Raw genomic sequence first — 121,896 nt, 5'->3', positions numbered from 1 at the left:
GCTCTCTGCTCAGTGTAGCATCTGCTTATTCCTCTCCCTCCCCCTCTGCTCTTCCATTCAATCCCACTCTCTCTCTCTCTCTCAAATAAATAAAATTAAAAAATGTCTTTCTATGGTGATAGATGTTAATTGGACCTATCATGGTGACTATTTCATCATGTATAAAAACATCAAATCTCTATCATGTATATTGGAAGCAAACTTAATATTGTATGTGAATTATAATTCAGTGAAAATTATAACTGTTTATTTTGAAATGGTTTTATACCCACAAAGAAATTGCTAGAATAGTAGAGATTTTCTCTGTGTTCCTCACTCAGCCTCTCCTAATGTTAGCATCTTACATAAACCCAGAACCTCGACTGAAACCAGGAAATTAACATCGACAGACTACCAGTAACTCATCTACAGACTTTATTCAAATTTCAGTTTTGTCTCTCATGTCCTTTGTCTGGTCTAGAATTCAATCTAGAACCCCAAGTTGCATTTTGTCATGATGCTCCCTTGGTCTCTGGTTTGTGATAGATCTTCATTCTTTGGTCTTTCATAGTCTCAACACTCTACAGGGTACTGGTTGGTTTAACTTGAGTCTGCCTGGTGATTACTCATGATTCGATTGAGAAGGTGCCTTGGGCAGCAAGAATACCACAGAAACAATACCGTGTCCTTCTCAGTGCAGTGTATCAGGAGGCACGTGATGTCGGAATATCTCATCGTTGGGGAGGCGTTGACTTTGATCACTTGGTTAAAGTCTCGTTGGCCAGGCATCCTCACTGTAAAGTTCTTTCTTTTCTCTTGTAATTAAAAAGCATCTTGTGTGTAGATACTTTGAGACTCTGCAAATATCCCTTTTTACAACCATTTTTTTCACCCACTAACTTTATCATTGTTGTTGTCATTATTAATTTCCTTCCTTGCTTCCTTCTTTTTCTGAAGTTTCTATCTCATAGCTAACTTGACACCAGGTAATACTTGTGCATATCACAGTGATACAAAACAATGACTTAAAAAAAAAAAATCCCTTCTTTCAAATAAGTACCAGAAACCCAGAGAGAGAACACTAACTGGCTATGCAAAAAGGGTAGAGAAGAACCAGTGAGTTCTGCCTGACTTTGCAGAGAGAGTCAGGCTCAAATGCCACGTGTGGGAGCTGGGTGGATCTCTCTTTCATTTTTATAAAGATCTCTCTTCTTATTATTTTTAAAAGATTTTATTTATTTTCATTTCATATTTTTAAATAGTATTATGCTTTTTTAAAAAAAAGATTTTTTAAAAGATTTATTTATTTGACAGAGAGAGCACAAGTAGGCAGAGAGGCAGGCAGACAGGGTTGGTGGGAAGCAGGCTCCCCGGTTGAGCAGAGAGCCTGATACAGGACTGGATTCCAGGATCCTGAGACCAGAACTTGAGCCAAAGGCAGAGGCTTAACCCACTGAGCCACCCAGGACCCCCAAAGATTTTATTTATTTATTTGAGAAAGAGGGAGGGAACCAGAGCACAAGCTAGGGGAGAGAAGAGGCTCTTCACTGAGCAGGGAGCCCAACAATGTGGGGCTCGATCCCAAGACCCTGAGATCATGACCTGAGCTGAAGGCAGAGGCTTAACTGACTGAGCCACCCAGGCGCCTCTGGGCCTTTCTTTTGCATGGAAAATTACTTTCTTCTGGCCTGTGGGCAAATGGTCACAAAGGTCTAAATATGAGCATGCTGAGCAGCTGATAAGAAATTGGATCAGAGGGCACCTGCATGGCTCAGTGGGTTAAGCATCTGTCTTCAGCTCAGGCCATGATCCTGGGGTCCTGGGATCGAGCCCCGCATAGGGCTTTCTGCTCAGTGATGAGCTTGCTTCCTCCTATCTCTCTGCCTACTCTCTCTCTCTCTGTCAAATAAATAAAATCCTAAAAAAAAAGAAAGAAAGAAAGAAAGAAAGAAAGAAAGAAAGAAATTGGATCAGAGCTATCCATGGCTGGAATGTTCTTGGTTGAGCAGCATCAGCTTTAGAAATAGGCCAGTGACTTTTTATGGTGGCTTCATAATCGGTATTTTGCTGGATTTCCTTATTACTTCTAATACAATTTAAGATAATTTGTTGGAGTTGTCTAGGTAGGCCATATTCAAAGCTTTGTCTTTGTCACACATGTACCTCATTTCTTGTTCTTGTCTTACTGCATTGGCTGGTGTCTCTAGTATTACATGAAAGGGTTGTTATGATAATAGATATTCCTTGTCTCATTTCTGAATACAATGGACATGTTTGTAAATTAGGGATTGACATGTGTGTAAATCATGGCCTGGGGGCCAAAGCCAAGCTCTTGTCCATATTTCTAAATCATATTTTATTGGAACACGGCCATGCCCATTTGTTTTATCTGGAACTGCTTCAGTGACATAGCAGCCCAGCCGACTGGTTACACCCAGACCTTCTAGTCTGCAAAGGCTGAAATATTTCTAAGTGGTTCTTTACCAACATACTTTGCCAACACTTCTTCTAAAATTTCAACATTACCAAGGAATAAAGTTAAAGAAATTGTTTATTTATTTATTTATTGCTTTTTAATGAAGATTATTTATTTATTTGATAGACAGAGATCACAAGTAGGCAGAGAGGCAGGCGAGGGAGGAGGGAGAAGCAGGCTCCCCGCTGAGCTGAAAGCCTGATACAGGGCTCAATCCCAGGATCCTGAGACCAGGACTTGAGCAGAAGGCAGAGGCTTAACCCACTGAGCCACCCAGGACCCCCAAAGATTTTATTTATTTATTTGAGAAAGAGGGAGGGAGCCAGAGCATGAGCTAGGGGAGAGAGAAGGAGGCTCTTCACTGAGCAGGGAGCCCAACGATGTGGGGCTCAATCCCAGGACTCTGAGATCATGACCCGAGCTGAAGGCAGAGGCTTAACCCACTGAGCCACCCAGGCGTCCAAGTTGTTTATTTTTTAAAATCAGGTGATATCTCTCCCTTTTTCCATTGATAGATTTATTATTCTGTATTCCTGATGCACAAAAATAATATAATAGCATATCCTCACCTCCTAACTTAAAAAAGTAAAACACTATACATAGTTGGATATACCTGTATACCCTTTTCCTGAATTTTTTTTTTTTAGCCAAAAGGGAGCAATTATCCTGAATTTGCTTATCAACGAGTTTTTCTAAGAGTTTCATAGTTTACCTCTAAGTAAGGTCTTTGAGCCATTTGAGTTCATTTTTCGATATGGTGTGAGGTAGAGACTCAGTTTCATTCTGCTGTATGTGGATTTCCAGTTGTCCCCGCACCATTTGTTTAAGACTGTTCGTTCTTTGGGGCACCTGGGTGGCACGGTTGGTTAAGCGACCGACTCTTGGGTTCAGCTCCAATTGTGAGATCGAGACCCGCTTTGGGCTCTGCTCTCACTGCAGAGTCTGCTTCAGATTCTCTCTCCCTCTTCCTCTGCCCTCCGTGCTCCCCCTTCTCTCTCTCTCTCTAAAAAGATAAATAACAGAGAACTGTTCATTCCTCAATGAATGGCGTTGACACCCCTGTAGAAAATCTATTGGTCATAGACGTATGGGTTTTCTGGATTCTCAGTTCTATTCCGCTGATTTATAGGTCTGTGCTTATGCCAATCTCACGGTATTTTGATTAGTCTAAGTTTTAAAATCAGGAAGCGTGAGTCCTCTGAGTTTATTGCTCTATTTCAAGATTGTGTTGTCTTTTCCAAGCCCTTTGCAATTTCATAGAAAATGAGATTTGACGTTGCTATTCCTGCAAAAAAAAGATCTTCGGGATTTTTATACGGATTGCATTGAATCAGTAGATTGTTTGGGGGTAGGTTTGCCATATAGATGAGTTTTTTGGGTTAATATTTTATTTATTCAAGGGAGGGGAGAGGGAGAGGGAGAGCCTAAGGCAGGACTCTGCCCCAGGACCCCAGGATCATGACCTGACCTCAAGCCAGATGCGTAACTGACCAAGCCATGCAGGCATCCCAAGTAAATAAAATCTTTACAAATAAATACAATCTCACTACAGCTGTACCTGTACACGCCTCCTCAGGCCCCCGCTACAGTGTCTGCAAGATACCATCCAGGTTTCTGGGTCGAGGTAATGTCCACCTTCCACTTGATACCGTCAAATTGTTCTCCGAGGCAGCACCGGTACTCGCTGTGGTTGGAGTAGATTTTGTCTTTCCCTGCTGACCCATAACATCCTGTTCTATTAAAGAGATGCTCAGTTGGCCAGTATTTTCTTAGCATTTTGGCCTCTGGGCACATTGGCAGGATGTCCTGTTGTTTTTCCTTAGGTATTGTTATAGCTTGAGTGCTGTGTTTCTAACACCTGACGCAGTTTATAAAAGATGCAAGTCTTCTCTTCTTTTTTTTTTTTTTTAAGAATTTATTTATTTATTTGACAGACAGAGATCACAAGTAGGCAGAGAGGCAGGCAGAGAGAGAGAGGAGGAAGCAGGCTCCCTGCTGAGCAGAGAGCCCGATGCGGGACTCGATCCCAGGACCCTGGGATCATGACCTGAGCCGAAGGCAGTGGCTCAACCCACTGAGCCACCCAGGCGCCCAAGTCTTCTCTTCCTGAAGATTTGGGAAAACTCACTCGCCTGAAGAACCATCTGGGACGGCACCTTGTGAGGGGAATAGATGTTCCACCATCATTTCAATATTTCCGAAGGTGACTCACTTTTTCGTGGCTTCGTTCTCATTTTGGTGTTTATTAACTTGGGTTCTTTCGACCATTTCATGTATTTAGTGGCATAGAGTTATACATTCGTGGTGTAAGCTCATCCTTTAAAATGTCTCTCCTGCAAGAGGTGTCGGTCCCCTGCCACCCCTAACACCGCCCCTAAGGTTTATTTGTACCGTCTTTCTGCCGCAGGTCTGCCTCTTGTTATAGGTGTTTCCAAAGATTCAGCTTTTTATATTATTTTGTGTCTGTTGCTGCTGTAGTTCCCCATTTCTTAATTTGATTTTTTAAAAAGATTTTAGGGAGAGAGAGCTCGTGAGTGGGGGGAGGAGCAGAAGGGGAGGGAGCAGCCCCCCACCCCCGATCCTAGGACCCTGACATCATGACCCGAGCCCAAACCGGGAGTCAGACGCGTACCTGACTGAGCCACCCGGCTGCCCCTAATTTCGGATTTTCTTAATATTTTCCCTAGAATTTCCTTGGGTTGGTCTTTTTTGGGTAGATGCTCGAGGTGAAATCTTAAGTTTATTTTCAGTTTTCAGTTATCTTCCTTCCTAGTTGAGATAAAGGCTACGTATTTCCCTCTGAGCCCTTCTTTGGCTGCTTATTTCAGTGAGCTCCCTCCCCCCACAAATGCGTTTAAGACGTCAAAATGACCTCAGAGTCCAGTTTGGATTTTCATTAGCTCCTCGCCACCCTGCCCTAAACATCTTGTACTTCAGGTACGATTTGCCTTCCACTCGTGTTTAAGCTCTTCCAACCCCGCGGACCCGAGCAACTTCGGATCGACACCGATTCATCATGTTTATCGTGTTGGGGCTAGTGTGTGAAGTCTCAATGTTTGCCTTTATGGCCTCCCACGGGGTCTGGTTCTGGGACGGCTCCAAGCGTTCGGACAGAACGTACCTTCCTGGTTCCGTGCGGCTCTGATCATGTTGGCTGTTGTGTCATCTCAGGATCCTGACTGTTTTGACAGTTTGGTCTTTGCATTCCCAAGTGAGGATCGGTCTCCTGTCCTGCTGTGGTTCGACTGACTTCTTTCTCGGGGGCATCTTTGCTTTAAACACGTTAAGGGGCTGCTGTTTAGGACAGCGTGCATTGTCCCCGGCCCCCCTGCGCCCTAAATGCTTTGGCCCCTCGGTGACGGGCTTGCCGATGGCTCCTGCTCTAGCCTCTGTCCCTTCCATCCCGCGGCTGCCCTGTGTGGGCGAGGCTGGCCACAGGCAGGTGGACCAGCCTCACGGTGGCTGTGGGAAATGGGCAGACCCGGCTCTTCGTCCAGGTTTCACCACCCGTCGACCCTGGGTGAGGCACCTGATTTGCTGGAACCTCAGTTTACTTATCTGTCCGCCGGTGCATTATTGAAGGATTAAATGAGACTCCATGAGCCGGGCATACGGTACGTGTTCCGTGAAGGGCGGCGGATGCTATGGTAGCCTGTGGGAAGGGCCCAGGCGACTGGAGATGCCGTCTTGGTGATCATGTCTGTGGGTTGAGGCCATCCCCTAAGGTCCTCGGTTGCCCGGAAGCCTTCAGATCAATCGCGCCATCTCCTACCCCCACAAGCAGGAGCATCTCAAGGGCTGAGCCCACGATCTGAGGATCATACACATTCACTTCCCCCAAAGATGCTCCTTGTGTGGTTCCCAGGAAGGACGGGGAGGCCCAATTTAGACTCTGCTTCAATGGCTCGGGAGACCACAGAAGGGAAGGAGATGCTTCCTTAGAGGGGCTTTGAAGGCTGGGCTTTCTTTGAGGGCACAGCAGTCTCGGTCAAATCCTGCATGATTCAGGTAAGACCAGGCTTGGGTTAGAATCTGACTGTTTGGGGGGCACCTGGGTGGCTCAGTCGGTTAAGCGTCTGCCTCAGCTCAGTCCCAGGGTCCTGGGATCGAGCCCCGCATCGGGCTCCCCGCTCAGTGGGGAGTGTGCTTCCCCCTCTCCTTCTGTTCCCCAACTCGTGTTCTCTCGCTGGCTCACTCTCTCAAATACATAAAATCTTGAAAAAAAGGCATCGGACAGTTCGGTCCCTTTTGTCTCACAACCTGTTACTAGGACGATCCTCCTTCCCACCCGTCAGAGCTCAGGAACGGCTCCGCGTCCCGCACGCTGCTTCACCTTCCTTCCTTCATGGTCTGTCCTCCCCCCGCACCCCCCATCCTGCAGTCCCGCAGCTGGACAGGGACCCCCCTACGCCGCCTCCGTCACCCCCTCCCCAGCACCTCTGCTTCTCCTCGGCTCCCCTGATACGTTTCACAATTAAAAAAAAAAAAAAATGCTGGGCGCCTGGGTGGCTCATGGTCCTGGGATCGAGTCCCATATCGGGCTCTCTGCTCAGCAGGGAGCCTGCTTCCCCCTCTCTCTCTGCCTGCCTCTCTACTTGTGATCTCTCTCTGTCAAATAAATAAATAAAATCTTAAAAAAAAAAAAAAAAAGCTTCAGTCTGTAGTTAATTCTCAACCTTCCCGGTTCCTCTCATTTCTTGAGTGTACGTGACCTACGACGGATCTCCCTTCGGTGTTTTTAAAAAGTTTTTCGTCTTGCTAATGCAAAAGAAGAAGCGTCCCATCTGTCCAGGGTTCGATCCAACTTTTAACTTTCTTTTCGATTTAGATCGATTCTGTTCTTTTCCAGTTATGGGCACTGAAAGCGGCTTCATTTATTTCTTAAGCTCTCTTCGTTTTTCAGAATTCCTTGTTGCCAGCGTGTCCAAGGCTGCACGTGTTCCTCTGGGGAGCCCTTGCGTCGCCCCGATTTCACGGTGTGCGGTACTCACGGAACCAGTCGCTCAAAGGCTTTGCGCTTTCTATGCTGATTCCTGCTCTCCACTTACGCCTTATTCAGAAATGCGCTTCCCAGGTGGGGCTAACTTTGTCACGGCATCAACCGACTCCTTGGAGCCAAGGTCTGGTTCCCTGATCTGTTTGTTTCTCGGGATCTGTGGGGATCTCCACTGCTGATCTGCATAAATGTTCCGTGCGTGTTCGAGAATCACGGGGACGGGAGACTGACGACCGGATCAATCTGTTTCATGAAGCTTGTTCGTGGCACTGGCCTTAGTGACACCTTTTATATATTCCAACCGCTGGATCCGATGGTTTCTCCAATGGCGCGACCTCCCCTTCCCACGCTGAGTCCCCGCCCTCACAGAGACGTCCCTGTCTTGTCCCCGGAGCTTCTCTGTGACCTCTGGATCCACTCACCGGGTGACCGCCAGCGTGGGAAGACTAGGGGCTCCAAACCCAGGCTCCCCTCCAGGGACCCCACTCCGTCACTGACCCCCGGCCATGGAGGAGACTGACCAGGGCACGACTCCCAGCCCTGCTTCAAACCCACTGTGTGACTGTGGGTTGACGTCCGTCCCTCTCTGAGCTGGTTTCCTTATCTGTAAATCAGGCTGATGACTCCCCCAGTGGACCTCAGAGAGCCCAGCCATGGTCACGATGATCACTGAGGACATGAAGCGGCCGCGGAGGACCAGAGCCTGGGTTCTGGGCTCCAGTCCCACGATAGCCCCTCAGGCCCTGTGTGATCTTGGACAAGCAGCGCTACCTCTCGGGGCTGCCTTCCTTACCAGACTGTTCACGCGACAGAATGAGGACGCATGAGGCCTGCAGGCACCCGACCGCGGGGACAGACGGGGGGCATGACAAACACTCCACCACCGGCCGGGGTCAGACGATCTTCCTTTAATACAAAGTCGATATATCTACATACGCAGAGGTGGGAAAACCACCCAGCTGCTTCCGTTTGAATAAACAGTGTTGAAAGCAACGGCAGATCCGCTCTTGTACAAAGAGAAAAACTCACTTGCTCAGGGGTGGGGGGTGGGGAACCCATCCTTCTGCTTCTGCCCCATAGTCCCAGGGGGAAAGGGTCCCCGATCCAGGCAGAACATGGCCTCTCTCTCCCGGAAGAAACGGGACCCCCCCCCACATTTTGTTCAGTCCTCCTCCTCAGGGGCAGGAGACGGGGGAGGGGGCTCAGGCGGCAGGGGTGGGGGTCACTGCCCTCTCCTCGGTGGCAGCACCCACCCCGATGGGTTTCTGAACCTGACGCTGGTGGGCCGAAGCCCCCTACTCCCCCCACCCCCCCCATCAGACCGGTCTTTGATATGTTTCAGAATTAAAAAAGAAAAAAAGAAGAAAAATGCAAAAAAAAAAAAAAAAAAAGAAAAAAGAAAAAAAAGGAAGAAACCAGGAGCACAAGGGCCCCCTGTCCTTGAGCGAGGCACTCCTTCCCGAGGGCAGCGGTGATGGGAGGAGGAAGCCAGGTGCCCCGGGGGCGGGTCTTGGGGGGGGTCCCCCTCCCCCGCACCTACGAATGGGGTCATCACACAAAAACGTTCTCTACGGTGAAAAAATAGACTAGTCTGTGAATGGAACAGGAATAAGCAAAGTTCTTTTTAAATCTGTTGACTGGCGAGTCTTTTTTTTTCCTTTTTCTGTTTGTTTCTTCTTAAAAAAAAAAAATGAAAAAAAAAATACACTATTTAAAAAAAGAAATGTCACTGGATACAGTTACACGGAGTCTGAAAAGAAAGCTGAATTTTGCACCCCCTCCCCCCGCCCGGTGGCGCCCCCAGGTTGCAGGGCAGGAGGGCTCCCCCGGCAGACCAGGGCTCCAGCGCAAGGCCCCGCCCGCCTCTGGGTCAGGGGAGAGCCCCTGCTTGCTCCCTGCCCCCCACCCCCCCAGGAATCTCTCGTTCGGAATCGGAAGGAAATGAGGAATGTGCCAAGTATCGGAAGGCGGCGGCCGGTGCCGGGGGGGCTGCTGGGCACCGCGCGGGGGGCTGGGGCGCCACGGCACTCCTGGACCGCGCAGACACGTGGCCGCTGCCTCCTCCCGCCCTGGCCGCCGGGGGTCCAGGCCTCGGGGGCCCACCCGGCGGGGGCGGAGGCATCCAGGCCGTTGGAGTCTGGCCGGCGGCGGCCATGGCTTTAGGTTGCATAGTGGTCAAAGCTCCCAAGGTACTCCAGCGCCGCCTGGTAACAGAACTGGTACTCGTCCTGCGGGGGGGGGGGGGGGGGGGGGGGGGCGAGGGCGGGCTCGGTCAGGCCCCCAGCTGTCCTGCGGCCCCCCCACCCTTGGGGCTCCCCATTGCCCTCGGGAGTCAGCCTCCTGCAGGACAGTGTCCCACGGGGCTGGGCTCTGACCCTAGAAGGGCCTCCCTCTACCTGCCTGGAGCCCCTCCCCCTGCAGCAGGCTGCTCGGGGGCTGGGGGTCCGACACTGGGGGCTTCCGGAACTCCGGCCCGTCTCGGGGTCCCAGCTGAGCCCTGAACCTGCTGTGACTTTGGAACCGGGGCGGACGCTTCTCTGCCCACTCTGGGGGCTGCGTCTCGGGTCTGGATTTCAGTCTACTCTTGTGTCATAAGGTCGGACTCCTCCCCTGCGGGCCCCCCCGGCTGTCGAGGAACTTGTGCCCACGACAACCCAGAGTGAAGACTGACTGTGCGCACCCATTTCACGGAAGAGGACACGAGGCGGGGGGAGGGGCGCTGGCCGCAGAGGCCCCGCCCGCGGCGCTCACCTCCGTCTGCACCATGGCCGGCCTCTGGGTCCGCAGCATCTTCACGGTCTGGAAGATGTCCACGACGCCCTCATACCGCATGCGCTCCAGCACGATGCTGAGCGTGATGAACACGCCGGTCCTGCCCACGCCGGCACTGGTGGGGGCGAGCACAGCCGTTCAGGGCCGGGTGCCCCGCGGGCCCGCACGCCGCTGCCCGATTCCTGGGGCCCGGAGAGAGCCCCAACCCGCGAGCCCGGGCGAGGCTCGAGGCGGCGCTTGCTGGGCCTCAGTTTCCCCGGTGGGGCGCGCACGGGACGGCTCACCTGCAGTGGACGGAGATGGGACCGTCCTGGCCGAACTGTTCCTTGGTCTTGTGCACTTGGCCGATGAAGTCAATGAAGCCCTCCCCCGACTTTGGCACGCCCTGCTCCGGCCAGTCCGTGAACTGGAACTGCCGGACCGTCCGGGACTGGCCGTCCTGGAATGAGGTCAGCGACCGTGTGGCTGGCTTCCTGCCGGGCGGGCCTCCCACGCCCCATCCCGCCGCCTGCGCTGGGGGCTCGCTGTCCGACAGCATCTAAGGATGCCGACGCCGCGCTCCTCGCCATCCGCCGACCCCCGCATGTGGTGATGATGTCCTCTCCTATGTCACCGCCCGCCAATCCACAGCTCCGGTGCCATCCGCCCGGCCAAAGTGGCATCCAAGGCCACCGTTGGCTGCCGCCCCATGGTGCACCCGACACCTGCCTACCCCAGTCCCGGCCGCCGCCTCCGTGCTCCACGCGGCATCTCCCCCCTTCGCCACCCGGCACCGCGCCGCTGTCCGCCCAACACTCCCTCGCGTCTGTCCCTTAAAAAGCACCACCCGGCACCATCATCCCACCTCTCGCCACCCACGGCTGGTAACTCCTCATCCGTGGCCTCAACCCCCCCCCCGCCCCCCCGCTTCCCTGCACTTTCTCTGCCCGCCCCTCCCCCCAACTCTCCAGCAGGGCCAGCCAACACCGTCCCTCTCCGCTGGCCTCCAGCCACGGTGACCCAATGGCTCTTTTCCTGCAGGTCACCATCCGCGGGCGCCGTCTTCCGCGGACCTCCTCCGCCTCTCCCTCGCCATCTGCGCTCCCCATCACGTGCTCTCCCCCAAAGGGTGCCGTCCAGCGAGACCCCGACCCTGACGGCCTCCGTTCCCAGCTTCCTCGGTCTTGTACCGTCAGTGGCAGAGGTGGCGTTGGTCAGCGAGCGTCCATCATTCTTCGCCACCCAACGTCGTTTTCTACGGTTTCCTCCACCCCCGCGGGCCTAAGGCTTGCCCTTCTCCCAGCTTCTCTCCCTACCGCGTGGCTGAGAACAGCTCCCCCTCGGCCCACTGGGGGGACCCCGTTCTGGGACCTGCGCTCACTCTCCAACCCGCCTGCCTCCCACCCAAACCCGTCCGAGCTGGTCTCCCTCCGCCACGGCCCCCAGCCCCACCCGCGGGTTCTCCAGCCCCACGTCCCACCGATCCCACGGCACCGGCTCGCACCACCCAAGTGCCATGGGCCGACCACACCGGTCGCTCACTGGGCTTTATCACCCACTGGCAAGGTCGCGACCGACCCACCCCACCGCGGAGGAATCCCCCGTCTCCCCACAGGGCTCCCTGCCTCTGCCAGTCTCTACGGGTCTCTACGGGCTGCCGGCAACCCCCGCTTCCCCACGGCATCCTTACCCACCAACTCCCCCGCCCGGCGCGGTGCTGAGACCCAGCCCCGCCGGTCATGACCCTCTTCCGGTCTGGGGCTCCCCGGCCCACCGCCCTGCACCGTCACGTCTCTCCCACCACGCTGGGAGCACTGCCACGCCGTCCTCCACGGGGAGCAGCCCGCTCTCGCGCCCCTACACATCCCCTTGGGCCCTGCTCCCTGGTGAGTGGCGCTGCGCATGCGCCGAGGGAGACACTGTGGGGTCGGCACCGCGACTCGGCGCTCTCTCCTACCTGTTTGGTGCTGGGACCGATTGGTCTTCTCAGTAGCCCAAACCCCAGGGCCTGGTTCTACCCCCGGGCCCCCTTCCCTCAACTAGGGAAGCCCCCTCCAGACCTGTGCAGCAGACGGGATTCCAGCGTCTGCCAGCTATTCCTCCCCACACTCACCCGGGCATCCGTGACCTTGAACTCCCGCAGGATATACTGAGGCATGTTGTATTCAGCCATCGGGTCCACTACGAAGTACTGATAGCGGGCGGAGCGCTCAGCTGGCCAGTACTGGTGACATTTTTCCTGTGGAGGGGACGGCAGCTGTGGTCAGCCCGGCCTGAGGCCCGCCCCCAGTCCGTGGTCACCTCCCTCCCCACTCCGGTCTGTGGCTCACCCGGTCCCCCCTGCACTCCCTGTCCGTGGCTCACCCCCCACCCCTGGTCCGGGGCTCACCCCCGGCCCCTGCCCCGCCCCGCCCGCGGCTCATCCCCGCCCCCGTCCGTGGCTCACCCGGCCCATCTCCCGCAGCTTGGTCAGCATCACCACGATGGTAGAGTTGTTCTCCCACAGCATGCGCCAGAAGTCTTCCGTGGTTTCTGCCAGCGGCCCCTGCGTCGCAATGTAGGCCTTCTGCTGCCTGCGGTGTGGGGCGTGTGAGACCAGGGCCAGCGGTGAGGTGCAGGCCCGGGCCAGGGGCCGGCCCGATGCCCATGCCAGCAGGTCCCACCTGCCACGCCCCTGCCTCCCCAGGAGCTGCCGGCCAGCGCCCCACCCCCCACCCCACCTCCCCAAGCCTCCCCATAACCCTGTTTTGCCCTCAGCCTCAGGGTAAGTTCTAGTGCCACACAGAGGCAGCAGGACGTCTGCTAACCTCTCCTGCCCCCCACTCCAACCCCTGAAGGACCAGCCAACTCCTTCCAGGAGTCTGAATGTGCTAGGATTTCGGTCACCCTGCAGCCTCTGTGCCGGCAGGACCTTCTCCAACACTGTCCCTTAGCCAGGAATTCTCAACCTTGGCACCGACATTCAGGATCATTCTCTGGGACGGGGACTGTGGGGTGCTGAGTAGCGCCCCAGCCTCCCCCCTGGCCCCCCTCCTGTTATGACTAACAAAATGTCACCAGACATAGCCCCATTTCCCTTGGGCGGCAGAACTGCCCAGTCGGAGAACCACGGCTGTACAAAGGACACACAGAACCACATCACAGACAGCGGCCATCCCTTAAATACACTGCTCCAGGCTCCCTCCCCCTCAGCCGCGACTCCCGGAGGCCAGCGGGGTGTCCAGCTCCGTCTCCCTTGTGAGGCTGGAGACCCCTGGGCGGAGGGGGCAGAGCGCAGGCACCTGTAGCCGTCGATGAAGCTGGCGTTGATGTAGTCGGAGCCCTCCACCCCGCGGATGGGCTGCAGACAGACTCGCGTGCTCTCGTAGGGCATGATGTTTACCAGGCGGTTCTTGAACTTGTTACAAGGCAGATTGGCACTGATGAAGCGGGACGTGTGGGCTTTGGAGTTGGCCAGGCGCTGTGGGGACGGCGGAGGGCGAGGGTCACCAGCAGCACCCGACGGCCCTCCAGCCGGCTCTGGGCTGCGTGTTTTCCCAGCAGAAGCCCTAGGGTGGAGTGTGGGGCGGGGCGGGGGCGAGACAGCCCCGCCCCTGCCGAGCCCCCGCCCCCGCCCCTCGGCCCCCGCCCCGCGCCGCCCCTCCCACCTTGAACTCGAGCTCCATGCCGGTGACGTGCTCGCCAGGCTCCACCTGCGCCAGCTTCTGGATGTAGGCGTAGAGGCTGCGGGCCGGCACCTCCGTGTTGCCGCAGCCCACGGCCTCCAGCAGGGCCTCGTGGATGAAGCTGTACTGGTCCTCCGTCTGCACCATGTAGTTGCGCTGCGAGCGCATGAGCGTCACGTGGCCGTACACGTCCACCGTCTTCTCGGGCTTGATCCGCTCCAGCATGGCGTCGATGACGATGAAGCAGCCGGTGCGGCCCACGCCGGCACTGCGGGGACGGGCACGGCGGTCAGGGCCCCCGCGGGAGGCCCCGGGGCGGGAGCGGGGGGCGGCCAGCGGTACCTGCAGTGCACGACCACGGGGCCCGCGTCCGGCGGGTTACAGGTCTTCACCCTCCGCAGGAAAGCCAGGAACGGCGTCGGGTACTCGGGCACCCCGTGGTCGGGCCATGCCGTGAACTGGAACTGGCGGACCTCCCGTTTCTCGCTGGAGCCGTTCTGGGGGGCCACAGGGACACCGTGGTCACAGCAGCCCTCCGTGCGCGGACAGAGGACGCCAAATTCACACCCGGGGGGCCCAGGTGCCTCATGTACTGGTGGGGGGGGGAGGACCCCACCGATGTGTCCCAGCATAGCCAACATCATGCCGGACTTTCTCCCCAAATCCACCCCCATCTCAGCTGGGGGTGGCTCCATCCCACCAGGGGTTCTGGCCAGAACCCAGGAGTCCCCCTTGACTCACTGGCCCTCCCACATCCAACTGGCTAGGCCTCCCTCTGTCCCAAACCCGCCTGCTTCTCACCCACTCCGGCGCCCTTCCTGGTCCAGACCCCTCTGCCCTGGACCCCCTCCTCCAGCTCTTGCCCCAACAGTCCGCCCTCCCCCACAGTGGCCACCAGGGGGCGCCGGTGAGCACCTGAAGTCACATTTGCCCCACCCCCGCAACAGAGCTCACATCCACCTGAGAACCCCACCCTGAGTTAACCCATCCACCTGAGGGTTAAAGCCCAAGTCCTCACAGAGACCCTCCCCTCCTCTCTCCCCCTCATACATTCTGTTACAACCATAACACAGGCTGCCTCATTGTTTCTCCATCATGCCAGGCATGGTCCTGCCCCAGGACCTTTGTACAGGCTGAGCCTCTGCCAGAATATTCTTTCCCCGGATCTCATGGCTCCTTTCCTCATCATCTCCAGGTCCCCTGACTTAGACTTTTTTTCCCCCTTTCTACATATAAGATTTGTCATTTTACATGTTACTGTCAATGCCTTGTCAACCAGACTAAGCTCTAAAAGGGCAAGACATTTTGTCTTAGTCTTTGCTGTGTCTTGGTGCCCAAATCAGGGCCTGATGCACAGTGAGTGCTTACTGTTGACAGAGGACCTGGCTGGAGTCTGGGGAACATTGTGGTGTCAGCTGTCCTCTCTGCCCCATAATAACAATGAAAAAATGTCCTCCAGATAGCAAACAGCCTCACAGTTGAGAACCAGTGAAGTAGAAGAAACATGGAACCATGTAACTGACAGGAACCATCAGTTAAATGCATGTCTAAAGTTCCCTCTGCCCCAGGCCTGACTGCCCAGGCTAGCAGGGACTCTCTAGCTTTGTCTCCTACCCACCATGGGCCTTGGCTCGGTGAGGCCAGAGGGCAAGCAGGGAGGGAAGGCCTGGGGACATAACTGATGGCAAGGGGACGACAGGCTCACTGCTATGTTGGGTTCTGCTGGTTTTATCCTCCTACTGTGGCTTGGCACAGCAAGTCCCTCCTCTGAGTCTCACCTTCCCCATCTACGCGACAGGCTTCGAAAGAATGTGGTCAGCCAGGGCCCACACGCTTGCTTTTCTCTGTCTGATGGGAGCTCCTGGGACAGAAGCTGGAGCCTTCTGACTATCTCTTCCCCACCTCCATCACCCCCTCCCAGGCACCAGGCCTAGCCTGGGCTCTACCTTGTGCAAAGAGAATGTCCGGACACAGAACGTGGCCAGTTCGATGGTGTCCAGCAGCGTGACCTGGATGAAACCGTAGGTCTCTGTGCCCCTGTTGGGCCAGTACTGATCGCATTTGATCTGCAGAAGGCGAGAGAATGGAGGTGAGCGCGGGCTCGCGCTGGCCAGGGGGCGCTGGCCGGGGGCACTGGGGCTGCAGGGTCCGGGCCCCACCCGTGATTTCTCCTCTAGCCGTGTCATCATGACGATGGTCGCTGAACGCTGTTCCCACACCATACGCCAGAAGTCGCCGAAGGTCTCCGGCAGCGGCCCCTGCGTGGCGATGTACGCGTTCTGCCGCCGGTAGCCGTCCACGTAGTTGGCGTTGATGTAATCGCTGCCCACGATGCCTACGGCCGGGGCAGAAGCCAGAGATCAGAGGGGGGTCCTGCGGTCTCCTACACGGATTCCGTCTGGCCTACTACCTCCTGGGAGCCCTCCTGGACCGCCCCCAAGCTGTCCCCCAAGAAACCGTGCAGCCCGAATGTGGAGGTTTCTCCACCTCCACCCTACTGTCCTGGGGGCCAGACTGTTCTCTGGGGCGGGGGGACTGTCCTGTGCATGGCAGGGTCTGAGCCGCCTCTCAGACCTTTAGATGCCACTAGCTTCCTCTCCCCCGGAACGTGAACACAGAAATGTCCTCGGACCTTCCAAACGTTCCCTGGGCACTGAGAACCGCTGATGCAGAGGGACAGATGGAAACAGCTTACAGACAGCAGCCATCAGTTAACTACATTCCAAAAACTCCCAGGAGCTTCTGGCTGGAGTTGGACCAGGTCTGCGGCCAGCATCAGGCCTCAATTTCCCTAATCTGTGCCCGTGTTCGTCCACGTGGCCACGTGGAGGCCCAGTGTCCGCGTGCTGTCCCTGACACGGGCAAGGGCGGGAGGGGGCCCGGGCTGCTACCTTCGATGGGCTGGAGGATGACGCGGGAATGGTCGTACGCGATGACGTTGGCGTAGCGGTTCTTGGGCTTGTTCACTTCCAGGTTGGAATGCTCCCACGTGAACTGCTGGCCGGGGTCGATGGACTGCAGGGGAAGGTGAGCGGGGGAGGCATCAGGGTGCGGCACCGGGGGGCCGGGTGGGGGCGGGAGGCGGGGGCGCCGGCTCACCTCGTACTCCTGGGAGAGTTTGAGGCTGTCGTTGGCCTTGAGGCGCTCCGTGTGCTCGGCCATGTCTGCGATGGGGATCGGGGGGTGGCTGAGCATGCCTGTGAGGAGGGAAAGCAGACCCCGCGGTGCGGGCCGGTCACGAGGCGGCCGGCCTCAGGGTCGGGGGGCGGGGACACTCTACAGTGTGAGTCTGTGATGGACGCGCTGTGGTTAGAGCGAGTGGCGGGGGAGGGGAGGGTTCAGGATGGCCCACGCTGGGGCCGGGAGCCCAGGCCTGCGGGGCTGTCTGCCTGCGGTTGGGGCGTTCAAGGAGCAGCTCCCAGCTGAGCCCGACAACCCAGCTGCAGATGCAGGGGAAGGGTCGCCCCGGAAGATTCCAAGCTCCCTGTGCCTCGTCGCAAGAACCAGGCAAGTGACAGAGAAATGGAGAAGCAGACGCAGCTGGCTGGGCCTCTGGAAACCTCACTCCCCAGGGCACGGGCTGGAGATGGACACCCCTGTCTGCCTCTCCGGGATCAGAATGACTGTGAGGTCTGCTGCCAGGGAGCGCTAAGGCACTGGGGAGGGGAGACGGTGTGCACTGGGCAGGGGGTCCCCATCTCTCTGTGTGCCTGCATGGGGGCTCCTTTCCCCGTCTGGTGCACGGGACGGTAGGGGGGATGGGCTTGGCTCATTCTCCCCAGTGTCTGGGTCTGCAAAACTGGCCTCCGCTCCTGGGGTCTGGCGGGCTGAGCTACGTGCCGGCCCAGAGGTACAACCCAGCCAGGCCGGCTGGTAAACACCAGAATCCCCCCACCCCCCCCGGTGCTCTCCAAAAGCCCTTCGCTGAGGAGTAAAGCTGGGGTCCTGCCGCACACCCCCACCTACACGCAGTCACGACCAGCGACCTAAGGGCCCAACAGACCAGACCCCCGACTCCCTGGAGAAGCCAGTGCAGGACAGGTGGACAGAGATCAGGCGGCGGGAGGGAGAACCAAAGATGGAAACAAACAGGGAGTGTGGGGGTGGGGCGCGAAAGGAAGCCGAGAACAGAGAGACACAGGAACTAACTTTCAAAGTGAAACCCCGGATCCCTGAGGGGGCTGCTGAGGCCCGAATCTGCAGAAACAGCAAACAATAAATAAATGAAAACACACGGGCCCCCGCCTCCCCCATCCCCCGCTAGAGGCACGCACAATGGCCGGGCCACAGACAAAGGGCAGAGCGACTTCAACAGGGGACGCGGCGCCGCCCCCCTCCCCGGCACCCAGGACCTGTGGGAGCTGCTGGGAGTCGCTCCGACCAGACTGCAGCCAGTCCTGGTTCTCAGCCGGGACTTCGGAAAGATCCCAAAGCTCTTGGCCTTTTGTCAACATGTCTGCCCCCAACCCCCCTGACCAACCTGGCCTTAGGTCCCCTGCTGGGGTCAGCTGAGGAGATTTCAGATAAGGTGCAGGATGGTGAGGGTGAAACTTGGGGGCGGGGGAAGGGCCTATGGGCCCATGCCATGAGCTTTAAGAAGGACAGCAACTATCAGTTAAATATGGGTGTTAAAAATCCTCACTTGGATGGAAATAGAACTGACATGACCTAGTCCAGAGACAGAAGGGAGAAAGGAGTACATGAGGGGTGCCACATGGGACCTTTTGTGATCCCTTATGGCAGACTGCAGCCATCAGTTACACTTGATCTTAGGCAGAAGGCAGAGAAGCGACAGTAGCCATCAGTTAAATATAAGTGATCAAAATCCTCCTTTGAATAACAACAGAACTGATGTGAGACAGTTTAACAGCAGAAAAGAGAAAGGAGTATATTAAGAACAGCATGTGAGGTCATGCATGAGCCCTTGAGGAGGACTGCAGCCATCAGTAACACAAATGTTTAAAATCTCTGCTTTGAAACAGTTATGAGACAGAAAATAGACAGGAAGCTCAGAGACAAGAAGTAGAGACTGGATGCAGGGGGAGGGACAGATGTAACCATGCTGTGACCTCATAAGGAGAACAGCAGCCATCAGTTAAATGGAAATCTCCTTATTTGGTTAGAAGCAGTTGGCATGAGCCCATTAAGAGGAAAAGGATGAGAATGTGTGTGGATCACAGTACAGAGGATGATCAAGGACAAGACCCTGGTTCATTCAGTTCTCCCTCCAGGCATGGCAGGTGACCTGAGCAGACCCGTGTGACTCCACAGGGAACTGTGGAGAGCCAGGAGAGCATGAGCATCTGTGGACGAGAGACGTGCAGGGCACACGGGAGGCACAATCTCTGTACCTCGCCGGGGGGACATCCCACAGGAGCGTGGACAAAGGCCAAGGAAAAACCCAAACGCCCACCCGAGTGTCCCTAAGACCAGAATTGGGAGCCAGAAGCAAAGCTCTTTCCGTCAGAAGAAAGGACAGTTCTTGAGCCCATTTAGTTTTTGAGGGGTCCTTTCTGCTCCCAGAGACAACCCCAACCACCAGTGGAACGCAGCTTTGCAAAAGCCACACTTGGTCATAACCGGACCCCGTCCCTGAAACCCCCAAGCCCGGATCCACTCAGGATTTGGGAAGCGGGCATCTCACTGCACCAAACTGCTCGGCCGGGGGCCGAAGGGGCTCCGCGGAAGGGGCTCTGCCGAGGGGCCCACTCCGTCGTCTGTCACGCTACTCCCCCCGGCAGTGTGGATCCTGGCACCTAGCCCACGCACGTACCTGGCGTCTGGAAGTTAATGCGTCTCATTTCCACAGGGTCCTTGGGGTGGTGGGGGGCCAGGTCGGCGTTGTTCAGGAGGCATTTGGTGCGGGGCTCTGAGTCCTTGCGTTTACTTTGTGGGAGCAAGCAGAAGACTCCCTGAACACCGACCGGCACATGCCCCCAAACGCACGCGAATTCGCGGGAACGTCCGGTACCAGGAGTGCGCGACCTGGCCGGCAGGCAGGGGGCCGCGTACATGCACAGCTGGGGTCCCCAGGATGGCACGTGGACATGCCTGCAGCCTGCCGGCACCCCCCCTCGCCTCACGGACACAGCACCACCCAGATCCCCCTCCTTGGTCTCTTGCCCAAGGCCTCCCAAGGACGGGGCTTGGTCCTTACCTGTCGGGCTTGCTGCTCCCGAAAGCAGACACGGATTGGAAGGAGGGAAAAGAAGACAGGTGAGGGCTACCAAGCACCTGTTCTGTGATGGTGGGCGGCTTTCCTAACCTCCCAGAGCCTTGGGCTCCTCTGGAACACGGGGTGCATCCTTCCTGCTTGGGGGCCCCACCATGACAAGGGACGGCTCAGCCTTCCCTTTCTAAGGCGAGACACGTCCCGCGAGGCCTGGCAGGAATCAAGTCACTGGCCTGGTCTGAACCCAGGCTGTGTGACTTTGATCCAGTGCCTTAACCTCTCTGAGCCAGGGTTTTCTAGCCGTACGGGGGAGGACCTCTGTGATCACCCCGTGTGACTGGCCTTCCCCAGACCTTGCAGATTCTCCTTCCTCTTCCAGGGAGCCCTCCCTCCTGCCCAGTGGGGGAGTGCAAAAGGGCTCACTTCTTGTAGAGCAGGATGGCGATGACGATGCAGATGATGAAGACCACGGCTAGCACGGGCCCGATCACCCAGATGAGCCCCTCCTCACCGTCCACGATGGGCTGCGGGTCCGGGTTATCCAGCTGGAAGGGATCTGAGAAGGGGCTGGCCGCAAACGTCTGTGGGACCAGGGCGGGAGGGGCCTCCGTCAGGGTCTGTCTTACCCGGTGGTCAGAGTGGTCTTCTTCCAACAAACCTACGTCCCTCCCCGACTCTAAACCCTCCTCCGATGGTTCCTAAGAACCCTGACCCCTGGCCTGGCCCTTTGCCAATCTCTGCTCTCCCCATCGCCTCCCTCGGCCTCAGCCACTCCGAAGTCCTTCTCGTTGCTCGCGCCCCTCCAGACCTCCCTCCAACGTGTGCAAATCCTGACGACATCTTGTCTTGGAGGAACTCCTACACAGCCACCGGAGGCCTAGGTCCCAAGTCCCTTCCTCTAAAAAGCCTTCCCCTTGGAGTACCCCCAACCTCAAGTCCTTCCCTCCGCCCAGCCCTGGTTATGGGAAGCTGGAAGGGCCTGTGTCTAGGTCTGAGGTTGGGGCCCTGGGGGCTGAGGCCACGTCGGGGCCTGTGCACTCGGGGGCCGGGGCTGGAGTGGGCAGACACCGTCTGCGACTCACAGGCTCGCTCTTCTGCAGCACGGCAAGCACAAAGAGGACGTATCGGTGGCCGGGCTCCAAGCCCCTGTTGTCGAAGCCGCCGTACTGCTTCTGGTCCCCAGGGTGGAATGTGGGCGGCAGCATCGAGAAACGGGCGGCAATGTAGGGGCGCGGCGCCTCCAGCTGGCGCGAGTGCCTCAGGCTGCGCCTCTGCAGCCGCGAGATGTCCTGGATGAGCTGTGGGAACGGGGGCGTGGGGTGCTCAGAGGCCGGCCGGCAGCAACAGGGCTTCCAGAGGTCAGGACAGGCCTGGGCCTGGCAGGTCCGGGCCCCACCTCACCTCCTCCAGATCCATGTCTTCTGGGCTCCCCAGAGGGGTCAGGAACTGGCCACCACGAGACTTGCGCAGCGGCACCATCACAATGAAGTAGTTCCTGTAAGGAGACGAAGGGTCGGGGGCCAAGTCCGATGAATGCCTTCTGGCGGTGGGGGGCGGGGAGTGGGGAGTCCCTGCGCTCCGAATCTTCCCTTCTGCTTCTATGCCCCTAGAACCCCAGCCACACAGGACTATAGTTCCTGATTCAAGCCTCCAGGTTTTTGAGTATGTGGTTCCTTCTGCTTCAGGGAGCCTACCCCAATTCTAGCTCTTGAACTCCTACACATCCTTCAAAGCCCCAGCTTCCATACCCACATCTTCTCATAATCCTTAATTCTTCTCTGCTCCCCAGGCAGAGTCCTCGTCTCTCCACTGGGGACTCTCAACCCTGCTGTCTCTAACACACTGCGGGTCTGAGAGTGTCTGCTTCACAGTTCTGTCTCCCCACCAATCTGGGAAACCAGAAGCCAAAGGTCAGCCACACAGAACTATCAGGAATGATGGAGAAGACATAGGCCACAGGTAGCGAGAGTGCTCATGAAATGCCTCTGGGCAACCACACGGGCTGGGGCTGACATGACCCATGTGTCAGGGCAGGTGGCTCGGCCCAGTCACAAAGCTGGCTAATGAGGGGGTGAGGAATCCTTGGGGGGGTAGTGGGCGGTTGTGATCATACTGGACAGGCACGGGGCTCTGGCCGTCGGGCAGGTACACCATGATGAAGCCATCGGAGTCGGGCTTGGGGGCCACGCTGGGCTTGGCACTGAGCAGGTTAAAGGCGGTCCAGGCCGTGACGGTCTGCTGAAGGCCACCCAGGCTGCTGCCACGGTTGGTCAACACAAAGTTGTAGAAGGTGTTGGGCTTGAGGTGCGTGATGAGCTTTTTGGTGGTGCGGCCGTCCACGTCCAGTGTGAGCCCATTGTACTGGATCTGTGGGCCAGGGCCAGCTCAGTGTGGGGGGGTCTGTGCTGAGCCCCCGGCCCTGACTGAGCCTTGATCCCAGGCTCCGCCTCAACCCCGCTGAACTGTGATCCCCAAAGGAGCCCCAGCCCCGGTTCTAAGCCCAGTGTTGACTAAAACGTAATTCCAGAATAGGCCTCAATCCTAGGCTAACTCATGACCCTAAGCAGATCCTCAATCCCGGCTGAGTCCCAACTCTAACTGAGCCCTAATCACAGACTGAGTCCCAACCCGGACTGAGCTCTGACCTCAGACTGAGCCTGGATCCTAGGCTATATCGCCTGCAAGGCAGATCCTCAATCCCAGTTGAGCCCGCACCCGACTGCCAACCAACCTCGAATGAGCCCCAATCCTTATTCAGCCCTAATCGCAGACTGAGCCCTGACCCAAACTGAGCCTCAATCCCAGGTTAAGTAATGACCACAGACTGAGTCTCAGTCTCAGCTGAGCCCTGATCCCACTCAGCCCTGAGTCCAGCTGAATCCCAACCCTGGTCAAGTCCCAGCCCTTAACCTGGCCCGCCTGCTCCCGGGGCTGGGGGCGGAGGGCGGTCTGCACCTTGTAGGGTGTGGGTGAGTTGTAGTTGTCGGGAAACTCCCAGCTGAGCAGAACGGACGTCTTCATGATCATCTTCACCTTGAAGTTCTTGGGTGAGACTGTGCCGGGCAGCGGCCGAGTGGGAGAGAGAAGAGAGGCCCCGTGAGTGTGGGCGGGAGGGCGGGGCGGGCCGGTGGGGTGGGGGTGGGGGGCGGCCCAGGCGCTCCCTGTCATCCGCTGTGCCTGTGCCCACAGCCTTACTGCCTGGCCCTGCCTGGCCCTGTCCCAAGTCCCTGCCGGGGAGGGGGGAGACGGCGCTGCTGCAGAGAGAAGACGGAGCAGGAGGGGGAGAGGGAGGGTGCGGGGGGAGGGGGTCGGTGGGGGCGGCGGTGCCACCTAGGCACGTCCCACCTTTGCCAACGCCGGAGCCTCGGGGTCCGGACTCGCCTCGAGTGTCCACAAGGAAGCAGAAAAGTGATCACTTACCTGGGTGGGGGAGAGGGAGGGGGCTGGGGTGGGGGTGGGCACAAGGCCCGGTCCGGCTCTGGTGCGGGGATCGCCGCGCGCCTACCTTGGTCCCGCAGGAACGTCCGGTAGCGGACGGGGGGGCTGTAGGGGCCGGGGCCCTGGCGCGTGTGGGCCCGCACTTGGAGGTCATACGCCGTGTCGGGCTTGAGGCCCCGCAGCGTGAGCACGTTCTCGGCGCCCGGCTCGGCCGCGGCCGGCAGCTCAGTCTCTCGGGCGGGGCCCAGGGCTCCGGCCTCCCGCACGGCCACCGTGTACTTGATTATGGTCCCGCTGCGCTCGGCGGGCACGGGCGGCAGCCAGCGGAGCAAGACAGTGCCCGTGGAGGCGTTCCCGGCTGCCTCGAGGATCTGTGGGTGGCCGCGGGGAGTGTCCTCGGGGATGCTCAGGACCTCGGCCGCCTCCTCGCCCAGGCCGCCTCGGCTCCGGGCCGCCAGCCGAAACACATACGTGGCCCCCTTATGCACACCCAACGCCGTATAGTGGTCCTCAGTGGGTGGGAACTCCAGCGTGGCCAGGGGCGAGTCCTCACGGCCGAACTGCAGGCGGTAGCCCAGCACCTGGTCCTCGGCGGTGCCGGCTGGGGGCTCCCAGTGTGCCAGCAGGCTGCCCTCGGGGGTCTGCCGCACCGACAGGGTGGGGCGGCCCAGCACTGCAGGGAGGGGGAGACAGGGGGCATGTCAGGGCCATGTGGCCCGTCAGAGTCAGGAAGTCTAGAAGTCATGAAGCAAGGGGCAGGGCTGCAAGTTTTAAAAGGGGTCTCAGGGAGGCCCCACTCTGTTCCAGGCAAGGGAACGGCCTATGCAAAGGCCCTGCGGTGGCACTGAGCTGGGTGAGTGGAAAGAACAGTGAGGCGGCCGGGGACTCAGAACCCAACGAAGGAAAACGTCTCCAGATGCCAGAGCAGGCCCGCATATGTTTACCTCTTCTCGTTCAAAAGTCACTCAGCTCCTGCCTCACTGATGTGACCCCTGCCTCCCGCCAGCATATGATTAAATACTCATGGGACACAGGAACGTTTCAAAACCTTGCCCTTGCCCCATGGTTCTCACGGTCTCGGTAATAATCAATGTGCCAAGGTTCTCGTAAGTCTAGCAGGAGAGAAGGTCTACAAATAAAACCAGTCTTCTCCTCCTGCAGGACTTATCAGGACCTTTCAGACAGAACATGCAGTGGGTCTGCTTGACAAACACAGCTGTAATGCAAGATCCCTGACAGAAGACGAACAATCAGGGGAGGCTTCTTGAAGGAGGTAATGCGTATGCCGGATACCGCAGGATAGAGACTAGGCAGATGGATGGAACAGCATGGACACGGACCGGCGGCGGCATGGGGAGGGGCTGTGTCCAGCTGGCCAGCAATGTCGGGCTCTGTGGGCTGAGGGAGGGGCCCTGGCGAAGGGGTGGGTGCAGGATGTGAGGTGGAGGGCCTGGAGCCTAGCATTCCTGAAACACAACAAACTGTTGCCTACGCCACACCTTGGCCTGGGCTGTGCCATCTGCCCACAACCTCCTCCCCTTACATTTTCATGGCAACCTCGCCTCCTCCTCAACGTTGGCTGGAGGAAAAAAAATAGTCCCTTGGGAGTGATGGTAGGGGCCTGGTGGGGCCAGAAAGGGAAACTGAGGCAGTGCCGCTAAGAGAAGAGGTTTCACAGTGCAGTGTGGGTGATGGCACACGACCTCCGCACAACCTACGCAGGGTGATCAGAGTTGTGATGAGGGAAGGCGGGGGAGAGGGGGGCGCCAGGGATGCCCACAGGGAGCACTGGACCGAGACTGTGGGCAGGGGGCAGGCCGGGGAAAGGTCTCCAGGCGGAAGGAACAGCCCTGGTGAAGCCAGAATGGGACAGAGGCCTGGCTGTGGTTCCCACCCGGCTGCAGCTAAGCAGGCGGGGAAGCCAGTGAGGAGGAGAAGGTGGGGCTGGCCGGCCTCCTGAGTTGCCCCCGTGTCTCTGCTCTCACTGGCTCGCTGCCCAGTGCTCTCTCCTGGGTGAGCTCAAGAACACCATGGGGTGCTCTAGGGGGCAACAGGGCCATGGTGGGGGTTGGAGGGCTCTCTCACCTGCTCCCTTGGTCACAACCACCTTGGGTTTGCTGCGAGCACCGTCGCCTTTCATGGTGTAGGCGGCTACGGTGATGGAGTAGGCGGTCTCTGGCTGCAGGTTTGTGATGACCATCTCCTGCGGGCAGGGATGGTGGTCAGCCGCGCCACCGGGCTTGAGACCGGCCCTGCCCACCCCCCTCCCCGGGCTGGGGTCAAGCAAGGCGGATGTGGGACCTAGTCTGCGGGTAGAGGCGTGCATCCGAGCTCATGCACAGACCCCAACACACAGCACGTCCATGCGAAATTGGGCACACGCAGCCTGATACCCCAACATCTTCCACCGGGACCAGCGCTCTCCCCACCGCCTTTGCCCCCAGGCTGTCCTCCCTGCACCGGCCACAAGAGGTCGCCTGTGAGCACCACAGTCACGACCTGCCCTCCTATGCCTACAGCCCTCCAGGGCTCCCACCTCCCATAGGGGTAAAAGCCCAAATCCTTCACTGCCTGTCCCTGCCTCCTCCCACTCCCCCCCACTCCCCCTGCTCCAGCCACTGGGCGTCCTCACTCCTCCGGGATGCCAGGCTTGCGCCCACCCTAGGGCCTTTGCCTGGGCTGTGCCCGCTGCCTCCACGACACCCACTCGTGCGCTAGAGAGGCACCATCAGGCCACGAGAGCCAATTGTTACATTCTCAGGAATTTTGTAAGCCCGAATTAAACACAGCCATTATCAGAAAGTAACTTAAGTACACGTACATAAGAACAAAAGTAGTGAATACTCAAAACCCACCCTCTCCTTGTCTTACTACATTTCGCTACGATCAAGGCCCTCGGGGTGATTCTGTCTCGTGTCTGTAGCAGGAAGCTACAGGTGATAAGCTACAGATCGGGACTGCCCACCCCCCAAGCCCAGAGAGTGCCATCAGTAAATCTTTGCAACCCCTCTAGACCCTGCCCCAACCGGAGCCATCACTAGACACAGACAGCTGACCTTGGACAACGTGGGGATAGGGGTGCTGACCCCCGTGCAGTATAAAATCTGCATGGCACTTCTGACTGCCCCCCGACCCCCCCCCCCCGAATTCAACTACTATTACCTTCCTGTTGCGCAGAAGCCTTATAGATAAATGTAACTGACGAAAACATCATTTGCGCATTATCCATATCAGATACTGTATTCTTACGCTAAAGCAGCTAAAGGACAAAGAGGAGGTCACACTGTACTGTGTTTCTCAAAACCAAACTGGCCGGTAAGTGGACCTCCGCAGCTCAAACCCGTTGTGTCCAAGGGCCAAGTGTATTTGTGTCTTGTTACAGTGGGCCGTCCTCTCCCACACTGGACTGGGACCCCCAGGAGGGTGGGCTCAGGTCTGTCCCGGTCACTGCTCGGGAAATTATGGCTTGTCCTGCAAACGTTCGAGCTGCCACCTGACCTTGCACACATACCCTCACAGTCATACGTGTGTCCACGTCCCCACGCATGCACACCCACAAACACGGTCCAGCATGCCTGGGTGTAGGGGGCGGGTGGCCCCAGGTCAGGTGCATGTGGAGGGGGACAGGGATGGATGAAGAGAGGGTCTCCCGCCCCTGGGCCTCACATTCATCCCTCCCAGGGTCTTGGTGGATGGGAGGGGCTGAGGTGGAGGCCTTGGAGGGAACTCACCCCTCCACCGGCCTAGGGGTAGGGAAGAGGCAAAGCCTCTGGGCGTGGCGGGGGGGGGCGGCTGATGTCAATTTAACATGAGACCTGGGGCTTTCAGAAGACTGTGTCCTGCGGGCCTCTCCCCTCCCCACCCTGCCGGGGCCCACTGACCCTCTCACCACCCAAGGGCCGCAATGAAGCAGATGCTTTGGCCAGATAGAGAAACTCGGAGGTCAGAGAAGGCTGAGCCAGGTGACAAAAGAGTCTGGCTGGGTTGGAAACTGGCCCCCACTTTGGATCTGCCAGCCCTAGGTCCAGCAGGGGAGGCGGTGGGGTGCAGGGGTGAGGCAGGGCTGCAGAAAAAGCTTGAGCAAAGGTGTGGCGGTGAACACCACGGCAGGAGCAAGGCTGGGCGCTGTGCAGGAGGGGCACTGTGTGAGTCCGGTGGGTCTAGGGGCCATCCAGGTAAGAGGGCTAACGTATACCCTGAGTCCAGGAACCCAGTAGGGCTCCTAGGGCCATCTGCCTAATTGAAAATTGAGGCTACACACTCCACATTACCAGTAGGCATCTGGGGCCCAGGGGAGAAGATCCTCTTACAAAAGACGTGCAGGGGGAGTGTGTGGGGGGGTGGGGTGTCACATCACTGCACGGCCCGCGGGAGAACACTGCAATGGCCGGGCAGGGGTGCTACTTACATATTCGGCTGTGTCGTCCGTCTCCCACTGAGCGTGGGAGGAGGCGGCAGGGGAGAGAGGAGGAGGTGAGCAGGTGGCCAAAGAGAGAGAAGCAGGGAGAAGGCAGGAGTGCAGGGTCTGGGGGCCGCCCCGCCCACCCAGGCCCCGCCCACCCGAGCCCCGCCCCAGAGCCCCGCCCACCTGGGCATCAGCCAGCATGATGTCCTTGATGCGCGGTGGCCCGCGGGCCTCGGCGCCCTCCATGCGTACGTAGTGGACCTGGTAGCCGCGGATCTGGCCGTGCTGCCGGCCGGGCGCGGGCGAGCGCCACAGCACGCGGATGGCCGTGGCGTTGAGCGCCTCCGCCTCCACCTTCCGCGGCGGCGCGCTGGGCACTGGCGGGGGCAGGGGAGGGGCGGGCAGGGCCGTTACTGGGGCGCCTGGCCCTGCCCCGGGGCAGCACTGCTGCCGGATGCCCGGGTGCCAAGTGGCTGCTGGTTAACTTGGTCTGAGCGCTCACCACCAGCTGGGAGGGCACCCCTCCTTCTCGGCTCCCACAGCCCGGAGGTCGGGTGGGGAGGGGGCCCAATGGTGTGCCCCACTTACAGATGGGCCACTGAGGTCCCCCAGAGCCTAAGACATCTGCCCAGGGCCACATGACACGAGTGAGCCCTGCACGCCCCGTTCCTCGGTCGTTACCCACCTGCCTCCATCCTAACAGCATCCTTTCTGGGCAGGGGCTCTTACTCCAATTTTATAGATGGGGAAACTGGGACCCGTAAGTCCGGCCCTTGACCGCAGGGTAAGTAAGAAGCAAAGCCCGGGCTGGAACCCAGGCTGTCCAGCTGCAGGCTCCCATGCACCCCAGTACGCAGCCAGCCCCAAGGATCATGGCCCTTCCTATCCAGCCACATCCCGTGGTGTGGCAGAAACAACCAACCCGTCCATCTCTTCCCTGCTCTTCCCACCTAATGGCACGGCTGCCGACCGGACCTTTCTGGCCATGGCTCGGAAGCCCGGCCGGGTTCCCAACGCCAAGGACCTGCAGCTTTATTGGAGAAGCTGCCTGCCTGCACTTCTCCCCACGCCTCAGCTTCTACCAGTGGACTCCAGACCGGAGCCTCCTCTCACTTTGCAGTCAAAACGTTCTGGCTGGAAAGTCAGCCACGGCACTCGAGAGCCTCACACCGCAGAAAACCGGCCATTGCTAGAAATCAGGCTCTGTGCCCCAGAAACTGTTAACCATCCGCACCCCTAGAAGCTGTTAACCAGCCTACCTACTTGCCAGATAGGACGGCTCGGACCGAGGACGCTCCAGATCCCGGCTTATCCCAGGAGTCTAAAAGCTAGGTTTCTGGGGTTACGGACGCTAAGTCTGTCGCAAGTGCTGCTGGCCGTTCCCCACACTGTTTCTGTAACTTTCCACCATCGGACCAAAAAAAACAATACAGGTCTGTCCGCTTAACCTCCCAGGCACAAGGCTCGGGAGGAAATACCACCCGGAGGGTCTAGAACGGAGCGTTCCAGGATCAAGGAGCCCAGATGCCGTGGGGAGGCTGCTTGCTTCTGGTCTCGCCCTCAAGACTGTGCCTTCTACCTTTGGACCACCAGCCAGCCCCGTTCTGCAGAGCCCGAAGGTGCCGAGGCGCGGGACGGGCTGGGGCCTGCGGGGGTCCCCGGCCGGTGCTTACCGTCCTCGTCGGTGCGGATGACCACGGGCGAGCTCTCGGGCCCTGGTCCCACCTCTGTGTGAGCGACAGTCGTGATGCGGTACTCGGTCCACTTGTCCAGCGCCTCCAGCAGGATCTGAGTGGTGGTCGGGGGGATGCCGTTCACCTCCTTGGGCTGTGGATCCTCGGAGCCCAGCGGTCGGTAGTGGACGCTATAGCTCACCAGGGCCCCGTTGTGCGTTTCCGGCGGCGGTGGGCGCCAACTTACCAAAATGGCCGTGGAGCGCGTGCTGACACATTTAACGTCTTGAGGGGGGGCGGACGGTTCTATTGGAGGGGGGGGAGAACGTGGGGGCGGGGAGGGGAGGCGGGATGGGCGGGGAGGGGGCGGGGAAACAAAAGATGGGAAAGAGAAAATAAAACAGAAGATGATAACAAACAAAACAGAACCAAACCAAAGGGAAGTCGAACCCAAAAGAAGCGGGTGTCAACCAAAGGTGAGATGGACAGGTGGGCATGGGGGCCGGGAGGGCTGGCCAAGAACACGGGCTCGGCGCCGGGGGCTGCACCTGCCCGGCACGCAGGGGGGTCCTGGGGAACAGCAGGAACATCCCCCTTCAGGAGAGCTATCGTGGGCTTGGCACGGTGCTGGGGGCGTCACGGACTAACGGAAGAAGCATCCGTTTGCTGAACCCCTACTATGTGCCAAGCACCACGCCAGGTAATTACATGAAAAGCCCCATCTATCAGGCACCTACTGTGTGCTAGGCATGGCACTGAGCTTTATAGGATAACAGTAAATGCATTTATTTGCTGAACACCTACTGTGTGCCAGGGGAGTAGGGCTGCCAGGGTAAAAGCAGCAAAAGTCCCATTTATTGGGCACCTACTGTGTGACAGACACAGTGTCAGAGCTTTACAGGTTGACAGCAAAAGCATCTGTGTACTCAACACCTGTTCTCTCAGGGGTCCTGGAGGCTACCCCGTGGCTTACTTCAGCTAGGACCACCCTCTCAGGCTCACCTGGGAGAAAAAATAATGTCCACGTCTTGAGCACCTACTGTGTGCCAAGGTCTTTACAGATCATTGTTCTTCCAGCACCACACCATGGCCATCACAGATTAATGGCCAAGTCTTATTTATTGAGGACCTACTATGGGCTGGGCATCGCTAGCCCTTCGAAGAGAAAAACACCAGTTGCCATTTACACAGAACCTTTCCACACTAGGCACTTTATCAGCTAACAGCAGTAGTCCCCACGGAATGAGGACCTACTACGTGCCAGGCCTTACTGAAAAAAGCCCCTACGTAATAAACACCTACCATGTGCTAGGCCCTGTGCTAAGGGCCTTGTAGCACATTAATAGTCCCCACTTCTTAAGCACCTACTGTGTGCCGAGGACTGTGCTAAGGGCCTTCTATGTAAACGGTAACAGTTTTCACTTCTTGGGCACCTACTATTTGCACAGGCAGGGCCAAAGGCTTTGCAGATGACGACATCATGTTCTGAGCAAAACCTGTGTATCTGAAACCACGCTAGGCCCCCTCAGACAGACAACGGCTCTTATCTGAGCACCTACTATGTGCCTAAAGCCAGGCCAACCTCCTTCAAGAAAGCACCACCTACAGAGCACTTACTGTATACCAGCTGTTCTGTCAAGGGCTTCGCAGAACAGCCGCAGCCCCCGTGTTCCGGGCACCAGGAAGCTTCTTATAAACAACTGATGGCTTCCATTCATCGTGTGCCAATTACGTGCTCAGAATTAAAAGAGCATTTATGAAGCACCTACTGTGTGCCAGGCAGTGTGCTAAGTGCTTTGTTAAATAGCAGCGATAGCTCACACACATAAAGCACCTACTGTGCGTATTCGGGGCTTTATGAAAATAACATTAAGCCCCCATCTGCTCCGCACCTACTAGGAGACTGTATTAAAGCCATTCACCCTGTGCACACCCCATAACCTAGCCCTTTACACTCAGCATGTGTCCCCTCATGGTACGTCATTTAATTCTTAAGATGCATAAATGGCCAGAACTATCACCCCTCCAGCCTCACTCCACATTACCCGCGGGGAAATCAATTTCAAAGCCCAGCTGCCTGGTCTTCTATGATCATTGCTTGTAGACCTACTGGTCTACTGGTCTACTGGGTACCAAACCCCACCTACCCTGGGTGCTTTTTGCACATCACCTTCCACTTCACAGAGGAAGAAAACGGAGGCCAGAAACAGCAAAGCTGCCTTGCCAAGGGCATGGGACTAGAGCCAGGATTTGAACCCAAGCTCAGCTGTTGTCCAGGGGCCGTCTTGATTTGAGAATGGGGACTTAGACCTCAGCCTCGGTCCAGCTGAGAACGGCTGGAACCATGTGACTTCAACTGCCCGTGGCTCCTGAATTTTTCTTGCCTGCAGGGAGGCCCAGGGAGGCCACTGGCTTTGCTTCAAGGCAAGCCACACAGAACACATGTGGCCTATGTCACACATAGTGCCTATGTCAAGGCACACAGAACCCCTACCTACCATGGCAGCCCATTTGTTCAGTGAGCACATGTCTAGAGAGTACTTGTACGTGCATACTGACTGCCAGGGCCACCAGAGGAGAAACAGAGGGTCCTATTCTATCAGAGACTACCAGACACCTCAGAGGCCTCTCCAACGGCTTACTTCAACTAGAATGACCCTCCGGCCTCACTTAAAGTGAAATGCCGACATCCCCTCCTCTGATACCAGACAAGTGGGGCCCTCTCTCCCATTTCTTGACCAGCCACCCCAACCAAAAGTGCCTGGGGGAATCAGGCAGGAGTGGGAAAACCAACCAAAGAATGTGCCGGAAGGAATGGATTCGCTGAGAAAGGGGGAGAAAAAATAAAATCAAAACCATAATAAAATAAGAAACAACGGTGATGGTGATGATGATGAGAAAAACCATAATAAAAGAAAGAAAGACGCCTTCCAGAAAACTCCCAGTCTGGTTACCTACCTTCCACTCTTCAACTGCTAACTTAAAAGACTTTCTTACGAGGGAGGGAGTGGCTGAGTGTTGAGCTATAAGGCCAGACCGAGCTCTGGGTGGGTCTCTGGACGCAAGCGGGCCCAAGCCCTGCTCCGGCCCCCAGCGTGGGTACGCTGCAGTTCCAGACTGGCGCCGACGAGGCGGGAAGGTGAGACGGTGTGGGGAGACCCACGGCTGAGTGGTCTGGCCTCCACCTACCCTTGAGTTCAGCCTAAGAAGCCCGCCGTCCCCAGGGGGATACGCCTGGCCCTGAGTCTTGCTGCCAGTTCTCTCGGGCCCCACCCGTCCTGGGATGAGAAGTGGGGAGTACCTTCTCCCCCACTCCCTGTCCTGGGCCGCCCCGGAGGTTCACGTGGCTGGGCCAAAGCCGCTTTCTTGACGACCGTGGAGGCCGCCTCCTTCACAATCCGGCCCAACCTGCGTGACATCTTGGGGAGGTGGGGGAGGGTGACAGACCCACGGACAGGCACTGGGGGCCCACCGTGCCAGTTTCCCCACTTCTGGGCAGGCGTGGCTCTTGGCCATGGTGTAGAAAGCTTGCAGAGTGTGGGGGCTGTCTCGATTTGGGCTCTGGAGTCCGTGTGGCCTAGAGCTACTAGGGCACAGGCTGGTGGTGGGGGGCACGCAGGGTGAGCCGTTTTTGTGAACCTGCTTGAGACCAGCGCGTACTCACCTTCGCGGCACTTGTGCCCATCTCTCTCACGTGGCCGCCCGAGCCACAGGACACCCTCACTGATCGCCTCACGCACAAACACGCCCAGACGCCGGGGAGCTGCAGAGCGCTCCGCTTGGCACAGGGGAGTAGGGAGGAGGGAAGGGGGCTGGGGGTGGCAGAGGTGCTGTGTCTCCGAGGCCCCTGATCCCAGCGGCTCAGACGCCCAGGCCCAAGCTGCCGTCACTCGCAACTGACCCGTGCCCCCCGTGTGCACACACCCGGGGGGGGGGATGTGAAGGTCTGAACACCGAGGCTGCTTCCGGAACAAGGCCTGCTCTGTGACTGACTGAGAAGGGGGTGGGGAGGGGAGGTGGGGAGGGCCACGGCAGTGGAGGCCACACTGGGCTAGGCTGAGCGCAGAAGAGGGGCAGAGGGAGGAGGGGAGGCAGGGAGACAGCGGGGTCAGCGGCCTGCCTCGGCCCTGAGCGCAGAGCAGGCAAGCAGGGCGGTGTCCGGGGCCACCATGGGCCCAGAGCCAGCTGCCGGCTGCAGTGTTCTGGCCAAAAGGTGATTTATCTGTGACAGGGAGGCAGGGTGGGCACAGCAAAGAGCTCCAGGGACTCGAGAGCCTGTCCTGGGACCTGCACCCCCTCCCCTCCTGCTCCTGCGCCTGGCAATGGCGGACCAGGGGGCCAAGCCACCTGGGGAGGCGGCGGGTCTCTGTACACCCATGAGGTCTGGGAATGACCGCGTGTGAGCTGGGACAGCCCCGAGGAGCCCTCCCGAGGCCTAGGAGTGGGCACAGCGTGGCTGTTCCGTGAGCCCCAGATACAGGGCAGTGGGGGGGTGGGGGCGGGGAGGAGAGAGAAGGTGCCGTCCACACCTGGCCCCGACGTAGGGGGCGCACCTCGGCCCCCCCAGGGCTCTACGCCCTGGGAGCCCGGGTGGGGGGAGGCGGGGCCTGCGGGAACCCCCAGCGCAGCGTGGGTGGGCACGTCGGAGGCCGGGCGCCCCCCACCCGCGGCGGCGCGGCCAGGGTCAGCGTGCGCGGGGGGGCCCCCCCCCGCAGGGAAGGGCGGGGTCCGCGAGACACCTACTGGACTGCAGTGTGCGCTGCCGCACCACCGAGGTGAAGGCGCCCAGGCCCTGCACAGAGCGGGCCGCCAGGCGGAAGGCGTACTCCGTGTTGGGCTTGAGGTCGTCCACCACGAAGGCCGTGGCTGGGTCGAAGGTCCTCCCCACCTGGGGGCGGGGCGGGGCGGGGCGATGGAGACAGGCAGAGGCAGAGACAGACCCACGGACAGAGACAGACAGATGGTGAAAGAGACACAACAAGAGCAGGAGAGACAAACGGAGACACGGAGACAGAGACAGCGAGAAAGGGCCGGAGACACGGGACGGACAGATGCGCAGTCCGCCGCAGGCCGGGCAGGGGGAAGAGAGACATCGGGCACCGAGTCAGCAAGTCAGAGGGCTGCCGCCCGGCCCCCTCCCACCCTGCCCCCCCCACCCGCACCCATGTACCGTGTTCTCCCCGGGCCCCTGGCCCCGTACCTCTCTGCCGTGGTCGCCCTCCCGGAACAGGAGCTCGTACTTAATGATGCTCTCCTGCCGCGGGGGGCTCCACGAGAGCCCGATACTCGTCTCCGACTTGGCCTCGGCCCTGAAGTTCATGGGCTGGCCTGGTACTGTGGGGGAGGGGAGAGGAGGAGAAATGGGGATCACCGCGGAGAGGTCCCCTCCTGGGGCGCCCAACGTGCCAGGGGTCCCCAGAGCCCCAAGAAGCTCAGCAACTGCCGTGAAGGCGAGGCTGCTCGTTCCCGAATGTTCTCCACTGTGCTTCTCTTCTTTACCCCGGGGACCCACCGCAACTCCCCCATGCTCTCTGCTTCCCCCAAACTGAACGACAGAGAGACTGCAGGGGTGATGTCTCAAAACACGGAGTCCCCGTCCTGCGTGAACTCTAGCAGCACAATTCTGACCCTTCCGCCCCTTACTTTGAGCAGCTGCTGAGCCTTCTCGGCTTTGAGGTTCTGAAGCCTGAGCCGGACCAGAAAAGAAGGGAAACCCACAAAAAGCCGGGGCCCCACGCACCTAAATGCCCAACCCCCGAACCCTGCCCCTCGACCTGATCGGCCAGGTGGCCAACCCACTGCCTTTGGGCGGACACCCTTTCCCTTTATAATTCCAAAGCAGGTGGCATCCGTCTCTCGGATGGGAACAGAGCAGGGTCTCTCAACCTCAGACACAGCCGCCAGGACCCGTCTGCACGTCCCACCGTAGCCCTGTGGCCTTGCCAAATCCAGTTTCCCAAAAGAAGACCGAAATGGGAGACTTCTGGGACAATTTCCTGCGTCCGAAACGCTAGCACGAAAGTATTTCAAAGCATCCATGCAGGATGAAAAACCCACCTTGGGGCTTGTAGGCAAGATGAGCCCGCTGGAGGCTAAGAGGTACCTGACTGCCCGCCCCCCCCGCCCCGCCCCCTCCTGTTTCCACCACCGGATGCCTGCTGTCCGCCCTCCCACGGGCACCTCACCTCCCTGCTGTGTCTTGACCTGGATGGGGTCCGAGAGGGGCCCGTCGCCCACAGAGGTAAAGGCCAGCACGCGCACGGTGTACGTCTCGTCCTCCAGCAGGCTGCCCACGGTGGTCAGCAGGCTGTCGTCCACGTTGTGCTTCTGCCAGTTGCCGACGGGGTGCTCGGGCTCCATGGTGTAGTAAATGCGATAACCCCGGATCAGGCCATTGGGCTCCACGGGCTCTTCCCACTGGATGATCATGGTGGTGGCGCTGAGCATGCGGGCCTGCACGTTCCGGGGGGCGCTCGCTGGGGCCTGTTCGCCTGTGCGGGTGACCACCGACTCACTGGGGGGCCCCTGGCCGATGGAGTTGACAGCGGACACCCAGATCTCATACTCTGAGTTGGGGCTCAGGCCACCAATGCTGTAACGCGTCGTGGTGATGTCCTCCTTGATCTGGTAGGGCCCGTCTTGGCTCTTGGATTTATATTCGATGACGTAGTAGGACACCGGGTCTGGGTTGCCGGAGTCCCATGTGATGGTGATGCTGGTGGCTGTGTTCTCGGTCACCACGGGAGTCCCCGGGGCCTTGGGGAGAGCTGCGGGTGGGAGGCACGGTCACACGTCAGGGACGCGGGCTGCAGACCCCGAAGGCCGGGTGACTTTCAGCCAAACAACCAACCTCGCTGCACCTTGACTTCCTCGGCAGTGACCACAGGCCTCATGACCCGCCCATCCCATCTCCCATAGCGGGGTTTGGTGAACTCTGGCCCAAGGACAGGGCTTGGCAAACTCTGCCACAAAGGGCCCCACAGTAACTATTTTCAGCTTTGTAGACCAGGGAGTCTTTTGTTGAGACTATTCAGCTCTGCCCCTGTGGCCCCAAAGCTGCCATAGACAAGACACAGGTGAATGGGTGTGACTGTGTGCCAATAAAACTTTATTTATAAAAACAAGTGAAGGGCCAGATGCAGTCTGCAGGCTATCTGTTTGCTGCCCCTGTTCTAAACCTAGAAGAATATTTGGGTCACCTCCCTCTGAATTTCACCATGAACCCGAGACACCAGGAGAACCTACAATCCTCCAGCGCAGCCCCACCTCTCTGAGTCAGCATAGTCCATTTCCTTCCCTTAGAAGCATTCTCCATCTTCTCTGGCTTGTTCCTACTCAACTCTAGATCTTTCTCTGACCAACTTTCCTGGGAGGTGAGACCTTTACTCTAGGGGTCTGAACAGTGCCACGGGATCCCCGTCACAAGCCCAGGGAAGCTCCATCACAGCTGCCTGGCTACGTGGCCATCTCCCACGCTGGACTCTACGCTCGGCAGAACGAGACCGTGCCTCGCTCCAAAGGGCTGGGCCCAGAAAAACACCCAACCAACAAATATCTGTTCATGAGACAACGGTCCCCTCCACAGCCACGAATGACCACGAACGGGAACTCAGAGCTTGCCCACCTGTTCCGCCCAACCCCACGGGCCCCACTTACATTTCACTGTGATCTGAGCCACGGCCTCAATGACGCCCAGGCTGGACATGGCCACGCACGTGTAGTTGGCGGAGTCCTTGACGTCCGTGAGCTCCAGCACGTTCCGACCCACGGGCATGTCATCCTCGGGCGTCAGGTCTTCGGCCCCCTGCATCCACTTGACGTACGGCATGGGTGAGCCCACGGCCACGCAGGTGATGTTCACGTTGCCACCTGGCATGATCTCGTGGCTCATGGGCAAGATGGAGAATCGTGGAGCCACGCGACGGACTGGGGGTGGGCGGCGGCGGGGAGGGGGGAGGGGTGTAGGGGGGGGGTCGGGGAGACGGGATGCAGAGGGGACAAAGAAAGAAAACAGGAAGGAAGAAAGAAAGAAAGGAAGGAAAGAAAGAAAAAAAAGGAAAAAAAAAGTGGAAAACAATTTAAATATAAACAGGGCTGTTTCCTTCCCCCCAGCTGAAATTTTTTTTCTTCCAAATGAAAAGGAAACAAAAAAACCAAATTAAAAAATCAAATTCCAACACAAAGAAACCAAAACTTCAAAGGAAGGTACTTCACAAACAATATATAGAGAGATATATCGATATATAATAAAAAGAGACATGAAGCATTATTTCATAGCAACAGGGTTTCAGAGACCAGAGTGGCTGGTCACAGCACAGTTACGAACACAAAAATTTATCAGCTGTTTCTCATCTTTGCTGACAGACGTGGCCTCGGGGAGCAGCCCCTCCGCCCGCTCTCCCAAGTGGGGAGCTTCGGAAGATTCTGGCTGCCAGTGTCTGGGGTGGGGGGCGCTGGGGGGGGTGCTCTGGGGAAGCTGGACGGGGAGCAGCCCGGAATCCGACGGCGCCGGGAGGCAGAAGGGGCCGGGACCTCGGCCCCCCAACCTTGTCCCCTCTGGGGACTCAGGGGGCCCTGCCCACTTCCCGGGGGCCCTCGAGGAAAAGATGAGAAACTCTAATGAAATTTTTGTGGTTTTTGGGTTTAGAAACCCTTCTAAAAGCTTCTGTCGGATCTGACAAGTTTCCATTGATAGATGCAGCTCTCAGAATCACAAACAGCATGCAAGAGAGGTTGGTTGAGAAAGAGAGCGAGGCAGAAGGAGGGAGAGAGAGAGAGAGAGAGAGAGAGCGAGGGAGAGAGAGAGAGGTAATGCAAGGGAAGAGGCCTGGGTTTCAGGAGCCTTCAGTGCACCCTCGTGGGAGCCAGAGAAGAGAGAGAGGAGCCACAGGAGAGACAGAACAGGAAGACAGGCCCAGAGAGAGGAGGGGGCAGAGACAGAGGAGGAGGGAGGGGGCCCACTTCAGTGCTGCATATTAATTCTAGCGGATGTGACCCAATGTGACACATCACATTGTCACATCACAGCCCTGGCAGAATCATAAATAGGATATCAATTAATAATAACAATAATAATAATAATAATAATAATAATAAAAAAACGAGGGAATGAGCTTGAACGTTGAGAAAACAGGGACATGTTCTGTGCGTTTCTCAGCGGGGAAGCGGGTGCAGCCTTCTGTCCCAATCTCGCAGACCGTGAAGGCGGCAGGAGGCATTTCGGGGGCTCCCTTTTCGGAAGCTGGATGGGTTTCGGGGTCGGGGGAAGGGGCGGACGCTAATGGCACCTGAACTCCCACAAGGCACGGCTGCCCACTGACGTTTAACTGCAGCAGGAGGGAATTGGGGGGACCTAGTAGATCCTTTGAGCCCGAAAGAGGGTGTCCCTGGCTAAAACCTTGGGGGCCATGAGAAGTCACGTGGGTGGGTCCCCAGCTTTGGGCGGGTCGGGGAATCTTGTCTCGAACTACAGAGATGAGACTGGAGATTGAACAAGGCTCAAGAAGGCCACAAAATGGCTTGTGGCACCCTGACCTGCCTCGGATTCCACACGGTATGGGTTGGGGGGGGGGGCGTGGCTGTCGGGGGTCTGGCTTGCCTTACAGAGCGGGGGCTCCAGGGGACAAAGGGAAGCAGCCTGGTTCCTGAGCTAGAAATCCCAACCCCTGCTCCCTGAATCCGGATGGCTGGAGGCAAAGAGGAGGGGGCAGGACCGTGGGGGTTGGGGGGGGCAGGGCAAAGCAGCGGCAGCCCTTCGGAAAAGGAAGCCCCACGAAAAGTCCAGTGTCACGTTGGAGACGGGATGGAGGAAGTGGAAGGTATCGCTGAAGGGGAGGAGTGGGGGTGCGGGGTGGGGGAGACAGAGGGGCCATGCAGACAGACTGGGGGTGAGGGGCAGGGCACCGGGATGGGGGGCGGCTCTCTGGCAGGGCTGGGTGGAGGGTGGGGGGAGTTGGGGGAGAATGGGGTCTGGCCAGCCAGCGGACACGGTCCAGGCCAGCCGCCGGCATCCACAGCGAGGCAGGAGTGGGATGCCCGACGCTGCGTTGTCATGGAAACAGAACACGATGGGGATGAGCGTGGGGGAGCTAATTAATCAAGGACAGAAAACGGCATCGACGTCCAAAACAAAACCAGGAGGAACAAATGAAAAAACAAAGTGGAAAAAAAGAGGAAAAAATCCGAAAAAAACCCCCAACCAAACAAAAATCCCCTCTGTAACTCAACACCCCAAAGCAAAAAAAGGGGAAAAAAACCAAAACAAAACAAAACAAAACAAAACAAAAAACGAAAAAAAAACAAAACAAGAAGACATGGAATGTGTGGGGCTGAAAATCGGGGTCTGAAAGGGAGGAGGGCTGTGACTTCCCCAGGGAGGTGCCCCCCCGCCCGCGGCAGAACACAGGGTCCAGCCTCCTTGCCCAGCACTCCAGAACCCAGGCTGTGGGTTCGAGGTGGCCATGGAGGTGAGATCCTCAAAGAAGAACCTTCGGGACAAACCAGCCCAGTCCTCGTCTCAGACAAGCTGAGCACACAGCCAGGCAATTCTTCCCAACCTCAGAGTCTCACAGAAAACCTCTCCAGGCAGAGGTGGGCGAGCTGATGTAGTTGAAGAAGCCCGATGGGCCTTGGGGAGGTCCTTCGGGTGCCTCGATTTCTTCATCTGTGAAATGGAGCTAACTGGAGACATGCTCAGAAGGCCATTAAGTCAACTGAGGGAAAAGCCCAGCACACAGAAGGTACTCAGCCTGGGCATGGGGCCAGCAAAATTTCCTTCTGGCCTTCCAGGGTTGGGCAGAGGGGGAAGATCAGCTAGATTCTCTACCTTAAGGGAGTCTGGGATGAATTCGTTAAAAAGGAAGCAGAATTTCTGTAGACTCCCCATGTCTCTTTATCCCTTCCGACGTGGTGTGGCAGGAATCTCTAGTGCCCATTTTGTGGATGAGGCAGGGGAGGCTCAGAGAAGTGATAGAGCCAGCTGGCAGACACCAAGAAACTGGTGGGGCCAGAGCTCAAAGCCAGGACTGCCCGGTCCCTGAGTCTTCTCTCGCCATGGCAAGTAGCAAGAATTACAGCCAAGTATCTCTTCTTGGCACCTGGCTCTTGCAAATTCATGTGTCTTTACCTTCTGGGGACAGCAAAGAGTGCAAAAGTACCCCATCATCTATATATAACTATCAACTGAATAATAACCAGGGACCACCAGTTGAATACTATCCAGCGGTCATTACAACAAATGTCCAGAAGCCATTAGTAAGATACTCAGACAGAAAGGGATTATTGGAATATCAAAAAGAGTAAGTGCTAGCTTTAGGATTTGAAGGTTAACGATGAGCCAAATTTATCCCCGTTGTAATAAGGCTCAACATCTTGGCCCACAGATCCCAGTCACATCTCAACTTATCTTAAAATATCTGGAATATACCTCTAGCTTTTTTCAGAAGCAGGGACAAGCATCTATCTTGAACACATAAAAGACCTGAGGTATAGGATTGCTAATTCTAAGTCTACTAAATGTGGAAGGGCATTTATCAACAACCGTCATTTTAGTGCTCACAATCCTGAACATGGCCAGCAGCCACCAGTTAAATGGATCTGTCAATAGGATGTAAAAGCTGACTAACTCTGCCTACGGCTTTCTAATTTACCTTATCTGCTTTGAAGGGTAGACTGTAGGAGGAGGGCTGGTTTGCCACAAGTTTGGGGGGATCACGTCCATCGGCACTAGGTGGCTCAGAACCCCTTTGGGGGTTGCATTAAGCCTCCGGGCAACATTCCAGGCAGCAAGGGCGGGTGGCTGACCGCTGTGTTCTGCCCAGTTTGGTGCTGACACCCACCCACGACATCTTTCCACCCCTGGCTGCAAGCTTGAGGTGCGGGTTAGAAAGTAAGGTGGGCACAGAGCCCACAGGACGGAGTGGCCCCACGGGACCCCCGCCCCCAATTACCGACCTGAATGGAGGGTCCAGGCAGGTTATAAGGGGACCACACCAGCCTTGGTCCTCAGCACGCTCCAGCTGGCTCTCGTTTCCAGCTCTTCTCGTCACCGAGTAGCCGGGGGTCCCAGCGGGGAGGACCCGCATGGGTGAGGGGGTCAGGAGGGTGGGCGGTGGGGGGGTGGCAGGTTGGGGGGGGTGGGTCGCTTCAAACCCCGATTCACATGGAAAAACAACTCAAAAACCGTCAAAGCAACCGGGAGACGACCCCTCCCCCAGGCAGGAAGAGGCAGAAACTCAAAAACCAAAGGGGGTGGGGTTCGGGGGAGAAAGGTTGGGGAGGGGTGAGGGAAAACTCAAAAGTGAGGTGGTCTGGTGGAAGCACTAGGTAGGGAACTCCACAGTGTCAGACATCTCAACGATTCGGCAAGCCGCAGCTCCAGGGAGGGAGGGGGAGCTCTGCCTGGCATTTTGGGGTGAGGGGAGTTGCGGGTACCCCTCCAAACCCCAAAATGAGGATGCGGGTTGGGGGGGAGAGATGCCAAGAAGTTCCACAGCCCCCACAGGCTCACCGAAGCTTAGATTACACCGGTCCTGGGAAGGGAGGGGGTCCGGGCCTGATTCCGAAGCCCGGTTCTCAGCCCCTCTGTCGAACCCCAGCCTGTGGCCCAGGGGGGGCGGGGCGGGGGGGCGAGTACAGCCCCGTGGCCTGCCTTGGGCATCTTCCTGCTCCTGCCCCCTTTCCGCCATCCTGCCGCCTCCTCCCTCCCACGGCCAGCTCCCTCCGCCATCCAGATAGCGTGCAAGGCCTGGAGGGACCTGGCTGGAGCGGGGCCCACGGGCTGACCAGCAGCCTCAGCAAGCTGTTCGCATTTTTAGCTGGACGTTTTGCTGCCACTGTCGACACTGATTTTATTTTCCTTTTTTTGGTACCCTTTCCCTTGCCCCACTTTTTTGGGGGGGAGGGTTCTAGCAGAAAAATGGGATTGACATCTCGCCAATTGAATGACTTCCTCACGCCCCCTCCCCTTCACCGTGGCCGCCAGAGACGTGGGGCTTTCCAAATGACAAGGTGTAATCTAATGTTCCTCTCACTCCCCCCCAGAACACAGGAAAGAGCAATGCAAAGGGTGTGAGGCAGGCAGCAGGCGAGAGGGTCTAGAGCTCAGTGTTCCTGCAGAACGCCCCCTCCCGGCCGCCCCACCCTGGAGCCCCCTCTCCCCTTGGGATGACGGTGGGATGAGGAGAAGGGCTGGGTCCTATCAGGGTCCTGTCCGGGGTCTTGGGGGCGGGCAGGGGGAGGCGCGGCCAGGCGTGATCAGCAGGAACTGGGGAGCTCACCAACATACCCCAGTGCAAGCCTTTCTGGAGCTACGGGAGGCGGGGGTGGGGGTGGGGCAGGGGAGTGGCGGGAAGTCAGGAAAACACCTAGAGGTCCTACCCACCGGTCTGACATGGCTCCGGGGCCAGAGGTTTAATTTTCAAAACCACCTGTCCTGGGGTGTCTGGGTGGCTCAGTTGTTAAGCGTCTGCTTTCGGCTCAGGTCATGATCCCAAGGTGCTGGGATCGAGCCCCCACATCGGGCTCCCTGCTCAGCGGGGAGCCTGTTTCTCCCTATCCCTCTGCCTGCTGCTCTTCCTACTTGTGCTCTCTCTCTCTCTCTCTCTCTGTCAAATAAATAAATAAATAAATAAAATCTTAAAAAAAAAAAAGGACAGGTTACAGAGAGAGCTCCGGGACTACCCGGAAATTGGGGCAGGCTAAACCCACTGGGCATTCAGTCTGGTTCCTGGGCTCAGAAGTCAAGACCTGTCACTGAAATGTCCCAGCCCCACCTGACCTCCTCCCAAATCCTAAAGGTATCCTGAGTCCCTGGAAGGCGGACCGCTCTTCCCCATGCCCCCAGCTCGCTGCGAGTTCTCCCGGCCGGCTCTCACGCCGTCAGGCTCACCAGTTAACTGGGTCCCGCGCGCCATGGTTCAACGACGCTATGTCGCTAGACCAAGGGGTAAAGACACCACCTTTGGCCACTAAAGTGAGATCCTAAAGCTTTATAATGTTGAAGAGACAAACAAGAAAATTAACAGCCAGGGAGAATGAAAGCGCACCCCCTTCCCACCTTGTCAAAAGCCTGAGCTGCATCTTCCCCAGGGGAGTTCTGGAAGTGGAATGAAAAACGGGGCTCGGTTTGGACATCGTGGTGGGCCTTTGCATCACAGAGAACCGTTTCCAGAGGGGAAGGGCCCCGTCTGAACATCCCGCCCCTGGAACCAGCCAGCGGGATCAGCAGAAGTGAAGCTGGGTGACGGGGAGTTAGAGTTCAGCTGGGGGCAGGGACTCCGGGCAGCCCCCTGCTTGCGGCTCAGGCTGCCCTAGCAACTATGCAAACGCTTGTAGCTTTCAGTGCGACAGGGCAGGTGGCCCCCCTCTTCCGGCAGGGCTGGTGCTTCTTAGCAAGGTAGCTCAGCACCTGAACTGGGCCTGTTTTTTTTTTTCTTTTTTTCTTTTTTTGGCCTCTTGGACTCTCTGGCCACCGAACTCTCTGGCAGAGTGACAGGGGGCTCTTGGATGGCCACTGATCTCACAGAAATTGGGTTGGAACCAGGAGAAAATGAAGTCACAGTATGGGTTCAGAAAAAAGCACCAGCAAAAAATGAGATCTGAGCACATGAATTCGCTTCGGCCCTACAATTCTTTTCAGAGCGGTTTGCCGTAGCCGTCTTACTCCAACAGCGGATCTGCAAGGTACAGCATGGGCCAGATGAAGTCCCCAAAGGGAGGAAGGGACTGCTTGACCTCTTCCCTTCTCTGCTCTCCAATAATCCCACCAGCGATCTGTTAGGCGTCGTGCACTACACAGGGCACTTGGGCATTAATTAGCTCAACAGAATCCTCCCAACTCCCCTATGAGCTAGTGCAGGGATGACCCTTCTTGAGCAGATGAGAAAACGGGACCCCCAGGTATCTGGTGTCTAGCCCAAGGTCACACGGTCCAGGGAGGGGCAGAGGCGGGGTCTGAATCCAGGCGGGCCAGAGCCCAAGACCCTCGGTAAGCTCTCAGCTCTAATTCTCTGGGACCAAGCTTTGCCGGAGGGGCTCAGAGACCCTCTCCTCTATTTTTTGGAGCTCGTCTGTGGGCTGGCCTGGCAGCTCTCATCCTGGGTTCAAAAGGAGACAGGAGAAATCAATCTCTTCTTACTGCATCTAAGTCCTCTTGCCCTGGACTTCCCAGTAAGTGGGAGAGATTAGGGAAGGAAGGTGAGCGACAAGAGGGTCCCGGGCAATGGTGGCCCCAGTAGCCTGGCCTCGTCTCTCAACTCTCACCTATGTTGGTTAGTCAGCTGAGGGGTCAGGGGCTAGAAGTTTAAATTTTTTTTCTTTTTTTAATTTGGGGTTGGAGTGGTTATTCTCGAGGGCTTGCCTTTCTTCAGGGAGGGAGAAGATGGGAGTCAGCATCTCCGAATCTCCAAAGATTTGCAGGACAGAGATGCTCTGGTAGGGGTGGGGAAGGGAGGGTGGAGACAGAGAGAGACAGAGACAGAGAGAGGGAGAGAAAGAGAGAGTGAAAGCGAGGGAGAGGCAGGCAGTTGGAGAGCTGGGGAGGCAGAGAGAGAAGGGGGAGAGGCTAGGTCCAAAGTTCCCCTGGGTTTTCTCCAGAATTCCACAGTTCTGATGCTCGGGTACTCAGAAAGTGACCGTGCTGTGTTGCTGGACAAGACTCCCGTGATTGGGGCCGAAGCCCGTGAGGAGGTGGAGGGAGCGGCCAACGTCGCCTGCGAGGCGAAGGCATAGCACTGACGGCAGGATAACAGCCTGTGCCTTTCTCCCGAAGTCGGTCATGCTACATTTCCTGACAGACGGTTCTGGGTTTGTGCCCACGCCAGCTGCCATCTTGAGTGCGGCCGATGAGCCAAGCATGCATTGTTATGAGAGGATGACCCAATGTCAGGCAGCCACTTCCCACGTCTGGACTGCCGCTCTGGTGAACAGGGACTCGAAACGCTGGTTGCCCACTTAGCTGCGCTTCAAAGGCCTGTTTTCTGGGTCGTTTGGGAGAGAGGGAGGCAGTCTCAAGCCGAGGCGGAAAGGCGGGAACGTGTCTGCTTAAGCTCCCTTCCAACATGGCTACCCTGGGAGGCTGAGGTGTCGGCTCTGGGGCAAAGGGGCCTGGCCAGCGAGGCCGGGCAAATGGGGCTGCTCTCCCCACACACCCCACCATCTGTCTACGTCACCTCCCTTGTGCCCTTGAGCCCGGGCGGTCACTTTCTGCCCCAGCATCCCAGCTGTGGGACCCCTACCGCCCCCCCGGATGGTAGCTGGGACAGGAACACTGGCTTTTAAGTCACAATGCGTTTGGAGAACAACCACAGAACAGCTCAGCCCAAGGAACGGAAACCAAATAGCACGTAAACACGAGACAGAACCAAAGACGAAACGCTCTGGGGGAGAAGGGGACCAGGGTGAACGGGGATGGGAGGGGGAAAAAAAACGAACGGATCGGTTTTTCCCCCCCAAAAACAAAACAAAACAAAACAAAAAACCAAAAAGAATCGTAATAATAATTAAATGAAAGAAAGAAATACAAAGGAAACCAAAGGAGAAAAACGGAACAGGAGACGAGAAAACACTCCAACAGAAGGCGCTGGGAATTCAACAAACCAAACCGACAAGAGTGGCATGCAGAGAAATTGTTACATTCTCCCGGCATGCATCAGGCCCAAGTTACCATGACGACGAGGAGTGCAAAAAACTTAGCAACAACATTACCAACGGATGCATAGAGGCGACCACAATGCAAGCATCGCATGTGTGCGGCCGGCCCTAGGCCGGGCTGGGCGCGGCTGAAATTTTCGTGTCTTTCTGGGTTTTTGCTCTCGCTTGGCGGTTTTTTTTGTTTTGTTTTGTTTTGTTTTGTCCGCTTCGTGCTTACTACTCGTATTCCGTCATTTACTGACTTGTTAGCTCTCTGGCTCTCGTTTTCCGTGTGCGTGTCGGCGTGCGTGCGCGCGTGTGCGTGTCTGTGTGCGTGTCGTGTGTGTGCGTGTCACTTTCGGAATGTAAAAATGTGGGTAAAGAAAGTAAAAAAGAAAAAAACACACCAACCTTCTCGAAGCTCTGAGGGAGGTTATGGGGGTTGGATGCAGAACACAATGACATGGGGAGAAGAGAAAAAATAGGGGAGATACAGAGAGTAAAAAGAGGACTTCCCAAGGCTAAAAGCTGCAATAGTTTGTAGTTTTTTCTTTAAACCAAAAAAAAAAATTAAAATTAAAAAATAAAAAAGAACAGCAATGACCTTTTTTTTCTTTTCTTGACATATTACATTCGTCTTCCACGATTTTTTTTTTTTTTTTTTTTTTAAATTCATTTCTGGAGCGTCTGAGACCCAGGCAAAGATTGGGAGGCTGGACCCCCCAAAAGATCAGGGGCTCATGCTGGGGGACCCCACCTCCAGGGGAATGAGGACATGGGGGGTCCCCCTCCCTTGCTGCACCCTCGCTAGAGGCCTCCCCCCCACCCCATGCCTGCTGTCCACGCGCTCTCCTCGAACCCTGCCAGACTTACACACCCCCATCCCAGGTGTTTGCAGAGAAATAAGCAGGTTAGACGAAGACCAGTCAGCGGGAGCCGTGGACGCGCTAAAACTCACCAGCGGTGCCACAGCAGTGGGTCGGTGTCTGCCCCCTGCCCACCCCTGCGCCCACACCCCCGTCCCCTCCCCGCCACGAGGCCTCCTCCTCAGAGACAGATGTCAAACCCAAGGTGCAGAACCAAGGAGCTGCTTTGGGGGGGCCTGGTGGGGCTGTGCTCGGTGGGGACCAAGCGGGGAGAGTCCGTAGTGGGGGATGGGAGGAGCTTCCCGCCTCCCAGCTGGAGAATGGTGGGGGGCTTGGTGCCTCGTGTGGGGGAAACTGAGGCCCGGAGACGTGTGGGTGCGGTCAAGGACACAGGGCCCATCAGGGCAATCCCGGGGCTCGAAGGGGGGCCCTGTTTCCTGGCGGCAGAAGCTGTTTCTGCCACGGATCTGATCAGAAACAGCCGCGGGGAGGCGGGAGAGGGAGGAAAAGCAAAGGGAGGAGGAGGAGGCAGGTCACAGTTTCTGGAAGACCCGAAGAGAACCAACACAGGGTTAAGAGGGGTTGACCCAGGCCTCTGGGGACAAGGGGAGGCTCCCCCCCGCCTCCGGCGCCTCCGAAGGGACACCAAGGGTCTGAGAAGGAAGTCCGTGTAGACGCTCCCCAGGGCCGCCTTGGGGGATGGGGGTGGGGTGCTGGGACAAGGACCCGGTCTCCCGGGCATGACGAGAGCGACCAGCCTCGCTGGCGTGCCGTGCCGGCCGCGGCCTGACGGGGTGCCGAGCCCCAGGCCCGCGTGCCTGCCGTGGCCCCGGCCTCGCTCGGGCCGACACGAGTCCTTTCCTGAGGGCGACCAGGAGACAAAGAGCACCGGGCTCTGGGACAGCCAAAGGTGCAGGGGCCGGCGGGGGGCGGCCTCAGAGACCCCCCCCCCAGCTCCCGGATCGAGGGCGCTGGGGGGGGGTGAAGCGGGGAGCTACGAGAGGCCACGGAGTCTGGAGAAGCGAAGCAAGCACACAGCAAAGGGGGGGCACGGCACGACACACCACAGAAGCCGACTCGGATGGGCGGGCGGGGGCGGGGTGGGGCGGAGGCCTGCAGGCTCCCCCAGCCCTGTGGGCCCCAGACTGACCCCCTTGGCCCTGCCCCGTTCCCTCCTGCCTCCCCGCCAAGTCCTACAGCCCCTGGGGTGTCCGTCCCAGGCACGGGGGTGGTGGGGGTAAGCAGCCCCCATTGTAGAGGTCAAGAAACTGAGGCCCAGAGACGGACGCCGCCTCACCCAAGGTCCTGCTGGGACCAGGGGGTGGGGGGGGGGCCCTCCTGCTCGGGTCTGCAGGGAACAGGGGAGCCCGGAGGCTGTGAGCCCAAGGAGGGAGGGGGGAACGGGACAGGACGGGTCCCTGCCTTCGACCTGGACACGGCGTTCCCTACCTCGTACGTAGAGGTTGGCGGGGGAGGAGTAGCGCACGCCGGCGCTGTTGGTCGCCACGCACTCATATTTGCCTTGGTCCGTCTCCTCGCTGCTCTCGATCTGCAGGGCCCCTGGGGGAAGAGGGGAGAAAGCCTGGCCAGTCAGGGAGGGCCCGGGCCGGGCAGGCTGTCCCAGAGCCCCGCGCCACCTGTCTCTTGTTCAGTCTGGGCCAGAGAGAGGCAGATGAAAGAGATGAGTCAGCCTGGAACCCCCGGCTGGGCTGCGGGTCCCCTGGCCCGTCTCCCCACCGCCCCGCACTCCAAGCCTCGCCCAGCACCAGCCTAAACGCACTGCAGTGTCCCGCCAAGCCCTCCGTGCTCACTGGGAAACCAGGCGGAGCGCCCGGCTGGTGTTTTAGAAATGACCGCCAGGTTTAACTGCGGAGCTGGCGAGGCACGTGGGCCCTCCAGGCAAAGGGGACTGAGTCGGCCTTCATAAGCCTCAGCAGTCATCCGCGAGACCCTGGGGCCTCGGGGTGGCCCCAAGAGACGTGCAAGTTCAGGAAGCTGGGGGTTGTCCCCCTGGTTTCAGCCAGTGCCCATGTGTAAATGAACACGGCCTGGGCTCCTCGAGTGCGTGTGCAATGACAGATCTCAAAGCTGGCAGTGCCCGTAAAGAGAGATGAGGTTGCCTTTCTTTAAGCCTAACTGAAACGTCAGGACTGGGCTCCCTCTCACGTTAGCTAAGGTGAAGGATGTTGCGATGACACACATCAGGTGTGTTTGAAATCAAAAACTTAGACTAAAGCCTCCTGCCCCTGAAACGGATTGAAGAGGAACTTAAATTTCCCCCTGGATTCCCCCAATGTCATCTAAGCAAGTCCAAATCCACCCACCTGCGCTCAAACCACGGGCCTGGATTCAGGATCCTGGTGCTGAGGAGTAATCAAACGAACTTCCTCGAGAGTGTTTGCGACTACGGTCCTACACCCAGGGCCATGGCACTCCCGGGTTAATGGGGGAGACTCTGCGAGTGTTTGAAACCAGCGATCTGAATGAAAACCTCGAATACCCAACAAGCCAGGATCAAAGAATCCGATGGTCGTGAGCAAATAAAACTTTAAAGAAGAAGCCAATTGCCTCAAGTACCCTTAAAGTCACGGGCCCCAATCAAAGGTCTTAATGCCTCTGAGTATATGAAATTAGGGCTGATTTCCCCCCTCTCTGTTTGAAACCACAGGCCCAGATCAAATAGGTTCCTTCCCACGAACACAGAAAAAGGAACGAACCTTCTCCAGACTGTGTGAAGGCACGGGCCTTGAGCAAACATCGCCGTGCCCATGAGTCAATGAGAAGGAAGCTAACATTTCCCCAGGGATTTCGGAGACCACACGTCTGGAACAAATACTCATTTTCACAAGTAAATGAAGCGTACTGAACCTCCTTAAGGATGTTTAAAATCACAGACCTCAGAAAAGACTCGAACACCCACGAGTAAGTAAATATGAGGCCAATGCTTCCGCAAGTATGTTTGAAATCAAAGGCCTGGGTCACGGTTCTCGTTTTCATAACCAAGGAAAACGGAATCTGAATCCCAGGTATCAGAGTTCCCGGCACCAGGAGTCCGAAAATCCAGTCCAGGCTCCCAAGAAGTCCCCCTTCCCAGCTGTTCGTGGCCGTCCCACGGCAATGACGTGGACCCACAAACGAGGATCCTGGATCAGTTTCTTCGGGGACTACGGAGGCAGGCTCCTCCCCCACTTCCCCACGCTTCTTCCTTTCCCCCCACCTCGAGGCTCTGAGGAGCAGCAGGCAGCCATTACTGTGACGGCCCAGAGAGGGCCGGGAGCCTGCTCTAGGTCACACAGCATTCCATGGCAAAGCCAGGACCAGACACGGACTCTTCCCTAGGGCTCCCACCCAGGCCTACTCCAGTCTATTTTTCAGCACAGGTGGGGTTGGCCTTTGAGACTGCCTGTCTCTGCTCCATCGGGCTGGACCCTCAGATCTGCAGCATGGGAAGACTGAGGCTGGAGAGAAACAAGGCTGTGCACAGAGCAGCAATCAGCGTCTGGCCCCCAGAGCTCTGGGGGGACATGGGACGTACGGCCCCTCCCCTGAGGCCAGGTGGCCGGCAGGGCAGCCATGGTCACACTCGGCCCCTCGGCCACACACAGCGACAGAGACACAGAACTGGACAGACACTGGGCAGGGTGGCAAGGGGGAACTACGTGGTGCAGCCCCCCGTGGAGCCAGGGAGCGAGAGAGAACGTGAGTGGGCAGGAGGGTGAGGAGAGAGCCTCTTACCTCGGATCGGAGTGCTTTCTGTAAGGGAAGCAAAGAGAGTCAGGTGAATTTCAGAAGGCAGTCCTGGGGGGCCGGGGGGCCCCAGGGAGTCCAGGCTGGGCCACAAGCCAGGCCCGTCCACTCTGCCCCCAGGGGTGGGGGCCTGACCCAGCCCTGAGGGCTTGTCAGTCAGGAAGACTTCCCCCAGGAGGCGGCAGTCTCCTGGGGAAGGAGGGACTGAGTCCAGAAGGCCGTCTAGGCTGGTCTTAGGGCTGTCCCTACGGCCCAGGGAGGTCTATGGCCTGGTCCGGCCCAGCCGGCTGCCTTCCTGCTGGGCTGAGGGAAGGAGGTCGCGGACCTCCCTTTCTTCTTTCCTTCTTGGAAGGGACAGGGAGCCAGGGAGGTCTCGGGAGTCGTGTTAGAGACGGGGTGGGCGGGGGGAGAGGGGTTAGTGCCCCAGGGCTGGGCATTAATAAAGCAGAGGGACAGGGGAGAGCAGCGAGAAGGAAGCAAGGGCGGGGGCGGGGGCGGGGGCGGGCCCTCCCGTCTCCGGAACCTCCAAAAGGAAAAGAGGAAAGGACAGTCTGCAGGTGAACCTGGGCACTGGGGCAGGGCACACCTCCAGACACACAAAGAAGGCGGTCCTGGCTTGGAGATCATACGCCCAGCTCACCGTCCTGGGAGAGATCCGGCCCCTCTCTCTCTGCTGATGGACAGCGGAGAACCCCGCCCACAACAAGTGGAGCCCGGGGACCCAGAGGCCAGGGCAGAGCGGGAGAGAACACAGCTCCTTCCGCCCGGTGCAGGCAAACTGACGGGCGAACGGGTGCCCGGAGGGGCCAGCACACTGTCACGCTGTGAGTCAGAGGCAGGGGTGGGCTGTGAGCCCAGCTCTCCGGCCTCCCATACTTCTGTATTACCTCTTCGGGAATCCGCAACCCAACAACCCAACGAGACCCCTTTCTCCTCTTTACTTGGGAGGAAATGGGAATTTGCCTAAGGCGGCAAAGACTAGGTGGGGCAGGAATCCAGAGGCCACAGAACAGGACCTCCCAAGATGGCCAAACAGCCCAAGGCCACCATACTGAGAGGAGAGGATATACCTCTGGGGTATTAAAAGTGGTTCTGCTGCTTAACCTGCGGAAGAGAAGGAACTTTCATGGGACTAGAGCAGTCACTCTCACTCTAGTAAGAATTAGCCCAGCATTCAGTCTCAGGGCATTCAGGCTGGATGTTGACAAAAGAGGAAGTGCCCCATGCCAGCCCAGCTGGGAAGTCCTCTCTCCCCCTCAGACCCAGCTCCCAAACTTCTGTAAGTTCCCCATTTTCCAGCAGTGTCAAGGCTGGGGGATTGTTAGGTGCAAAACTTCACTAGCCCGAGGATTCCACTCATTTTTCCTTAGTCCCCATTCTGGGGTCTGACTGGCCTCTTGTGGCCTTGTGTTTTTTCCTCTTTTCCCTTTGGTCTCTTCTCTCTGCAGCCCCCTGGTGCCTGACGGGGGAGGGCCACGGGTGGCTGGTGGGGGAGGGGGTCGTTAGTAAACATGCCACGTGGAGTGGGTCACCGTTACTGTCACAGTGGCTGTTAGTCTGGGGGGAGGGGGCGGGGGAGGAAGGGAAGAAAGAGGGGAACGTTAGTTGTTGACGTGGTGAACAAATGAGACTTACCAAAGGTTTCTGAACGTTTACAACAGAGGGACAAGAAAAGAGAACAGGATCGTTAACGGGCGTTGTGCAAAAGCCTGTATCCTCACCGGGACGGGGGCAGGGAGGGGAGGGGAGGGTAATCATCAGATGTTTTATGATCAATAAAGCAGCGGACGTTTGTTGAGCACCTAGTCTGTGCCAGGCATCTGGTCACCAGCCCCAGCGAGGAGGCGCATCTCAAGGCTGCGAGACCCAGAGAAAGAGACCTGCTCTAGGACACAGCGGATGCTGGCTCAGGAGCTGGGCCCTGGGGTCCGCACTCTTCCCTCTACTGGGGGCCCCGAGGGCAGAAGCCAGCAGCGAAACAACCGGATCCTCAGGCTGCCATCAGCCCGCAGCTGAACCCCTCAAGCTGCAAGTATCCTCAAACAGATGGGAGGGGGGAAGGCTGTCTACCCCCACCCCCCTGCACCCAGGGCAAGGCCCAGGTCTCTCCAGGGAAGAAACCCTACGCTTAACGTCTTCCCCTTCTCAGAGCTTGGGGAGAAGCAGAAAGCAGAGGACGGGCAGATGGACCCTCGGCGGATGCTGATGGGACCCGGCAATAAACGGGGGTGCGAAGAACCACCGGGAGGCCTTCAGGCAGGGCTGGCTCCAGGGCAAGGGGCTGTCCTCAGAGGAAGGGTGGGGAGGAGAAAGCAAAGTGGTATACCCCAACATGTGTAATCGCAGCGGACGGAAACACCCAGGAGGGCATGTGGGCACGTCCCTACCACGTGTCTGCACACGTGGGGACGGGGGGCATGGCTGGGAGGGACAGTAACGTGGGTGCGAGTGCAGGAGGGAGAAGGCGAACCCACAGGCAGGTGGCAGGGCCTGCATGGGCCTCCCGCGGGAAGGTCAGGCTGCCGGCACCGGGAGCCCAGACACAGACACGTGGACTCGTCACGAGGTAGTGCGACAACTGACACCACAATATACACACAGCACCCGCCCCCCGACAGACGGACAGACTCACAGAAGGGGCACGCGGGCATTACACTGAGACACAACCATGAAAGCACCCATCCCAAAGGTGACCAAGGCCTTGTGCTCTTCCGACCCGACCGGGACCTGGACACACAAGCTGGACTGCCTCCCTGTGCCCGACAGTCTCAGAGACACTCTCGCCCCGCAGCTCTCTATGGCTCCCCGCTACCTTACCTAAGGCCTCCCGCCGCCTCTGGAGATTCTCACTGCAAATTCTCTCTTGCCTTTGCCTTAGACATCTCTCCTCTCCCCTGGCCTGTCAGGGCCCCACCACATCCTCACTGGACAGGCCCACGGCTCAGGAGAGAAGACACTCTCCCTCTGCAACCCTCCATGCCTCCCCACTATCTTGCCTGTCTGTGTCCCATCACATACCCAGTGGTTAGGCTCCCTTGCCACTCCCCACGGCCCCCCTTGCCTCTGCCTGTCTGGACCACACCGTGTCACCACTGCTGGGGCTTTCCATCACTTGGAACATCTGTGCCTCCTTAGGACTGTGCTGCTTGGGGACTGAAGACACTCTGCCCCTGTGGTGTCTGTAGCTGCCTATCACTGTGCACACTGGGGTCGGTTATCACCCCACTCGGCACGGACACACTCCCCTCCTATTATCTGCTGTAGCTCCCCATTACCCCTGCCTGTCCGTGCTCCATTATATCCCTGCTGGCTCAGCTCTGAAGACAATCTCCCCACCCTAACCCCCTCCTCGTGGCTACACGTCTCCTCTGCCTTTCTGTCTCCCGTTAGGCCGCCGCCCTCCCCCGCCACCCCCCGAGGCCGCACCCTCCCAGCCCCCTGCGCTCACCTGATCGCAACTGCTTTATGCGCCCGTTGCTGGCACTGGGGTCCACAGGCAGGAAGTCCTTGAACCAGGTGATCTCGGGGTCGGGGTTGCCGCTGGCGGCACAGAGCATGGTAGCCGTGCGCGTCCGCTCCACCACCTTCAGCTGGGGGCCCATGTCGATGTTGGGGAATCCAGGGGGCAGTTGGTCCTCTGAGGGTGGAGACGGGGGAAGAACAGGGCAGGGGGCCGGTTGCCACGTGGCCGACACTGCCAGGGGGCAGGGGACCCAAGTTCAGCCCCTGCCTCGATGGGGCAGCTTCTGTGGCCGCTTGCCACGTGGGGGATGGGTCCCCTGGGAGGCAGTGCCAGGGGCAATGGGGGAGGGGGGCAGGGGACAGAGTGCACAGGGCCAGTCTGCAGCTTCTGGCTCGGGGCCACTCCGCCACCAAGGGGATGACTGGAGAGGTCTGGGGTGCGGGGGATTCTGAAGGTCACACTTGGGGTGGGGCCCTAGAATGTCACTCCACACCCCATAATGTCCAGGACACCCCCCTACCCGAGAGTGATCCAGCCCGTGACAGCAGTGACACAGGAAAAACTTGCCCGGCAGAGAAGATGCTGGGTCCTTTAGAGCATCCAGAGCTCGTTTTAAAAACATAAACTCAGGCGCCGGGGAGGGGGGCGGGGCCGAGTCAGTGAAGAGTCCACCTCCCGATATCAAGTCATGATCTCAGGGCCGTGGGATCAAGCCCCTTGTGGGGCGTCTGCTTGAGATTCTCGCTCTCCCGCGCCCTCTGCCCCTCACCCCATTTTAAAAAAACAAGAAGCAAATACAGACATCCGTAAACGGAAGCCCACTACGCTTGTGTCGTATGCCTTTCCAGTACGGTCCTCACCTCCTGGGGGGGCCCAGATCCTGGCCCACACTGCCCCACCAGCCTCGGCGGCCCCGTTCCGAGCCACCTTCACATCTCTCTGTCCAGCCACACACACCTCACTGCTCCTCAGAGAGGTCAAGCTCCCTCCTGCATCCCCCTCGGCCTCCGTCTCTGCACCCAGGTGCCCTCAGGCTGGCATACAGCGGAGCCATACACCTCCCGGACCCCAGCATATCTGAGGCCAACTCTATCCTGTTGTGCCTATGTCACCCCCACACCCCCACGGCCCAACGCCAGGCCTGGCATACAGTAGGCGCTCAATAAATGCATGAAAAGCTCAGTTCCGGTTGCTGTTAACCCACCAGAGTCCCCACGCCTCCAGGCCTCAGTGCCCCCAGGCGCTGGCCAGGGTCTGGCTTCCCTCCGTGGTAAAGGGGGTGGGAGGACCACCAGAAGGAGAAAATGCCCCTTGTGTCTGGTGCCCGGCAGGAACGTGGTCACTGGCATGCCTGAGAACCTCACCAGACTCCATGACCTAATTGAGCTGGCGTCACGCCAGGGAAGGGAAGCGGCTCAGGGGGCTTCCTGCTCCCTCACCCCCACACTCCCCCTCCAGCACCTGACTCCGGGTGCCTTTTGTTCTGATCTGGAATACCCCTAGGTCCACTGTGGCCCTGGGACGAGGCTCCTTGGTGCGAATGTAAACACCCACTGGCTCCATCACAGGCCAAAAGGAGCCCCCCCTCCCCCAGCAAATTCACACTGAAGCCTGAACCCCAGGACCTCAGGGACTTTAAAGGGGGTGATTAAATTACAATGAGGCCACTGGGGTGGGTCCTAATCCAATCTGACGGGTGTCCTTGCAAGGAGGGGAGACGGGGACACAGACGTGCCGAGGGACAAGCCGAGGGACAGGGGAGAAGACAGCTGCCCGCATGCCTAGGAGAGAGGCCCCAGGAGGGACTGGCCCCGCCAACACCCCAGCCTCAGACTTCCAGCCCCCCAGGACCAGGAGAGAATATATCATTTAAGCTGCCAGACGGTTGGACTCGGTTACAGCAGCCCTGGCAGACCCATGTGATTCCCACCCCGATCCTGATGGCCAAGTGACAGCAAAACTGATCATGAGTGCGGGCTGGTGAAACTGAAGGTGAACACGCAGGAACGCGGGGGGTACAAAGCCTATGAGGCGGGGTGCCCCGTGGCCACCCTCCAGAGACCCCTGACCCTCAGCTCCGCATCTACGGTTTCCATGCACCGTGCCCTAGAGGAGGAATGTGGAGTGGCTCGGAGCAGCATGGGGCTGGCACCAACTTAACCAGCTATCAACAGGGCCACATCATCTACACGCTGGGCCACCCACGGGAACCAAAACAAAGTCCAGACACACTGCTACGTGGACAGGTTGAGAGTGAAAGACGGTATAGATGAAGGGTCAAAAACTACTGTCCCGAGGCCAAACCCGGCCCTTGGCTTGTTTTTGTCAATAAAGTTTTACTGGCACACGGCCACGTTCCTGTGTCCACGTCATCTACAGCAGCTTTCCGGCTACAACGGCAGAGCTGAGAAGCTGGGACAGAGACTCGGCTGCGGAGTCAAACACATTTCCTCCCTGGTGTTTTACAGAAAAAGCTGGCTGTCTTCTGGACCAGACGATGCTCACCCGCGTGCAGGGGAAACGACACACAGAGGTCCAGAAGGAGCAGGGGGCTTGGTGGGTGCTCTGGGGCACGGGACTCGGGGACTAACGAAGAGGTGGGTGAGAGACCACCATGCGAGAGAGATCGGAACTCCGGGCACACCATTGGGGGAGGGGTGCTTGGAGGGCCAAGTCCCGGTCCCAAGTCCCAGCACTCTACAGGCAAGTTGCCATGCCCTCCTCCAAGATGGGACCTGTTTCACAGAGGGGGAAACTGAGGCTCAGTTTCAGCGGCTCTAGCGCATACAGCCAGACACCGACAGGCTGTGATTCATACCCAGGCCTGGCTAAGCCCAGAGGAAGCTGGGCCGGACCAGCTCGGGCAGCTCCCACCCCCAATCTGGGGACTGGACCTACTCAAGTCTGAGGAGGAGGGGCTGGACCCTGTCCCAGGTGGGTCAGGCCCTGATTGTCCTTCCTGGGCCTGAGGCCTGAAGCCCACAGGTGGTTCTGATTGGCTACCCATGACGTCACTGGAGGTTAAGGCCAGAACAACCGGGCCTGGCTTCTCCGCGCTCCAGGCCTGCATGTGCGCGCCTGCTCACCCCAGAACGCGGCCACGCCCCACGCGAGTTCACACGTGAGCACTTACCCTGCGTGCCTGCGGCCCCGGGGGGCCCCACCACTGCGCGCGTGGGTGGCAGCCAGCGGTGGGGGGGGGCCTGGGTACCGAGAGCTCCTAATTAAACAAAAATGTTCATCGTGTACCACATTGTGCCCGATTCCTCGGAGTTTAATTAAAACAACAGCAAGGGAGGCGTGAGCAGGGTCCACAATCAGAGGGCGGGGGAGGGAGGCAGGCAGAGCTGGGCCCAGAGCTGGGCCAACGGTAGGGAGAGCCCTGGGACTCAGGGCCGCGGGAGGACAGGCGCTCCTGGGTCAAAGGCCCGGGGCTGGGCATCCAGCCCAAGCACCACGTCCTCCAGGCGGCCAGAGAACAGAGCAAAGCCAAGGAGGCCTTGATGGGGGCGGGGGTGGGGGTGATTGCAGGGAGCACAGACGGCTCTTTCCCAGACTCCCAGCCACTGGGCGGTTAATAGATTCACAGCATGTCCTTTTAACTCTCTGAGCGCTCACAATGGAGGCTGGCACGGGGGAGCGGGAGGCAGGCTGTTCCGTCTGTGCCCGGGAAAGGTCAGGGCAAGCCTATCTGCTGGGAAGAGGCGAGGCGGGGCGAGCAAGCTCCCTGCCCCTCTCCTCCCCGCAGCCGGACAGGCTCCAGGACCCACGCGGAGGAAACTATGGGGCCTCTTGTTAAGCAGCCTGGATGCGCAGAGCGCTCGGAGGGAGGGACCCCGCGCAGGCTGCACCCCAGGTCCAAGAAGAAGTGCCCTGGGGGCCAAGGTTCCGCCCACCCAGGCTGTGTTGCCCTGGAGAGCCTTTAGCATGCCAGCCCGGGCGCCCCAGAAGGGCTGGTGGCAGCCGCCCCCATAAACTTGGAGTATGGACAGTGATGCTTGGGGAGCTGAAGTCAGCCAAGAGCTGGGTCCCTGCGGGAGGGCGGGGTGTGGGGGGGCGCAGCCTCTCCCGCGCATGCGCCACCTCCCTGGACCACGTGGCGCCCCCTCGCGGTGAGCTTCATTATTCCCCACCCAGGAGGTCAGGGAGGTGAGGGGCCGCAGCTCCCTTCTTAACTTGCCCAGGGTCCCAGAGCTAGAGAGGCTCACACCCCCTTGTCACAGAGCAGGCCGGAGGGAGCAGCGGTGGGGGGTTGGCGGGGGCTGTGACGAGGCTGTCTGAAGGGTGCAGTTTTACAAGGAGAACACAATTTCCTGATGCCCCCCACCCCCAGGGCTAGCCAGCAGCCCAGCAGTGTTCCCAAAGGATCTGGGTGAATGCATGGGAGGTGGTGGGCAGCTGTCTGTGCCTGTCCAACATCTATTCCTCCTTTGTCCCTTTGGCAGACCCGCCCCTTGCTGATCCTGTCCCTGTGGGCTGACACACCCCTGACTCCAGGAAGGACTCTGCCAATGGGAGCATTTGTTCCTTCGGCCACAGTAACTGGCTCATGGATGGCTATCTAACCCAGCTCAGGCAGGGAGCCATCGTCCCAGGCCACCTGGTCCTCTCTTTGGGGTAGGGGCCTGGGAGCCTGGAGCTACTGGGGTCATCCCACTGAGGACAGTCACTTACAGAAGAAAACAAACCCAGAGGCAGAGAGATGGTGAGACCTAAGAACACTGCGTGAGTTCCTGGATCTAGCCGAACCTGAAGCTGCTGCCTCCACGGGCAGTCTCATTACAGAGATCAATGAATTTTCTTTCTTATGTGAACCAGTTTGAGGTGGATCAGTCTCTTGGAATCAGAGCAGCATGATTAAGATGATAAATGGGAATCACACTAGTCCCTCAACACCGCTCTTTCCTGTAAAAGCTCAACAAATCCCCACTGGCAGGCTCTGGGCCACACTGGGCGTAACAGGCTGGGGAAGCGAGATCAAGGTTCCCCAAGGAGAAAATCCAACATTTTCAATGATTCAAAAGCCCAGGGCCTGGTTCCTCCCCCACCCATCTGAAGGAGCCCAGTACCTCGGAGGACAGTGAGCTTGGCGTGGACCGTGACCTCCCCGACGGAGTTCTGGGCCACGCACTCATACACATTCTCATCCCGGGGTGTCCGTAGTGGCTGGATCCTCAGCACGGCCCCCGCGCTCTGGTCGAACTCGATGGTCTGTCATGGGCGGGGGAGAGGGAACAAGAGGAGGCTGAGGTCTCCGGGGAGGCGGGCAGAGGAGCTGGGGGCTGGACCGTCCCTGCGCACAGGCGTCCCATGCAAACCGGAACCCGGGCCCGGGTCTACGCAAGCAGAAGGGCCTGCGTGTACGTGGGTGTGTGAGGAGCACAGGCCGGTGGGTGTGGCAGGCGGGACGAGGCCTGTCGGCTGCAGAAGCGTGTGCGTCTGATTGTGTGTGTGTTACAGGGTGGTGCGTGAGGCTCCGTGTGCGAGATGGGAAAGAGAGAGCGTAGCCTTGCTCAAGGCCACATAGTACTCAGCCGGCAACGGAAGCCAGCCTGGCCGGGCCCTCACTCAGCAGGCAGACGGGGGCCTGGCCGGGAAGCGGGGAGCGCTGCCGGAGGCCACAGAGGGTGGCTGCCCGGCCTGGCTGCCCGTGTTACATCTGGGAGATGTATGTGGGACACCCGTGTCTGAGCATGGCTGAGCCACTGGGGCGCCGCCTTGGGAGAGGGCGCCCGCCCCAGACTGTCCCTCCTCAGCCCCGACTCACCTCAAAGCGCTGGGAATTGACCTTCTTGCCTTTCTTGTTCCAGGTCACCCGTGGCTTGGGGTCGCCCGTGGCCTGACACACGAAGGAGGCCACACCCCCTGACACACCAATCTGGTCCTTGGGTTCTTTGATGAACCTGGGGGGCTCTGGAGACAGAGGAGGAGGAGGAAAGGTCTGGTGGGCCCAGGCATGAGCCCAGGAGCCCACGGGGCCATGCAAACCCGCCCTCCCTCCTCACGCGCACCCCAGAGCTCACAGCCACACACGCTCACATTTACTTCCAACCTCACGTGGGCCACGGAGGATGGTGGAGGGGGAGCCCTCCCCCAAGACTCTGGGGTCCTCAGATTTAGCACCTGGAAGTCCTGTGTGGGGTGCCCAGCCAACCCTGGAGGTTCCCTGGCCTGAAAAAGACTTGCAAGGAGATAATCCCCTGGTGGGGCACGTGGGGAAACCGAGGCATCCAACGGGGAAGCAAGGGATGACCAAGGGATGTGAGGACACAGCTGGCACTGGAACCCAGGGCTCCAGCCTCTCAATCCGTGGGAAGCGTCCAGACACCGGCCAGCACTAGAAGCAGGAGCTCAGAAAGGCTGATCCGGTTTCCGAGGCATAAGATGCTAACAACCAGGAGAGCAAGTGCTTGCTGAGCGCCTAGTGTATGCAGCGGTGTAGTTCAGTAAGACTTAGCTTTGAGGACGATGAGCAAGGCCTTCGCTTGGACACACACAGCCACCACCGGCCCAGCAGGGATTTGAACCCGTCTGGCTCCGTAGGCCACATTCCTGGCCCCTCCAGGAGATCTGATGTATGAACTCTCTCCCGGGGAGTCTCCAGTGCGGCCTGCGGGGTCTTTAACCCCCAGCAGCCTCCACGCCCCGCGGGTGGACAGGCCACTGCATCCTGTGAAAGTACTTCCCGTCGCATTCTCCGTTCTGACTGCACGGTAACCGCGGGACTCTGCCTCGCCACTTTGCTGTTGGGATTGCTACAGCGGAGCGCAGGAAGGGAACTCAGCGACTCCTGAGGTTTTTTGAGCGACAGATTCAAGGGCTGCGGTGGGTTGGCGAGGCCCTCCGGGAAGCCACCTCGCTATCCGACAAAAGGGAACAGACTACGTGTCCTCGGGGCCGCCCCGAAGTGGGACGCTGGGCAGCACCAAGGGGCGAGGGGGCTTTCCTAACTCCTAGGGCAGAACAGCAAGACCTCAACAGCGAGGGTCTGAGAGTGCAGCGGATGTTACTATTTGCACTAAAAGAAAACTCAAGAGGGTGGGCAGAAAACCTGGGGGGGGGGGCGGGGCTGGAGTGCGCGTGCGCGCATGCGCACTCATGAAGGCTGCCCCAGGAGAGAAACCAGGTGGCTAGACACCGGGAGGGGGAGAGAGGCTTCCTGCTTGGTACCTTTTTGAGATTTACAGCTGTTTAAAGATAAACGGAAATTATTTCTTCAAATCATTCTTTGAACAAAACGGGGTGCCCATCCCGGCGGCCTGGGCGGCCTCCCCTCCCTTCCTTGAGGCTGCGCTCCCACTGATGCGACCGCGCGCGGCTTTACGGGCGATCCCTGTCTTCCAAAATCCACAGGCCCTGCGCGCAGGCATGTGCGGCCTCAGACAGCGCCTCGGCACCCCTGCGAAGCCGTGGTGGTGAACCACGCGCGGACTCCAGGTGGAGAAGCTTGCGTGAGGCCACCCTGCCCAGGGGGACAGCGCCCGCATTTGGACCTGGGTCTTTCTGTCCACTCGCTTTCTGGCGCGAGTCTTGGGTTCCCATCGCCTCCAGGGCTCCAGCCTGATGAGGATGTTTTGCTGAGCCCTGGGCTCTGCCTGCCCTGGTGGCTCCTCCTCCAAGCCTCAGGAATGGTGACTGGGGCCCTGCGTGTCCCCAGCTGAAGTCACAGAGGAAAGTCACTGTGGCCGGGTCAGGAATCTTACTTGGGGGAAATCCTCTCTTGGGAGCCCCTGGAAGGAAGGGCAGAAGTGAGCTCCAGGAGGCATCCAGCTGCCTGTTTATGACTCCGAGCTGGGACACACCCCCAGCACGGGGGGGGGGGGGGGGGGGGCGGCGGGGGGGGGGCGGGGGGCGTGGAGGGGGGACAAGAGCAGGGAGCCCCTGCTGTTCTTTCTCCTCCCTTCATCTGGCAGCTTCTACCTCAGCTAGGCCAGCACCTCCCCCAGGGAGCCTTCTCAGATTACCGCAGGCTGGGTCAGGAGCTCCTCTGACAGCCCCCATCACAGCCTTGGGCATGGTGTGCCGAAACTGCTTGTTATCCCTGGTGGGCATGGGGTGGGCATGGGGTCTCTGGGACGCCACTGATCCGGTGGTCACCTCTCTGGTGACCCGTGACGGCCACTGAACACTGGACCCCATGTAACAGCCCACTCGCTCCCCCCTCTCAGCCCATCTCCAGGAGGCTCTGGGGTCACAGAGAGCCTAGAAGAGCCCTATCCGCTCACTGCACCCCGATTAGAAAATTTCCTATAGACGCTTGGATTCTCTCCGTTGGATGAACCCTCCCCTCCTCTTTTTGGCAAAGGGGCCCCGACACAAGACAGATATGCCCTGGGGTATGGCAGCCACAGTGGGGTCCTGGGCCGGGTGGCACTCAGCGCTGGTCTTGTACCCGGGACACAGAGAAGCAAAACTGGGGATCAGGGAAGATGAGAGACGTGCACAGGGTCACTCAGTCCGTGGTGGACGGGAGCTGGGATTATTCCACCGGGGGTCTAAACCAGGGACCTACCCCAGCAAGGACACGTTTGATAAATAGGGTTGTGGGTCCTCATTCCTGGCAGCATATCCCAGGTGTCCCCCTGTCTTCACTCAGAGCGGTGACACCCCCAGCACAGAGGCTGGGAGAGAGCCCGAACTCTGTTTTCCACTCCGGACTCTAGAGAGGAGAATCCAAAGCCGGCGCGGAAGACCCACCCACCTGCCTGTCCCCTACAATCCTGCCTGGGCCAGCCCCACAGCATCCTGGGAAGGCCCCATGGGACCTGAGGCCCTTTCTAGAGCAGCAGTCGCTCCTCTTGGCATTGGCTGCTGGTTTCGGCTGCCCACGTGGGCTCTCTGTGGCCTGACGGCCCCGACCCTCCGTGGCTCCCCAGGGGCCTGGGCCATTCCCTGAAGCTGGCTGCGCAAACCACGGTGGGTCCCAGAGGACGGAGCTCCTGTGACACAGACCCGCCCCTGGAGGCAAGATGCCTCGGCCTTGGAGATGCAGACCTGGGCTTGAGTGTAGGGCAGTACAGGACACCTAAAGTAACACAGTAACAATGCCTGGGCTGAGGGGACACCCACAGGACCTGCTTCCGATGCACAGCAGGTGCTAATATCCTGGGTCACCTTCCTCTCACTGCTTGCCTGAACCAGCGTCTTCACCTCCCGCCCTGCTCCCCCAGCTCAGGCCCTCAACCCCCTGGCAGTACCACCAACAACCCACAACTGACAATGCTCCTCACAATGACCACCAGAGGGCGCTGGTGAGCAGGTAAATCTCTGTTCTACCCTCCTTGGCCTACTGCCCCACTAGGGCTCCCACCTCTGGGGAATAGAAGCCCAAGCCTCCTCTGAAGCCCCCCCAGGCCCTGCAAGACCTGCTCTGGCCCCTCCCTACCCCTTCCTCCTCCCTCTCTCCCCCTCATCCTCTCTGCTCCAGCCACATGGGCCCCCTGGCTGTTCTTCCAACACCCCGGGTCCTGCCCCAGGCCCTTTGCACATACTGCTCTCTCTGCTTGGAAGTTTCCCCCACACATGCATAGGGTGCACTTCTCAGCTCCTTTAGGTCTCTGCTCAGAGGCCACCTCACTGAGACCTTCCTTCATGTTCTCCCGCGCCGTTAAGATGCAGCCCCCAACCCTCACCTCACACCCACATCCCCAGCATGTCCGCCATCCAACACACTTAGTGCTTCTCCCTTGCAAGATTATGAGCTCCGTAAAGGGGTGGGATGTCTGTTTCGTCTCCAGTGGCTAAACCAGCGCCTGGCACACAGTAGGTCCTTATTAAAGACACACTGAATGAATGAGACCACAGGTCGCATGGTCACACAACAGAGCCAGGATTTAAACCCAGGCCAGGGCAGTCTCCAAATCCCGCAGCCTCCCTCAACCACAGTAGGCTTCCGGCTCTGGCAGCCTCAGTTTCTCCAAGGCCAGTAATTATCCCTGGAGCAAGCATCAAAGAAGTAAACTTATTATTTGTTCAACCAGTGTAAGTTAAACCAGTGATTTTCACCCAGGGCGGTGGAGGCGGGGATGGGTAGTGAGACACTGCCTACAGACGTCTGTGGTCACGGTCGTCAGGACTGGGGGTGTTCCTGGCATGGAATGGGGGGGTCAGGAATGCTGCTTGACGCCCCCCAACACACAGTGCCTGGGATGCCCTGCCCCCAGGAACAACCTGACCCTGCCTTAAATGAATGAACAAAATGCTAAAATGCTTGTGGTCTTCGACTTGCTGTTCCCACTGTGGGGAACAGAGCCCAGGAACGCACGGGCCCTACAAAGTGACCAGACAGTTCCCAGCCCAGCTGCGGCTTGTGGCTACTTCCTGGCTGTCATGAAACCTCGCCATGGCTCAATTTCCCCATCTGTACAATGGGAACGATGAGACCCGTATTTATCCCATCAGGCTGATCTGAATGTGTTAGGCATCCACTAAAAAAACAACACGAGAACAGGAAAAGGCACATATCGCTGAGGCAAGTGTGCGAGTCTCTGGTGTTCTTGTCCAGTGGTCGAAATTATTGGGCTCGTGGGAGCATGGGATTGTGCGCCTACTACGCGCCAGGCCGCATTCTCATGTGTCTTTGCCACGGGAATGCTGAGGTGTGGATCTGTTCTGTGTCTCATTCAGTCAAGGCGGAAATGGCAGCTGAGAGAGGTTGAGTCACTAGCTCAAGGTCACACAGCAGGTTGAAGGCAGAGCCAGGATTCAAACCCAGACTAACTACAGATGCCACTTTCTTTCCTGCTGGCCTGACCTTGTGTGTCCCCATGGGCCTGAGTGATACCACCTCCAGGCCCCCCGTGGTAAGTTCGTTCTTGGTGTCGGGACCAGGATGAGGGAAGGGACCCTCATCCTTTCCATGCTACATTCAGAAACAAAGCCTTGCCCACCCCAAACTACACTAAGCCCTTTCTTCACCTCCAGGACTTTCTGTGGGCTACCACCTTCTTCGGTAATGCCCTTTCCGCCAGCAAACTCCTACACAGCCACAAAGCCCCAGCTCCAATGCCCTCTTTCCCAAGAAGCCTCTCCTGGCTCCACCTGGGAAGGTTTGGTTGCCTGTGTATCTGCCACCTGTAGGCCTGGTGTTTCTATGTGGGGCAAGGGAAGGTGAACCCTGTGGCTTCAAGTAAATCCCTCTGAGCCTCAGTTTCTTTCACTGCAAAATGGGGGGGTGGGTGGAACCATCTGGCTGGAGGGAGGTGAAAGAGGTCAAGTCTGTACTTGGCCATGCCTGTGGTACGGAGCTAACGCTGGGGAAATGGCTATCATCGTCTTTACCATTACTGCTTTTAATACCATCATGATTATTGGCCTCTGAGCCTCCCAGGACCGGCGCCCAGCAGGCACTTCGCTCAGCCTCCTTCATGGGGCACACAGGCGCTGCGTGGCCACACTTGGGGCCCTGGGGAGGAGGTGGGACACAGGCACTCACACTCCCAGACACGGACTCGGACGCCCACACGTCCCGCACCACCAGACTCTTACCTTCCGCTGCGCAGCCTCCGACCAGCAGGACCACGAGGAGGCCCACGGGACCAACCACAGATGCCACGCCGGGGCCCCAGGCAGGCGCCATGCTTGGTAGCCACCTGCAGCCTCCGGCCTCCGCCCTAGAGGGGGACGGTGCCCCCCCCCCGTCCCTCACAAAGAGGCCTCGAGCCAAGCCGAGCGTCAGACGGGGCAGCGTCTGCAGAGACAACGGAGGCACAGTGAGAGGGGAAAGAGGAGAAGCAATCCAGGGGGCCTTCATGGAGGCAGCAGTGGGAGGATCGGAGAGGGACGGGGTGGGGGGAAAGGGTTGCAGGACAATGAGGGGGGTTCGCAGGGCGATGATGGGGCAGAAGGAAAGGGCTGAGCTCGGGCTGAAGGTCTGTGTCCCCCACATCCCTGCAGTGAGTCCCACCCTCCCTGGGACAGTGCTAGGAGCCTGGGCCTTCGGGAGGGGATTCGGCTACAAGGGTGCGACCCTCAGGAATGGGCGCAGTGACTTGTGAAAGAGACGCCTCGGGGCTCCCTTACCCCCTCTGCCTCACGAACACAGGGCGACAAGAGGGCCGGCTGGGAAGCAGGGAGCGGCCCTCACCAGACCCCAGCTCTTAGAGCACCTTGATCTTGGACTTCCGCCTCCAGCCCCCGAGAGACAGCCACGTCTGCTCTCAGGAAGCCACCCCTATGGTATTTCGGTCAGCAGTCCCAGTGGACGGAGACAGCCCCCAGCCACCCGCTGACGGCTGACTGCACGTAAGCCTCCGCTCTGAGGGAGTCGGGACCTCAGACCCCCACCGAGCACCCAACCAGGACTGGGCACCAGCTCCAGGGTCCTGAGTACCTGCTGCCACCCTCCCGGGCTGGGCCTCTGGAAGGACAAGGCTCCAGCGACCGCTGCCGGCTGTCTCTGCACCCCACCTCGGCCCTTGCTCAGCCCACGGACGGATCTGCCCCCCGACACACCTGTCAGGCCCTGCCCCCTGCCCTGTTCCAAAGCCTCTGTGGCTCCCGCTGCCCCCAGAGGAAGCCACTCCTGCTGATCTCACTTCCTCCTCTCCTGGAGGGGTAGCTGGGCAGCCTGAGCTCAGTCCTGCCTGCCGGCCTCTGCCCCTGCTGGGCCTTCTGCCGGGACTGCTGTGCCCCCACCACCTGTGATGGCTCTCAGTTGTCACTTCCTCCGGTAGCGCTCCCGCCCCCCACCCCCGCGCCCCAGTCCACATCCCACAGCCTCAGTCGTGAGTAAGGCCATCATCCTCCCCACTTTAGCCCAGTTTGCAAATTACATGCGAATGTTAATCACTCTGCGTCTGCTTCTCCCACCAGCATCTAAACTCTTGTGGGATAGAAGACTCCCTCCTCACCGGGGCCAAAGCCCCTCCCCGGTCTCCACTGTGGCCAGAGCCGGGTAGAGACGCGGCCTCCACGGCCCTGGTCAGCCCCACACCCATCCCAGGCCGTGCCCCGGGCGGGCCCCGGCCACGACCACAGGGATGGGTGCCATATAATGATGGGGCGGCCCCTGTGATTCTGGCTCCCAAAATACCCAGCTGCGGTCACCTCGCCCAGCCCCAGAGAGGCCCCAGGAGGAGGCTGGGCTGCTGGCGGCCTGGTCATGGCTCGGGGATGGGGGTGGGGAGGCCGGGAAGGGAGAGAGAGGGTTACAGCAGGGGCAGGACTCAACCTGCACATAGTCAGACCACAAGCACAGGCAGATCAGAGAACACGTGGGTCCACGCAGAGGCCACGGGTAAACAGCATGACCAGATACGTGCACAGGGTCACGGTCGGGCAGACGACACACACATCCGGTTGGGCTACAGGCAAACAGAACCACGGAGGCCAATTAGAGGTCTGTGGTGCGCAGACGCGTAACCAGGACTCACGGACCTCAGATTCAGATGTGTGCACGCAGCCAGGCCATGGGGACCGTGGCCGTGGAGGCGGCACGGAGCCAGGCCACGGAAATGGGCCGTGGAGGCTGCACGCGTGGCCTGCGTGAGCCAGACTGTAAACAGAGGGGCTCAAGCCAGACCCCTTGTCTAAGGACAACAGCCCACAAGTTGCAATCCTGGACACACTTAGACGTAACCAGCTGGGAACCAGGCAGGTGGAAAAGAGAAGCCTAGGGCACAGCCCCTTCACTCCATCAACCGTGCCCCAAGAGGAAGGTGGAGGCCCCAGATGGGAAAAGGAGCCCACAGGCCATTGGCGCCAGGGTGACCACGGCAGCTGGCCCCTACCCACGGACACACGTCTGGGGGGGCACATCAGAGCAGTGGGCTTTGGCCCAGACCACTTGGGTCAGCTGGGCTGGCCCTCAGAGGGCCTCCGGGGAAACTGAGGCCACAAAGGAAGCCCGCAGCTCAGGGGAGCTCACACTCAGAACCGCTAGGCCCACCATGGACCCCCAAGAAGGGGACCTCCTGCTCGACTTCATTGTCCTCCCACAGAATGCGGGCCTCGGAAGGGGCCACCTGCACAGAGGTGACCTCCTGCTCCAGCCACAGCCCCCCCGCTCCCCACACCCCAAGAGAGCCGGGGCAGCTGCCTTCAGAACAGAGCGGCCCTGAATTACCCTGGGGCTCAGAGCCCCCGCCTCGCAGGGCCCACGCCTTCTGGATGTCTGGGCAGGACGGGGCTGATCTGGGCGTGGGCTTCTCCAAATCTGCCACGCCAGCCTGCTGCAGGAGGGGGGCCCTGCGCTGGGGGCTGTCGGGGCCTGGACCATCCCATGGGAACGGGGGCGAGAGGTGGGGGCAGACTGGCGGAGGAGAGGGCCGTGCACCGCACGGAAGAGAAAAAGTGCCGAGGTCTCTCAGGACCCTGTCCTCCCCAAGGAACTGGCCATGCTGGCGGCCGTGCCCCCCTCCACCCCATCCTCTTGTCCCTCCCTCTCCCTGGAGGACTCTGGGTGGAGTCTCCCACCCAGGGCCAAGGCAAGTGGTCTCCGCTCTGCCCGGATCCGTCCCATTTCCCGCCCCTTCTCCCACCTCCACCTGGGTGCAGCCCCGCCGTTGCCCATCGGGACCAATGCACCATCGCCTGCAATCGCCCCCACGATCTGACCTCCCCCTGAAGGCAGAAGGTGTCTGAGTCAGGTCCCGCCCTCCTCTGCCCACAGCCCTCCAGGGCTCCCACCTCCCTGGGGTAAAAGCCCACATCCTCCCCTGACCCCCTAGACCCTGCACAATCTTCCCCATTCCCTCCCTGCCTTTCCCTCCCTCCCTCTGCTCCAACCACACAACCCTCACTCTTCCTGCCCCAGGGCCTTTGCACGTGCTAGGCCCATTGCCCAGATTTGATATTATTTAGCTGGGGACGAAAGGGTGAATGGGAACAGGAAGGGTGTCCCCACACAAGGAGCAGCATGAAGAAAGGCAAGAAGCAGAACCCAGAGACCCTAGAAGAGAGATCAGGGCAGAGAGGTAGATACGGGCTGGACCCACACGGCGTCAAGGAGCCCTTGGCAGCTCCGGGCTGGGAGGGACGTGCCTGGGTTGGCCCTGGCCAAGCCCCCTCCCTGCCCCTACTTGCAGCAAAGCAGCCTGGGCCACTACCACTACCCCTGCCACTGCCAAGAAAAGGAAACTGAGGCAGGTGCCTTGGGGCCACATGATGCCTCAATCCCTGAGTTCCTAGACGATGGTGTGGCTGCTGACAGGGGAGCAGTCCCCTGTGGGAGTCGCAGAGAATAACCTGGGTGGTAAATGAGTCTGGGCTTCAGGGAGGGTGGAAAATGGCCTGTGGGCCTGGAACTGAGGGCCAGGGAGGGACTCCGCCCCTCGCCCCCGCCCCCTACCTGGCCACCGGTGACCCAGCTTCCTCTGGGGCCGGTGCAGAACTATCCGTCTGCTCTTGGCAGCCGGCCGGAGGCAGGTGCTCCCTTTCACAGAGCGCAACACTGAGGCTCACAGAAGAGCCCCAGGCCCCGACAGGGTGGGACCCTGGGCCCAGAGCCCACTTTTCATCCCATGGCCGTGTCCTTCCCCAGCCTCTGTGTGACCTCAGCAAAGTGGACGACCCTTTCGGAGCCCAATACAGACTGCTGGGCAGCCTCTGGGGGCTCGGAGCCTTGGTAACAGGGGGTGGAAAGATACCCATGCTTGCTGGTCGCCAGGGCGTGGGTCACGAGATCCTGGAGCCAGCCTTGTGTACCCACGCGGAGCAGGGAGCATAAAGGGGCAATTATGACCCAGGACGGGGAGGCAAATAGGCTCTGTGTCACCCGCACGAGATGCCGTCTCCTGAGGCTCGAGGACACCCCAGTGCCTCTCCCTGCCTGCACCTCAGAGTCTGTCCTATCCTGGAGGGGGGTACCCAAGGGTTCCTATGCACAACCCAATCCTCAGCGGGCTGGCACGGCCCCAGGCCGGGGAAGGTACAACGGGTGACCCTGGCAGTGGGGCATGGGGGGGGGGCACCCCCAACCCCGATCCTGCATGACCCCCGCCTCCGCACTCCCTCCCTCCTGGGCCTGCAGACTGGCCTGCTGCCTGGAATGGCTTTTCCGAGGCAGACCCTCAAGGGCAGGACCCGGGCTTCCAGCCTTCCTGGATCACTGTGTCCCCAAAGTGTCCAGGAGGGTCTGACCTTCAGCTCTGTGGTCACTGGTGGGCTCCAAGTGGCTCCAGCCAAGCCCCCCTCCCTCTCGGGGCCTCAGTGTCCCCTCCCCCACCCCTCAAACAGGAAAAGGGCTCAGGGTGGGGCCGGGCGGGGCCAGCCCTGCCAACCTTCCAAGAATGGGCTAACATCGGCCAAGGGATCCGCCTTTCATTAACCATAGATTTGGATCGGGTGCTGTCCCCAAGGGTCACTGGTGTGGATGAGAAAGAAGCCAGGCCCAGTCCCAGAGGGAGGAAACGGTCGTGCCAGCCAGGTGCCCCCGCCACGTGCTAAGCCCTCTTCTCTGCTCCCCACGCGTCCCTCCACTAGACAGATGAGGACTTGAGCTTGAAGAGGGGTAACCGCCCGGTGAGGGGCAGGCAGCGCGGGGAGACGGGGCTAGGCTGAGATTTGAGGCCAGAGACTAGCTCTCAGTCAACCTCCCAGGTGCCTGGGCCACCAGGCTTGCCCCTGGCCCTGTGTCCGCCCCACCAGCTCCTTACAGAAGCCCAAGCTGCTAAGATCTGCACCTGCCTGCCCCACTCATTCCCACCAGGGCTCCCAGCTCCTGTGCTCTCGGCGTTCTGGGCCCTGAAGGATGTAACCTGGGCCCACCCGCTGCCTCTTCCCATAGGTTCTTGCGGTTCCCAAGATGCACTGGGCTGCTTCTGCCCTCTGGGCCTTTCTTTCTTTCTTTCCTTTTTTTTTTTTTTTTTTTTAAAGATTTTATTTATTTATTTGACAGAGAGAGATCACAAGTCGGCAGGCAGAGAGAGAGGAGGAAGCAGGCTCCCCGCCGAGCAGAAAGCCTGATGCAGGGCTCGATCCCAGGACTCTGGGATCATGACCTGAGCAGAAGGCAGAGGCTATAACCCACTGAGCCACCCAGGCGCCCCTTCCGGGCCTTTCTTAACATGGGTGCGCAGACCAGGTACATCCATCCTCTGCTGGCCGCCCTGTGGCTTCCTCCTCCAACACACGGCAACAGATCTCCCCACCCTAGACTGAATCTTGACCCTTCCTGACTCCATCTCAGGACCCTGCCTTCATCCAGCCCTGACCTGCCACTCTGGGGCCGGGAGTGGCCGCGTGACTCTGTCCCTCCTCTGCTCTCAAACATTCCGTAGCTCCCACCAACATCGTTAAAATCCAGATTCCTAACCTCAGCCTTCGGAACTGCTGACCCCACCAGGGTGCAGCCCCAGCGCCTGTGCTGCCCTGTGGGTGCCCCCACTCACGGCCCTCGGGCTCACAAAGGGGTATGGGAACACGCTATCCCTTCTACCCAGCCCTCCCTTCCTCCTTCCCCACGAAACTTCGGCCTTCACACTCCTCCGCAGGTCTCTTCCGAGCTGTTATCTCTTCCGAGAAGCACCCCTGAGGCCTCAGGCTGCATCAGGGCCCCCCTCTGTGGCTACCCCCACACCCCGTGTGTCTCCCACCATAGGCCTGTCATCCTTCAAGATGGTAGCTTCCTCCCCACCCTGGGAACATGGCAAGGCCCCACCGACCATGCCCAGCCCCACTTGACCCTTTACCCACATCATTCTGGGGGTCACATTTATTGCAGAGGGGGAAACTGAGGCCAGAGGGAGAGACACCACGGGCGGGGGAGGCCAGCAAGGGCACAACCTCGAGCGGGGACTTACGTATGCTCTGAGGGGCTGCTGGAGCCTTTAAGGGATGGAGATGAGGCTCAGGACCGAGCAGGGGGACTTGGAGGGCTGGGACCCCATGCTGGGAAGTCACAGGAAGACCCTCTGTGTTGTTGCCCGAGACTCTGAGAAGGAATCCTGGGAAGCAGGACTCTGAAGGCAGCAGCAGGGGGTGCTCAGGTATGGGTCTGGTGGGCAAGGATGGGGGACAGAGGCGTGGAGCTTAAGGACAGGAACAGGAAGTGGAAAGGGGGGGCTGATACACTTGTCCTGACACCCCCCCCCCCCGTTTATTAAACCTCCAACAAGGTACAGCACTAACCTGGAGTCCACAGACCTGAGGGGTACAAGAATAAAGAGGGGAAACGTTCTCTGAGTTTGGGGGAGGGGTGGCTAAGAATAGGAATCCCAACCCCAACCCCGCAGTCGGGGTTCCCAGCGGAAGGATCCGGAGCCCCCTATCAGAGCGCCCCTGGGTTGGCAGAAGGCTGCCCGGAGCCTGGCTCCGCCCCCGGGAGGTGGGGGAGGAGGACGGGCTGGGGGCCAGGCGGGGGAGGGGACCCCGCAGAGCATAACGGTCCGGAGTTTTCCCAAGTTCCAGCGACCGATCTGAATGGCGTGTGGGAGGCGGGGGCGCGGACGCCAGGCAGAAGCGGGCTGGAGCTGTCCCTGGAGGGTGGCTGGACTGGCCCGAGAGGAGCGCGGGTGGGGGAGAACGCAGGGGTCCCCCCCTCCACGGGGGCCTGGAGGGGGGCAAGGAGGGGGACAAAACCCAGGGTACCCCGGGCCTCGGGGCAGAAGGGGATCCGGACGCACTCGCACTCACCCCGCGGATCTCAGCTTGGAGATCGGGCCCGGGCCCCTCAGGCCGGGCCCGCTGCTGCCCGTCCCTCGGTCCGCCTGGAGCGCGGCGCGCAGCGAGGACTCGGGAGAGGCCAAGGCCCAGCGAGCTCGGCCTGGGGGCGGGGCCGGAGGCGGGGCCTATGGGCGGGGCAGCCAGGGGGCGGGCCGGGGAGGGGGCTCCGAAGCGGGGCGGGGTCCTGGCCGGAAGTCGGGCGGAGGGGGGGCAGACCAGGGGGAGCTCCATGGGGGTACTGGAAGCCCCCATGGGGGTCCAGTAGGGGGAGGCCTCCAAGGGGGTGGCTGTGTTCCCCCAATTGCACACACATGAGGGGGTACCCCAAGAGGCAGAGCCCAAGACTCCCCCCCTTTGTAAGCCTGAACCCAGAGGGAGCCCCCACCCCACTCCCCTTTCTCTTCCACGAGCTGATCGTGGCCATGGCAACGGACGAAGGGGCTGGATGCCGGACACGGAGGCAGAGGGCTCCCCAAACACACCCAAATACAGGAGGTCGGAGAAGGGGCAGCAAGATTCCCTCCTGGTCCGGGTTGGATGACAGAGGCCGCGCCCCCTACACACAGAGCCCCCGAGGTGGGGGCGGGGTGCAGGCACAAAGAAGCTTCCCTCCCGCTGCGAGTCCGGTAGGGGTCTGGGAGGATGAATGGGAGACACCAAGGCCGAGGCCCCCACGATAGCCACAACCCTGAGGAGGGGGCGGAGAGCACACACAGGGCCAGATTGGAAACAGATGGGGCCACCGTGCCAGGTCCCAGACACCCCGGGGGGGTTGGGGGGAAGGCTGGAGAGGAACGCGAGAAGGAGGGGCAGCCCCACGCAGGCAGCCAATCCCGGCCAGCGCTGCGGCCCCGAGCGGGTTTGAAAACTCGGGAGAGGCAGGGAAGGCGGAGGCCCAGCGGGTCCCCGGAGCTCGGGGAAGCGGTCAAGGAGGGCCAGAGACCCTGATGGAGGCCCGGGAGCCGCCGCAGGGGGCCCGGCTTCCCCATCTGCTCCTATCCTGGGTGAAAATGGTTCCAGTTCTCCCATGAGGGCTTAGGATGAATCCCACAGCCCATACGGAGTGGGCTCTTATGCACATCACGCGCCAAACGTCCCAGAGCCCCCACCATGAGCCCCCACTTAAAGTTAGAAGAGGAAGAAGAGAGAAAAGGCACTTGCTCAAGGTCAGAAAGAACAGAGATTCGAACCAAGGTTTGGGTCCAGAGGCTGAGCCCTTACCCACAATGCTGCAGGAGGCCTGGAGCCCAAAAATAACAAACCACTACAATTTTAAGCCCCTGGGGATAAGGCCCGTGCAGGAGAGACAGGCCCCGCCCCGGAGAAGCTCCCTGCCCAGTGGAGTGAAGGGGACGGGCTCAGAGGAGGGACACAGGGCCAGCTGGAGGGGCCCAGGCAGGACCTACACGTGCACTCCCCACCCCTCTCCCCTGCGTCCTTGCTTTCCAAGTTCTGTGCCTCAGTTACTCCCGCCACAGAATGGAGCACAGAATCCCACCCCTCTGGTATTGGGGAGGCCTGCACTGGAGCCCCCAAAGTACTGGGCACCCAGTAGGTGCTTTGTGAACTGAGACACCTGGCACCCCAGCATGTCACGGGACACACAGGAGACAGGGGTCATGCAGACCTTGGTTTGAATCTAGGCACTTCCCAGGTGATCTCAAGCAAGAACCTGCCCCCCTCCGGGCCTCAGTTTCCCCATCTGTAACACAAGTTGCACATCAGGCACTCGATGAATCCAGTGTCAGGACGCCCAGGGCTGTGTGACCTGGGGCAAAAGTGCCTGAGGACAGGCCACCCTCCTCCCCAACTGGCCCTGCCCCATCTGGGCCTCTTGCCCGTGTCTCCCTGGAGACAACCTCTTGCCTCCAGGCCATGGTGGTGATCACAGCCGCCCCCCCAACCATGGCCGGGGTGGGGAGACCTGGGGCAGGAGGGAGGTCCGTCTCTTGCCCCTCCCAGCTGAGTGGCCCATTTGCACAGAGTCCTATAAATCCCACATAACCTGGTCACCTCACCTGCTACCTGCCTGGTCATGGGGCCGCCCCTCCCACCAGACTGGGACCTCAGGGGGCAGGGCTGGAACTGGCCCAGTCTGGAGCAGAGCCCACTCTGGGCACCAGGCCTGATAGCACATGGTAAGTTCTCAGCAAACGTTTACATAAATAGCCAGGACCCTCCTCACCCAGGACAGCCCTCTCCAACCTTACTCTCCTCCAAAGGCCACACTGTGGAGCATGGCACTCTTGTGACCCAGCAATTTCCACCCACTTTTTTTTATAAACGTTTGTGAACACCTACTGTGTGCCGGGCCCGGTTGAGGCAAGGGGGGACAAAGCAGCAACGAACTGACAAAAGATCCCTGCGCTTACGGAGCCGACACTCCGGTGCAGGCAACAGACAGGAAACAAATGAAACAAAACTCACTGTGGGTCAGTTGCTGGTAAGTGCTACAAAGACGAACCAAATATGTGTGGACATGTTCATTGACGTGGGATGGAGTATTTAAAACAGGGTGTGGGGGGGGGTGAGGAGGTGACATTTGAGCTGAAACTTGAAAGGGCCATGAGAATACAAAGCAGGTATGGATGGCTGGGAGGAACACTCCAGGCAGAATGAACAGCCAGTGCAAAGGTCCTGAGGCAGGACTGTGTCTGGGATGATGGAGAAACAGTGAGGAGGCCTGTGTGTGGCTGGAGCAGAATGAACGAGGGGGATAGAGGAAGGAGGGGAGGGCAGAGAGAGAGAGAGAGAGAGAGAAGCCAGGGCAGGTGAAGCAGGACCTGGGGGGGACGGCAGGGGAGGTAGGAGCCCTGGAGGGTTGTGGGCAGAAGACAGGCCCTGACCCTGGTGCTCACAGGCACCCTCTGGTGGCTACTGCAAGGACAGACGGGGGGAGGGGAGGGCAGGAGCTGGGGACCAGAGAGGAGGAGGTGACTGCACTGGCTCAGCCCAGGAGGAAGCAGAAAAACAAGGCAAAGATGACTCCAGAGTTTTTAGCCTGGTCACCTTGAAGGTCGGAGCAGCCAACTCCTAGAATCTTCCCCCACCCTGCACCCTTGAGGGCTAACTCTGGAAGCCCCCCAGTGCTCAGTGGATGTGTCCTCTCTATACACCCAGAAGGCAGCTGCCCTTGGGGAGGAGCGTGGGGCTAGATCACGTCAGCTCCCACAGCTGGGACATTTGGGGGTAATTTTTTTCAAAATAACTTTTTTTCTAATTATAAAATAGGCGCGTGCAGCAGAAAATTAGGGAAAATCAGCATAAAGAAGAAAATAAAAATTGCCCACAATCCACCCCTCGCCTGGAGAGAGACCGTCAGCATGTGGTCATTTTCATTCACTCAGTCTATGAGCACTTATTGAGCACCTACTGTGTGCTGGGTTGAAGGCACAGCGGTGGGCATGACAGAGACAGCTCGCCTACCCTCACGGGGCTCACAGACAAGTGGGGGAGACGGACACCCACAGGGAAACAAACATTGCCAATAACATAATGCCAGGCAGCTATAAAAGACATCGAAAAGAAAATAAGATTCCCTGTAAGGCTCTGAAAGCCTGGAGAGGTCTGCGGGGATCTCTCAGATGGTCTGGATGAAGTAAGCAAATCAGAAAAACACCTACGGGAACAGAGCTGCAGGCAGGAGGAAGAGCAAGTACAAAGGTTCTGAGGTTGATTGTCCTATGTGAGTAAGTGGGCACTTTCCTTTTTTTCCTTTTTTTTTTAGATTATCTATTCATTTATTTGAGAGAGGGAGAGGGAGAGCATGAGAGGGGAGAAGGTCAGAGGGAGAAGCAGACTCCCCGTGGAGCTGGGAGCCCGATGCGGGACTCGATCCCAGGACTCCGGATCATGACCTGAGCTGAAGGCAGTCGCTGAACCAACTGAGCCACCCAGGTGCCCAGCACTTTCCTTTTTCAAGTGGGGATCAATATTATGAGGCCTTTTGCCCACCGGGTTTCATCAGTCCCAGCTTGATCTCCTTTATAAACAACAAGGAGAGGGGACACCCTCAGATGGTGCTGGGGCGGGGCGGGCTCATCGTTTCCTGCACATGACCCTGTCGAGAGGTTCTCAAGCCTCTGAAACACGCCCTGATACGGATGCAGATACTGCACCCTGGACACGTCTCCCCAGTCCCAGCCCCCGCCCCTCCCCCCACGCCATCCCACTTTCCTCACATTTGTTAAATCTGCCAAAATTCCGAAAAGTTTCATTTAGGGGCAATCACCAAGCGCCACATCCTTCGCTTCCAGGGCAAGAGAGAAACTGGTTGGGCAGCTTTCTCCTTTCTCTAAGCCCCAGGACTCCTCTGCCACAGCCCCCCCCACCCCAACATTGCCCAACAGCTCCTCCCACCCAGCCTGGCATTCATGACCCGGGGCAACGAGCATGTGCCGACCAGCCAGAAGCCCGCCTCACCCACACTCACATCACGCTCCTGGCGCCGAGTTTGCTGCTGACTAAACCGCAGCCAGAGGGCTGCCCGCCTTGGCTCCTCCTCTGCCTTTTTCACCTGCTGGTCCCCCTGGGCTTATACTTTCCTTCCCTTCTGGACAAATCTGGGACGCCTTCAGGTGTGGCTGGATCCAGCAAATCTGCTTCCCTATGTCCTTTCCTTATCAGCTGATGACAGCTCCATCCTTCCATGGGCTTCCGCTAGAAGCCTTACGTTGGAAGCCTTGACTGTCCTTCTTCCCTCACCCCCACATACTGCCACTCTGGAAACACTCCCAAGTTCCCCTCCTAAATTTCTTGTGTACTTGTCCCCTTTCTCTGCACGCTTCCCACCCTGCCCCCATTACTGCCCTCCTGGACCCGGGGGGCAGTGACCTGTATCCTGATCCCCCAGCTCCCGCCTTCACTCCCCACAACGTTCACCAGAGGGCGCTCATGAACACCTGTGTCCTAACTGGGTTCAAAAGCACCCCCTCCAACACTCCAGGCCCAGTCCTACCACAGGGCCTTTGCACATGTCCATGCCATCTGAAACACCTTCCCCAGATTTTCACGGCTGTTTATTTCTCACCATTGAGGTCTCCCACAAACATCACCTCCTCAGAGCCACGCCCTGGCCAATCACACCAGCTCTGGCGTACCCCTGTCATCCTTGATCACACATTCCTCTATTTTCTCTCTCCTTTTTTGGCTTATTTTCATCTGAAAGTATCACTTGTTTACTGTCTGTATCTCCGCTCTCTAACATGGGAACCACTACCCAAATGTGACTTGTTAAACTGAAATGAAATGCAGTTAAAACTCTGAATTTAGCTCCTTGGTCACACTGGTGACCACTGGTCACACTTGGTCACACTGGCTCACAGCCACGGTACCAAGGTGTGCAAACAGCACACCAGTCTATCACCGCAGGAGGTTCTGCAGGGCTCTGCAGGAGACCGTAGGGGTGGGGAGACCAGCACTGGGTCAGTTCTGTTCGCTGCTGGGTCCTGGTGCTGGGCACACAGTAGACGCTCAATAAATGCTTTCTAAATGAGTGACTGAACTAATGAATGGTTGAAGAGGCTCCATGAGGCCCGGAGGGGCTGGTTGGCAGGGTAGGGCAGAGGTCAGCCGACACCATCTATAGCCCAACAAGCCCACACAACTTTGCTTTGAACTTGGGTCTTCTTGGCTCACAAGCCAGGCACCAGCTAAGGGCCGCTGCTCCACCCCAGAGGGCAGAAACGTGTGGAAAACGGCCCAACCGCAGCTAGCCTCCACTCCATGTTGGGGCGCCAGGGTGCTGACTCAGCTAGAAGGCTGCAGAAGGAGTGGGCGCCCCGTGCCCCGCCCCCCGCCAGCCCATGCCTCCTGGCTGCCCCCACCCCACCCCCCACCAGGCACACCATCTCCCACCTTAAACCCTCTGGGACTACCTCAAAGGATCTGGCCGCATCTTCTCTGTGAGATGCCTCCCCACTCACCAGGTCCCCCGTGAGGACGTGCCTGGTGCTTCCCCCCCAAATCCTCCCTCCTTGTTCATTTCTGCCACATCCCCAAATCCCTCATTAAATCTTTCATTCAACTGGCTCATGCCTTTCCCTTAAACTAATTTACTTTAGAAACTAACTCTCTAATGCAGGGCTCTAACTGCCAAGCCTTGAAAGTCGCCAGAAAAAAAAAAAAATGTTACAATGAAAATATGTACCCTGTTCTTCCATTTTCCCTGGATACTGTTGCTAAAGCCAGCAGCCCATCGGTTATAAAGAGACCGGCAGGTGTTGGTGTTAAAGATCACCCCGCACCCAGCTGAGCTTTTCTCCTTGAACTGTTACGAAATGAAAGGGGAGTCAATGCTAGTCTGTGATGCTGGATGCCTCCTCCATAACCGCCCCCCCTCCCAACACAGCCTCCCCCTCAGGGTGTGTGCCTGGAGTTCTAGGTGGTCCTGAACAAGTCCTTGGCATTCTCTGGGCCTCAGTTTTCCCACCTGTGCAAGGCACACAACCTCCCAGGATTTTCTTCTTGGGAGGGAAGAGTGATAAAAGGCAGCCATGCCAAGATGGGAGTAAAGAGGAAGTTCTGGGCAGCGGGCACAGCATGTGCAAAGGCCCTGAGGTAGAAGGGAATGCACTAAGCTCTAGGGAAAGAGGGGGCTGGTACAGCTGGGAGACAGAGTCTTCGGGGCACGGGGTGGGGCATGTCATGTAAAGACTGAACACACTAGAGGAGAGAACAATCATCACAGTCCAGTAACAACCATCCTTTTACACATACACCTGCACTTAGAGAGGACCTCCTCTATACCCGGCTCCAGGCAGAGCACTAGGGAGGGGCCACAGGGGGACCCAGGCAGCCCCCGCCCAAACTCAGGGAGTTCACCTGTGGAGGAGGCAGGCTTCAGGGAGGAGGTGGCACCTGGAGGTGCTGGCAGGAGGAGGAGGAGATGGCAAGGAAGAGGAAAAACCAGGAGAGGAAGCGTAAGCGGTACTGAATGGAACAGAAGAGGCGAGGTGGGAAGAGAAACTCTGGGTCAAGTCCCAGCCCACAGGGGAGAAGCTGGAAGGACCACGCACCTGGGGATGGGGAGGCAGGGCTGGCTCTCTGCTGGGGGACTTCAAGGGCTCGCACAACCTTTCTGGGCAGCTCCTGAAGTTCTCACCTGCTGGGTTACCAGGAGAAGGGGACATCTTCGGACAGGGGTTGGATTTGGACCCAACCCCATCTCCCCCAAGACCTACAAATGCTCGGTAAGCACTTAGTACATGCGAAGCCCTCAGGGCTGAGTCAGGCACAGAGTAGATACCCGATGAGCTCACTGCCCACTACTCCTGGCTTCTGCTACGGGCCGAGCATACACAGCTCCTTGAATTCCCTCAAAGACTGGTTTTATTATTCTCCCGCTTTTCAGTTGGGGAAACTGAGGCACAGGAGTGGGGCCCAAATTCTCACTGCCAGCGACCGGCAGAGCTGGGACTTGAACCCGGTCTGGTTCTCAACTTCTCCCGCCACCCATCGGGGTGTCAGGTTCCCCTCCCCAGCCCTTGCTCTCCTGCCCCAGCTAGAAGTCACACAGTGCTGGGATCCACGGCACGTCTAGCGGGGCCCATCTGTGACTGAGCCGCCACCACACGGGCAGGGGCTGGCTGTCACTTGGAGGCATAAGGACAGACCACTGTATTAGTATTAGTATTATTAGTTATTAATTATTCCCCAGCCGCTGCTTCTGGCAAGCAGTGCTCATGGGGAGCGGTGATGGTGGGGACACGGGCCTGGGGACAGACGGCGGCCTGGACTCAGCAAGTGCCTAGGGAGGTCTCACCGCTTGGCCTTTTCGTTCTCTGACCACCCACCGGAGTGCTCTTCGCCCAGAAACCTCCCTGGCTTCCTCCCTCCCCACCTCTGTTCAAACAAGGACTTCCCAGCCCCTTATTTAAAATCCTGCCCCACTCTGGCGCTCCCCCATTCCCTTTTTCTGAATTTTTTTTTTTTCCTAGAGCATCACAACACCCCCTGACATCTGATGTGGGTTTTTTTTTTCCTTTCTGTGCTTTGTTTATTCTCTTCATGTCCCCAACGGGAGTGCTAGCTCCAAGAGGGCAGGAAATTTGTTTTTTCAAAATTCTTCCTGCCTGGAACAGAGAGCAGCTGGCACACCGTAGACACATTTGTGGAAGGGAGGAAGGGAGAGTCCCTCTTCTCTGCCCCTAGAAGCCACCCCTTGTTTTGTGCCAGTCTCGGCCACAAAGTCACAGACCAGAGGTAACTCTCGAATGGGGTCAAACTCTACTAGCCTGTCTGGGTCACGGTCCCAGTAGACACCTCTTCCACAGGGCACTGTTATCTCCTAAGCCCACACATCCGCAGACTCTTTTTTTTTTTTCCTCCACCTGCTGCATCACCTTCCCTCACAAGGCTGCATCCCATTATCCCCATCCCCTGGTGATGGACACTTAGGTTGGCTCAGTGGTGAATCCATGCCAATGACTCCCAAGCCCTCAGGGGGGCCTGTTTCTTTCTCGATGCTGAGGGGGACGTTGAGAATCGGGATGGGGTTGTGCATGCCCTCTGGGCCTGCCAACACGGCCTCCAGGAATTGATCTGATATTTACAACCCCTTGTCACCATCACTCATCAGTAGGGATCAGTTAACTATGTAACAGTTCAAGGACCCGAAGAGGGATATAGAAGTTCCTTATCTCTCAGTCTTAGGACATTAGTACAGCAGCTGTGAAACGGAACGGGGAAGCCAGATGTACAATTATGAAATTACTTCGAAGATGCTGTATTTTTAAGTGGCGGGGTGGGGGGAGGGCAGAGAAAACACACACACCCAAGGTACAGAAGAACCTCGTGTAAAACATGCTCCCGTTTGGTTAGACAAAAGGATCTGAATCTCCCCGCCCACAAAAGGCTCCCAGATCTCCGGCACTGTCCATAACGGTAGCCATCAGCTGCCTGTGATGCTCACATTTAAATGGAATAAAATGTAAAATTCCTGTCCTCTGTTACACAAGCCACATTTTATCTGCTCACATTTCAATAGCCACAGGGCTTAGTGGCTCTTTCATTAGAAAATGCAGGCAGGGAACATTGCTATCATCCCACAAGGTCTACTGGACGGTGCTGGGGCTGAGGAGGGGAGGGGGCAACCTACGGCCCCACAGGCTACATGGGGCCCTCTGGCTGTTTGTATAAATAAAGCTTTATTGGCACACAGCCACGCCTATTTATTCACCTGTTGAGTCTGGCTGCCTTCTGGCTACAAAAGCAGGGCTGAGTAGTATCAACAGAGAGAGACCTCCAACCCCCAGAGCTCAGATGATTTACTATGTGGCCCTTTGCAAAACCTCCACCTACCAACCCCTGTCCTCAAAGGAGGCAGGTGGCTGCTTCCAGGGAAGGAAGCTGAGGGGAACTGAGAGCCTGGGGGGAGGGGTACAGAGACTCCCCACTGTGCATTCTTCCCGCAAGTTCCTCAATGGTGTCCCCCATGTAGGCGCTATCTGGCCAGAAAAATAAATTAAAAATAAAAGACGTTTCAAAGCGGTGATGCTTCTGCATTCTCCTGCTGGTGGCAGGAGGACACATGCCCAGAGGGCACAGTCGCTCTGGTCCCTCGGCTGTTGCCGCTCTGCGTATCACAAAAGCTTCGGAAGTCTTTGCCACGTGAATGAACAAGAGAGGGTGAATCTTCAAAATGAGGGTAAGTGCGTGTCCACTCGTCAGCTGTGAGCCCCCAGACTCTGAAAGAGTAGCGTTCACTTCAGAACCCCCCCTGGACATCCCTGCCACCCACAGCACCCGTGTGTGGCCACGCAAACAGTGGGAGCCCAATAAAGAACTGAGGGAACTACGCCCAGGGCCACAAAGCATCACAAGGCCTGGGTCACTGGGGATGGCGGTGGGCATCGAATGCCGAGTCAAGCTACCCGGAGGCAGTGTTGTCCATGGACCCGTGCCCCACGGACAGCCTTGGGAGAGGGCAAGGTCCTGCAGTCACAGTGGAGGGGGAGACTGCGGGCTCCAGGCCCAGGAGAAGGATTATATATTCATCAGAACCTTAAACAAAAGCCCCGCAGCCGCCTGTCAGCCAGGCTCTGGCTTTTATGGTAATCGGCGATGAATTACCCACAATGCCCGGCCAAGCGCAAGTGGTTCTTGGCCCAGATCCTAAACTAATTTTTATATGTTCGTGTGTATATAATTTTGCTTGCTCCCTCCCATTCCTCGTCCATCATTAGCAAGAGCGTGGGGGGAGGGGTGGGGGCAGGGGCAGAGGAAACCCTGGGTAGAAAAGGGAGGAGGGTGCTCCCCAAGACCCCTGTCCCGCGCCCGCCTGGCGCCGGGCCCCAAGTGCGTGGAGGCAGGAGGTGAGTGCCAAGCTGAGGCCTGGGGGAGCCTGGAAACCACCAAGAACTGAAGCTGGCAGCCCCTGGGGGTGGAAAACACACAGGGAAAGGAGCAAGCCGAGGGGGGCGCGGGCCCGCCAGTGGGGTCCTGCCTCTGCCACGTGCTCTGGGCACCCTCAGGCAAGCACCTCAACTTCTCTGGGCTCAAGCCTCCTGCTCTGCAGCGCAGGCCCCCTTCAGATCCTCCCCCGACAGCACATTTCAAAATGCCCCCCATGCGGCGTGGGCCCCTGTGCTAAGCGCTCTGTGCCAAAAGGTGGAACAGAACATGGGCCTTCCCGAGCAGGGAGCCACCACCTCCAGGAGGCCCGCTAGAGCGCCTCCGGGAAGAGGCAGCCCCGTTGCCTTCTGTGAACTTTGCTGGTGTTGGGTATCGTAGGGGTCCCACGCTGGTCCCTCCTGCCTCCGTGGGTGTTCCGGTGGGAAAACAAGCCATCGCCTTGGCTTTCGCTCAATCCCACCCAGCAGCCACGGCATGGCCAGGTCCACGGGTTCTTCTAAAAACCCTTCCAAGAATCCTCCCACCCTTCCACCCTCCTCTCCGTCTGGGTCTGGTCCGGGGCCCGCGGCCACTCACCCGGACAAACGCCGCCGCCCTTCCCCCCACAGCCACCACCAGAGGGCTCCCGTGGGCTCCCGGGTCAGGGCCAGCCTCTGCCCACAGCCCTCCAGGGCTCCCACCTCCCTCTCCCCAAGCTCGCTCTGCTCCAACCACAGGGACCCCCTTGCTGCTCCTCCAAAGAATCAGGCCTGATTCGGTCCCAGGGCCTTTGCAAAGGCTGTTCCCCCTACCAGGAACACTTTTCCCCCAGAACTCCACACAGCTCACTCCCTTACTTCCTGCTGGTTTTACTGAAATGTCACACCTTTTCTGAGAGGCCTGCCTTGGGTCCACGTTAAAACGACCCCTACGTATCAACTCTGCCCTTCCCTGGCTCCATCTTCCTAAGTTTTTCTTTGCTTTCTTGAAAGCACGGCACCCAGAGAAATGTCCTAATTAAATCCTTTATCCATCACTTGTTTCTTGTCCTTCACGTGCTGTAGTCCAACAAGGGCGGGGCTCTGAGCTCCAGCTTCACAACCACTCTGTGCCCAGCACGTGGATCAGGGCCCAGCATACAGAAGGTGCCCAATCGATATCCACCGGCAAATGTCCTGGGGAGATCCTATGATCGTTCTCAACGCTTGAAAGCTCTTCTAGCGGGCCCGGAAGAAAGTTTCAGATTGGAAGCCAGCCCCTAGTCACCACCGGCTCCATGGGAAAAGCCAAAGAGAGAGCCCCCCCCATTCCTGTCCCACAAAGCCGTTAAGGGGAAGCCTGCGTGCCAAACACCATTCAATGTGCTTCACACACACGACCTGGCCTCACTCCCTCATTCTCTTGAACTTACGGGGGAGGAAACTGAGTCGCAGAGAGGTTGGGCCCCCTGCTCAAGGTCACAGGCTGGAGGTGGCAGAGGCAGAGGACGGATGACAAAGTCGGCTAGTAGCCAAGCCTAACACCTGGTACACAGTAGGCGCCCAATAAACGCCCTGAAAATGTCCAAGGACAAAGCCAGGAGAGGCAGGGCTGTGCCCAGGTGGAGATGGCGGGAGGTACCGAGCAGTCAGGCGGCCGACTGTGGGGGAGAAGGGGCAAGGGTTGAGCAATCAGTGCCGACATGGAGGAAATTGGGCACCGGGGAGCGAGGCGGCTGGCTTGGAGAACAATTGGCTGCCAATCTCATTTCCTCCTGTGACAGAGCTGGGCAGGCCTGGCCAGGGCCCACGGCTGGCGCGGAGCCAGGGTCAGCAAGGACCTCCCCACCTGTCACCCATGACGTGTTCATCAAGAGCAAGGAGAATGTCATGACCATCTGGGTGGCTGGTGGGAGGGATGTGAGTGGGCGCTTCTTGGGTGGGGAGGGGAGAGCTGGCCTAAGGTCGGTGGGGTCTCTGGCAAACCTGTTCTCCTTCTCTGCCTGTCCAACCCACCACTCAGCTTGTGTTTAAGGAGAACCATGTGGTGTACGGTCCAAGACCAAGCTCTGCTCCTTGCTTACTTCAGCAAGTCATTTCCCTTCTGTGAACCTCAGTTTTCCCATCTGGGAAATGGGAATCGTCACCCTCTAGCGTGGGACAACCTTCCCAAGCCAAGGACTTTAGATTCACAGCAACGTGAGTCTGAACTGTGCCTTAACTTCCTCCTAGCTATGTGGTCTCAGGCAAGGGGTTTAAGCCACCTGGGTCTGCTTTTTTCATCGGTTAAAGATGGCTGGTGGGAGCCTCTGGATCAAGCCATGCCTGAAGCTGTTCTAACATCAGCCTTCTCGGTAATGAGAGCCAGTCAGTTCATCTGCTTTTTTAATAACGTGCTTGACTTGAGTTTCTCCTCCTTTCAAGCTACAAGACCACTGTGCCCCCAACGATGCAGCCTCATCAGGAATGGGGCAGGAAGCTGAGGATCAGAAACCTTGAAGGTTATTCCTGCACAGCAGAAATTGGGACCTCTGGGAGCCAGGTCTTCCAGAATGCAGTCACCACAAAGTGACACCCGCATGGCATCATCCAGACTGGAGACTGTGGGCAGTGCCTGTTTGCTGAGCACCTATCATGGGAGCCATCGACTAAATGCCTATGACGGACCTATTACCCTAACATCTACCATGATCTATTCAGCGAGCACCTACTATGGGCTAGGCCCGGTGCGAGGCACAAGGTGAAACTACTTACTTCACCTTAAAGGCTCACGGAGACTTTTTTTTTTTTTTTTTTAATTTTTTTTTTTTTTTTAAAGATTTTATTTATTTATTTGACAGAGAGAAATCACAAGTAGATGGAGAGGCAGGCAGAGAGAGAGAGAGAGGGAAGCAGGCTCCCTGCCAAGCAGAGAGCCCGATGCGGGACTCGATCCCAGGACCCCGAGATCATGACCTGAGCCGAAGGCAGCGGCTTAACCCACTGAGCCACCCAGGCGCCCCTCACGGAGACTTTTCAACTCTGCCTGGAACACTCCTCCCTCCCTTCTACCCAGTTAACCCCTACTAGGCCTCCACGTCTTAGATCTGCCACCACTTCCTCCAGGAAGCCTTCCCTGATCTCCCCTCCCATCATTCACTCTCAGACCCTCCTGTCCTCTCTTCCCCTGTCCCAGCACCCAATCTGGTGATTTCTGTATTCCACCAAGTTTAAGATGCTTCGTTATTTTGCTATCCATGCAGGAAGAACATGGCACCCGCTGAACTGGAAATACCTTATCTTTTTTTTTTTTTTTTAAGATTTTATTTATTTATTTGACAGACAAGTAGGCAGAGAGGCAGGCAGAGAGAGAGAGGAGGAAGCAGGCTCCCCGCCGTGCAGAGCCCAATGTGGGGCTCGATCCCAGGACCCTGGGATCACAACCCAAGCGGAAGGCAAGAGGATTTAATTCACTGAGCCACCTAGGCGCCTCTGGAAATACCTTTTTAATCACAGAGAAGTAGCTGATGGCAACTGAAAGAGCTTTTCTGTTTTTTCATTCTGAAAAGAATTTCTAAGAGCTTTCTAAACTTCATTAGACATAGACTTCGATGATATTTTTTTCTCCCAAACTAGGTACATAAGTGGTAAGTGTCAGTAAAATAAAAGGTTTAACTTGAAACTCCTCTGTGTCCCAAGTCCAGCTCTTCTGAGTTGTTTTGCTCCCCGGACCTGTCCAGTTGGGGTTTTGCACACAGCACTGGTCTCTGGGCTTCCAAGCCCAGAACCCAGCATCTTGCACGGGCGAGCCTTGGAGCAGCCAATGCCCCCTCAGTGCCCTCCTACCCGGCCTTGTATGGCTCGAACCCTGTGCTTTGTCGCCTGACACCTTGGGGGTTACAGGGGTCAAGCAAGGCAGGAAGAACTGCTCTAAAACCGCCTGGCAGATGGCAGGCACGCACCAGGCATTACTGGTGAGCTGAGTCTTCTTTCACAGGAAACGAGTGATCAGAGAGGTCAGGCAACAACCACAAGGTCACACAGCTCGGTAAGAGGGGAGCGCGGATTCTGAACCCAGATCTATAGCTAACAGAACCCCCAGTTTCCCAGAGGTTCTCACAACTGACAGCCCTGACAAAGTATTTGCCCAAAAGGGGTGGGACAGGGACCCCCCACTCCACCCCCTAACAGCTCAACTGCGAGAACTCAAACTCACTTCACTTTAAACGCCTGTGAACAGATCTATAAATTAGGGAAAAGTGATGGCCAGTCAGTGCCTGGGGAAAAGGCTGCATCCCAGCCAGGCCCCAGCATGGAGTCAACCCAGCAAACACAAAGCTGGGCGACACTGGGGAAGTGCCTTGACGTCTCTGGGCCTCAATGTCCCCACCTGTCAAATGGCTATCGGAGTGCCTCGCAGAGCTACCGTAAAGATGAAACCTACAAAGTCTGCCTTCAAACTCTATCCCAAATCTGTCTATGCCTCCCCCCTCCTCTGTCTCTACCTGGTTCAGTCCCAGGATCTCCCTGCCTGGGCCAAGTCAACCACCCAGTCCGGCCTCCCATAGCAGCCACCAGAGGGCGCCCTGAGCACCTGAGTCAGATGGTCTCTCCCTCCTCGGCCCCACAGCCCCCCAGCCCCCCAGGACTAGAGCCTCATTGGGGTAAGAGCCCAAGTCTTTCAAGGGGTCCCCAAGGCCTCCTTTCCTCCCTCTCTCCCCAGAGCTCACGGGCTGCAGCCACATGGGCCCTCTTGCTGCTCCTCCAGTGAACGAGGACTGGTCCTGCCCCAGGGCCTTTGCATGGACTGTACCCTCTGCCCAGACCATTCTTCCTCCACGCAGCCACTCAGTTCCCTCCCTCACCTCCATCAGGGCTTTCTCCAACTGTCACCTCCTCGGTGAAGCTGTCCCTACAATCCCACTCAAATGCCAACCCTCCCCCCTCCACTCCCCAACCCCCTTCTCTCCTTGCTTTCTCTTATCACCCTCTAGTGTGACAATTATTTTATTTTGCTTCTCGCGTCTCCCCATCAGACCCTGAGGCCCACAAAGGCACGCAGTTCTTCCCATGCCAGGTCGGGAGAGAGAGCGGCGCCCAGGAGGAGTCCAGGAAGCCAGCCCAGAGGACAGAGGGCAGAAACACAAGGGAGGCGGCCGCTAGAGCTGGGCCAGCAGCAGCGGAAGCTTCCACGCCTCCTCCCAGGGGGCCCTTCCTGTCCCCATCTCTGAGCCATCGCTGGACGCTGCCCCCCTGCCCTTTCCTGAGCCGCCCGAACCGGTCTGTGCCATCCGGCAGCCCGACACCTGCTGAGCGAAAGCAGGAAGCAGAGGCGGCCCCCGCACTGCCCATGGCCTGGGCCACGCACGTCCCTCCGGGCCATATAATCCCGGCCCCGGTGGGCGGCGGCGGGGGGGGGTGACCCAGGGGTGGAGCCAGGACCTCAAAGCCAGACACACAAACAGATGGACTAGAGCAGCGTCCCTCTCCCACCGGCCCCCAGCTGGAGCCAGCACGTGGAAGGGGCCTGATGTTTAGTGGGTAAAGGCTGTACTACCCTCCCCTGCCCCGGGCCTTCACCCTCAGACCCATCGGAGGCTCCATAGGGCCCTGGGAGGATACGGCCATCCGCTCCCCACTTTACAGAGCAGGACACTGAGGCTGGGAGAGGCCAAGTCACAGCAAGTGCAAAACAGCTGGGCCTTGAACCCAGGCCGTCTGGTCCCAGAGTCTGGTTCTCAACCACAGGCTCCGTGGTCTCCGTCGGTGACAAGAATAAACATGGCAGGAGAGCGTCTGTGACGTCTCCAGGGCGTCTGCCGGGTACTGAGCCAGGAGGGGAAACCGTGGGGGCGGCTCCTCTCCCGGCGGCCTCCTGGCAGACATGCTGGTGAAATGGGCCCATTTTCCAGATAAGGAAAACCAAGTCCCTGGGGGAAGGAAGTGGTTTCCTGAGGGTTGCCGGAAGTGGCAGGCCCAGAGCCGGCACTAAATTCACTACATCCTGCCCTCAGAGGGATGGTGGAGGTCCTCCCAGAGGGACCGAATGGTGGAATGAGGTTGGCTCTCATCTTGAGAAAACCCAGGGGGCCAGGCCCCGGGGAGAAACTCTCAAGTGTTTCATGTGCAGATGGATAAACAGAGACTCAGAGAAATTCGGCCGTCTGCCTAAGCCCCGAGACGTCCCCATGTCCCAGACAGGTAAACTGAGGCTCAGACAAGTTCTACCCCTTTTTTTTTTTAAATGATTTTATTTATTTAACAGAGAGAGTAATCACAAGTAGGTAGGGGCAGGCAGAGAGAGAGAAGGGGAAGCAGGCTCCCTGCTGAGCAGAGAGCCAGATGTGGGACTCGACCCCAGGACCCTGAGATCACGACCTGAGCCGAAGGCAGAGGCTTTAACCCACTGAGCCACCCAGGCGCCCCAAATTCCACCCTTCTGACCAAACCCCAGATATGTCCCTTTTCCAAAAAAAAGTAAACTGAGGCTCAGAGAAGTTCTACCACTTGCCTGGGGTCACACAGCCAGCAAGAGGTGGTGCTGGGACTCCAGGCCGGGGCTCTCCGGCCACACTGGGAACGGCAGTCCACACAGGGCCGCCGGGGCCGGCCGGCGTCAGTCTGCAGGGGAAGCCCCCAGCTGCCCAAACCAGACACCCCCAGGAGCCGAGGCTCAAGGGAGCATGGCCGGTGACTCACAGCACAAACCCCGAAAGGGCGGGTGCTGGGGATAGGGAAAGCGACCTGAGGATGCCTGGGCTTCTTCAGGCATAAAATGGGGGAGGAGAAACACCTAACACCAGCTATATTTTTAAAAATCCCACAGCAATAAGGAGGCCGGCCCGTCAGCACGGCGTCACGACCGTGGGCAGGCAGAGGCCCGGGAACGCAAGGACGCGGCTATTTTAAAGGGGCTATTTCTGGAGGCGAGGTGAGAACACGGGGGCGAGAGGAAGGACCAGGAGCAGCCGCTGGGACAGACTTGCCGGCGAGCTGACCGACTCTGGGGGGCGGGGATGAAAGGGGAGAGAGCCGGGGAGCCACCAGCCAGCTGGAGAACCTCGGGGTGTCGCGGAGCCTCATGTCTCCTGCTGGGAACAGAGACCTGTTTAGGCAAAACACGGGCACCGAGCCCTACTGGGCACGCACAGGTGCTTGGTGCTGCTGTGGGCACAGCAGAGGAGGCCGGCCAAAAACGCCTCCCTGGGGAGTCCCAGGCAGAGCGGGAGGCCTAGGATAAGTAAAGATGCCTACAACATGAAGCCGGGGACAGGTGCCTCACCTAAAATCAGAGCAGGGACAGGGACAGATGGGGAGTGGGGGAAGAGGCGAATTTTGCCAAGTGATCATTTTACTGATTATTTTGCAAATAGTGATTTTGCAAATCTGAGTAATAGAGAGGTCAGGAAAGCCTCCCCACCCAATGAGCAGAGACCAGAAGGACAGGGTATGTCAGGAGGCATGCGTACTACCGTTGTTAGGACCAAGTCGGGCTTCAGGTACCAAAAAACTCACAGGAGAGGCGTCTGAAACTCCCAGGTTGGTCTTTCAGGGCTATTTGGCCCACCTCACAGTCCTTGGGACCCAGGGGCCTTCATCTTTTTGTTCCCCCATTCTTAGCCACGATACCTGCCTCGTGGTCCAAAAGAGCTGCCTGAGTGCCTACTATCACCTCCATATTCCAGCTTCAAAGGCATTTCCAGGAAATTCTGTCATCTACCCCACTAGACAGAACTGGATCGTGGAACTCAGATGGCAGCAAGACGTACCTTAGGTTTCAAACCAGTGCATCCGAGAGGTTTTGGCCTGGGTGGACAAGAGGGAGGTCACGGGAGCCAGCGCCCTGTGTCCACAAGCAGCACGGTTTTCGCTCATCCTGGAGTCTGCCTCCCCAAAGACTCCAAGGGCAGAAACAGTGGCCAGAGCCTGCATTCCATGGCTCCCCAGAAGCAGGACCCCACCCGTGGCCTGCGCTCCCCAAGCGCCAGGGCCCGAGGCACCCGGCCTCCCCCACCCCTGCCTCGTGCCTGCCTGGTGAGGCCGCCTGTCCAATCCATCTCCTTCTCCTCAGTAAACAACTGTCAGGGAAAATAAATAGTTTTTAATAGGCTCATTAATTGAATTCAGGGAGAAATAACCTTCTCCCCGGGCCGCTGGGAAAGAAAACTCCGATGCCGTGGGCAAGTCCAAGCACCTTGGTTGGAAGGTGGGATGCAACCCGGCGCGGCCAGGAGACCCCCCCCAACGCCTCCCCGCGTGCAGGGACGCCGATGCCACCAGCAAGGGGGCCGCCCCATCCTCCGTTCCCTCCAGCCTTCGGAAGGTTGGAAGTCTCCGGTGGTGCTAAGGCAGCTTTCATGCCTCGACACCCCCTGGCCTCAGTTTAAGCCTCTGGCGGCAACACCATAATTTAGTGTTTAATGTCAGGTTGCGCGTGTGTGCGCGCGTGTGTGTTTTACTCTCATCCCACTTATTTTTAAGGTTCCACCTACTTACGTCAAGGACATACCAGGTCCCCCATTCATGAGAGTAAGACCAAGTTCTCTCTTTGAAGTTTAAAAGAGATTGGTTGAAAAGGAAACCATCATCAGGGGGACTGGGCAGCTGGGGCTAAAGGTACACCTCACAGTGGGTGGCTGGAATTCAGGGGGTGCCGGGCGGAGCACTGGAGGCCTCCAGGCAGCCCCACAGGATGACCGAGACACAGGCCTACAAGGTCCGCACTGAACCCCCCGCCCCGGCCAAGGACTCCGGCCACGCTGGCGTGATGGGTTTGCCCCGACACGGCTCAGGGGGGCCTGGGGCAACGTCCTGCCCACATCAATCACGTCTGCCCAGGGCTCAACCCCGGCTCCCGCCAGCCTGCTCTCGGCACCAGAGCGGGGAGGCTCTGGGCCTGGCCGGACACCCTTGGGAGAAGCCAGACATGGGCCCAACCACCTTCCAGCGGCCCCAAAGCCTTCGTCCTCCGAGTTCTGTATGTAACTGACGCCCCCAACTTCCTCCCAGAAGGGGTTAATCACCATGGAATATTCGGTGATGTTTAGCCAAGTATGGGGGGAGGGGGGCTCCGACACACCAGCACTTGCCAAGCACATTCAATAGGGACCCTTTGGACCGCCCAAGAAACCGCTCACACCCATTTCACAGACAAGGAGACAGAGCCTCTGGCAGGTGAATCCACAGACCCAGAAACACACGGCTCATGAGGCCAAACCAAGACGTGACTGTGGGTTCCAAAACTCCAAATATGAGCCTCAAAAGAAAGCCCGGCCTGCTCCTGGTGGCTCCTCAGCAACGTCTCTGCGCATCTGGCCAGAAACACAGGTACCAAATGAACATCAGGGCCCGCTGAACCCGAAAGCCCCCAGCCCAGCTTTTATTCAGTTTTGGGGGTCCCCGGCCTTTGGACTTCTTTTCTCCCCAAGAGACAGGAAACCTCACAGACTATTTCAGGGTCCCTTGCCCTCCAGACACCCATGCTCAGGACCCCTGGCTCTCAACACCCTCTCGTCACTGCTTCTGTGCCGGACATCTCAGACACGCAGAGACTCAGAGAAGGCAAGCAAGTGGCCAAGGTCACGCAGCATCTCCACGAGGGAGCTGCTCTCCTGGCCTCTCTGCCCAGGGAGGTGCAGACGCAGGGCTCTCCCTGTCGGGGAAAAAACGCCGAGACACGCCGATGCTCGTGGGGGACAGCGGAGGCTCCCAGAAGCCAGGCAGGCCTGTCCAGGAAAGGCCTGGTAGAACTCGCATTCTGGGAAGGGGCAGCGGATGGGGCAGAGAACAGCAACTGAGAAAAGTGTAAAACAGGCATGCTGGGGACACGAGCCAACTAGCCGGCCTGGCCAGAAGCGGAGCTCCTGTCAGACGGGCCGGCAAGCACGGAGGCCTGGAGCAGGGGGCGAGGAGGTCCCCGCGGCTGGTGCGGAAGGAGTGCGGGGGACAGAAGCAGGACAGGAGCCTGGAGGAGCTTGGCTGGCAAGAAGAGGGTCTGGGGTGCCACCCAGAGAAGTGAAGCAACTTTCCTCAAGTCACACAGCTCCTGAGAGGCCAGCACGGATCAGGAACCCAGACCGGCCAGCAGCAATGTCCCTTCCTCCGCCCCCGATCCTCAGTTTCTGTATCTGCAAGATGGGGGCAGCGGCTGGCACTGTGGGAGCTATTCTCAGGGTGCCCGGAGGGCCAGGCGTGAGGCTGGGCGCCGTGATGGGGGACTTAATGCCTGTTTGGGCAATGTCCCCTCTGCGGCAGCCGTCTGGGAAATCAGAGGTTGGGGGTCCTCCCCTCTCTCCAATTCCTCATGAGGATGACCTGTGGGGAGGGTACAGTCATTCAGCCCCTACGTGTGCAACCTAGCTGCCCCGGGGGGGCGGTAATCAACATGACACCGGTGAAAACTCATGACACAGCAGGCAGGATGTGTCCCCATTTTACAGATGAGAAAACCAAGGCTCTCAGTGGGGGGAGAATAGCAGGGTCGCCTCACGTGGCCGGGGGTGGAGGGGCCTGTGCCAGGATTCCCACTTTGGGTGCTCAGGCCTCCCTAAGCCCTTCCCGGTGAGGACAGAGTCCAGGCTCCCAGGGCCAGGAGGAACAGCAGGAAAAAGGTCTACACCGCAGGCAGTCCCTCCACACTCCAGACCCAGCACCGAGTTAGCAGCCCCAGCCGGCCACGCTTTCCAGAGGCCACACTTCAGGGGCAATTACCTACTTCTGAAAATCAATTGGACAGCGGGGGCCGGGACAGGTGTGTGACGGGGACCCATCCGTTATCCCTGCGTCCGCGTCCCGCACTGCCGTGTAGAGCGCAGGAGGCTCCCGGTCACGGGCAAGCCACCAGCCATCCTGCCGCGTTTCTCTCGCGGCCACAGGTCTGGAGCGTGTGTTGGGGTTTCTAACCCTCAGCACTACTGACATTTGGAGCTGGATCGTTTTGGGGGGGCATCCTGGGCGCCCATCCCTGACCCACCCACCCGGTGCCAGGAGCACCCCCAGTCCTGACGACCTCAGACGTCCCCGAACATGGTCCCGTGTCCCGGGGAGAGCCCAACTGCCCCTGGTTACAGAACCGCTGGGACAAACTCTACGGATACGGTCCGGCCCAAGACCCAAGAGCTGTGTTCTGGAGAAGACGAGAGAGCCTGAGGGACGGGTCCTGCAGCCAGAAGATAATTCATAGCCCTGCCCCTGGGGAGCAGCAGGCTCCCTTCTGTGCTGCATTTCATCTAAGTCAAGTTTATCATTATGACCAATATTAATATGATCAGAGCCAGCGTTTATCGAGTGTGGACGCCGGCCCGGACTGTCCTCAGCCCTCCCCGTGAGTTATCTCGCCCAGGCCCTCTGAGTAACTCATCGGGGCAGTGAGTCTCAAACCCATGGGACAGCCCGGGAAACTGAGGCTCAGGGAGGGGCCCAGGAAGGGCCGAGGTCACACCTGGCAAAGGCAGGTGTTTTCAGGAAAAGAATGCTCCCAGGACGTAAAATGGGGCAATTTTGTGTAAAATCGGGGTTTTCTGCTTTTGCTCAGATGGGGACTGTGGAGCCATTGGGAGCTGGCCGGCAGGATGGGTGGTGGGGGCCTAGCTGGGGCACATCACCCACAGGCATTATCAGCCCAGCCTGGATGGGCACTGGGGTTGGAGAAGGACATTCTGCCACATCCTCCTGCCTCAGTTTCCTGCCCTGAGCCGGCGGGACTGGCAGTCGGGCGTAGCTGTGTGGTCTCGGGCTGGTTCCTCTCCCTCTCTGTGCCTTGGCCTGATGGCTGCTCCAAGTGATGTTTCCCCATCGCCCTACAGGGGTCTCTGTTTGCAACGATATTCACACCCAAGCTCGGGGCAGCGTGCTGAGGGGGTCTTCCAGCAAACTCTGGCCACATGATAAACCTTAAAGGAACAGCTCAGTGTCAGGGCCCCTGTGGTCAGCCCGCCTCACCCTGCCCCCAGAGGTCCCTCCCAGCTTTGCGCTGCTGTCCCCAGTGCCTGCATGTCTCAACACGGAGGTCAGCCCCTCAGAAAGTCCCCCGTGTCCCCACCCCCACCCATAGAACAACTGCGGTGTCCTGCCGGGTCCTGCCCGCATTTCCGGTCTCGGCAGAAACCGACTGACTGACCGTAGGCGACCCTACTTGTTTATCTATGCACTCACTGCCTCTCCCAATAACCTGCAGGGTCCAAGGAACATGGGACCGAGCCTGCCTTGTTTACCGCTGTATCCCCAGAATTTAATTCCAATTCGCTTTTATTGAAAACAAAAAACAAAAAGGAAAAAGAACATACACAGAGCTTTCCACCAGGCAGATCTGAGCTCCTAGAGCCGTCAGGATACCCCTACCCAGCGCGGAGCAGTGCCGAAGCCCCCAGGTTCTAGATGAGGAAACCGAGGCTAGGGTCGGTTACAGAACTAGCCCGAGACCTCACAGCCAGTGAGCCGCAGAGCTGGATACGATTCGAACCCAGAGTCCGGCTTCCATGGTCTCTGGGGGCCCGTCGTCCACAGACGCTGGCTGACTGAAGGAATGAATTGGTGAATGAATGAATGAATGGCCCAGCCCCAAGCTTGCACACGGAGCCCTTTCTGGGGCGCCTCTCTGCGGGGCTGCCGTCAAAGTGGAGACCTCCCCCTGGGAAGGGGGGGACGCTGGCTCAGACCCACCCAGAGCCTTGGAAGCCGGGGAGCCACCCCCCCGGGGGTCTTGGGGGTGCCCGAGTCTCGCGCAGCAGCTGCCTGCCCTCCCCGTCCGCCTCGCCGGGCCTCCCGTGGCTCCGATCCTGCCGCAGAAGTGGGGCGGCCTTGATTAGGCAGCCAGTGACGGGGAACGCCCCAGTTTGCAGCGGCTGAGTCATCCTGACATCCCTCCCAGGCTGGACCCCACTGGGGGGCTGCTGGGGAGCCCCTGCTGGGCGGGTCCAGCCAATGTGTCAGCGCAGCGCTCTCCCCCCAACAATGCCGTCCGAGGGGTACCACGATTCTCCATTCTGTAGACGAGAACATGGGAAGACAGAAGTGGAGCCCCTCGCCCCCATCACACAGCCGGAGTGGGGATGTGGGCCCCAGGCAGCCCAGTCCAGCGTCCACGCTCTCCCCCTCCGAGGAAGGCAGCTGGGAACCCCAGCATCCGCGCAGGGGCCCTCAGGAACCCCAGCGGGTGGACCAGCATCCAAACGACTTCTCGGACAACTGGACAGAGAGCCAGGCCCGTCCCCAGGAGTTAAGACCTCAAGTCTAGCATCCACTGCCCCCCTGGGAGGGAGACTCCTTGCTCTGTCACCTATCTGTGTGCCCTCGTGCCAGAGAAGACGGTTCCTGGGCCTCAGTCTCCCCATCTGCAAAATGGGGCTGCACGCATGACCGCCACATGGACGGTGGGGGGCAGGGCGTGAAGGTTAAACGCGATGGGAATGCTCCCTGCACAGGGCCTGGCACGGGCGCCAAGTCCAAATAAGGCGGAGTGGCTCTTCCATCTCCCCCCCACACCCCCTCATTTGCAGATCACAGGATTAATTACAAGCAGCATTAAATTATACACACACAGACGCATCGACCTCGCCTCCCCAGAACTCCTGAATTTCCACCCACGCAACAGCATGACAATAGAGCAACTTCCCAGCCCCGGTGCACCCGGCCTGCCTCCCTCCGTCCCCGGTTCCCTGGCCTCTAAGCCTCTGGGGCTGCGGCTGGCGGGCCACGTCGGGTCTGGGTGTCGCAGGGCGCGGGCTGCCAACAGCAGTCGCATCCGACACCCGAGGGAGGTCCTGCACCAGAAGCATCTCCTGTCCTGGCTGGCTGTGAACGAGTCCTGATCTCAGAGACGAAGAAACAGAGAGGCCAACCAACCTGAGAGTTTACACAGCTCTGGCAGAGTAGGGGTGCAGAAGTCAGGACCCCGAAGCCGGAGGCATGAAAACCTCCTTTCGCAGGCAAGGAGGCTCCCACACAGAGAAAGTAAGGGGCAGAGGTGAGCCCCCCCCCCCCAGGGAGGGAGACAGAAAGGAGAAAACCTGGTGGGGGGAGGGGAGCTGGGATTTGCAGTTCTCGCAGGAGGACAGGACCCTCCTGACCTTCCTAAAAAGGGCTAAGAGCAAAGATTTTAAAAACCAAATATAAAACTCAAAAGCCGCAGACACCTCCCAGGGAGTTCGCGACAATTCTGCCCCTTCAAAAAAAAAAAAAAAAAAGAAAGAAAGAAAAAGAAAAAGAAAAAAAACTGCGATCAAGCCCCAGTTAAAGCATTTTCATGGGCGGAGGTCACGGCAATCCGGAACCCCAAGCTCCGAGACGCCCACCCCCACCCCCGCCCCTGGGGGGGGGGGGGAATCCGCGGGAGTGATCAGAGAAACACAAAAGCCAGGCAAGACCCCGGGTGTATTTTCAGGTACAGAATCCCTCTGGCCTCCGCAGGACCCAGGACACCAGGCTCCCGGGGACCGAAGAGGGGGATTCCTGGGAGCTCAGAAGAGCACCCCTACCCCCCAACATCCGGCCTGGCCAGGCCCCCAGGAGGGGCAGGGGCCCCGCCATCTCCCCTCGGAGGAGGGCAGGGAAAGGAAAGACAAAAATGAGGCAGTGCGAGAAAAGTCGGGGCCCTGTCCATGAGTCACTCCCGCCCGCTCGTTAATTTTCGCCTTTGCAGAAGTGTAAGCCGATTGATTTTTCATTTTCCCCACGCACAAGCCCCCCCCACGCTTCTGAAATATCAGCCAGAGACAAGACAGAAATGGTACGTCGGGTTTTTTTTTTTTTTTTTTTCCTGAGTGTCTTTTCTTTCTTTAAAGAAAAAAATACCCCACATAGTACACCCCATACCTGGAGCTTCTAGAAGGCTAGGAGGGTGACACCCCCCCCCCCCCCGGCCCGCAGGCTTGAGAGACCCTGGTGCCAGGACCTCCCGTGCATCTCGGAGCTAGGATGGGCGGGTCTCTGGACTGTCCCTCCTCCCTGGAACAGGGTGACAAGCCCAGGGACCTCCATGCCCTGCCACCCCCTTCTCCCTCTCCTCCGCCCTGCAGGCCAAGCCCCAGCCTTCTGGTTCCAGACCGCCGCCAAGTGAGGGGACAAAATTTTAAGAACATCTCCTTCCCCCACCCCACCCCTGTATGGGCCACAGTGTGACTCTGTCCACGGACCCATGGCAGGTTTCCCGTGGGATCAGCCTGTGGATCCCAGCCAGGCACGGTCTCGTCCCCTGCTGTCCCCACCAGAGGCTGAGCCACCCTGCCCAGCAGGCAGCTGGGGTCTCCCCAAATACCCCACCCAGGCATCTTTTGCTGTGGAGAAGGACAGAGCAAGGGCAACGTGTGGCCGCTTCGCTGGAGAGGGAGAGGGGCGGCTTCCTTCTCGCCAGTTCTGGGAAACGGGATTGGCCCCCCCCCACCATGGGAGGAGTTGCCAGGAGGCTGTGTTGGGAAGTTGGGGCCCCAGGCACCTCAGCACCCCTGCCTGGGCCCCCTGCCTCCCTCCAGAAGCACAAGACCTCTGGAGGGGGACCACAGCCCGCAACTCGCCCACGGAGCCCACGACACTTCAAGAACCTTCCACTGGCACCGAATGACTTCACAAATGGAACTAATGCAGTCGGCGCGAGGGGGGTGGGGGGACCGCTCTCAGTTGAAAACATTAAGCTTTGTCAATTATCCCCCAAACCCGCTGGGTTTATAAATATCCACCTTTATTTTTAGGGTTTTCCTCCTGATCCCCAACTCTCTACACGCCCCCCTCTCTCCCCCCTACGCACGGCGGCTGTACTAAAGTCACGGGCGGCAGGTGAACGCTGCGGGGCACCTGGGTGGAAAAGTCACACTGTGCCTTGGAGCGTCAGAAACACCGCCCATCCCTCGTCCCTGGTCCCTCCCGGGCCACCTCGCTGACCATCGTTCGGGCCATTCGGCTGCTGGAGCAATCGGCAGAGCCACAGGTCTCCTGGCACCCCGCTCCAGGACGCAGTAGTCCAAGGGGAACGCTGCACTCCAACCCCTGTGATGCGCTTCTCGGTGCTGACCCGGAAGGCAGGAGGGGAAACTGAGTCACGCCCCGGAAAGTTGAGAAGCGGAAGCCAATCCATCTCCATCACCGGCCCCGGGTCCGGGGAGCCCCAGGCAGAGCCCCAAGCTCTGTGTGACCCAAAGAAGAAGCAAAGGGGTGAATGGTGGTGGTTCCAGAACCGTCCACCGAGACGCCACAACTAAGTCCCTCACGTCCGGGGAGCTCCTCCCCCGCCCCATACTGGCTCCTCTCACCGTCGTCCACAGCTACATTCCAGTGTTGGGAGAAAAATGTCTCAAGTCTCCAAGGGTGGCCCAGGGACCTGTGGAGACACCCGGAATCCCGGGGAAAGCAGGCAGAGAAGGGGCTCGGACTCCCGCTGGAGGGGACAGAAACAGAACTACCGGTCCCCAGGCGATGACCTATGCGGACCGCAGGCAGGTGCCTGGCTCAAGGTACCCCTCTCCCTGCAGCCAGCATCTGCCCACCTTAGGGTCCTGGAAGGGACCCTGGGGGGAGGACGGATCCCCCGGGGAGCCCAGCGACCACCCTGGGCAGCGTCCTCCAAGCCCATACCGGGCCATACCAGAATGCCCCATCCCATCTCCTGCAGGGGGCGGGCAGTGGACCAGGCCATTGCCTCTCCCCTCAGGACAGCCACTGGCAAGACAGCCCCAGCCCCCATCACCCCCCGGGGGGCCGATGTCATCGGCTGTGGCAGCGGGAACAGGAAAGCGCATGAGCTCACCAGGCAGGCCGGGTCTCCCGCGACGTTTTGTTTGCCTGAGCCCAATTATACCAAGTCTCAGGGCGATTGAGTATGGCGGGTGGCAACCCCCAGGGGGCTGTGGGGGGCCCAGGCCCCAAGCAGAAGTGCACCGTCATGGTGAAGGTGCCCCCAGGCCCAGGGGATGGGGCAGGACGAAGCTTTCTGGAGAAGAATGGAGACACACGCAGACCGCGGGCAGCAAGAAGCGCTGCGCCGAGGGCATTGTCGGGGGCAGGGGGCTGCCCCCGGAGACTCGGGTCCAAGTCGGTGGGCTCTGGGATGTGGGGGTGGGAAGCAGCCGCCCCAGCCCCAGCTGTCTGCCTTCCGCAGCCAAAGTATCAGCTGGCAGAGGAAGAAGAGAGCTGAGGGACAGAAGGCGGGCAAGATTGGCAGGAGGAGGGGGGCACAAAGGAAGGGACCCTGGGAGGGGGAGGGGAGCTATGCAAATGGCAGAATCGACCGAATCCCTCGGCCATTAATAAAAGCTCCAGCAGCAGCAGCGGGAGTAGAGGCGCGGACTGGCTCTCTCTCCTCACAGGAGGCGGGAGGCAGCTCTGAGGGGGAAGCGGGGTGCCCCAAACAAAAGGAGCCCTTGCCCCCCGCACCCCAGGAACAGTACTGATGGGGGGACATGGAGGGAAAGCTAGGATCCCAGCAGCCAAAGTCTGGGTGGAGGCCACTGGGGGCTCAGAGCAGGTGGGTCCCTGTCCCTGGGACTCCTGGGGACCCTCCAGCTTTGTCCGAGCTTCTTGGAGTGCTAATACACAACCTGGACACCCAGACACCATCCCCCTCTCTTTGCTAGCTCTGTCGGCCAGGCTGGTTTTTCAGGGGTTGGGCCAGTGACAGAAGGGCCCCACGCTCAGAACAGGGACTCCCCCAGACTGAGCTGGGGGAACAGGGGAATCCCAGTGGAGCCTTAGAAAGGGGAGGGGAGGTGTCCCCCCGTTGGAGGCGCTGGGGAGGTTTCTTAATTTGGGAGATGAGGTCCCTAGGGGGTTACTAAATTTGAGGAAGGGACATTCTCAAAAGCTGCCCATTTACAGGGCTACCCGAGGAGAATCTGAGATGGGGGAAGGGTCACTGAGGAGGAGGTTCTAGATGAGGGTGGGTGGGTAGTGCGGACCGAGGCTGAAAAAAAAATCCCAGTTTGCAGAAGGGCTCCCTGATTTGAGAATTCTGGAGAAAAGCAGCTGAAGGGGAGTTCTCCGATTTAGGAGGTTTCGCGGAGGGAAGTGTCCAGGACTTGAGGGGGTGTTAAGGGGGTTCCTAAATTTGGGAGAAATTTCCATAAGGAGCAGTGAACTTGGCCGCAACCCGGCCGAAACCCATGCGTCCAGGGCTCCGGCTCCCTAACTCCGGGGGGCTCTCCTCAGGGCACGCCCCCCCCAGCGCCCCCTTCACCGGGTTCCGACGGCTCCGCCCCCCTGGATGACGTCACCTCCCCTCCCCCCCCGCCCCTAAGGGGGCTCCCGGGGTGCGCAAAACCCCCGGGGCTGCTGGCTCAAGGGGCGGCTTCCCCTCTCCCGGGATCCCCAAGGGGCCCCCAGCGCCGAGGAGAGGTCGGGTGCCCGGTGCGCGCGCCCGTCCGTCGGTCCGCCGGAGTCCCTGGGGCTGGGGGTTGAGCCTCGCCCCGCCTGGGGGGCTGGGAGGGGGCGCCGGGGCCGCAGAAGGGTGGGGCAAGGCCAGGGTGCCGGAGCTGCGGCCCCTTTCCCCAGGGATGGACGAGGCCGGGAGGGCGCTAGGGCGAGACACCGTTGAGCCGGAGGTCTCGGGGGGAAGACAACTGGAGAGCGAAGGCGGCGGGCAGAGCAGCCGCCCTGGGCGCACCGGCCGGTCTGCCCTCGCTCCCACCTGGAGCCACCGGTCCCGGGCTGGTCTCCACTCCGGGGCGCCCGCGAGCCCCCCTCCCCCAGCACAGCGCCCCCTGCCTCCAGGACCCGCCCGGGGAGCCTGGCCGGGAGCCGCCGGGGCCAGCAGCCCCTCCGCACACACGCGCGTCCCCCCTCCGCGCTTCTGCCCCGCCCGCAGCCCCGGGTGGTGCAGCCGGCGGCGCTGGGCAGCTTCCAACGCCGCGCTCCGGGCGATTCCAGCCCAGCCCCCTCCCCCCCGCCGCGGCGAAGCCCCCCCCCCAGCCCCGCCCGCAGAGCCCTCCCCGCAGCCCCTGCCCGCCCCGGCCCAGCCCCTCGGGGCATTGTTCGGACGCCGCTAGCCAGGCGCCGCGGCTGGGCGTGCAGCCGGCTGCAGCCGGGCACCCTCCGAGCACAATGGCCGTGCAGGCTTTCCCGGCACAAAGCCGGCGCGCTGCCCACTCCGCTGCCTCCGAGACCCCCACTGGAGCGCCTGCAATTTTATTTTAATCGAATTCACGGTTCCCCCCCGCCCTTTACCTGGAGGCTGGCTGGGCTGGGCTCCCCCGGCTCTGCCCCGCTTCACATCCTGGCTGTTGCATGGGATTCGAGCGGAGCCCGAGCGCCAGCGGCTCGCGGCGTGCGCGCGCCGGCCGGGCTGCCGGGCGGGCGGCGCGAGGACACTCACTGCGGCTCGCGCTCCCCTCGCGCCGGATCGCGCGCCCCCCCAGCCGGTGACGTCATCCCTTCCGCCAGCGCCGCCGCCGCCGCCGCCGCCGGCCGGGGGCGGGGCCGGGGCGGGGCCGGCCCGCGCGCGTCACTGCGCAGCCGCGCGGCAGCCACGCCCCCCCCGGCCAATGAGACGGCGCCGGTTGGTCAGGTGGCCCCGGGGCGTTTAAAGGGCCGCGAGAGCACGTGGGGCGCGGGGCTCTGGGCTACGCGGGACGCGTGGGCGGTGGCGTCAGCGCGAGGGACTCCTCCGGCCACGCTTGCGGGACCCGGGACGCTCGGCGCCTAGGGCGTGGTGCTTGCCGGGCCCTGCATTCGGTCCTGCTCCAGCTCCCCCGGCGCCCTTCGAATGCGTCCATGTTCGCACCCACTGCTGGCCCGCGGGTGCCCACGCCGCACCCGGCCGGCTCGTGACGGTGCCGCCGCCCGCCCCTCCTCACCCGGGGCCCTCGGCTCTGCCCGTCCTTCGCCTGGAATAATGCTCCCCCGGGATCTTTCCCTTGTCCCTAAGATTCCTGCTCCAGCCGCAGCTTCTGGGGAAAGCGCTCCCGGCCCCCGCCGCCAGCCGCCCTCCAACCCGTCGTGCGGTTTTTATCCGGGTCCCCCCAGCTGTGTGTGACTCCCGACGGCCCGGGGTCCCTGTGTGGGGAGCGAACGGATGAGGAAGCATTTCCCTCCGAGCGAGCACTCTGCAGACGCCCCACCTCATTGCCGATACCGCTGGCTGGAGTCCGGGCGCATCACCCCAGGAACCCCAGCTCAGGCGCTGACGCGCGGGGCAGGACCCTGAGCCTCAGTTTTCCCACCTGCAAAAGGGGCTTGCCCCTTGGGGGCTCAGTGTCCTGTCTGTGAAAGGGAGCAAGATAAAGAGTGTAAGGGTGACCTGTTGAGGATACGCTAGCCTGTCGTTGGTGCTTGAAAACGAGAAGAGAAGAAAGAAATGAAGGGGAGGCTTGCCATAGGAGGTCGGAGGGCGCAAAGACCCCGCAAGACCGCACACTTCCGGATGAGTTCTGAACACGCTGGAGGTGTTTTATTTCTCCAAGGTATGTGTTTGGAGACGGCCTTGTGCCCACAAAAGGACACAGGTTTAGAATTTGGGGTTTTTCCTCCAAAATCGTTGATTCATTCATTCCAGGCCAAAGATGCAGATATAAACAAAAGGCATTAACCCCGGGAACAAAATGAGAAGGCGGAAGTCATAAATAGGAGAAGAGAGAGGAGAGAATGAATAATTAAACAAGGAACCTAAATTAAGCTCGGAGTTTCCCAGCGGCCAGTGCAGCGGCCAGGTTCGAGGAGCCTGTTTGGTTCTCCTTCCTAGCTGCATGACCCTGACCTAACCATTGACAGTCTGGCCTTCGTTGTCTCATCCATGCAATGAAGACCCAACCCCATCTTGGTGATGGTTTCTCATACACAGTGGGTACTCCAGCCCTGTGTGCCTGATGAAGGCGGAACGAAATGTGGTTGCCAGTTCTGGAAGGTTAGATATGGCAGGAGCCCCAGCGTTGCCACCTATTAGGGAAGGGACTTTGAACAAGCCACTTGGCCCCTCTGTTGTCATCTGCAAAAGGGGCAACCACATTTACCTCTGAGAGTTCTTGCAACCAACAGAGGCAAGGGCATAAGAGCCAGAGCAGCCTATGCCCAGGAACCCCATCCATTTGGCCCTTCCCTCTGTGTGCGGTGCTAAGCGATGAAGATACAGAAGTGGACAAAACAGGTTAGAAAAATGTTCATGCCTTCCAAGAGTTAACAATCCAGTGAAGGAGATAGATAATATCTCACTTGGGGGGGGGAAAACCCAAGTTCTCCCCGCAGTCTACAAGGTCCTTAATGACCTGCCCCGTCACCTCCCTGTCCTCACCTCCGCCTGTTCCCCTCGCTCACTCTAGTCCGCCCACACCACCTTTTCACTGTTCTTTGCAAATGGCACAGTCCAGCCTCAAGGCCTTTGCACTGGCTGTTCCCTCTGCCTAGGACACTGTTCCTCCACCTCTTCCCAAGGTTGGATCCCCTCATCTTTCAATTCTCCTAGAGACCCTCCCCGCCCCCTGCTCAAGTTCATCATCGTCAGGGTACCAGGTGATTTATTAAAGTTTGGACTGACTTTACATTTTAGTCAGCTTGCTTATCTATTCTGTCTCCCCATGTGACCTGTGCCTCCAATTGGCCATCTGTAAATGGGGGACAGGAGTAGCCTCCACCTCCTAGGGTCATTAGGAGAGAAAAATTAGTTACAGCGTGTCAAACACCCGGCACCTTATCTCGAAGAGGGTTTCTTGATAAACGGGGCCATTGTAGATGGGGAAACCAGGGTAGCTAGTTAGATGTCCAGAAAAATCAATAGACCAGGCGAACAGAACACTCTAGTCTGATTCTGTCCCAGCTTTCTGGCAGCTGCAGGAGCTTGACAAGTGTCAGGAAGGTGTTAAGGATTCAGTAACACCAAACCAAGACTTCCCATAAGCCAAAGCTCCAAGAGAACCAGGAGGGAATATTCTCCCCAGCGGCACAGCTTAAGTCTCAAAGCTCCACACTGTGGAAAGCAGTGGGATCGGAGGTGGGGCCTGGCAGGCCCTGGGTCTCTTTCGTGTCTGCGGACCCCAGCACCTGGCACGCTGGGGGTGTGACTCATTGGGTGAAAAGTTCAGCCCATGAGCACTTCCATCTTCTGCCAGCCCACCCTCCGCCCCAGCGTCTCCCAGAACCTGGTAATTAGCTCCACCATGTTTTTGTCCAGGCAACTGTAAGAGAACCGTCAGCTGTCCGTTACTGTAGATAAACAGGACTCTTGGTGCCAAAATCAGGATTGTCTGCACAGAACCCTGCCTCAAACCCCTGCAAGACAGGTCCAAAACATCTCTCCAGCAATGTCGCCCCTATGCCAACAATTTCACCATGATGATACAACTCCTCCAATTAAACACTGTGCACATGTATGCTCGCTCTCTCTCTCTCTCTTTCTCTGTAGATTGACATCAAGTGCCAGAGAGAAAAAGGGGCAGCTGGAAACACCCCATTTGCTGACCACCTGCTCTTCACTGGGCTCCATGTGGGGCTCCTTTGGGGGTCCACGAATGTAGTATATCAGGTAAACACAGGCGCTCTGGATTCAGAGAAACATAGCTTCGAATCCTGGCTGTGGCATTTGACAAAATTCAACATCTCTGCGTGATAAAAAAAAACACTCAAGGCATAGAAGGCACTTCCTCAGCCTGACAAAGCGTCTCTTAGCTAACATCATGACTCAATGGCAAAGGCAGGATCTCTTCCCCCCAAGATCAAGAACAAGGCGAGGACGCCTGCTCTCACCATTCCCACCAAGCATGTTACTGGAGGTGAGAACCTGGCGATCAAGCAAGAAACTGAAATCAGACGCACCCGGATTAGAAAGGAAGGAGTAAAACTAGCTCTATGGCACGTTGTATTTAGAAAATCTTAAGGAATCCACTAAGAAAGTATTAAAACTGGTAAACCCATTCCTTGGGGCTGCAGGACATCGGATCAATACACGAAAATCCATTGTACTTCCTACGCATTAGCAATGAACAAACAAAACGTAGTTAAGAAACCGATTCCGTTTACAACTGATCAAAAAGAATAGAATACGTAAGAATACATTTACCAAAAGAGATGCAAAACTTATACTCTAAAAACAATGAAAGGTTGCTGAAAGAAATTAAAGGGGACCTAAATAAATGAAAGACAGCTCATTTGTGGATGGGACTTAATATTGTGAAAATGGCAATATTCCTCAAATTGAACTTGGATCTCATCCCTATCAAAATCCCAGCTGGCCTCTTTGCAGAAATTGACAAGGTGATCCTAAAATTTATATGAGGAATTCAAAGGACCCAGAATAACCAAAACAATCTTGAAAAAGAACAAAAGTGGGGGCTCACACATCCCTGTCTCCCAATGGTATTACAAAGCAACAGTCACTGGGGGCTCCTGGGTGGTTCAATCAGTTGGGCATCTGAGTCCATCTTGGCTTAGGTCCTAATCTCAGGGTCATGAGTCCAAGCCCCATGTTGGACTCCACAGTGGGCATGAAGCCTACTTAACAAACAGAAAACAAATCTACAGTCCTCAAGACATTATGATCCCAGCATAAGAATAGACAAGCAGGTCAATGAAATAGAATTGAGAGCTCAGAATAAACATGTAGGGTCAACTGATTTTCTTTTTCTTTGTTTTTTAGAGGTTTATTTATTTCCTTGAGAGGGAGTGATGGGGGAAAGGCAGAGGCAGAGGGAGAGGGAATCCCAAGCAGAGTCCCTGCTGAGCTAGGAGACTGACCCTGAGATAATGACAAGAGCCAAACTCAAGAATCAGTCATTTAACCACTGAACCACCCAAGTGCCCCAGGGCCAATTGATTTTCAAAGAGCCTGTCAACTTAGTGAGGGACAGAATGGTCTTTTCAGCAAGTGGTCCTGAGAAAGTAGAATATCTACACACAGAAGAATGAATTTGGACCCCTCCCTCACACCATATATAAAAATACACTCAGAATGGATCATAGACCTAAATATTAGAGCTAAAACTCTTGAAAACATAGGCATAGATCTTTATGATCTTTGTTGGACAATGAGTTCTTTCCAAGTTTCTTTTGGGGTGATGAAAATATTCTAAAATTAGATTGTGAGTGGTTGGTGATGATGATGGTTTGTTAATATACTGAAAATGATCAAACTAATACACTTCAAATGGGTGAATGATTTGGTGGGTAAATTATATCTTTATGAAACTGTCATGAAAATTCTTGGCTGTGCCACTTTTGTGTCATATGACCCTGAACAAATGACACGTTTCTCCCCCTTTAGCCTCAGTTTCTTGGCCTTAAAATTAGGTATAATTGAAGGGATCTCGCTTGGTCTTTTTGCGAAGATCCCCAAAGCTGTGACACGGGATTATTTTGGGAAGTGTAAAGAAATAATTGAACCTAAATATCCTAGAGGAGAGAACAGGCAGAATTAACCAGTTACAACCACATGGTGGAGTAGTATACAGCTGTGAAAAGGGGTTGAGCGCATAGACCCATGGGGAAGACTCTCCAGGATACTTTGTTAGTGAAAGATGCAAGTGGAGAGTTTTGACAATCATGTTCTACCTTTTATCGAAGTTGTCAGCTTATTTTTTATTATTTTAATGGGAGCAAATGCATATATTTACATGTTAATAAACCCAGGTCAGTACCACTATCTGCACTGAACAAGGGGTAGAACTGATGGGTCCTTCAAGCAATTCTTTCTTAAAATGGCATCTCTCTGTCTTTGCGGTGACACAGTTGTGGATCTCCGTGATGGTCACAGTCGCGTGAAGCTGACCATGCGATGAAATGGTAAAGATTGACACACACGCACACACGCACACACGCACGCACGCACACATGCAGACGGCGCACACGTGCAGACGGCCACCTTCTCCTCCCTGGACCACTCATACCACTTTCCTCTGTGCCTGTCCCTCTCCGTGTCCGGATTCCCACTTTCCATGAGAACACCATACTGGATTCGGGCTCACGCGCACGACTGCATTTTAATTTAATGATTTCCTGAAAAGAAATGACTTCCCAATAAGATCACATTCTGAAGCCCCAGGGGTGAGGGGTGGAGGGGGTTAGGACTCCAGTGTATTTCTTGCAGGGGGGGACAATTCAACCTGTAACGGAAACTTGCCCAGAAGGTGACCCAGCTGAAACTCATCCAGCACTTTGCTACTCCTGGATAATTAAGGGGGTTGGCATCCCCAAGTCACACTACTTGGAGACGCCAGACCCCGGACCATAAATCACCAGCACCTAACGCCGTGAGATCCAGGGTTTGGGGCTTTGGGGGAGGCTGGGGTACCCCCTACCTGCCGGGCACATGGAGAGACCGAGGGGCTTTAGGGCACCACCTCCCTGGGGACCCAAAGACAGTCTTCGAAACTGGCCTCAGTCCTGTCCTACCAGCTACAGGAGCAGACGGGCATCCTGTCTCTCCTGCTCTTTTCCACGGGGTGGGGTGTGGTGGGCAGCTGCTGCCCTAGGTGTTGCCACCAGGGTCCAAGGGACACACCTGGACTTGCCATCCAGGCGCCAAGCCAGGGGCCTCCCCCCCCACTTCTATCACAGGTCCCATGCTTAGCACCTGAACCTCAGGGTGATGTAGGTGAGTCACACGGAGCGTGGAAAACCGCAGAATCACTGACTGCCAGGGCTAATCCCTTGTATTTTCCTTCCAGGAGGAAGTCTTAGACCAGTGCGAGGAGGGTCCTGAATGCTTACCAGCTAATGTTTGCTCAATACTTTTCCCAAGAAGGAGAGCACCGTCCCAGGAGTCTCTCTGTGGGAGAACACAGGAGGCTGCTCCAATCTGATAATTTCTTTTCTTTTTTTTTACCAATCTGATAACTTCTTTTCTTTTTTCTTTTTTTTAAAGATATTTATTTATTTATTTGACAGACAGAGATCACAAGCAGGCAGAGAGGCAGGCAGAGAGAGAGGGAGAAGCAGACTTCCCACGGAGCAGAGAGCCCGATGCGGGGCTCGATCCCAGGACCCTGAGATCAGATCATGACCTGAGCTGAAGGCAGAGGCTTTAACCCACTAAGCCACCCAGGCGCCCAGATCTGATAATTTCTACCTGAACGTTTGTTAATTTCACGGCTGGCCCCTCATTGTTTGTCTCTGTAAACTGTAGCCTGACTCCTTTAACTTGTTATTTTTACTTGCCTTCCCTAGGGAGAGGTGTGACCTCATAGTTTCTTTTTAAGAAAGAAGTTTACTTATGGGGAGGCAGGTGGATTTAAGGAAAATACTAAGTAACCAGTGGTCAAGCACTACCCAGAGACTGCTTTTTTTTTTTTTTTTTAAGATTTTATTTATTTATTTGACAGAGAGAGAGATCATAAGCAGATGGAGGGCTTGATCCCAGGATCCCGAGATCAGGACCTGAGCCGGAAGGCAGAGGCCCAACCCACTGAGCCACCCAGGCGCCCGGAGACTGCTGTTTGAGGAGCGCTGAAGTTCAAATACAGCTTGAATTATCTTGTGGAAACTTGGTGATGCCCAGGCAGGATGGACCTTCCTGAGACCCATTTTACAGATAAGGAAACTGAGGTTTCAGGAGGTGACATCACAGGCTCAGGGACACGATTGGAACAAAGACCACCCTGCCTGCAGAAACCATAACCTTTTCTTCCCTGATGGTCCTGCCTCTGGATGTTTTCCTGCCTGTACCTGCTGCCAGGTTAGCCCTCCTGACCCTTCCAGCCGTAGCCCTTGGTATTACTTATGACTTACTTACGGACGTCACTGTGAGAGCTGGGTGGGGGGTTGGGGGGGCTCATCTATCCATCCCACAGAGCCAAGCACACCATGGGGGTAGCTTAACACCTGCCTGAGTGTGTGGGACCTCCTCTTTGTGTGAAAGGGTTAACTCACTTCATTTGCATACCATGCCCAGGTGCATCTTGGGAATAGACCGCAGCCCGGCTGCAGTGGGATAGGGGCTAGCCTTGGGGCACCCCGACAGGTAGATGAAGGGGAAAGGGTTTTTTTCTGACCAGAGAGACAAGGCTCTGAGCTGGGGCATGTGGCAGGGTGAGCCACAGATCACCCTTACTACTGGGGGGTCGGTCAGGGTGACATCCCTTGTCATCCCACAAGAAGCCAATCAAAGAGCACTTAGAAGTCTATTTCTCCCCCTGAAGACTATGAAGCTATCCTCAGTCTGCAGTTTGGGGACAAGCCCTGTCCTTCCAGAAGTTGGGTAGCAAGGGACTCAGCCCATCCTGTGTAGACAGGTGGATGGTCCACACTGTGCCTGTCAGTGGGTTAGTTTAGTCACCTGTCACTAGGTTGGCTTAATCATGTGCAATTTAGGGCAGTGCTTGGCACAAAGTAGGCATTTGTACTGTTGTCTCACACCTCCAAAGGAGATCTTCTTTGGGGAGAAGGGATGTGGCCTGGCCAGGACACGCAGTGGATAGGGGATGTCTCGGCAGGGGCTGGGCGTCCCTCCCCTGCCACCCTCCCAAGTTCCCACCCGACCATGCGGCTGCGAGTGGGATCGTCCTGGCAGCGGAGATGTCGCGCAAGATAAAACGGGAAGTGCTAAATAAATCCGCTCGCCTGGCGTCCCAGTTCCCGGGCGGCTCCTCTCCTGGTGCCTGGCGCTCTGGGGCCCTTGAGGGGGGCGCTTTTCCTGTGCCCGAGAGACTCGGGGCTGAGGCATTTCAGACGCTGCACAGGGGCCCCCAGCCTATGGCCGCTATCCTCATCCCCCAATATGGTCATGACTTCCCATAGAACTGGGAAAAACTGAAATATTGGGACCTTCCTGAGCTGGGAGCAGGTGGCCCAGGGAAAGGGGAAGGTCAGGACAATAGAAACTTTCATCTGATGAGCACCTGGCTGGCGGACTGATGACTTCTGTCCCCTTTAAAAGCACAGCAAACCGAGACTCAAAGCAGAGGGGAGGCCCTGACACTCACATGGCTTGGGAGGGTCAGGGCTGGGCTTTGGGCCCCAGGTCTGACATTGCTCCTTCCTTGATTCATCCATGCTTCTGACAGATACTTACTGGGCACCTACTGCATGCCAGGTCCTGGGGACACAACAGGGAACAAAATAGGCAACAATTTCTGGCTGACTTGTTAATAGAGACAGACATGAAATCAGACACATAAATCTATGGTGGGAAGTGCTAGGGCAGAAAATGAAGCAGGAAAGGGGAAAGGCTGGGGGTGTGCTTTTAAAATAGGGTGGTTAGGAAAGGCCTCACTATGATGTGTGAACAAAAGGCCTGAAGTGGATGGACAACATCCCAGGTGGTGGGTGCCGCATGCAAAGGTCCTGGGGCAGGGCGGGGTCTAGCATGTTGGAGGAGAAGGCCCCTGTCTGTAGCCAAGTGAGAGAAGGGAAGAGGAGGAGGAGGGGAGGGCAGGGAGGGAACAGAGAGAGTCCCACAGGACCTTGTGGGGTTTTACTTCATACTTTCACCCCAGAGAGGAGGGACCCTTGGAGGGCACAGGGCCAGGGAGGGCGGCTCCTGATTCAGGTGCTCCCAGGCGCCCTCTGGCTGCTGAGGGGAGGATGACGGGGCGGAGGAGGGAGAGTGGGAGCTGATCCAGATGGAGGAGGACAGAGGTCCAGGGGCTAGGAGTCAAGGTTGAGGTGTGTGAGCCCCCCCACTCCAGGCAGGACCCCATGAGCCCCATGACTCCGTGAAGGGGCGCCCAGTGCACACTGGGCATTGGAGCAGGGGTCCCCAGAGGGCTGAGCTGGAGACACAGATGTCATCACTCCTAGTGACCTGACAGACGCTGCCGGGTGCTCCCAGTGTGTGCCAGGCCCCGCCACGGCCCCAGTGACAACCACAGCCCCACTGATGCTGAGTTAGAGACCTCACCAGAAGTTACCTCTCCTGAGGGCACTCTCTGTTCCAGACACTGTTCCTGGTGCTTCCAGAGGACTCTCTGCTGCCCTGGGAGGTCCGGACTGCTACGACCCCCTTTTGCAGGTGATGCACAGACAGGTCAAGGACCAGCCCAGGCCCGCACAGCAGAGCCGGAATTGGAAACTGAGTCTTGGTGACACTGAGTAGAGGGAAGCCGAGGTTGCTTGTTGGGGCCCATCTGCCTTCCCATCACAGGTTCCCAGAGAGTGAAGGGGTCCTAGGAGGACAGTGGATTTCCCAGAGCAGAAATCCCTCTCTGACACAGGCTGACCTTGCACACCTCCAGGGATGGAACCCTCACTCCCCATCTGGGAGAGCCACCTTTGTTTGGGGCATGGCTAAGAGCTATTTTCCTTTAATCTGGCTGGTCTACATGTTCTCCCCACCCCTGGTCCTGCTGCCCGGAGGGTGCTCAGAAAGTCTCCCTCCTTCCCTAATTCCTCTTTTCCTCTCCCCTCCTCCCTCCTCTTCCTTTCTCTCCTCCTCCAGGCAGCCTTCCAGGTCTTTTTCCAAGGAGCAGGATTGGAGACCGGATGAATCCCAGGGTTTGGAGTCACACACCTGCCACTTGGCAAATCTGTGGCCCCGCGCAATCCATGTCATCTCTCTGAGCCTCAATTTCCCCATCTGTTAAAAAGAGGAAATATTCCCTGTCCTGGTTGCCCCTGGGACCTCTGCACCCAGCTGGCACAACAGATGCTCAGTCCGTGTTTGTCAAATGTTTTCCCTTTCAAGTGTTGGCCCATTGATTATTTCTCGTATACGTCACACCTGACCCTTCTCAAGAGCATCCCAGGGCTCCACGGGTGACTCTCCATCCCCCGGACCCACGGGGCCCAGCCGACCTCTCTGCTCTGACTTCTCCTTCTCCACCGTGAGCTCCTTCCTGGCTCACAACCTTTGCACATGCTGTTCCCTCTGCTAGGAATGCTCTTCCCAGGCACTGGGTCTGCCGACCCTTTATCCGGTAGCTAAGAAGTCAGACGCCGTCTTCCTCCCTGGCTCCAGCCTCCTGCAGCAGTCTGTGTTTAAATCATGAACTGTGATGGTTAATTGTGTAATTAACTGAGTAACATCTGTCTTCGCACACATTCTGTGTGCCACGAGGGCAGGGTTTTTTATCTGCTTGTTCCCACTTGTATCCCCGGCACCTCGGACTGCACCTGACACAAATTAAGTGCTCAGTAAACGCTCGCGAATGGAAAAATGAATGACACGTGTTATATACCCAATTCCTCCCGCTTCTTCCCGATGCGCCAGTTTATTGGAGTTTTCTGAATTAAATACACTCCTCCTCATGAGGTTCTAAGCAGAGAATGTGGCACAATCACCTCCCTACTTTTACACGCTATACTCCTGTTAATACAATCAAATTGTTTTCACTCTCCACCCCGCACCCCCCTTTTCCTGCCTTTCTCATTCAGCAGAGGAAAACGTTAAAATGTGTTGATGTAGTCAGAAGTGTTTTAAGCCTTCAGACAATTCAGACTTGAGAATCAAGTGATGGCGGAAGAGCTAAAAAAAAAAATACATTCTCGTTTATTAGGAGGAGAAAGAAAATGCCATTTCAATGAGACCGAGGCTCAGTTAATGCCGGAATATAAAGATAGACACTTCCTGTCCTCCACACGCAAACTTCACCCGCAGCTGCGGGTGCCAGGCCCTGGAGGGAGGCTGGGACAGGGCAACCACAAAGAGAATGTAATTGCTCCGGAGTTAAAGCCCTACGTGTTCGTGTTCGCGGAGCCATGCCAAGACTGAATGAAGGTCACAGAGGATGTGAGACGCTGTGGGGAGGGAATCGTCCTTGGGAGGAAGAGAGGAAGGGCAGGGCCACACCCCTCAGGAGAAGGGATTCTTGTGTCCTGTTGGCAGTCGTGCGTGGGGTCTTGTGTCTGTCTGGTCTTGTGCGGTTGTTTATCCTCCTGGGGAGGGAGGTTTCTAGTGAAAACTGAAGTACTTACCGTGTGAGCCTGGGCACACTGCATTCCTTCCCCGTGCCTCAGTTTCCCCACCTGCCACATGTGGCTAATACTTAATATTAAAATTTTAACATTAGCTACAATTACTCACCATTATCATTTGCTCTACTTACTGTTTATTATGTAAAGATTTTATTTATTTATTTGACAGAGAGAGAGATCACAAGCAGGCAGAGAGGCAGAGAGAGAGGGGGAAAGCAGGCTCCCCACTGAGCAGAGAGCCCGATGTGGAGCTCGATCCCAGGACCCTGGGACCACGACCCGAGCCGAAGGCAGAGGCTTTAACCCACTAGCCACCCAGGCACCCCTACTTACTGTTTTATTGCTGCTTTTATAATACCTTTTCTGGGGTGTCTGCCCAGCGCATGGGCTTTTCCTAAGAATTGCCGGTGACCCTCTGCCCCATTAACACAGTGCTCCCGGCCTCGAGCACAGTGTGACCCCACCCTCCTGTCTTAACAGATGGGACCAGGGCCACAGGTTGAACCAACCAGATTATTTGCTCTGGGGGTTTAGAGAGAGGACCCCAAAGTGCCAAATGCACATTCCAGAGCCCGCAGACCACACCCTGCCTCGTAGGAGGGACAAGCAAATGGAAGAACAAAGATGATAATTGCAGATCACAACAATTGTTCCAAAGAAACAAAAGCATGGTAGCACAAGGAGTGGGAGGTGTTGGGGAGCCGTTAGCCCGGGTGTGGTTGGAGGCAGAAGATCTCCCTGAATAGCTAGGAGATGCCTCAGTGGGCAGAGCAAAGAGCAAGGGCAAAGGGAGGGCCAGGAGTTTGGATTTCATCCTTGGGGCAACAAAAAGAAACCGAAGGGCTTTTTCACATGGAAAGGAGTACATTTGTGACTTAAAAATGTCATTCTGGAAGATGGAGGAGCAGAGTTTCCTGAAAAGAGAAGTCAGCCTGTGTTTACCCCACAACTCCAACTGCACACCTGCTCATTGATGGGAAGTAGCTGCTTGGGGGCTATGTTGAGAAAGATGCTGAGCCTGTGTCCCAGTTCTGGCTTGAAAAGAGATGCTGCAATCCATTAGTGATGCCTGGATCCTGTCTCCTGGGAAAGAGTTCTGTTGTTGATTAGTGATGCCTGTCATGAACAGCAGAATAGACTGTCTGGGTCTGTATGTTACATGTGTGCCATTCCAGAGTGAAGGGGTGCTTCTGCCCATAGAAAATCCTCCACAGGGGTGCCTGGGTGGCTCAGTGGGTTAAGCCCCTGCCTTCGGCTCGGGTCATGATCTCAGGGTCCTGGGATCGAGTCCCGCATCGGGCTCTCTGCTCGGCAGGGAGCCTGCTTCCCTTCCTCTCTCTCTCTGCCTGGCTCTCTGTCTACTTGTGATCTCTCTCTGTCAAATAAATAAATAAATAAATAAATAAATAAATATTAAAAAAAAAAAAAAAGAAAGAAAGAAAATCCTCCACATCCGTCCAGCAATGACAACAGGACAGATCCTGGACTCGACAGATCAGAGTTCAAATCTTGGCTGGACTGCTTCTTCCTTGTGTTGACTTTAGTTAAGTTGCTGCCTGCCACAGAGCATTCCCTCCTCTGCAAAGAAGGAACAGAAATCTTGCCCTTGAGGAGTTCTTCTGTGGACGGTGTGACGTGGTATGTGTCACCTGCCCAGCGAGCAATAGGGCTCGGCCATGGTGGATGTCGGCCTCCCCGGACCCTCCTTGCTGCACCCCAGGGTCTGAGACCAAATTGGTTTTATCTCTAGACCCAGCTCCAGGGTTGGTTCCAACTCTGCCCTTCAGACCTGGCAGATCCCCTCGGCTGTATCTTGCACCTGGGTTCTGTCCCCAGAACAGCCAGAGCCTTGGCATCCACCATCTACCATCATGCCCCCACCTGGTGGTGGTGTAGATAGAACAAAGTGGACACAGGGACAGATGGGCCTTGGACTCTACTGAGTGTGTGTGTGTGTGTGTGTGTGTGCACGCGCGTGTGTGTGTGCGCGCGTGCATTGGGGGGATGTCTCACACCTGGCCTTCACTCGCTTCCCCCTACCTGGGCCTGCCAAGGAGGGTGCTCCTTGCCAACCCGAGTGGGGACTGTCCCTCTGCCCGACCGCCCACCTGCTCTCGGCCTGCCGTGCCATCATCAATGTTGATGTCTGCAGGTGGCCAGGCCCTGTCGCCTCCTCTGTTATTTGGCATGGACCGCAGGGATCTTGGAGGCCTGTGAAGAGGCGACCCTTCAAAAGCATCTTGTTGGTGTCTGACCCAGGGGCGACGTTGGAAAGCATTGCGTGTGGAGGACGGCACAGAGCTGAAGCGGTCTGGGGACCAGAAGGCAGAGGTGGCCTCTCCCAGCTTCCCCAGGTCCTGCCCGGCCCTTCGACTCCCACTCTCACCTCCCACGTCGACACCCTATCCTCCATTCAGCAGCCACGGGGAAAATTTCAAAGCACAAAGGCTATTCTGTCCCTAGGCTGCCTGGTTCCATCTGTGGCCACTCTTGTCCCCAGGCTAAATCCAGGATTTCACGCTGCCTAAGGGGCACCCCCGGTCCCTGAGCCATCCCCTTCCTCCTCCTTCCACGGCCCCACCCTGCCTGGCCCTCTTTCTGCCCTGAGCTCCAGACTCCGCACACCCACTTCATGTGCTCACATGGGCCATCTTGGATCTCCCCTCCAGACCTTTGCATATGCTGTTCCTTCTGCTCCAATGCTCTTCCTTCCCCCTCCCACCTGGCCGACACTTCAACTTTCAGGTCTCAGCCCTGATGTCACCTCTCCAAGGAAGCCCTGCTGGTACCATCCCCCCTCCCTCGGGTGAGTCCACTGCCCCGGGCTCCTACCACTGCCTTGTGGCTGCCATCTAAGCTCTCACTGCCTGTTGTGCTCCCCGCTCATGTGCGTCTCTGCAATGACATTCCTGTCACACTAAGCAATTGCTTTCCTGGGGGTCCCCATGATTCAGATGCAGACCTGGGGCTGAAGGAAGCTGCTAGGATGCAGGTCTGCCTGCCAGGCCTGGGTTCAAATCCTGACTGGGCCAGCCGCATGCCGCTTGACTTTGGATCTGGGGTTCCAGCTCTCTCGGATTGTTTCCTTGTCTGTAGATGGGGGCTACACGCGAGGCTTGTTCAGCGAATGACTGCAGAGTGAATGGGTGAATGAATGAATGAACAAATGTCAGCCTGTTTTGCACATGGAAGCCAGAGTTTCTTTAAAACTTGGCTCAGGGGGTGCCTGGGTGGCTCAGTGGGTTAAAGCCTCTGCCTTCGGCTCGGGTCGTAATCTCAGGATCCTGGGATCGAGCCCTGCGTCGGGCTCTCTGCTCGGTGGGGAGCCTGCTTCCTTCTCTCTCTCTCTGCCTCTCTGCCTACTTGTGATCTCTGTCAAACAAATAAATAAAATATTAAAAAAAAAAAAACTTGGCTCAGTTGATTAAGTCACTACTGAACCAAACTTTTTCATAGGTCTCTGGTGCTCTCAATCAAATCTGCATTCCTCCCTGCCTGCCCACACGGCCCTGCACGACCTGCCTTGTCCCTTTCCTGACCTCACCTCCTACCTCTCTCCCCTTGCCCACTGTTCCAGCTACTCAAGCCTCCTCACTGCTTCTGCAACATACCAGGCATGGTCGTGCCCCAGGACCTTTGCATGTGCTGTGTCAGGCTGACACAGTTTCCCAAAGTCTTGGCTGAGGTCCCAGCTTTCCCTTTATCACTGAGCCCTAAGCCTAAATGTCACCTCCCCTAGAAGACTTCCCTGATCACCTGGAGAACTTGTCCGATTGTTCTCTGTCCCTTTTCATTTCCTTCTTAGCTCCAAACGCCCTTTTTGGTAAAAATCCCTGCATTTGCCATGGATTATTTACCTCTTCGATCTCCATCTCTCCTGCTAGAGCTGTGTCACCTGCCCTCCTTTGAACCTCAGTTTGTTGATTGGTCAAGATGGGGAGGGTATGAGCCACCAGACGCTGAGCCCACAATTGGCCCCCTTGTTTTGTGCTGTGTCCCAGAACCTAGAACAGCGTCTGTCACACAGTAGCCGCCCAGCACACGAAAGGATAAATGAACAAGCAGACCAACTGGGCGGCCCAGCTTCATCCTGCTGGGCTCCTCTGGCGCCTCTCCGAGCTCTGTCTCCCTGGGGCTGAGCGAGGGGGCACAGGGGAAAGGCTGTGGCATCTGTGCTCCCCGTGTGTGCCCTTGCTCCTGCCTGTGAGCAGAGGTAGGTGGACCCCATGATGTCCGGGGACTCCCTGCATGCACACATGCCTTGCCCACCCATCCGAGGGCACACGTGGGAGCAGATGGGACTGGTCCCTCCAGTGTGCCGGTGACTGGGTTGCCCCCCCCCCCAGCACCACATGCAGTCAGCCAACGGACAGACCCTCTGGACCTGGGTGGAAAAGTGAGGCTCATCTGAGCCTCCCAGGAGGAGGAGCATTAATTAAGCACTTACTGTATACTGAGCCCTGTTCGAAGCCCTTTATTCTTGTCTCCACATTTAATTCTCCCACCGTCCTATAGGGCGGGAAGTGTTATGAACCCCACGTGCCAGGTGGGGAAACTGAGAACTGAGAGGGGGAACGTCTCGCCCGAGGCGCAGAACTGGGAAGGCTGTGTACAGAGGTGTTGTCTGCCGCAGCAGAACGAATATGCGAACAACCTAAATGTCCCTCCCCGGGGACTGGTTCCAACAGTCCGCTTTAATACCCCCAAAGAACTGCAAACAGGTTTTCCAACAAAGACCTGTAGACGCATATTCCTGCCAGTGGGACCCACGGTAGCTAAAAGATGGAAGCAGCCCAAGGCCCACTGAGAGATGAACAGGTACACACGGCGGAGTCCGTCCCCACGCTGGAGCACTAGTCAGCCTTGAAAAGGATGACTGACACCTGCCACGATGCGGCTGGGCCACCAGAATATTACGGTAAGTAAAATAAGCCTGACCCAGAAGCAGTCATCCAGCAAGATCCGGAGGAGTCCCGTCCACACAGACAGAGAGGAGACGGTGGGAGCCGAGGCTGGGGCGGGGGTGGGGAGTCCCTGCTTCATGGGGACAGAGTCTCTGTTTGGGGAGATGGAGCGTTCTGGAGACGGACGGTGGGGGCAGCTGCAGGATGGGTGAGTGTGCTTCACGCCACGGAGCTGTGCACTTAGAGACGGTTAAGATGGTGAATTATATGCTATGTGTATTTTACCACAATGAAAGAAAAAACCCTGGTTTAGTCTCCCAGAGGAGGGGCAGGTGGCTGTAGAAAAAAAGGGAGTCCGTGGACCAATGAGACATTCTCTCCAAGGCGTATCACTGAATGATAGCAAGGAAAGTTCAGGACAGCATGTGAGTACACACACACGTGCTTGAGGAAAGCAGGTCCGGACAGGAAACGCACAGGTGCTTATGTGCGCACCTTATCTGGTCCTTGGAACGAACATAGGGCTCTGTAGCGGTGGCTTCCTCTGGGGACAGGTGCCGAGTGACTGGGGCCAGCCTGGGGAGGAGGATTTCTTTTTTGCCCTGTTTATAGTCTGAAAGGAAGAAAAACATGATAGTAAAAAGCCCAGCTCTGCCTCTGACCAGCTGTGTGACTTTGGGTAAGTCACTTAAACTCTCTGTGTCTCAGTATCCTCACCTACAAACCAGGAATGGTGAGACCCACCCCAGAGGGCTGTTCAGATGAGGATATTATGAATTAACACTGGTTGCGTGCTGAAAATAGGGTTTGGCATAAGGTGGGGGCCACCTAAGCATTGCTCTTGACTCGTATATCCTGTTCCATCCTGACCAATCCAAACAAAGAAATCTCTAAGATTAAATTTTCTTCAACACTGAATGAATGGTGCGTGGAGAGTGCTTCGTGCCTGGCAGCTAGCCCATAGCTGGCATCTTCAATCCCCCAGCTGGTGAGCTCACCTCTTCTCCCGGCTCCCACCCTCGCCCTCCAGGGACCCAGGCTTAGAGCAAGTGACGCAACCTGGGGAAACCGAGTCCCTCTGGCCACAGGAGCTCCTGCCGCACCTTGCCTGCATAGGGGATGAGGAAAGGGAGGGCCCTCCTGGCATTTGGTCCTCAGGGGAGGGTTGAGGGTGGGAATCGGTTCCTATTTGCCTTAATTAGAATCTTGAAGGAGCTGGTTGCCATGATTTCAGGAGGAAGTCGTGGTCTCAAGTGGAGCCTGGCCCTGGGGTGCCCCAGGAGGAACCCGATTCCCCCTTCCACCAGCGGCCTGGCCTGGCCACTCAGCCATCGCACTCAGCCTGATCTGGGTTCCCATCCAGACTTTCTTCTCGCCACGGGCCTCTTTCCTCTTCTGTGAATTAGGACTAATAAAACCATCTACCTTCTAGCGCTGTTGGGAGTTACTGTGGCTGTGATTAATCATTCACTGGGAGACAGTGGTTTTAAATACGACCTCACTTGTGATCCCCAAACTATTTCCATGTGCAGAAGAACGTGTGAGGAACACACACTTACCAAGTCAGTACTGGTCCCCTCCAGCAGCTGCAATATAGATAGTAAGTCTTCTTAATGTTTTACAATAATTGTTATAAATTTAAATAACACTTGCAACTTACTAATTAAATCATAATAATTTGATAATAATATTTATTAAGCAACTACTAAGTGCTCCATGCTTTAGGTGCAGAACTCATTTAGTCTTGAGATGCGGGTGGTGGTGACCCCATTGTACAGACAAGGAAACTGAGGCCCAGAGAGGGGACGCGTCTGAAGGTCGCACAGCATGATGGGGCAGAGCTGGGATGAGATGCCTCTGCGAGGTGTTCCGCTTCCCGCACCTGTCCAATCCTGCCCACTTTCCAAGGGACGAGAGCCACAGAAATAAGACACAGTTCAGATGAGGAAATGTTTGGTGCAGGTGGCAAGGGCCCTTCTGATCACGGAGAAGAGCGCCGAGCAGAGTTTGGGGCACAAGAGGAGGTTGGCTTTGCCAACCTTGCTCCAGGGCCAGAAAAGCCCCCCTCAAGGGATTTTTTTCGGCTGATGTGAATGTCTTGGGCCCCAAGACTTGAACCCCGGAACCGATCCTTCACAGGAGGGTTCTGTTAGACAGAGCTCTGCCCACCCCTGAGCATGGCCCATGGCCAAGGAGCAGGAAGGTGCAGCTTGGCTGGCTCTGGTCCATTCAACAAACTCGGGTTGATCATGGTGAGCAAGGCTAATAAGGAAGGGAACCATGGAGGCGAACCTTAGCATTCCTCTGAGGATCTCAGGAGAATAACCAGAGGGGCGGGGGGGGGGGGGCAGGACAGGCCTGGAGGAGAAGCAGAGCATAGGACCGGGCATGTGCAGACACTGAAGGGAGGGGTGAATGGGCGGGTGGATGTGTAGATGGATGAGTGTGTGGGTGGTAGAGGTGGTTGGGTGGACGGACAGGTAGCACTCTTACCTGGATGGACAACAGCCAATGGTATCCCCCGGCTGTGCCTTACCAAGCATAGTGAGCACATGAGCTCTCCACATCCGCAGGCTGATGCTTTCACTCCAGAGTTGGGGGCATCTGGGGATCAGAGAGTTAGAGGCTTTCCCTAAAATCTCTGGGGTGAGCCCTTCCTGCTGCTGTCCTGAGACTGCCCTTGTCAAGGTGACCTCCCAGCATCCAAATCCAGCAGCCACGCCTCAGCCCCTGTCCTGCACTCTCTCCCAGCGGTGTCTCACCTGGCCAGTCCCTCCTCCTGGGAACTCTGTCCTCACGGGGCCCCTGGAGGCTACACCTCTCCTGGCTCCCCCCTGTCCTCTCTGTGGGACCCCGCCAATCTCTCTGCCAGCTTTCCCCCCTTTTCTGCTCAGTTTCCAAACACAGGACAGCCCTTGGGCATCTTCTTTTCCTCCCCGCCCTCCTGGTCTATCCCCGTGGATTCAAATAGCTTCTTCTATCAGGGACCACTAGATTTATGTCTTCAGAGGGCATCTCTCCCCTGAACTCCAGACTCTAATGTCCAAGCGGCCCCTTGGCATTTCTATCGGGGTGCCCAAAAACAAACCC

General features: G+C 57.9%; 1 protein-coding gene across 17 annotated transcripts; it reads right to left on the bottom strand.

The window, feature by feature from the left end:
* Positions 1 to 8,339: 8,339 nt before the first annotated feature.
* On the bottom strand, positions 8,340 to 102,492 carry PTPRS (protein tyrosine phosphatase receptor type S). 17 transcript variants are annotated; one of them, XM_082734848.1, is made up of 35 exons: positions 102,299 to 102,492; positions 65,748 to 65,949; positions 60,028 to 60,173; positions 59,330 to 59,471; positions 54,246 to 54,434; positions 48,488 to 48,610; positions 37,212 to 37,481; positions 35,741 to 36,322; positions 34,756 to 34,889; positions 34,299 to 34,443; positions 29,556 to 29,861; positions 28,066 to 28,259; positions 27,886 to 27,912; positions 25,563 to 25,680; positions 23,545 to 24,150; positions 22,995 to 23,092; positions 22,153 to 22,406; positions 21,441 to 21,534; positions 21,122 to 21,337; positions 20,463 to 20,620; positions 20,025 to 20,036; positions 19,641 to 19,753; positions 18,017 to 18,064; positions 16,967 to 17,064; positions 16,759 to 16,882; positions 16,027 to 16,202; positions 15,814 to 15,933; positions 14,210 to 14,364; positions 13,850 to 14,135; positions 13,484 to 13,662; positions 12,649 to 12,775; positions 12,316 to 12,441; positions 10,508 to 10,662; positions 10,203 to 10,338; positions 8,340 to 9,679 (listed from the first exon to the last, which is right to left on the bottom strand). In XM_082734848.1, the coding sequence occupies exons 2-35, from the start codon at positions 65,836 to 65,838 to the stop codon at positions 9,611 to 9,613; spliced, it is 5,817 nt and encodes a 1,938-aa protein (XP_082590974.1). In that variant the 5' UTR covers positions 65,839 to 65,949; positions 102,299 to 102,492; the 3' UTR covers positions 8,340 to 9,610. The 17 variants fall into 17 exon arrangements, with proteins under 17 accessions (XP_082590974.1, XP_082590984.1, XP_082590983.1 ...); XM_082734858.1 differs by having other exon boundaries at positions 48,500 to 48,610; XM_082734857.1 differs by lacking the exon at positions 102,299 to 102,492 and adding an exon at positions 72,834 to 72,961 and having other exon boundaries at positions 20,025 to 20,042; positions 48,500 to 48,610.
* Between the last annotated feature and the right edge of the window lie 19,404 nt (positions 102,493 to 121,896).

Source organism: Mustela nivalis (genome assembly GCF_964662115.1).
Source record: "Mustela nivalis genome assembly, chromosome: 1".
Classification (NCBI taxonomy): Eukaryota; Metazoa; Chordata; class Mammalia; order Carnivora; family Mustelidae; genus Mustela; species Mustela nivalis.
Note: the sequence above shows the minus strand (reverse complement) of the source record. Positions and strands in the feature narration are given on the sequence as shown.

Bases quoted from the DNA above. Each gene is read 5' to 3' on its own strand.
- PTPRS (XM_082734848.1), bottom strand. From the start codon at position 65,838: ATGGCGCCTGCCTGGGGCCCCGGCGTGGCATCTGTGGTTGGTCCCGTG. The intron at 34,444-34,755 runs GTACGGGGCCAG...CCCCGCCCCCAG, and splicing joins AGGGCGACCACGGCAGAGAG to GTGGGGAGGACCTTCGACCC. The intron at 15,934-16,026 runs GTGGGGCCCGGA...CGCCTTCTGCAG, and splicing joins GGCTAGAGGAGAAATCACGG to ATCAAATGCGATCAGTACTG.